This window comes from Ranitomeya variabilis, chromosome 4 (genome assembly GCF_051348905.1).
Source record: "Ranitomeya variabilis isolate aRanVar5 chromosome 4, aRanVar5.hap1, whole genome shotgun sequence".
Taxonomy (NCBI): domain Eukaryota; kingdom Metazoa; phylum Chordata; class Amphibia; order Anura; family Dendrobatidae; genus Ranitomeya; species Ranitomeya variabilis.
Window position 1 is genome coordinate 266045522 of NC_135235.1, and position 144179 is coordinate 266189700.

General features: G+C 45.7%; 1 protein-coding gene across 1 annotated transcript; it reads right to left on the minus strand.

Moving 5' to 3' along the window:
• Window positions 1-548: 548 nt before the first annotated feature.
• On the minus strand, window positions 549-113592 carry LOC143767826 (uncharacterized). The gene is made up of 42 exons (XM_077256347.1): window positions 113577-113592; window positions 97703-97878; window positions 96447-96608; window positions 85167-85349; window positions 84924-85047; window positions 83230-83322; window positions 79593-79713; window positions 78520-78682; window positions 77987-78175; window positions 77443-77641; window positions 76308-76477; window positions 75716-75853; window positions 73809-74023; window positions 72624-72781; window positions 71760-71987; window positions 70602-70931; window positions 66511-66921; window positions 65876-66046; window positions 63948-64099; window positions 63725-63865; window positions 62620-62758; window positions 60114-60301; window positions 59194-59319; window positions 53124-53304; window positions 52240-52393; window positions 51267-51414; window positions 41162-41413; window positions 36626-36775; window positions 34025-34252; window positions 33186-33365; window positions 32305-32454; window positions 23487-23609; window positions 22844-22990; window positions 21391-21610; window positions 20320-20409; window positions 18720-19040; window positions 17956-18107; window positions 16412-16498; window positions 15281-15427; window positions 13042-13233; window positions 2906-3018; window positions 549-1660 (listed from the first exon to the last, which is right to left on the minus strand). The coding sequence occupies exons 1-42, from the start codon at window positions 113590-113592 to the stop codon at window positions 1420-1422; spliced, it is 7269 nt and encodes a 2422-aa protein (XP_077112462.1). The 3' UTR covers window positions 549-1419.
• Between the last annotated feature and the right edge of the window lie 30587 nt (window positions 113593-144179).

Here is a 144179-nt window from a genome sequence, read left to right on the forward strand (position 1 = left end):
CTCACTATGCTCCTAATATGCCCTAACATGTCCCCTCCCCAGGAGGCCTGGGACAGATATCTTAGTGTATAAACACATAAGACAAGCAGGGATAACAAAAAGCAACTTACATACAAAAACACTCATCAAGGGTAGAGAAGAACAAAGGGAAGGATGGGAATGTACCAACCAAATGGTTATAGGATAATGGAGAACGCATACATCCAAAAACAGCAGATAATCTCCACCAGCAACTACGAACTCCACCTTCAGCACACTAACTCCAGCAAGCCAGGAAGTAAAACTTTCACAGGCAGGGATGAGAAGGTCTGGCCAGGTTTTACAGAGCGAGAAAATGAGCAGGTCAGGAGCAGCTGTGAGATGGAGCTGCAAGTCTCTAACCAGCATACAAAGTCGTTAACCTCTTCAGCGCCAAGTCCATTTAATATGAGGAACAAAACACATAGGCTAATGGAAGACCTGAAATTCCCAATATGTAATGATTGCCTAACCCCAGATCTCCCAGGAGCACGTGACACACTCATGACAAGACAACAATTAAATCCAAACACTTGTAATTGTCATTTATTTTGTCCTTTGTAAGAAGTCATTTCAGTTTACCAAGAGATGCCAATGACACCGGAGTGACAAGTATCTACCCAATCCAAATGTGTCTTCCAACTGGCAGGGGAACACTGTAATTAATTAAATGCATATAATTCTATGTTTTCCTTGCAGGCGTTACAGTAACATCAACAGCAGATCTTATTCCTGGCCGTTCTACATGGGTCTTCTTCTCTCAGGTCACATAAAAGTCCCGAGGCCAAGAGCGTAACAGCATACTCCGACAAAACTAGTTCTGTGCGCTGCTCATGCCGGGCAACGTCATAGGAACAAAGCTGGAAGTTCTGCAAGGAAACCCTCAATGCACACCGAGGAGAACCCAAAAAACGCCTCCAGGTGCAGAACACAAAGACTTCATAGATGGCGCACGTATCTTGTCTGCGCCGATCTGTGGACAGGTGGTAAAGTCTTCTCGAAAAGATGTTCCAAAACTTCTAACTACAAGAGCAAGATAAATACCCCGGGGAGAAGTATCCTTACCGAAGACAAAAGACACAATTTACTGACGAAGGACGAGTGTGGACTTGTACAATATACAGAATGAAGTCTACTAAGAGCTTCTCCTGTTAAAATGAATTGACTGGAAAATGCAAGTAAATCTTAAAGGGGTTCTCCAGCCTTCCTGTCTTTAGAATAGGTAATTAATATCAGATCGTGGGGGTCCAACATGCGGCACCTCCACCGATCAGCCACGTAAATAATGAATGGAACCACACAGTACACTGTGTAGAGGCCGGGTACTGCAGCTCCTTCAATAGGAACTAAGAACTCAAGAATAAGTTACTCTATATAAAGTAAGTACATACTGCAGGCATATCACACCATGCTGCTCAAGATCCGAGCCTTCTCTTCCATCTTCATTATCCTATTTATCAAGCAGTCCTTTTCAGCTAACACCATTTGTAACTGGTAACTCGGCCCGTCTACGTCCATCACATTCTTCCTCAGATCAACCTCTTTCTTTAATAATAGTGCCAGTTCAGAGTTGAGTTCATCGAGTTCGTCCTGTAGATGTTCTGCCGTACTCCATTCTTTATCTTCTCCTTTCTCAGGAGCGCTGCAAGACGCAAAAACATTGAATTCAACTAAAAATGAAATTTTTCAAGATATTATATGTAAAACTGAGAAAATAGAGGACAATGGACTGTAAAACAATGGGGAAGAGTGGAAGAAAACTTTTTAATAACTTATGACACATTGTTTTGATCGGTAGGGTCTGGGTCTTGATCACTACAGGACCCCATACACATTAGATGGCTGTCAGGCGAATAATTTTTTGGGGGCAGACCGCTATGTCCTCCTCCTGCTTCCCCCCATACACTGGAACGCTTGATTCAGCAGAGTTCTCTTGTCTTCTCCTTGAGAGCTGCTGCAAGGCTCCTCTGGGGGCGGCTTATCTCCAGGCAACATAAAAGGAGCGTCTGTTGAAGAGTCGGGAGGCCCCTATACACATTAGACTGCAGGACAATCCCAAAATCGTCCAACTTTACCCTAATATGTATGGGGGTCCTTAAAGGTAGGGGCAAACGAGCTCAGATAATCCCCAGAAAATGGTGCATGAGCTCATGGACTTTCAATGAGCAGGCAGTTAGGTTCAAACACTGCCGACAAAGACAGAAAAGGGCCCCTGTGAAAGAACAATATTTGGGCCCTTTAACGTCTTTCATAATGTACAATTCCACCTGCTTTGGAGGTCAAAATGGGCCCCCTTACCTTTTGAGCTCCAGTGCGGCTACACAGGTTGCACCAAAAGTAAAACATGCAGCAAAAAAAACGCACGGTTTTGCTGCTGCGTTTCTCCTTCCAAGAGATGCAGAAATGGTGCAGACTGCAGACATTTCTGCACCAAATACTTAGCGTGTGCACATACCCTTAGGGGAAAATGTATTAAATTTTACGTCTTATACTATACTCTAGTATCATAAGCTATCTAGAGTAACGTGGGGCAAATTTATTTGTATTTGGAAACTCTGTGGTCTGTCCAAAAAAATAGAAATCTACATCAGTTTTTCAATTCAGTTACATTTTATGATAGTTTTTTTTAATGCATCTTAGGAAATGTTTCGTCAATGTCTCATTTTTGCTTAGTTGCTTGTTTAGAAAAATTACACAAAAAGTAAAAAAAAAAAAAAGTTTGCACTATTTTGCAACTTTTTGATGCAGGCAAACTGGCATTGAGGGATTTTAAGCCTCTGCTTAGACTAGCAAATTTGTGATTAATTCTTTTAAATGCTCTTTGATATGAGAATTTTTAAAGCGTTTTGCCTTCTGTACATTAAGGAAACCACACAATATATATCACCAGATTTTGGGATCACAGCTTGCAAAGAATTGCAGTTTCCAAGGAGCCAACTTGGTTTTGACAATTGCCTCAACGTCATTCCCAGAAATGATTTCTTCAAAAGTTTTCAGAGGCTGTGATAAAAAAAAAAAGAAAAAAATGTTAATTGAAACGGTCTATGAAATAAATATAATATGAGAAATGGAAAAAAAGCAATAAAAAAAAAAAAAGGAAGTATTTGTTAAAATCTATATATATGGAGAGTGGGGAGGCACACATTGTGGCAAATCTAAGGGAAAGCGTCTGTCTGCTTGCTTTTTTCCACCATGCAGTAATGTTTGCAGCGCCATTCTCTCTCTATCTCTATGTGGATTTTACCTTTGGCAAAAAGCATTTGGCCATCATTTAACAATATATACAGTAAATATAGGACTAAGACCTAATTATAGATTAATAATAGTGATGAGCGATCATGCTTGGGTGCTAACCGAGCGTCTTCAGCCTGCTCGAATAATATGTTTGAATCCCCGCAGCTTCAGTCCTCGTGGCTGTTCGACAGCCGCAACCTATGCAGGGATTGCCTAATAAACAGACCATCCCAGCATGTGTTGTGGCTGTCTAACACCTCATCCAAGCACGATCGCTCATCTCTAATTAATAACTATCTCCATACACACTTATACTGGACAGACTGTCAATCACCAATTGGCACCGCCCGCTGGACTCCTAACCATAGAAAGAGCAGGGATTTAAAATAACAAAATACAAATTATAATGAATCTTAATAAAAACATATATATATCTCAATCTCCACAGCATGAAGATGACACATCATGTTCTATTTAAAGGTGTTTTTCCGTTTTATGCAGGATGTAGTCGTCACGCACAGTGTAGGAAAGACTAAGTGCAACATGAAGGGATAAGGGGAAGGGAACCCAACACTAGGGAAGGGGAGAGTGAGACCCCCAGGGCAGATCTAATGTCACCATGTCTGCCCTAAGTGTCCCTATGTAGGTTCTGCACAGTGTCGGACTGGGGCACCGGGACACCGGAGAATCCTCCGGTGGGCCCAGCCCCCAGCTCCTGCCTCCTTCATTTCTCCCTGCCCTGCATGCCAATAGTGTGCACCGAGCAGTGCACACTTTGTTTTATAGCCAGCATCGGCGCGCAGGCTGTATGGAACAAATGATGTGAAGTGCAGCTGCGCGGCAGCTCCTTCACATCACCTGCTGGCGCTGCCGACTTCCATTGATCTGCTAAGAGCCGGGCCCGTGCGCAGCATGAGTGTGTGCCGACCTCACTTTAGCCAGCACAGTCAGAGGCACAGCTGACTGTGTGAGGCAGAGTCAGAGAGGAGACACACATGCACGCAGCAGCTCACCCACCACAGTCACCTGTTTCTTGCACTGGGCTGAGGCTCCAGCTCTTCATCATAAAGTGTGGACAGAGGTGGTCTAATGCTGATTGGCTAATATGCAGCCAATCAGCATTAGTTTTCTTTGTGTGACCTCACAGCACACCTCAGGCAATGATCTGTGCTGTGATTGGTCGGCTGTCCTGCACAAGCAGCACAGCAATAGATAGCCGGAGACTGGAGCTGAGGGACATTTATGATGACTGGCTGCAGGCAGTAATGTTGTGTAAGTAACATAGATGATGCCTGCAGGCAGCGTGCAGCATAGTTCTCCAGCCACTGAGGTAGTTAGTGGAGGCCCCCCCATGCAATCTAAGGGTGACACAAGCATACCTCCCAACCGTCCCGATTTCAGCGGGACAGTCCCGCTTTGGCACCGGGGTCCCGCTGTCCCGCTTCGGGCATTTAAAATCCCGAATTTGCGGCCGCCGGTGAAGCCCCGCCCACTTCCGGGACGTAGAGAGAGCCTGTTTTTTTTTTTTTTTTATAAAAGCTGCCTCCTGACCGCCCGCGCAATACCCCCCCCCCTCCCGCCCCCTGTGCGGCGCTGCCACGCTGAAGGAGAGAGCCTGCAGCAATCAAGAAGAAAGGTCAGCGATTCACTACCTCTGGCTGTGTGTGCACGGAGCTCCGGCTTCTGCTCTTAGCTGCTATCCCGGCAGAGAAGGAGAGACGGGGGAGGTGCCGGGATAGTGCAGAGCTGTAAGCAGGAGACTGAAGACTTCAGCAGAGAGCTGCACATGGACATCAGCCGCCCCTGCATCACAGAGGAGATTGTGTGTGTGTGATGTGTGTGATGGCTGCGTGTGTGTGTGTGATGGCTGCGTGTGTGTGTGTGATGGCTGCGTGTGTGTGTGTGATGGCTGCGTGTGTGTGTGTGATGGCTGCGTGTGTGTGTGTGTGATGGCTGCGTGTGTGTGTGTGTGATGGCTGCGTGTGTGTGTGATGGCTGCGTGTGTGTGTGATGGCTGCGTGTGTGTGTGATGGCTGCGTGTGTGTGTGATGGCTGCGTGTGTGTGTGATGGCTGCGTGTGTGTGTGTGTGATGGCTGCGTGTGTGTGTGTGATGGCTGGGTGTGTGTGTGTGATGGCTGTGTGTGTGTGTGTGATGGCTGCGTGTGTGTGTGTGATGGCTGCGTGTGTGTGTGTGATGGCTGCGTGTGTGTGTGATGGCTGTGTGTGTGTGATGGCTGTGTGTGTGATGGCTGCGTGTGTGTGTGTGATGGCTGTGTGTGTGATGGCTGCGTGTGTGTGTGATGGCTGGGTGTGTGTGATGGCTGGGTGTGTGTGTGTGTGTGATGGGTGTGTGTGTGTGATGGCTGTGTGTGTGTGATGGCTGTGTGTGTGTGTGTGATGGCTGCGTGTGTGTGTGTGATGGCTGCGTGTGTGTGTGTGATGGCTGCGTGTGTGTGTGATGGCTGTGTGTGTGTGATGGCTGCATGTGTGATGGCTGCGCGTGTGTGTGTGTGTGTGTGATGGCTGCGTGTGTGTGTGTGATGGCTGCGTGTGTGTGTGATGGCTGCGTGTGTGTGTGATGGCTGTGTGTGTGTGATGGCTGCGTGTGTGTGATGGCTGCGTGTGTGTGATGGCTGCGTGTGTGTGATGGCTGTGTGTGTGTGTGTGATGGCTGTGTGTGTGTGTGATGGCTGTGTGTGTGTGTGATGGCTGCGTGTGTGTGATGGCTGTGTGTGTGTGATGGCTGTGTGTGTGTGATGGCTGTGTGTGTGTGATGGCTGTGTGTGTGTGATGGCTGCGTGTGTGTGATGGCTGCGTGTGTGTGATGGCTGCGTGTGTGTGTGTGTGTGTGATGGCTGCGTGTGTGTGTGTGTGTGTGTGATGGCTGCGTGTGTGTGTGATGTCTGCGTGTGTGTGTGATGGCTGCATGTGTGTGTGATGGCTGTGTGTGTGTGTGTGTGTGATGGCTGCGTGTGTGTGTGTGATGGCTGCGTGTGTGTGTGTGATGGCTGCGTGTGTGTGTGTGTGATGGCTGCGTGTGTGTGTGATGGCTGCGTGTGTGATGCATTTGTGTCAAAGCTGCATGTGTTTGTGAGCTGCGTGCGTGTGAGCTGCGTGCCTGTGTGTGAGCTGCGTGCCTGTATGTCATTATACAGTATGGAGCATCATGTGTGGTCATTATACAATATGGAGCATCATGTGCGGTCATTATACAGTATGGAGCATCATGTGCGGTCATTATACAATATGGAGCATCATGTGCAGCCAGTATACAGTATGGAGCATCATGTGGGGTCATTATACAATATGGAGCATCATGTGCGGTCATTATACAGTATGGAGCATCATGTGCGGTCATTATACAGTATGGAGCATCATGTGTGGCCATTATACAGTATGGAGCATCATGTGCGGTCATTATACAGTATGGAGCATCATGTGCGGTCATTATACAATATGGAGCATCATGTGCGGTCATTATACAGTATGGAGCATCATGTGCGGTCATTATACAGTATGGAGCATCATGTGCGGTCATTATACAGTATGGAGCATCATGTGTGGCCATTATACAGTATGGAGCATCATGTGCGGCCATTATACAGTATGGAGCATCATGTGTGGCCATTATACAGTATGGAGCATCATGTGCGGCCATTATACAGTATGGAGCATCATGTGCGGTCATTATACAGTCTGGAGCATCATGTGCGGTCATTATACAGTCTGGAGCATCATGTGCGGTCATTATACAGTCTGGAGCATCATGTGCGGTCATTATACAGTCTGGAGCATCATGTGCGGTCATTATACAGTCTGGAGCATCATGTGCGGTCATTATACAGTCTGGAGCATCATGTGCGGTCATTATACAGTATGGAGCATCATTTGCGGTCATACAGTATGGAGCATCATGTGCGGTCATTATACAGTATGGAGCATCATGTGCGGTCATTATACAGTATGGAGCATCATGTGGGGTCATTATACAGTATGGAGCATCATGTGCGGTCATTATACAGTCTGGAGCATCATGTGCGGTCATTATACAGTATGGAGCATCATTTGCGGTCATACAGTATGGAGCATCATGTGCGGTCATTATACAGTATGGAGCATCATGTGCGGCCATTATACAGTATGGAGCATCATGTGGGGTCATTATACAGTATGGAGCATCATGTGCGGTCATTATACAGTATGGAGCATCATGTGTGTTCATTATACAGTATGGAGCATCATGTGCGGTCATACAGTATGGAGCATCATGTGCGGTCATTATACACTATGGAGCATCATGTGCGGCCATTATACAGTATGGAGCATCATGTGTGTTCATTATACAGTATGGAGCATCATGTGCGGCCATTATACAGTATGGAGCATCATGTGCGGTCATTATACAGTATGGAGCATCATGTGTGTTCATTATACAGTATGGAGCATCATGTGCGGTCATACAGTATGGAGCATCATGTGCGGTCATTATACACTATGGAGCATCATGTGCGGTCATACAGTATGGAGCATCATGTGTGTTCATTATACAGTATGGAGCGTCATGTGTGGTCATTATATATTATGGAGCGTCATGTGTGGTCATCGTACAGTATGGAGCATCATGTGTGGCCATTATACAGTATGGGGCACTGTGTGGCCATATTTTTTTGTTTATAATTATTGTATATGAAACAGTGTGATCGGCAGTGCTAAATGGGTGTGGTTGGGATGTGGATATGGGTGTGACTAATTATGAATGGGTGTGGTCAGAGGCGTGGCCTAAAATTTGCCGCGGCGCGCAAAGCGCGCCGCAAACTTTGTCCCTCTTTCCCATCTTCAAAAGTTGGGAGGTATGCACAAGGTGGGGGTCCCCCATAGAAAATGTTTAATTTCCTGTGGTCCCCCTTCCCCACTGTCTCTTAATTTACTGTGGGTCTCACCTCTCCCACCATTTCCCATCTGGGGAAGTGGGCCCTCAGCCTCAGGAAATTACGTGACACAGTGGGGAGGGGGCCCTCAGGTATTTGACCCCTTCATGACATCCGTCTTACATGTATGGCGCATGTTAGATGCCACTGTCAATCTCTGACACCTGCATTTAACATGTGGCGCCGACATGCGTGCACATCATTCTTTTGCCCATCGGTGCACCTGTTATGTGATCAGCGTCGGACTGGCCCACCGGGATACCGGTGAAATGCCTCGTGGGCCCCGACCCAGAGAGGAGGAGGAGGAAGAAGAAAAAAAAAAGAGACGCGGGCCCTTTAAATCTAAGGGGCGGCGCCGACCGCCACCAGGGCCCCCCCCCCGACGCCAGCGCTGGCATCGGGCCCCCCTTCTAATACTCACCTCTCCTGGTTCCTGTGGCAGCTGCAGCGTCTTCAGCGCCCTCTGACTCTGCGACTTCTCAGGGCAGAGGGTGCGATGACGTCATCACTGCGCGCTCAGCCTCTGTGTCCTGAGCGTTGCAGATCCGGAGAGACGCTGAGTGCACCGGACCTGCGCTGGGAAGGGGAGAGGTGCGGATTTTACTTTTCTTTTTTTTTCTTTATGTCTGACTCAGACACACGGGGTAATATGCTGGACACACTGGGGCAGACTGCTGGACACACTGGGGCAGACTGCTGGACACAGTGGGGCAGATTGCTGGACACATTGGGGGCAATGCTGGACACTGGGGCGGATTGCTGGACACACTGGGGGCAGTGCCGGACATACTGGGGCAGATTGCTGGACACACTGGGGCAATGCTGGACACTGGGGCAGATTGCTGGACACACTGGGGGCAATGCTGGACACACTGGGGGCAATGCTGGACACACTGGGGCAGATTGCTAGACACACTGGGGGCAGTGCTGGACATACTGGGGCAGATTGCTGGACACACTGGGGCAGATTGCTGGACACTGGGGCAGATTGCTGGACACTGGGGCAGATTGCTGGACACACTAGGGGCAGATTGCTGGAGACACTAGGGGCAGTGCTGGACACACTGGGGCAGATTGCTGGACACTGGGGCAGATTGTTGGACACTGGGGCAGATTGCTGGACACACTGGGGGCAGTGCTGGACATACTGGGGCAGATTGCTGGACACACTGGGGGCAGTGCTGGACATACTGGGGCAGATTGCTGGACACACTGGGGGCAGTGCTGGACATACTGGGGCAGATTGCTGGACAACCTGAGGGTAATATGCTGGACACACTGGGGCAATATGCTTGACATACTGGGGAAGATTGCTGGACACACTGTCTGGGGGCAATGCTGGACATACTGGGGCAGATTGCTGGACACACTGGGGGTAATATGCTGGACACACTGGGGCAGATTGCTGGACACACTGGGGGCTGGACTGGAGGCATGGGCAGAATGTAGATGCAGGGCAGAATGAAAGACGGGGCAGGATTGGATCATGGGGCAGGATGGATACGATGGAGACAGAATGGGGCAGAATGGGGAGATCATATGGGGTAGAATGGATACTCATGAGGGCAGGATGCGAGAACATATGGCTGGAGCCAGGAATGAGATAAACGGGGCCAGGGTGGGGAATATTATTACCATAGGGGCTAATTAAGGGATATTATTACTGCAGTGATGTATTTATTTTATTTTTTGAGTATACTGTTTTAAATGGGGGGGCGGTCCTGTTACTGTGCAGAGTGACACTATATCGCCTTTTTTTCTCCATGTGGTGTAATGTAGAAGTTGTGAAAAATGAAGTAATGTGTTCTGCAAGCGGAGCTCGAGATAACTGTTATTTCCTGCAGAAATGAGTCCTGGCTGGAAGAAATGATGGCGGTCTGTGCTGGATGAAAGATGAAGGACTTCACCTAGAGACGTCACTGGTGAGTCAGTGTTACCTATGCACTGACACTATACACTGTATACTATATACAGAGGTCCTGTGTACAATGTCACCAGTGATCACTGTATAACCTATACAGAGCTCCTGTGTATAATACCACCAGTGATCTCTGTACTACCTCTACACAGACACTGCATACTAAGTACAGATCTCCTGTGTATAATGTCACTTAGGCTGCCGTCACACATTCAGTATTTGGTCAGTATTTTACATCAGTATGTGTAAGCCAAAACCAGGAGTGGGTGATAAATGCAGAAGTCGTGCATATGTTTCTATTATACTTTTCCTCTGATTGTTCCACTCCTGGTTTTGGCTTACAAATACTGATGTAAAATACTGACCAAATACTGCTAGTGTGATGGCAGCCTTATGGTGATAGTATTGTGTTTTGTTTTTTTTATTTCTGATCAGTATTGTAGTATTCAGTCACTATGTGGTGGTAATATGTGGTCTGGAAATGGTGTTGTGATATTTGTCCCTTGTATGTGCTATTTGGTCACCAAGTGGTGGTAATATGTGGTCTTGACATGGTGTGGTGGTATTTGTCCCTTGTATGTAGTATTATTCGGTCACTATGTGGTCTGGTCATGGTGTGGTGGTGTTTCTTCTTGTATGTGGTATTATTGGTCTTGGTACAGTGGATTGTGTTGTGTATGGTGGTAATTTGTTCTCTCTGATATTAATTAGGAGAAGATTCTTTATTTCCATTAGAGTTTTAATGCTTTGTACACAGCGGCAGAGATGCACTTAAGGTACCTTCACACTAAGCGACTTTGCAACGATAACGATAGAGATCCGTGACGTTGCAGCGTCCTGGATAGCGATGTCGTTGTGTTTGACACGCAGCAGCGATCTGGATCCTGCTGTGATATCGCTGGTCATTGCTGAAAGTCCAGAACTTTATTTGGTCGTCAGATCGGCGTGTATCGTTGTGTTTGACAGCAAAAGCAACGATGCCAGCGATGTTTTACAATGGTAACCAGGGTAAATATCGGGTTACTAAGCGCAGGGCCGCGCTTAGTAACCCGATATTTACCCTGGTTACCATTGTAAAAGTAAAAAAAACAAACAGTACATACTCACCTTCTGATGTCTGTCACTGTGAATGCCAGCCGTAAAGTAAAAGCAGAGCACAGCGGTGACGTCACCGCTGTGCTCTGCTTTCACTTTACGGCCGGCTCTCAGTCAGGGCGGGAAGCAGACGGCGAGGGAGCTGACGGACACCGGAATGTGAGTATGTACTGTTTGGTTTTTTTTACATTTACAATGGTAACCAGGGTAAACATCGGGTTACTAAGCGCCGCCCTGCGCTTAGTAACCCGATGTTTACACTGGGGACCTCGGCATCGTTGGTCGCTGGAGAGCTGTATGTGTGACAGCTCCCCAGCGACCACACAACGACTTGCCAACGATCACGGCCAGGTCGTATCGCTGGTCGTGATCGTTGGTAAATCGTTTAGTGTGAAGGTACCTTTACAGGGGGTTTCCTGTGGAAAAAAGTAATCACCTCTCCACAGGATAAGTGATAACGTGTTGATTGGTGGGGGTCTGACTGCTTGGACCCATTCAGCAAAATGTGGAACTTTTTATCCCCATTAGACTGGAGTGGCATGTCCGACTAGATCACTGATCCATTCATTCCCTCAGTGGCTGCATTTGTTTTTTTTGGAAGCCCCAAAGAGAATGAATGGAGCTGCGGTCAGATATCCCACCTGCCGCTGCATTTTAAAATAGTGATAAAAGTGTCCTGTCAGGGATAAAACTTCCCCATTCTTCCGATCAGTGCAGTTTCTAATGGTCGGATCTAAGCGATCACCTATCCTGTGGAGCCCATGGATCAGTGACAACTTGTTTTGACCAAGAACCCCATTAATGTAAACTACCGTAATTATACATCCCAGTTATTGGGCTTTACGGTAGATGTGCAGCAGCCGCCGGTGTTTTACAGCCGATGCTCCCCTATAATGACAGATATTTGCATATAGCTGTAGGGTGGGCCCCTAGAGTCCATTCCTCTGGTGGGCCCCAGACACCCCAGTCCGACGCTGGTTCTGCACCTATCGCCAAGCAGGATTACCTAACCCCGGTGATAGGCCCTGCACAGGAAAGAACAGGATGGGTGCTAGTCAATCCCCACCACCACTAAAGACAGATGGGATACACAAACAAGTGGAACACTTAGCTTGAGTAGACTCAGAGAAACACTGACATCCTCCAAACACCAAAGAGGAAGATAGCCGACTGCTATAGGTCCAAGCCTCAAGAGGGAAGTGGAAATATCACCGGCAACTCCCAGCAACAAGCTGGGAGTTATAAACACCCTGGTCCAGGTGTATCAACTAGAGCCGGGTGAGGTTGCCACTGGGTCCTAGAGTCAGAAGGACCAGGAAGAAGTCTGCAAAGCAAACTGCTGAGACCTTCTGCAGAGCGACGGTCTGCAGCCTCTGACACATCCGTGACAGTAGTAGCCCATGAACTATGGCTCTACAGCTGTTGTGAAACTATAACTCCAAGACTATTGCTACTTGTTGGAGGCATCAGGATTAGTGCATAGGTCAGGGAATAACTTATTGATCGCTGGGGGCCCAATCACTGGGTGCTGCAGTGATCCAGAGCTGTCTTAAATGGAGCTGAGATGCAAATATTCAGCTTCCACTACATTCATTGTCTATGGGACTGCCAGGAATAGTGGAGAGCTCTACTCATCTTTCTCCAACTGACCCATAGACAATATATGGAGAGGACGTTGAGCATACGCATCTCCATACCATTGTAGACGGGCCAATTCCTGGGTTCCAGAGCCTCTTTCTCAGAATCTTTTGGGGTCCTAGTAATGAGTAAGCTCTCCCCCCATCCCTAACCCCCTATCCTCATACACTGGCTATTCACAATGCACATTTTCAAAAGTTGCCCCATACCTTCTGATAATCCATCAAGACGTCAAATCTCGATGATATTAAAGTTGATAGTTGGTCCATCATATCTTTTCCAATCATCTTTGATGGTGGTCGGTCACCTCCATCCACATATTTTACATTATTACACTGTGACAGTGAGGACTGGAGCTGAAGTCTGGGGAGGAAGCCTTCATATAAGCAGACCTTTAATGCCTGGAAGAAGGAAGGAATGAAACGTGTGTTGTTTCTGATCAGTGGCCACTCTAAACATGAGTCTGTCAGCTCATGACATCTTTTTTTCCCCAATTACAGTGGGGCAAAAAAGTATTTAGTCATTCAGCAATAGTTCAAGTTCCACCACTTAAAAAGATGAGAGGCGTCTGTAATTTACATCATAGGTAGACCTCAACTATGGGAGACAAACTGAGAAAAAAAAATCCAGAAAATCACATTGTCTGTTTTTTTATCATTTTATTTGCATATTATGGTGGAAAATAAGTATTTGGTCAGAAACAAAATTTCATCTCAATACTTTGTAATATATCCTTTGTTGGCAATGACAGAGGTCAAACGTTTTCTGTAAGTCTTCACAAGTTTGCCACACACTGTTGTTGGTATGTTGGCCCATTCCTACATGCAAATCTCCTCTAGAGCAGTGATGTTTTTGGCTTTTTGCTTGGCAACACGGACTTTCAACTCCCTCCAAAGGTTTTCTATAGGGTTGAGATCTGGAGACTGGCTAGGCCACTCCAGGACCTTGAAATGCTTCTTACGAAGCCACTCCTTCGTTGCCCTAGCGGTGTGCTTTGGATCATTGTCATGTTGAAAGACCCAGCCACGTTTCATCTTCAATGCCCTTGCTGATGGAAGGAGGTTTGCACTCAAAATCTCACGATACATGGCCCCATTCATTCTTTCATGTACCCGGATCATTCGTCCTGGCCCCTTTGCAGAGAAACAGCCCCAAAGCATGATGTTTCCACCACCATGCTTTACAGTAGGTATGGTGTTTGATGGATGCAACTCAGTATTCTTTTTCCTCCAAACACGACAAGTTGTGTTTCTACCAAACAGTTCCAGTTTGGTTTCATCAGACCATAGGACATTCTCCCAAAACTCCTCTGGATCATCCAAATGCTCTCTAGCAAACTTCATACGGGCCCGGACATGTACTGGCTTAAGCAGTGGGACACGTCTGACACTGCAGGATCTGAGTCCATGGTGGCGTAGTGTGTTACTTATGGTAGGCCTTGTTACATTGGTCCCAGCTCTCTGCAGTTCATTCACTAGGTCCCCCCGCGTGGTTCTGGGATTTTTGCTCACCGTTCTTGTGATCATTCTGACCCCACGGGGTGGGATTTTGCGTGGAGCCCCAGATCGAGGGAGATTATCAGTGGTCTTGAATGTCTTCCATTTTCTAATTATTGCTCCCACTGTTGATTTCTTCACTCCAAGCTGGTTGGCTATTGCAGATTCAGTCTTCCCAGCCTGGTGCAGGGCTACAATTTTGTTTCTGGTGTCCTTTGACAGCTCTTTGGTCTTCACCATAGTGGAGTTTGGAGTCAGACTGTTTGAAGGTGTGCACAGGTGTCTTTTTATACTGATAACAAGTTTAAACAGGTGCCATTACTACAGGTAATGAGTGGAGGAAAGAGGAGACTCTTAAAGAAGAAGTTACAGGTCTGTGAGAGCCAGAAATCTTGATTGTTTGTTTCTGACCAAATACTTATTTTCCACCATAATATGCAAATAAAATGATAAAAAAACAGACAATGTGATTTTCTGGATTTTTTTTTCTCAGTTTGTCTTCCATAGTTGAGGTCTACCTATGATGTAAATTACAGACGCCTCTCATCTTTTTAAGTGGTGGAACTTGAACTATTGCTGAATGACTAAATACTTTTTTTCCCCACTGTATATTAACAATCGTTTATCCTCTTCCATTTTTCATTGCTAAAGTTCTTTTACGTCAGCACTCGTTGACTTGTTATATCACCGATCGGCACTCGCTATAGAGATATTCCCCTCTTTAATTAATGCTTTATAATTTAACATATAATTTCTAGATTTCATGCAGCACACATTACACTTAAAAGGATAACCTGAAGCTGACATGCCCCAGTGCTAAAGGTGAATCCGGGCCCCAAGCCTTTATATATGGAGTAGAAGGACCTTTATACCCCCCTCCCTTGGGCTGCAGAGTCTGTGTGCAACCACAATTTTAGCCCCTCACTTCTATATTTTTTCCACTTTCTTATACCTGATAAAACATCCTAAGGAACAACGGGTTGGAATCATCATTGAAGTCACCGACAGCAAAGTGAGCAAAGCAGTGAACAACCAGCAAAATAAGACTTCCAACAGACTGGAGATACTCCCGGGATACGAAGAGTATGTTCTCAGGACTCTGCAAAAAAACAATTTAAATATGTACATAAATATATATAATTTATTGTAATATTACTTCTATGTTAATAATATTTAGACCCAAGAACAGATATGTAATGGGTGAGTGTATGACCCGATCAATCACAGGAATTGGCTCCCACGTTCCCTGTTTGAGTAGAGTAGTTTACGGAAGTGGTGGCCACACACAGGACACTATTTCACACACAGGATGCAGGACCCCCATAATTATAGGTGCCCGTGTTTTCAGTAGTGGCAGCTGGCTGTATTCCATGGCTGACATGCCACTGCAATGGCAAGGATCTGAGTTCCCTCTAGTGCAGCTGTCAGTAAGTATCACCATGCCTGGCTGACTACTGCAGTATATACGGAGCAGAGTGAGATTCCAGCAGGGAAGAGGGGCACTGAAGAGCAGTCAATCAGGCTAAGCAGTAAGCAATTCAGTAGCAGTAGTGAGGAGCTGTCAATCAGGCTAGATGGGAGGAGATTCAGTAGAGAGGAGAGACACTGAGAAGCAGCCAATCGGACTAGGTGGGAGAAGATTCAGCAGAGAGGCGCCGGGAAAGGTCAGAGAGGCCCGGCGCCTGCGCACTGCAGTACTTTGCTCTGCCCTCAACAGGACAGACAAAGTACACCTGCGCAGAAGCCACAGCGTGAAGACAAGTAGAGGACGTCATCTGATGAAGATGGGAGGCCCCGGACCGCGACGCCCATCGGACCGGACCGCCCATGGGTGAGTGTAATCTAACCTCTTTTTCTCATCTTTCAGGATACATCGGGGGCTTATCTACAGCATTACAGAATGCATTACAGAATGCTGTAGATAAGCCCCTGATGCCGGTGGGCTTAGCTCACCTTCGATTTTGGGGGTGACAGGTTCCCTTTAATTTATCCGCAAATGCTTGCTTGGGATGTTTCTGGAAGTAAATGCATATCACAGATCTAATGAGCTACTAATGACACCAAACATTTCAAATTTGCTTACCTGGTAAAAGAAAGAATGAGAAAAGGCATTGCCATTGTAATTATTGCGTGGTATATAAGATGAGACGTGCAAGTGGAGATTCCCAGTCTGAAAAACCAAAATACGGAACAGGGAAAAGGGATAAAGACAACACGAAGAGGGGAAGATTTCTCATGATGTGGTTACGTGATGGAGTATGAGTAGGTGTTAGAAGAAAGCACAACAATGCCGTCTGTCCAAAGAAGGCTTCTGTTTTGCCATTTCATCCCTTTCAGCAATCTTCATCTTTATCTTGCAATTTAACTTCAATAAATCAAATATAAATTTTATTCTGCTTTAGCTAGATATGGTAATGAATGTAAGGGCTATGGACACCTTTGGAGAAAAGAACAATCCAGTGACATTTGGTGCATGTGCAGAGAGATGAGATGCTGTGGCCCCGGCTTGATGTTTGCACTGCGCATGCGCTGTAATAATGCAGTGTATGGATGGAAATGGCTCCGAAGTGTCCAGCACATGCACAGATCGAGCAGGGGACAGTACACCTCTCGTCTCTGTGCATGTGCTGTAATAATACAGTGTATGGATGGAAATGGCTCAGCGTTGTCCAGCACATGCACAGTTCACAGATGGAGCAGGGGACAGTACACCTCTCGTCTCTGCTCATGCGCTGTAATAATACAGTGTATGGATGGAAATGGCTCAGCGCTGTCCAGCACATGCACAGTTCACAGATGGAGCAGGGGACAGTACACCTCTCGTCTCTGCTCATGCGCTGTAATAATACAGTGTATGGATGGAAATGGCTCCGAAGTGTCCAGCACATGCACAGTTCACAGATCGAGCAGGGGACAGTACACCTCTCGTCTCTGTGCATGTGCTGTAATAATACAGTGTATGGATGGAAATGACTCCGTGGTGTCCAGCACATGCACAGTTCACAGATGGAGCAGGGGACAGTACACCTCACGTCTCTGCGCATGTTCTGTAATAATGCAGTGTATGGATGGAAATAGCTCAGCGTTGTCCAGCACATGCACAGTTCACAGATGGAGCAGGGGACAGTACACCTCTCGTCTCTGCTCATGCGCTGTAATAATGCAGTTTATGGATGGAAATGGCTCAGCGCTGTCCAGCACATGCACAGTTCACAGATGAAGCAGGGGCCAGTACTCCTCACGTCTCTGCTCATGCGCTGTAATAATACAGTGTATGGATGGAAATGACTCCGTGGTGTCCAGCACATGCACAGTTCACAGATGGAGCAGGGGACAGTACACCTCACGTCTCTGCGCATGCGCTATAATAATACAGTGTATGGATGGAAATGACTCAGCGGTGCCCAGCACATGCACAGTTCACAGATGTCCGCGCATGCGCTATAATAATACAGTGTATGGATGGAAATGACTCAGCGGTGCCCAGCACATGCACAGTTCACAGATGTTGCTGGGGACAGTACACCTCACGTCTCTGCGCATGAGCCGGATTCCCTTGGTTTCACTGAAATCAGGAGCGGATATAGGTACTTTATCACTAACCACACAGAAAAGGTCAGAACCTACTTTAATATGTAACTTCAGGGACTCCAAGATGTCAGTTCCATACTCATACGTGACCAGCTCTCTTGCAGAAAGCTCTTTCGGATCTATCATGGATAGGTCACCTTCGCAGTTGGACTGTAGATCTTGAATGTCTCGGAATGTATTTTTTAAGCCTACAGAAGAAAAAAAACATGTCACAGAAGCAAAAAGTACAGATACATTCATTAACTATGGGCTGCATCTGCCATTAACAGCTGTATGAGGGTCATTGATGAGGAGGATGATGAGGAGCCGAGGACCGAGTGGGAGGTATGCAGTTTCCTAGTGTTAGCTTAGGTTTGGTCCATACTAGTTTTTGGATCACGTTTGCTATATGTAAGCCCTGGTGTCAGGGATTTATGGCATGTGCACAGGATACGTGTCTGATAGTTGCCGTCTCCACACTTGTGCCGTAATTTTATCAACTCTTACAGACCTCAATAGAGAGCTGCACATGAGCAGACAAATTTTCATTTCTGGTATTCCAAAACATGGTCCCTGTTTTGGAGATCTGTGGGGCTCCCGGAGGAATATGTTATAAAATTAGGAGGATGGACTGGTGGCAAGAAGAGAATCAATAGGGTTTGGAGTGTGTAGAGAGGGGAAAGTTAGGTGGCATAGGGGACAACTTGGCATTGGGTAGGGGTAGGTCTCAATGGCTCACAGAGGGGTGCTAGGGCAAAAAATTTATAGAAAAAGACTGGTAGACCCCCACTATCTTAAACTAGTGACAGAGCCTTACTCACCCATACTTAAATGTAGAACTTTATTATCATTGCAGTCATTATCATGGGGGTTGCTTTGGGTCTTGGGGAGATGATAGGATGGTTGGCAGAGTAACAGGAAGGATGACACAAATGATGTCATAGGGGTTTGGGCACCGAGAGGTGGTGTTTTTGGTGTTGGTGGAAGAGTGGCTCCGTGCCGGAAATGACCAGTATAAATACCCAGGTTCTTGTTGCTCTGCAGCAGTTTGGCGCTCTGGGCGCTGGCTCGTAGCTGACCGTCCACCTCCTTCAGCAGAGTAAGCAGCGGTGACGACTCCACTATTTTACAGTCATTCCCATCTGCAAAGCGAATATGTGATTATCGTCTGGGTAACTGTGCTGCTCCTACACCCCAATTACAGTAATTATTAGTAATATATTCAGCATCAGATACAACTGCTCCTGTGCATCACACAGTCATTACAGCCGCCAGCAGTGTGCGCGGCATCTACAAATCCTGCTATAATATTTGTACTCAGGGGGGACGCATTACAGCACGGGCCGGATTGGAGTCCTGCGAACCCCTCTTACTGGGGAGGGCAAATGAGTTCAGAGAGAGCAATTATATCTCATTTTTCATTGTGAAAAATTCTCTGTAAAATGCAAACTCTCATGTCCAGAAATGCTCATTACAAGTAAAGGGTTAATCTGCAGGTAAATTGCATTAAAATCCTGCCCGGATGCCTCACTGGAGCAGCGGCTACAGAGAGAAGAGGAACTTATATCCAACCTGCAGCTGCTTGCTTCCATCCAGTCATCAGAACAGTGCATGGACCGGTAGAGCATGGCTATGCCTGACCATCGAATTTAACAAAAAAGCCTTAGTTTCTTATTCCAGAAATGTTACTGCAATTCCTGAATGGAGCAACTTTTCTAGAAAGGCGTATGGAGGCGAACGCCAGGGAAGAAGATGCACCGACTTTATTAAGCGGTGTGCTCCTATTAATGAATTTGGTGCATTCTACTCCAAAGCGCCTCTTAATTAAGACGGCCGTATAGAACACCATTGTTAATGAATTGAGCCCTTTGTCTTCTATATCCTCCATGTACATAGCAAGCAAACTGTGGAATGAGTTACCAGCGCATCCGTCAGTGATCTGTTTTTCAGGTCTGTAACTCTTGTCTCTCTTCCCCTGAACCATCTTCTAATCAAATTTATGACTACATGAAAGTTGAACTTTGATGCAAATGATTTTAGGTCCCAATGTAAAACCTCCAACAGGGTCCCTAACAATCACAGTCTTCTCAAATAGGCTAAATGAACCTTTTGAACCCTCCTAGGCTCCAGGACACCAGAATATGATTGCAGCCCCTGCATCCACGATTGTTACACATCTGCTTTGAATCAGTTTAGGAGTTGATGGAGAAGAGAGATGAAGGTTACAGATGAGAACCGTAGTTCAGATAAAATAAATCATTGTAAGATCCGTCAACAGCATTTCACCTTCTTGTTCGAGCTGATTATTAGGTAAAATTGCAAAAAGGCTGTGAAGGTTTAATAAAAAAGAATGTGATTCTTACAATATAAAATGATTTTAGCACTTTCCGTATATAGGGATAAAATATAATGCTATTGTACCTGTAGGAAGCACGGATGAGAACAAGTAGGGGCCCAGAAGTGTTGTCCTCGCCGCTGCAATTTGTTCTGTTTGATGGAATATATTTATATCTAGAACATGAAGGAACATCATGAGAAAATTCATTAAGAGTTGAGCACAATGATATGCAGGACCCTGGTTCAGCAGAGACGCCGGTAGTCCTTAGCCACCAGACCAAAGGGCTGCGAATCTCCATCAACCTAACGCTCCATCCATCTCCTCTCCATCCTAATCCTCCATCATCCTCGCTGCCTCTCCTGACCAGTAGTTTGGTGCAATGTCATGGTTACAGTGTGACACATAAATGACATCATGCCGAGCCGATACTAATCAGAAGAGGCCCCAGAGATCCCGACAGGTAGGAGGAGGCTTGCAGGGCTGAAATTCAAATAACGCTACGTATCCCACTGACTTGTCTGTGTTAGTAAATATTTGCATTTTATATGATATAATAATTTTGGAAAACACGTTCTTAGCATCGAGGAAATTTAGGAATGATATAAAAACTTGGAAGACATGGTGGTGGCTTGTTGATGCCTACTGTGAACCATGGTGGTGGCTCGGTGATATTTACAGTGAGGAATGATGGTAACTTGGTGATGCTTACAGTGAAGCATGATGGTAACTTGGTGATGCCTAGAATGAAGCATGATGGTAACTTGGTGATGCCTACAGTGAATCATGGTGGTGGCTCATGGATGCCTACAGTGAAGCATGATGGTAGCTTGTTGATGCCTACTGTGAATCATGGTGGTTGCTTGTTGATGCCTGCAGAGAAGCATGGTGGTGGCTCGGTGATGCCTATAGTGAAGCATGGTGGTACTGGGTTTTAAATACAATTATTTACTAAAGCAGCAACCATGTTGGTAGTCCACGGCCACCGCATTAGCATAAGTTTGCATTGATTATGCTATATTATGGGAAATGCAAATATTTACTAGCAGACATGTCAGTAGGTTGCCTAACGTTATTTGGAGAGTTGAGACCACAGACCATCACTTAATAGACACAACTTGTGTTTTAAGTTTTAATGAAAAATAATAAATACTCACAGTCGGTCATTAAGGACAAGATCTTCTGGTCATTGTTTGATAGGTTCATCTTCCCTGCTGTTGGTGTATCTGTCTCTGAGTTTTGATGGCGCCGGCCAACATTAACAAGTCTCTCCTTAGTCCTCAGCTCTTCTTCTAAATTTACATTCAGCTTTTCCAGGTCTCGCTGAAGAGTTTTTTCTAGAAATGCGATTGTTTCATCGTGTTCTCTAATGAGTTTCTGTGACGTATACGGACAAAGGGGAGGTGAAAATCTTATATCTGTATCATCTCTCTATCCATCTAGCAATAGTGCAGCAGCTGTGAGCAAAAGTATCTGCCAATATTGAAAATATGAATTTAAAACTACTTTACTGCCATATAGACTGTATTACATATTTATCTTATATCGATCTCATGTACTGTATATCCATCTGTCTACATTTACTCACTTTCTGTTGCTTGCAATCAAACCAGAACAATTTAATGGCAAAATCCCACTTTTACTGACAACTACGATCTCAGAATTATTCACCCTTTCATGATAAAACATTTTTAGTACTTAGTAGAACCCCTCAGGCATGCATCAGACATTTGCAGCAGGCCATAACAGCCAGACACCAGCGTTCCTGAGGAACCTTCATAGGCAATGGCCTCTCGGTCATAAATTTTCTTGAGTTATTTAACGTTAAGAGATTATTTCTTTGCACAAAGAATGGGGAGGATGCAAAAAGATACAAAGGCATATAATGTTCCTTAAGGAAACAGAGGTCACAAGTTCATAGTTATCGGAACACCGGCTACATGACCTGGACGTGGCAGAAAGAGGATGCTGTCACTGGTTGCCACCAGATTCCTGAGGAGGCAAGTGGTCAGAAATCCTTGAGTGACTGCAAAAGGCCTGCAGCATATTGGGCAGGTACTGAGATTTCAGTTTGCAAAGTAAGGCGTATAGCATAGAGAAGGGTTGTTCATGCCTAGAGTGAAGCATGCTGGTGGCTTGCTGATGCCTACAGTGAAGCATAATGGTGGCTTGTTGATGCCTACAGTGAAGCATGGTGGTGGCTCACTGAGGCTCTGGGGCTACTTTGCTTCCTTTGGTTGTGAATTCATGCAGGGTTTGGAAGGCAAGATACATTCAATCAATTGTGAGGAAATCATCGGAGAAGTGTCATGCCTTCTGCAAAAAGACTGCTTCTTGGTCATCATTGGACCTTGTAACATCACAGTGACCCCAAATACACCTCACACAACAAGCCAAGGCCTGGTTGCAGAGGTCTTGGAATGGCCATCACAGTCAACTGAGTCGAACATTATAGAAAATCTTTGGTGGGTATGAAAAGACGGTTGCAATCGCAAACACAAGATTATTAGTTACCTGGAGGCCATTGCCCACGAGGAAGCAGCTGTCTGGCTGCCCATTCATCATGTTTACTGCAGGTCGTAACAGCCAACGAGGCAAATTCCACAATACCTGTTTCATCGATCCATTGAGTTCTCCACGTTCCAGCTGGTCCTGGAGCTTAAGATTCTCTTCGGAGATCTGCTTTCTGTGGGCTTCTTCTACCTCGGCTTGCTTCTCCTGCAAACTTTTTAGACATTTTTTTTCCTCTTCAACAGACTTCAAAATAAAACACAAAAAATGAATCTACAATAGAAGATTTCGCCCTACGTGGTCATTTCTTAGTATTGTACTTTTACAGATTGTGGGAGGATAGATCATAGATGAATATGATATAAATGTTTACCAACAACCATGCCCCTTAAAGATATCACACCCTCTCTACCCGATTCCCCACTTTGTTCACACCCCATTCCTCGCCCCCTTGTCAAGGAAGGTGACATGGTCCCTGACACATCGGTGGCTGTTGGCCAACAGGTTGCTGTTCACATTACGACGGCTGGGCTGACACAGACACATATAGTACAGTATGACACAGAGTATGATAAAGCCATGTTTATTAGCACACCACAGACTTCTACACATGGCGGCCTGTAGTCTGTGAATGGACTGACGTCCAGGAGAAGGTCCTGGAAAATGTGCCTTGTACTAGGGCCCATCCACCACAGTTTACCTGCTCTGAGCTGTGACACGTGATTTATGGCCACATATTTACCTGCCGCTCGGGCTGAGAACATTCCTCCAGTTCTTCCTTTAGGCTCTTCAGCTGCTGTTTTACGAAGGTTTGAAGTTCATATTCCAAGTAATGAGCTTCTTCCACACAAGAAAGGATGTGAACCTGCGAAATGTGGATGCAGTGAGCGTCTTCATGCAGGAGAACACTTCTCATGGGAAGAAAAAAAATCACCGCAAGGGATCTGACCACCGGGATTCCCACTGAAAATGATAACAGGGTCAAAAAGTCCCCTGTGTGTATAGAACGGTAGTGCGTATGTGTGATCATCGCTCCATCCACTCCTATAGGTCTATTATGTAGCAGTGTTGTGTGTCTTCATTGCTCCATTCACTTCTATGGGTCCATGTACTGGTAGTGCACATGTGTGGCCACTGCTCCATTCACTCCTATGGGTCTATGTAGTGGTAGTGAGTATGCGTGATCATCGCACCATTCGCTCCTATAGGTCTGTGTAGTGGTAGTGTGTGTGATTATTGCTCCATTCACTCCTATAGGTCCATGTAGTGGTAGTGCAGCGCCCCAGAGTCCTGGTCGTTGCAGTACTGTGGCTCCGCCACTATGGGGAGCTATGGTACGTCTGATTGCACTAAAGGAGTTTCTCTGATCAGGTAACACCTCACTACACTTCACACTCCGGCCACCAGGGGGGGTGGTCCTATCTAGTAGGCCACTCCTCACACTCTGGTAAAACTGGGGGTTGGACAGGAAGACAGGGAGAAGTAGCTGGGAAGAGCTAGTGAGAGGACCTGTCAGGGATGGGATCCTGGCAGACTCCTCGGAGCAGAACTAACCAGTGCACAACGGGAATACAGTAAAGAGGAATTGGGACCAGAAGGAGTCGTGCTGTTAGACCGAGGCAACATCCTTCTGAGGCGCAAACAGTTGGTGGCCGGAACGCCGAGCAAGTAAGAGACTTTAAGTACTACTGCAAACCACGGCAGGACAGCCAATTATAGGTTGGCTGTCTCACTTAACACCTAAGCAGACAACGGAGGCAGCTGTGGGAGAGGGGCGACTCTAGGGTCCCGGAAGAACTCCAGGCCTACCCCGTCATACGGGTGCGTCCTACCATATCATCTGGGGGACGGAGAGAACGAACATCAGAGACAGACAGAAGCAGTTGTGAGGACTATTCCCGGGAGCTCACCAGGGAAGAACTACAACACACAGCGCTAGCAGGTAGACACTGATTCCCACCTGTAAAGAGAACTCCTGATGTGCCTTTGGAACGGCCGGTCTCTGACAGCCCTGGTAACAGCGCTCTGGACTGAGGACTCTAAAACCTTCAGTAAAGAGGTAAAGAGACTGCAACCTGGTGTCCTCATTATTTACTGCACTGCACCACCGCACCACCACCACCACTACGGCCTCATCCTCATCATCTGTTGTACCTATTTCACTGTGCGCCCCACGGCAGGGTCACGGACCGGGGCCTAGCCGTCGTGACAACCCCAGAGCAGAGACTCGGAGGCCCGGCACCGGGTACCCCTCGGCCCTGCGGCAGTGGGGGCGCTACAACTTGGCGTCACGAACAGGATCTACTTTAGCCTGAAGAATCAGGTCATGTGTGCCTTAGAACTGTGATTTATTGTGCTTGGACTGTACTTTATTGCAAAGACTGTGCTGTGCCATTTACCGCCAAAATTCGCCATTGCCGCGCACGAAGGGAGGAGCCTTAGCTTCGTGGGCGGAACCAGCCAAAAGAAGCGCGGAACGGAAAGCGCAGTAAGGCGCCAATCCCGGAAGAGGAACTCCGACCTCCAGCAGGTTAGTGGGAGGAAGGGACAGCCATGTCCGAGTCGGGAGGAGAGGAGGTGGCGGCCGCGGACGCAGGGGCAGCTCCGGTCCCCGCAGCGAGTGAAGCCGCGGCCCTAATACCACCACCGGTTGCCGCAGAACCCGCTGTTCCCCTCAGCCAGTCGGACACTGCCGCTAACACAAAAGCCATAATGCCCTTCTCTATGCTGTACCTGCCCGGAGCGGCCTGGCTCCCACGATACTCTGGGGAGTCGCATACATTCACTGACTTTAAAGAAGGGCTCTGCAGCCTGCTCGAGTTCTATCCCCTGACAGAGCCGCAGAAGGTTCATATGATAACTGGTCAACTCTTTGGGGCGGCTCTGAGAGAATTGAAGTCCTGGCCCGCCGAGGATAAGGGAACTGCACAACAGATTTTTGCAAAGCTTAAAGCCACCTTCGATACTCGCACTGCTACAGAAATTAAACTGACTTTCTATGGATGCAAACAAAGGCCGCAGGATAGCTTACGGGACTATGCCCTTAATCTCCAAGAGGCGATGCGGGCCATTAAGCAGAGTGACCCCAGCAGCATGCAAGATGAGGATAAACTTCTGAAGGAGCGGTTCATTGAGGGGCTCCTGTGCAGTCACCAGCGGGGCCAATTGCACTTCCTGGCCATGCAAAATCCAGACTTGACTTTTGCGCAATTTAAAGATAAGGCTATCCAGGCATTGCAGGAGTGACAGCCCAGCCGCGCAATACCACCCAGGCGCCCCGCTCTCACATACCACCAGGAGGTGGCATCGGATACCCCAGTTGCCGCGGAGGCCGACGCCCAGAGCTTCGAGGACGACTCCCCTGCAGGACTTCGCCTCCAGATGCAAGAGCTAACCAAGAGCGTTGCTGCCCTAGCCCGGACGGTGCAGTCCCTACAGGAAGCCCCCAAAGAAAAGATCCAGCTAGCCTCCGGACCAGAAGATGTCCCCTGGACGCGACAGAAGAGGACCCCACCGACCAGAGGCCGGGACAGCGATCGCTTCCATCAGGACGGACGACCCATCTGCCGCCGATGTCACCAGGTGGGCCACCTTGCAAGGTACTGTCCTTTAAACGAGCAACCCCTGGGGCAAAGGGCCAACCCCCAGGAGTAGGACGGTCAGGCCCGCAGCATTGGAGAACCAAGTATATTGGAGGACGACCAGTTCTCCCTGTAGTGATTGATGGAATCCCCCTGAACGCCTTGCTGGACACCGGTTCTCAGGTGACGACTATACCTTACGTGCTTTATAAACGGTATTGGGAGGACGCTGATATTACTCGTGGCCCTGACGATGATTTCACCATAATAGCCAGTAATGGTCAGCCGTTGCCACAAGTGGGGTATAAGGAGGTCACCATCAAGGTGGGGCGGGTGGAATTGAAAGCCCAAGGGATTGTGATTGTTGATATTGATCATCGAGAATGTAATCCCATTATGACTCTTGGTACTAATGTTATAGAAAATTGTCTTGCAGAAGTTATTGTTTTGTTGCAACAGGTGGCAGAAACCGCTGGCCACAGTGAGCAACGTGCCCTGCAGAAGGAAATCAGAGCTCTGATGCGGAGACAGCAGGTAGAGCTGACTGGTGGTGAGATTGGTCGTGTCACTGTGAGTGATTCAAACCCCATCGCGATACCCCCCAGGAGTGAGATGTTAATATGGTGTCGGGCAGCCATAGGCCTCAGGGGTAAGGACTACCAGGCCTTGGTAGAACCCGTATATTCAGACAATAGGCCTACTGTTCTGACAGCCTGGGGGGTGGTCGACGTCCGCCAGGGGAGAGTGCCCGTACGTGTCCTCAATTGTGGGGAGGAAGAGGTTCACCTCACCAAGTATACCACGCTCGCCAAACTGTTCACTGTCAATAATAGTGTGATACAGACACCTGAACCCTTGGTCCCGTCAAACGTGGCGGAGAACAAAGGTTCTGCAGAGCACTCGAAAGACTGGTGTCGGGAATTGCATGTGGGCACTGACTCTACCCCATCCCATCAAAAACAGGGGGCCTACAGGGTGGTACATGAGTACGAGCAGGTATTCAGCAAACACCCCTTAGATTTTGGGCAGGTGAAAGGGATCCAACATCACATCCCCACGGGAGATCACCGACCCATAAAAGAGAGATATCGCCCTGTACCCCCAGCTCATTACCAGTGTGCCAAGGACATGTTGCGGGAAATGAAGGAGGCTGGGGTGGTGAGAGACAGCTGTAGCCCCTGGGCAGCTCCGTTAGTCCTTGTTAAAAAGAAAGATGGTACAATGAGGATGTGTGTTGATTACAGGCAGTTGAATCGCATTACACATAAGGACGCATACCCACTGCCCAGGATAGAGGAGTCTCTGGCTGCCTTAAAATCTGCTAACTACTTCTCTACCTTAGATCTCACCAGTGGGTACTGGCAGGTTCCTGTAGCGGAGGCGGACAAGGAGAAGATGGCCTTCACGACACCAATGGGTCTCTGCGAGTTCAACTACATGCCCTTCGGATTGTGCAATGCTCCCGGGACGTTCCAGAGGATGATGGAGTGCTGCCTAGGACACATGAACTTTGAAACTGTGCTGCTGTATTTGGATGATGTCATTGTCTTCTCTAAGACCTACGAAGACCATCTGAAGCACCTGGCCGAGGTGTTTGAAGCCCTGTCCAACTTCGGCTTAAAGGTGAAACCGTCCAAGTGTCATCTGCTGAAACCTAAAGTGCAGTACCTGGGCCATGTGGTGAGCGCTGAAGGAGTGGCCCCAGACCCCGACAAGGTCACAGTGATCAAAGACTGGCCAAAGCCCAGTGACCTCCACGAAGTCTGGCAGTTCCTCGGGCTGGTAGGCTATTACCGAAGGTTCATTAAGGACTTCACCAAGAAGGCCGCACCCTTGCAAAACCTGTTGGTGGGCCAACCAAAGAAGACCAAGGGGAGGAACACCCCCTTTGATTGGAACAAGGAGCTGGAGGAATCCTTCACCTGTTTGAAGTCGGCACTGACGGGAGAAGAGGTACTGGCTTACCCCGAATACGACCAACCGTTTGTGCTGTACACAGATGCCAGCAATGTGGGATTAGGAGCCGTGCTGTCTCAGGTCCAGAAAGGCAAAGAAAGGGTGATCGCTTATGCCAGCAGGAAACTCCGTCCCACGGAAAGGAACCCTGACAACTACAGTTCCTTTAAGCTGGAATTCCTTGCCATTGTCTGGGCAGTGACAGAGAGGTTCAAACACTACCTGGCCTCCGCGAAATTCACCATCTTCACGGACAACAATCCGCTAACGCATCTGGATACTGCCAAACTTGGGGCTTTGGAACAGCGATGGATGTCCCGGCTGTCCAACTACGATTACACCATCAAGTACCGGGCAGGACACGAGAATGCCAAGAAGCGGGAGAAGACCCGGAGGCACTTGAAGAGGTGGAGCTGCCTGCATTCCATCGCCCCAAAGCCACTCAGAGCTCTCATCGTGTGAAGAACAGGCACAAGAACCAACCAGATGACACTCTGATTCCCCTGCCCCATCACGGGTGGGCGGAAACCCAGGATGGTGACCCCGCGGTCCGTCGGGTGAAAGAGCTCTTGACGCAGGCAGGGTCGCACCCTGGCCCAGATGACCCACAAGAGACCCAACAGCTGTGGAAGGGGAGAAGCAAACTGTTTATCCATGATGGCAAGTTGTGCAGGAGGAGCATCGACCCACGTACTCATGAATTGGTGTGGCAGATAGTGGTGCCAAGGCGAGATGCGCCCATGGTTCTGGGAGCCTACCATGATGGAGCCGGACACTTCGGATGGAGGAAGCTAGAAAGGCTACTCCGAGGGAGGTTCTATTGGATTGGCATGAAGAGAACCATTGAGAAGTGGTGTCGGGAGTGTGGTCCATGTAGTCTGCGCAGGAAGGACCGTGACAGTCAACGGGCTCCCCTGCGGCCTATCATCACCAAACGGCCGCTCGAACTGGTCGCGCTGGATCACGTGAAGCTGACACCTAGCCGGTCGGGCTATATCTACGCCCTTACCATCGTGGACCACTACTCCAGGTTTTTGGTGGTTGTACCTGTCAAGGATCTAACGGCCAGGACTGCAGCCAGGGCCTTCCAGCAGCACTTTTGTAGGCCCCATGGCTACCCAGAGAAGGTACTGACTGATCAGGGACCTGCATTCGAAGTGGAAGTGTTCCAAGAATTCTGTCAACTGTACGGGTGTAAGAAGATCAGAACCACACCGTACCATCCTCAAACCAACGGGATGTGTGAGAAGATGAACCAAGTGGTAATCGATTTATTGAAGACCTTGCCTGTGGAGGAACGGAACCTGTGGCCAATAAAGTTGCCTGACTTGGTGGATATGTACAATCACATCCCAGTAAGTTCCACCAACTGTACCCCAGCGTACCTGATGCGAGGGAGATCTAGTCGGTTACCCGTTGATTTGGACATGGGGGTCCTAGTACCCGAAGATACCTCGCCGGATGCCGACTGGGATGCAGAAAGGCAGCGAAGGTACCGCGAGGTACAAGAGTGTGTAGAAAGAAGTCTCGCCCAGGCTAGGCAAAAACAAGAAAGGGACTACAACCAACACACTCCTGCGATTCCCCTGTCCCCTGGTGAACAAGTACTTAAACGAAAGAGGAGATTACACAAGCTCGATGACCAATGGGAAGCGGAACCGTATACCATCCTGCCATCCGACTTCGATAACACGAAGGTCTGTCTCATCAGCAAGGACAGAGGGGAGACTTCGACAGCGGTATCCAGGGATCACCTTAAGGTCTGCCCCGATAAGTTGAGAGAGAGGGACATGGCCCCGGAAATCTCCCCGCCAGTGGAAAAGGAGAAGATGATCCATACCGTCCTTGGTGACTTTCCCCAGTCCTGGACTCAGATAAATCAAGCCATCGTGGTACCTGTTCTAATGTTTCCACAGCCGGACCCACCAGAAACAATGGTGGTACCAGATCATCCGGTCCCACAACCTCAACAAGCCTTACCTGAAGATGCCATGCCGACCGTTGAACCGGCAAATCCTCCCTCTGCTGTCAGTGAACCTGCTGTACCCACTGTTGATAGCAGCAGCTCTGAGAGCCCCAACCTGCCAGTGCTACCCAGACTCACTAGAAGTGTAGCTAGAAGACAGTGCACTACACCAGCGGTAGCAAGCATAGCGGGCCCTGTTAGGCCAATAGCAACCCCTGCGCTGCGAAGGTCCACACGCAGCACTCAAAATCAAACTCCCCTCCGCTACAAAACTTGGAGGTATTAATAAGGGCTGCTATTCAGTTGAAATTGTTTGTGTGCATATCTTTTGTTACAGGTTTTAAAATGGACAATAGAGTAATGGACGGTGAATTGCTCAAAAACTTTCAAAAAGGGGGACCCCTTTGTTTACCCGGGGTCCCCGCTGTTTCAACCACTGAACTGAGAGTCATAAACTGTGCATGACCTAATTTTCGCAACGTTCAAGAGTTCTCACCTCCCATAAAGGGAAGCACTGTTATGTTTAATTGTTTATGCTATTTCAAAATTTTGTGTGTTCCCTGTTAACATGTATTGTTGTTCTTGTTTTCCCAGTCCCGGAGTACTGGATTTAACCGGGGGGGAGTGCAGCGCCCCAGAGTCCTGGTCGTTGCAGTACTGTGGCTCCGCCACTATGGGGAGCTATGGTACGTCTGATTGCACTAAAGGAGTTTCTCTGATCAGGTAACACCTCACTACACTTCACACTCCGGCCACCAGGGGGGGTGGTCCTATCTAGTAGGCCACTCCTCACACTGGTAAAACTGGGGGTTGGACAGGAAGACAGGGAGAAGTAGCTGGGAAGAGCTAGTGAGAGGACCTGTCAGGGATGGGATCCTGGCAGACTCCTCGGAGCAGAACTAACCAGTGCACAACGGGAATACAGTAAAGAGGAATTGGGACCAGAAGGAGTCGTGCTGTTAGACCGAGGCAACATCCTTCTGAGGCGCAAACAGTCGGTGGCCGGAACGCCGAGCAAGTAAGAGACTTTAAGTACTACTGCAAACCACGGCAGGACAGCCAATTACAGGTTGGCTGTCTCACTTAACACCTAAGCAGACAACGGAGGCAGCTGTGGGAGAGGGGCGACTCTAGGGTCCCGGAAGAACGCCAGGCCTACCCCGTCATACGGGTGCGTCCTACCATATCATCTGGGGGACGGAGAGAACGAACATCAGAGACAGACAGAAGCAGTTGTGAGGACTATTCCCGGGAGCTCAGCAGGGAAGAACTACAACACACAGCGCTAGAAGGTAGACACTGATTCCCACCTGTAAAGAGAACTCCTGATGTGCATTTGGACCGGCCGGTCTCTGACAGCCCTGGTAACAGCGCTCTGGACTGAGGACTTTAAAACCTTCAGTAAAGAGGTAAAGAGACTGCAACCTGGTGTCCTCGTTATTTACTGCACTGCACCACCGCACCACCACCACCACTACGGCCTCATCCTCATCATCTGTTGTACCTATTTCACTGTGCGCCCCACGGCAGGGTCACGGACCGGGGCCTAGCCGCCGTGACAACCCCAGAGCAGAGACTCGGAGGCCCGGCACCGGGTACCCCTCGGCCCTGCGGCAGTGGGGGCGCTACAGTAGTGCACATGTGTGACTGCTATTCCATTCACTTCTATGGGTCCATGTAGTGGTATTATGTATGTGTAATCATCGCTCCATTCACTCCTATGGGTCTATGTAGTGGTAGTGTGCATGCGTGATACTATCACAGACCTATAGAAGTGAATAGGGCAAAGGTCACATATGAACACTACCACTACCATAGACAGGTACTGATCTTGTCATCCTTGTGGTCCCAGAAGTCAGACCCCCGGTGATCTGACATTTATTATCCATCCTGTAAACCCGTAAAAAGAAACCTCTTTGGATCTTAAAGAGACTTTGTCAGTCTGGTCCAATCCTGTTTATGAAGAACCTCGGACCTCAGACACAATCGTTGAAACTAGAAAAAACAACGTAATGGAGCGAGAACGAGAATGACGTCAGGGATAAAGCGAAGGATACCTTGTCAGAGCAGAACTCTCTCAGGCCGCCCGCGATCTCTCCCAGGTGGCGCTCTCTGAGCCGTATTCTCTTTATCACCTGCTGCAGATCCGTGAGTAACAATTTGGCTTCTGTTTTGTTGTTGAACAGATTCAGAATTTCTTCTTGACCCTTGAAGATTAAGTGTTGTACAGTTATAGATATGAAGTCTCTGTGGACACCGCAGAGCATCATGGTGGCACTCCTGGTGCCTTTTGGTTTACAGTGATGGTGAAAAATAGTTTACCTCAAAGACTATGGACATCTTTGACATGTAAAAATAATTTGTACATTAGCAGTTACCTTTAGTCAATACAATTACACTAAGTTTTAGTCTTCAATTTTCATTCCTTCATTCATTTTCAGACCCCTGATATACAGTTTGCAGCCTGATCCAAGTTTCAGATGTACCTCTTGAGGGAGTGTCTCTTTCAGTAATACAGGCTGGATGTGAGCTCTTTGTGTATCCAGAGTGCTGTTGTCTTCAATAGCTCATATATATCCGTACAGCTTCTATCCTGCACCGATTTCCTCTTAATTACTTTCCTCCCTATCTGTAGCCCGTTCTCTCTGCCCTCCTTAAGACTGTAGATGATTTCTCCCCTCTCCACTAGAGATATGGGTACAGCCCTCTTCCTGCTGCTATTAAGAGAGAACCGTCAGACAGTAGGAGCACTGACGGATTTGTAACAATTCTGGAAAGCACTGAAGGTATAAGAATGAATTACAGATGCTCTGCAGCAACAAAATATAAGAACATTCTTAATTAAAAGGAACTCTGCATTTAGGAAGCAGGTGACCCCAAATATATATTCTGCGGTGATGCCACGGAAGATGAGGAGGCACTTGTCTTGAGTACTCACCGCGACAACACTATTATCATACCCGTCCCTCTGTTGGGCCTTGAAAACTTCTTGTAGAAGGACTGCGGCCTGGCGGAAGTGCCTCTGAGCCAGGACAAAGCACACAGCATGGTCCATAATGTTCTTAGTGTCTGGACACGTTGACATTTCTTGCAGCGATACGGTATTTTCTTCTTGCAGCTAAGAAGATATGAAAAATAATATTTTTCTTATAAGTCAGAGATATTGCTAAGACAATAAGTAAAGTACTAACAAATCCATTGCTACAAAGGTAAAGTTTCCTATTATTTAATACTTAGAAACTGACCTGCAAGCTCCCAAATCAAAGGGCCAGTCTGTCTTGGAAGAGGGTTAGCAGAGCAGTCATTGTCAATCATCTTACAAGGTAACCAAAGGGAAAGATTTATGAAGAAACAACCATTGGTTTTCTGGTGGGAAGCAAAGTGCCAAATTTTGGTGCACCACTGCTTTGCCCAAAAAAAGCTACTTTTTTTTTAAACTTACACAACATTGGCAATCTTTCTAAAAAGTGAGGATTCGTAGTGTCTAGGGACAACAGTCACAATAATTTAGGTTATAAAATGGGGTAGAATGAAGTGGAAATATAAGCCAACACGTTCCCGTGGCACCGACTGCCCAAAATGTGGCAAACGCATTAAGAGATGTTCTCCTCCTTATAAACGTAATGCATCTTACACCAGGGGGCTTATGTTTAAGACTGGATGTGAAACATTAGTCTTAGTAAATCCACTCCAAATCTATATAAAAATAGCAATGCATACAGCATAAAATGGATAAAAGTGAACACCGGCGATCACCGGCATGGACACTGAGGTTACCAGCTGCTCCGTTAATGCGCCATGTTCTTCCTTCAGCTGAGTCTGCATCTCATTGAGCGACATCTGCTTCTGCTGGTCCTTAAAGGATTTCTTTAGGAAAATGATGATCTTTTCTACGTGCTGCTTCTCCATCCTATTTGCAGCTTCTTCGGCAGCGGATTTTCCATAACTTGGCCTAAGGTTCATCTTACAAAGCGCCTTCTTTATTTCCGGAACGCAGTTGTCAGTCTGGTTACAATTTAGGAAAATAAAACGTTAGATGCCGTGTGGTCACCTAAGACTGGGGAGACATCCTGCGTAATGTATAGGCATTACTGTGTAAGACATATTTCCCGATTCACCACCACTGGCGTTTTGCCCACCAGTCTCCATGAAGGAAACACTGGAGTAACGATGCAGTAAATTAATTTAGGAGAGTGCGCCTCTCAATGATTTTGGTGCATCTCTCAATTACCATCAAGCCACCGCCACAATTTCTAGTGTAATTTGCGCCACTTTTGTCACATAAATTATTAGACATTTTTCCAAGCCCCCGCACGGTTAAGCTCTGTCCATTTTTCAAAAAGCTGACAAACCTAGAAGGGACTGGCGTACATCAAGATGCATAAAAATTAGGAAAACTATTTGATGAAGCGGGACCTTAGTGTATAGACATTACTGCATACACATAGGTGTAACGTCATAAGATTTAGGAAGTCCCTGTGCCACTTTTTCTTAAACTTTTGGAAAAAACGGACATAACTTCAAAGTTAGACCTGGAAACCCGGCACCATTTTCATCCTTTATCATGACCGACCACTTATTGATGAACGTAGACATTGGGAAAACCGGCACCTGCTTCCAAGAGTGGAAATTGGCACCATGTTGAGCATTTTCCATAGTGGCTCACATTTTGTAGAGGTCTAAACAAAGAAAAACAGCGGACTAATTCTGCTCATAGATCCAAAGAAGATAACATATACTTTATAGGCAACGTTTCGGTTATATTGGACCCTTTCTCAAGGGTAAGAGTTGGTAGGTTGTTATTAAGGGTTATTAAGGAGGATGTGATAGACCATAATGGAGATCTCATTCTTAACCATTCCATAAATGGATGACAACTTACTATGGTCTTTCGTATTCTTTTCATAACCTACACATTTCCCTGAGGAAGGGTTAATGTACCCGAATCGATGTTTGTAAAATATATTGATGTTTCCTTTGGATCTCAATAAAATCTCTTCAAGAAGAACCGTTTTGCTTTTCCACGGTTCTTCTTTGGTTCAGGTGGACAATTAGAGGACAGCCCACGAGGAACCTGCAAGTAGATACCCCCAAAAAAGGAGTTGTTCTGTCTGAACTCCCCTCCTCATAGAGTATATTACAGGGGTGTCTGTGATTATGTTTCTCCCCACGATCTACCTATCTACTTGAAACTAGAGATGAGTGAAACAATTCGCTGCGAATCTCTAGAAAATGTTGGATTTGTCAGCATCCAAATATTTTAGGATTCCATTGGCACTTGATTTATTCTGGATCCTTTTGGCGGTCAGGAAGAGGATAGAGAGTATCTGAACCTGTGTGATATTTCTACATATTTCATTGCCCTTATAATTAAAAGCAGATCGGTGGGGGCTACGGGTCTTGATTTTGCCCAAACCCCCTACCTGATGGGAGACAGGAGGGCACAGCTCCTGCCTTAGTGCACACACAGGCAGCATAGGTTACAAAGCATTTGCGTCCTCTGGAATCTGCATCTAGCTCCGTGTGACCGCTCAGCCAGGAGCTATGTGATCCTGTCTGCTGAGCTGTGTGCTCCTGTCTGCCGAGCCGCGCTCCTCTTGGGAAGGGAAATGGAAACATGGGTGGGGGTTGAGCAATCAGGACTCGAACCCCCACTGATCTACTTGTAATTACAAGGGCAGTGAAATAAGTAAAAATATTAGAAAGGTTTAGTTACACTCTCAAGAATAATAGATTACCTTCATTTGTCCTAGGCCCACCCCTGAGCTGTGCTGTCACTGCAGACCCCGCCTGGTCCCCTTCCCACTCCAGTTTAGTCTGAATCTTGAAGCTAGCCCTAAAGTGATCATGTGATGACAATAAAGTGCCCTGCAGACCTCTGTGCCAGAGTATCTGGACTGAGACGGTTCCAAAGGAAGTGAAGAACTGTCCAGGGAACTGCGGGGGCGGGGCAGGTAAGGGGTGGACCAATGGTAAATGAGTATAATCTTTAATCATGTTTTATCCCTTTCCCAGCCCACCATTTATTATGCTTTGGGTTCTGGTGATACCTCAGATCATAATAAACCCATTTTCAATTTAGACCAAAGTTCAGTTAAATCTTCCAGAAACGATTTTTGTGATATTGTCTCATCTCTTCTTGCAACCGATCACGAGCCATCTAACCACATGACCACTGTAGCCAATCACTGACTTCCATTTTCTTGTGCTAGTCATACTGGGTTAACTGCTAAGGCTCAGACCCGCTGCATAAGTCACGTGGTTAGATGGCAAGTGATCGGCTGCAGAGAGAAAAAAAACGGGAACCATCATAGGTAAGGAATGAAACAAGTGAGTAACATTTTTTTCATGGCCCTTACATTTTTCCTGCAAAGTTACCTGTATCTTGCTGTAGGCATCGAGGATATTGTACATATGGATCTGCAGCAGGAGCTCCTGTCTGACAAGCTTGGCAGATAAGGCGTGGAACAGCAGATGCTGGGAGTCCTTGTCCTCTATTACTGATTTAGCTTCTGCTGATGATCCCCCCTGCAAAATGCAAAACATACATCATCTCTGACATCGTAATATACAGTCCTACATCAATCACTTTGCTATAATGTCATTAAAATGCCTTCCCGTCACATTAAAAAAGACTTTTGCACACATTTGACCAATGCAGAAAAACATAAGACCGTCCTGTTGACACATGATCTTATGCCATGGATACCCGGACAGTGCCGTGCTGCTGTCCACCAAGAGGGAAGAAGAACCACCAATGGTGGAACTGCCTTATCTGGGAATGCTCCTCTACAACAGTCCTGGAGAATGGTGGCTGTCAATGTTCAAAGGGTAATGGCATCTGGAAAAATTGCCAAGATCTGAACTTGGCAGTAAGAAGAAGGGAAACTTTTTATTGTTTGACATCATTGTATTAACGTTTTTGTAATCTAGCTGGAGCATGTCAGGTCCCAGTCGTCAGATAGGAGACCTTTAGAAATTGATCACCACTTCGTTTTCTACTTTTCAGGCAACAAGGACTTAACGAGCAACATGGGGTGAATAGGAGCATCGGCAATCACATGATCGCTAGGTGTCATAGATGCTGGGACTTAGCAGACACAGATCACCACTGCCACCATTTTATGAAACAAAATATACTGCATTTTACACATAAAAATGTAACAAAAGAATAACTAGAAATAAAGAATAAATTCAGTGTGAATTGTATCTGCTAGGAATCATCGATGGCGTGCATTGCGCCCTGCGTGACAGCGAGGAACCTAGCGGAGAACTGCAACTCCAAAGGCTCAGAAACAAAAGAGAGAAGACAGAGGAGCCGATCGGAGAATCGATGGTGGGAGAAGAGGTATGGGTCTGGCAGAGGAGGAAGGAGCATATGCTTTTCCGAATCCTGAGAATAAAGCAACACGTGGCCACTATTTTGCTGAAATTCATGTAAATCCAAATTTTGGGTGAATGTGCAACACATTCCAACTATGAATCACTGCATTCATCCCAACCTTATTGATTTATGGATTACTGTGATTATATATACAGTATATATATATACACACAGTATATACAGTACAGACCAAAAGTTTGGACACACCTTCTCATTTAAAGATTTTTCTGTATTTTCATGACTATGAAAATTGTACATTCACACTGAAGGCATCAAAACTATGAATTAACACGTGGAATTACTGTATATACTTAACAGAAAAATGTGAAACAACTGAAAATATGTCTTATATTCTAGGTTCTTCAAAGTAGTCACCTTTTGCTTTGATGACTGTGTAGCGCCCCCACTGCCGCAGGGCCGAGGGGTACCCGGTACCGGGCCTCTGAGTCTCTGCTCTGGGGTTGTCACGGTGTCTAGACCCGGTCCGTGACCCTGCTGAGGGGCGTACAATAATAGATGTGGATGGTGGTGGAGGTGCGGTGCAGTAAATAACGAAGACACCAGGTTGCAGTCTCTTTACCTCTTTACTGAAGGCTTCTGAGTCCTCAATCCGGAATACGGTTAACAGGGCTGCGCAAGTCCGGCCGGTCCGATGGCACCTCCAGAGTTCCCTTTGCAGGTGGAAATCTGTGCCTACCTTCCTGCGCTTGTGTTGTGGTCCTCCCCTGCTGTGCTTACGGGATAGTACCCCACAACTGTTGTGTCTGTTTCTCGTGTTCCCTCACAACTCGATTCTGTTGTTCTCCCTCTACGTCCCCCTGATCTTACGGTTAGGACGCACCCGTATGACGGGAGGCTCGGAGCTCTTCCGGGACTCTTGCGTCGCCCCACTCCTGTTGTTACCCCCCTGTGTCTTCCTGGGTCTGGGTGAGACAGCCCGCCTGTAACTGACTGTCCTGCCGTGGGTTTGAAGTTTGGCTTGGAGCTCTATACTTCCTCAGCGTTCCGGCCACCGGTTATGCGCCTCAATAGGATGTTGCCTCATCTTACAGCACGACTCCTACTGGTATTTTCCTTGTTGCGTTGATCTCGTTTCTCACTCAGCACAATAAATCTCGCTTCTTATCCTTTCTTGGGGTACCGCCGCTATATCGTGCAGGCGCGGTCCCGTAACGTTCTCTCTGTTCGCTAGGCCTCTGTCAGGATCCCACCCCTGACAGAGACCCCTCTGAATCTTCCCCTGCAACACCCTCTGCCACAAGGTGTTGCCTGGTTCCAACCCAGCCAGCTTTCTATCTAACTTCCTGCCTAACCCCCAGTTTTACCAGACTGTGAGGAGTGGCCTAATAAATAGAACCCTTAGCTCCCCCTGGAGGCCAGACTGTGAAATGTATTGGTGTCTGTGATACCTGGTCAGATGAACTCCTTCAGTGCCATCAGACGTACCATAGCCCCCCTTAGCGGCGGAGCCACAGTACTGCAACGACCAGGACTCTGGGGCGCTGCAACTGCTTTGCACACTCTTGGCATTCTCTTGATGAGCTTCAAGAGGTAGTCATCGGAAATGGTTTTCATTTCACAGGTGTGCCCTGTCAGGTTTAATAAGTGGGATTTCTTGGCTTATAAATGGGGTTGGGACCAACAGTTGTGTTGTGCAGAAGCCTGGTGGATACACAGCTGATAGTCCTACTGCATAGACTGTTAGAATTTGTATTACGGCAAGAAAAAGCAGGCAACAAGCAGAAGAGACTTGTTTGGGCTAAAGAACACAAGGAATGGACATTAGACCAGTGGAAATCTGTACTTTGGTCTGATGAGTCCAAATTTGAGATCTTCGCTTCCAACCACCATGTCTTTGTGCAACGCAGAAAAGGTGAACGGATGGACTCTACATGCCTGGTTCCCACCGTGAAGCATGGAGGAGGAGGTGTGATGGTGTGGGAGTGCTTTGCTGGTGACACTGTTGGGGATTTATTCAAAATTGAAGGCATACTGAACCAGCATGGCTACCACAGCATCTTGCAGAGGCATGCTATTTTATCCGGTTTGTGTTTAGTTGGACCATCATTTATTTTTCAGCAGGACAATGACCCCAAACACACCTCCAGGCTGTGTAAGGGCTATTTGACCAAGAAGGAGAGTGATGGGGTGCTACGCCAGATGACCTGGCCTCCACAGTCACCAGACCTGAACCCAATCGAGATGGTTTGGGGTGAGCTGGACCACAGAGTGAAGGCAAAAGGGCCAACAAGTGCTAAGCATCTCTGGGAACTCCTTCATGATTGTTGGAAGACCATTCCCGGTGACTACCTCTTGAAGCTCATCAAGAGAATACCAAGAGTGTGCAAAGCAGTCATCAATGCAAAAGGTGGCTACTTTGAAGAACCTAGAATATAAGACATAATTTCAGTTCTTTCACACTTTTTTGTTAAGTATATAATTCCACATGTGTTAATTCATAATGTTGATGCCTTCAGTGTGAATGTACAATTTTCATAGTCATGAAAATACAGGAAAATCTTTAAATGAGAAGGTGTGTCAAAACTTTTGGTCTGTGCTGTATATACACACACACACACACACACACATATATATATATATATATATATATATATATATATATATATATATATATATATATACACTTTACATATATAAAGCAAAATTGCTTTTAATTTTTTTCAATGCAAATATAAACAGAGATTTATATATACCCTCTAACAACTGAAAGATAATAAAAATGTTCATGTGAAACAAGACTTCATATAGAGGGATCAGTGGAAAAAAATTAAAGCTATGGCAGCTGAAATGTTAAGAAGCAAAAACAGAAATAATAGTCCATTAATGCCTGGTCTTTAAGAAAACTGTCAGAGTTGCCCGATTTACTCCAGAAAAGGGTCACCACCTCAGATAGTGCTCAGTAGGAACGGCCGGAGAGCACACAGATGACTGGTCACTATGGCTCAGAGGAAGGTCTAGGATAGGAAACTTTGGGTAGGTTTACAAAGTGATTAGTCTTATCGGAGCATGCTCAGTTGTTCTCCGAGTATCTTGCAGTGCTCGTATATTATGTTCGAGTCCCTGCCACTGCATGATTTGCAGCTGTTAGACAGTCTCAACACGTGTGAGAATTCCCTAACAAACAGGCAATTCCTGCATGTGTTCATCCTGTCTAACAGCCGCGAATCAGGCAGCTGCAGGGACTCGAACATAATATACAAGCACTAGAAGATACTCGGATCACACCCAAGCATGCTCCGATAAGACGTTATCCCAGCACGTTCGCTCATTACTAAAAGTGATACATGTGGAATAGTAAATTCCAGTTACTAAACAAGAATCATTGTTTCCCAGAAGATCAAAAAGTCACGGTCTCTTGGAGCACAGTCACGGAATTTACCAGCACTTCTGCGGTGTCAATCTATGCAATACATATTTTACCAAGCATTAAAGCTGAGCAGATTAATACAATAACTCTAACAAGGTGGCACCAGAGAGCCCGAGTCTTCTGTGATGCTTCATCATTGTACCTGGGCACTGTCGTGAGATACTTGCTGGTAGACTGATTGCATCTCCAGGGCCAGTTGCAGTATGGATTCTTTGACATCTCTGTGGAAGTAGCTTGTGGGAATGACCACGTCTGGGTTCAGTTCCATACTCTTCACCTCCTCCCGATGCTTCTCGTGCAGCGCCTTCAGAGCAGTCCTGTGGACGTCACTCAGCTCCATTATGAGTTTGTCCCAATGTATGTTTAGATTTAGCTCCTGGTCCTTATCATGGAGCTTAGAAGACATAATGCAGAACAGAGCGGGATCAGACAATCATTGTAACATCATCATAACAACACGAAGCAACAATGATGACATCATCATATCCTCTTGAAACCATTAGGACATGAAATTGTAATGATATCATATCATAAATACAGCAATATGACATTGTCACGATTCACTCCGTGACTGTCAGGATCCCTTAGCCGCTGCCCACAATCTGTCACGGACGGGGGTGACCTTAGACCAGCAGACGGCTATCACATGTGCAGGGGGCTTATCCTAGTTATCCCTCCACTGCCACAATGTGATGAAAAAAAAACACACACGAGGCTATTGACCTCTTAGTTTACAGCAGGGGCTTATTTTAGGTATCCCACTGCTCTTCAATATACCATGAACTGCAGGGATTTGTGTATCCCGCTTACAGTTCCACTTAAACCTTGCAGCTCTCTGGCGCCCCCCTTTCTGTCAGGTCAGATTAGGTACTGCACCTGGGGTAATTAGTCGCCAGAAACGCTGCCTGCTATGTACTGGCTATTGGGTGTACTGCAGCGATGCGATAACTACTCCCGCTCAGGCAGGAACAATAATTATCAAGCCGCAGTCGCTACAGTGACCCCCCAAAAGCCGGCACACGGTCGCTGCCACCAGCTCCAATTGAACGGGTCTGGAGCAAACCCCAAAAAACAGTAGCGTAATTCCCTTCAGAGACAGGGTACGGTTTAGGGCAGGAAGAACGAACTAGTATTAAATAGGATACCCCATAAATGATTTTAGGCAGTGTTTATAAAATATTTTACAAAGATGTTACAAATGAGACAATTGCAAATATGTACAAGGTAATTATAAAAATAAAAGGATTAAAGGAAGAAAAGATAACTCACATGTTCTTAGATCATTGCATTGCAGGCAACAGGCTAGGAGCTTTCCATCTATCCCAGTGCATTGGGCACTCGCAGTCTGGTCGCTTCAGGTAAAAACTCACAACTCTCCTCTCTTGGATGCCTGCCAGCACTTAAAACCTACAGTCTGTGACCTCACAGAAAGGGCTTGGTTTTCCAACTCCTCCTACCTCTTCGGTTTCACTAACTGGGCATTAAATATATCTGATGCCCGTATCTTCGCTACAGAACATAAAATAATCGCACCATACCCATCGTTCATCTCATAGTATCGTGGGCATTCCGATGAGATCAAATATGCCCTGTCTGGGATACATATTTACAGAGAAATCCCTACTTCTTCACCAGATGGAGTTAGACGCCCGTATTTAGAGTGATGCGTAGATCCTCCGAGTGTGATTATGACGATATATTTTGGTGTTCGTAACTTAAACGGTTTGCATAATATCTTCCAAAAACAGAACAAAGAAATCCCATGCATTCTAGAAGTTTCTCTAACAGTTCCTGCTAACACAAATTTCTCTTGCAGCTATGCCCGTCGTAAATACCTTTCGTCAATAAAACTCCCCCACAAGGCAAGCTCTTCTACACAGACAGCTAGAAACACAGGGAAAGAAAGAGAACCAGAGAGAAGGGGGGTTTAGCCCCCGCATGCTAGCAGGAAAACTAACTTATGATATTTCATACCATATCGTGACACCTCCCCCTTTTAGCGTGCGCTACGGCGGCAGGACCTCTCGGTATGCCTCCATGCGCACGTCCGTGGGTTCACCCTGACGGGAAAGTCCATCTGCATTACCATGCTCTTTGCCCGCTCTGTGCTTAATGGTGAAGTCAAATTGCTGAAGGGCAAGGCTCCAGCGTAGCAACCTGCCATTGGTTCCACACATGGTGCTTAGCCAGCGCAGAGGGTTGTGGTCGGTCACCACCGTGAAGGTGCGACCGTACAAGTAGGGCTGCAAGCGCTGCAGAGCCCAGACTATGGCCAGGCACTCCTTCTCGATGGTGGAGTAGGCCACTTCCCTCGGCAAAAGTTTCCGGCTCAGGTACAACACGGGGTGCTCTTGGTCCTCCGAGTCAACCTGGCTGAGCACAGCACCAAGGCCAAACTCGCTGGCGTCGGTCTGTACCAAGAACGGTCGACTGCTGTCGACTGCTTTCAACACAGGGGCGTTGCACAGTGCTGTTTTCAACGCCTGGAAGGCCCCCTCACAGCCATCTGTCCAGTTGACGATGTGGGGTAGCTTCTTCCTGGTGAGGTCCGTCAAAGGTTTTGCCAGGCTACTATAGTGCTGCACGAAGCGCCTATAGTACCCTGCAGTGCCCAGGAAGGACATCACCTGTTTCTTGTTCCTGGGAGTGGGCCAGTTCACGATCACGCCCACTTTGTCAGGCTCCGGTTTCAGGGTGTTTCCACCTACCCGGTGCCCCAGGTAGTGAACCTCCCTCATGCCCATCTGGCACTTTCCCGGCTTGATAGTCAGTCCTGCTCGGTGAATTCGCCCGAGCACCTCCTCGAGATGCTGCAGGTGTTCATCCCAGGAGGGACTGAAGATGGCAATGTCATCTAAGTACGCCACGGCGTACTTCTCCAGTCCCTGAAGCAGGAGATTGACCATCCGCTGAAAAGTGGCAGGGGCATTCTTCATGCCGAAGGGCATGACCGTGGACTCGTACAGTCCAAAGGGTGTGATAAAGGCGGACTTCTCCTGCGCCTCGGGGCTCAGGGGAATCTGCCAGTATCCGCGACTCAGATCCATTATTGTCAGGTATTCTGCGCCAGCTAACTTCTCAAGCAGCTCCTCGATGCGCGGCATTGGGTGCACGTCAGAGGCTGTAATGGCGTTGAGCCCCCTGTAGTCCACGCAGAACCGGGTGGTCCGGTCCTTCTTTGGCACGAGAACTACAGGTGAGGCCCACGCGCTCTTTGACCGTCGAATCACCCCCAGCTGTAACATCTCATCGATCTCCTGGCGCATAATCTGCTGCACCTGGTCAGAGATTCGATAGGGTGTTCGCCGTAGTGGGGCGTGATTCCCGGTGTCCACCTCGTGGACCGCTAACTCAGTCCTTCCAGGCCGGTTGGAGAACACGACCCGGAAGGGTTCCAGTGTGGTTTGCAACTGCAACCGCTGTGGTTCATCTAGCAAGGCGCTTACCTCCACGTCCTCAATGGACCCACGGGCCTTGGCTTGGGCCAGCATGTCCAGGAGGGCGTCTTCCTCCCCTTCTTCGGGTGCGCTGCAGACCGGTAGGACGAAAGGTTCACGTTCGTGATGAGCCTTCATCATGTTGACGTGAAAGGCCTTTCGCCTACCCCGAGTGTGGTCAAGCGTGACCACGTAGGTGACCGGGTTGAGCTGTTGGTGGACGACGTATGGGCCCTCCCAGGCTGCCTGAAGCTTATCCGTTGGTACAGGAACCAGCACCCACACCTTTTGACCCACATGGTAGGTCCGCTCCCGGGCGTTCTGGTCGTACCAGTGCTTCTGATCAGCCTGAGCCTGCGTCATGTTGTCATGCACCAACTGCGTCAAGGTCTGCATCTTGTCACGGAAGCGCAGGACATACTCCACTATGGACACTTCAGAAGGGTTCGGCTCCTCTTCCCAGGATTCTCTTACCAACCCAAGGGGTCCCCGGACTCGCCTGCCGTACAGGAGCTCGAAGGGGGAGAACCCCGTCGAGGCCTGCGGAACCTCTCGGTAAGCAAATAGCAGGTGTGGGAGGTACCGCTCCCAGTCGCGCCCTTGTGTCTCAACCAGCATGCGTAGCATCTGTTTGAGGGTACCATTGAAGCATTCACACAAGCCATTGGTCTGTGGGTGATACGCACTCGATACCAGGTGCTTCACCTGCATTTTCTTACAGAGAGCCTCCATTAGGTGAGACATAAATTGGGTCCCTCGATCAGTAAGCATTTCCCTGGGAAATCCTACCCGTGAAAAGATGGCCAACAGGGCATCCGCCACCTTATCTGCCCTAGTTGACGACAGAGCTACTGCCTCTGGGTACCGGGTAGCATAGTCTACCACAGTAAGAATAAATCGCTTTCCAGAGCTGCTGGAGACGGCCAGCGGGCCCACAATGTCCACCGCAATCCTCTGGAAAGGCTCCTCTATCACTGGCAAAGGGATCAGGGGAGCCTTAAGAGCAGGCCCCGCCTTCCCCACTCTTTGACAGGTGACACAGGAGCGGCAGTAGTTTGACACATCTGTCCCCATCTTAGGCCAATAGAAGTGTTGAGACAGCCGGGCCTTAGTTTTGCTGATCCCCAAGTGTCCAGCTAGCGGGATCTCATGGGCAATCCGCAACAACTCACCCCGGAATTGCTGTGGGACGACCAGCTGTCTTTCCCTCAACCACTCCTTTTGTGATTCTCCGGGTACTGTCTCCCGGTACAACCTTCCTCCTTCCCAGAACACCTTCTCCTTATCAGTTTCAGAGAATGACGTCCCGGCAAGTTGTCTCAAACTCTCTAGGCTCGCATCTGTGTGCAGAGCGGCCTGAAACTCCTGGCTAGGGGAAGCCAGAAGTGACGTCAGGGTCCCTTCCCCACGGGAGCCCTCTGGGACCTGCACTGGGTCCACCTCTGGTTCAGTCACACTGATGACTGAGGAGGGTCCGGGAGGCAAACAGTTATCTGCGTTCCGGGCACTCTGACTGCGGGTGACAGCAGCTACGTAGGCTGTCTCCCCGGGGGTTTCTACAGACCCATCAGCTGATGCTGCTATGGGCTCTACCTCCCCATCCTCCCCCATTACCTCAGGAGCATTGCTACTTATGGGCCAGTTACCTTCCTCGGTGGCACTGGTCAATTTCATGGCGTCACCTGTCTCACGGTTCCCATGTATCTCCCCATTTCTTGTAGCACCGACACTTGCCCCTGCTAGGGGTTCCTCAGCCGTCTCACTCCGCAGAGGGACTTGGCTGAGCACTCCTGTACCTATGGACACATCAACTTTCACAGAAACATCATTATCAGATACAGTTGGCACAGGTACAACATTTCCCCCATCAATCCTAGGGAAAAAATGGTTAACAGATGCATCATTACAAGATAAAGCATGGTCAGGTAACACATGCGATTTCCCATCATCATCATCATCATCATCAGGGTTAACGTTACGCTTATTAGCAGATTGGGGAGGGGTGTCAGGGACGTAGTATGCAAACAACCTGCCCAAATCAGTCCCCAACAAAACATCAGTGGGCAAATTATCAGACAGCCCCACTTCTTTCACCCCGCTCCCGGCACCCCAATCAATAAAAACCCGGGCCATCGGTAAGGGACAGCTGATGCCCCCAATCCCAGTGACAGTTAGGGTTTTCCCCGGAATGATTTCTTCAGGGGCCGCCAGTTCGGGTCGGATGAGGGTTCGTTCAGCCCCGGTGTCCTTGAGGCCTGTAGCAACACGACCTCCCACAGTGACGGGCTGTACGTTGTCACACACCCTCCCAACCACACCACCCACCAAAAGAACTGCTGCATTAGGCCCTGGGGCCTGGGATGAGGGGTTCTTCTGCTTGGCTAGACATTGGTGACTGAGGTGTCCAGTCTGCCTGCAGTGGTAACACTGGCGAAGTTCGGTGGTAGGTCTGGTGCTGTTGGCCACGGGGACAGGACCTCTGGTGTGTTGGCTGGCAGGGGTACTGGCGTTGGCTGCAGGCTTACCCCCTCTCCAGCTGGTGGTGACTGGCTTCCGCACTTCCGATCTACGGTTGGCCTCATAGGCATCGGCAATCTGCGCTGCTTTCGTCACATCGTTGGGTTCTCTGTCCATCACGAACTGTCGCACTTCAGTTGGGCAAAGACGGAAGAACTGGTCTTTGATCATCAGGTCTCGCAGCTGTGTAAAGGTGGTCACTGACAGTCCTTGGGTCCACTGGTCAAAGTGGGTCCCCAGTCTATGCACCACATCACTGTAACTGTCGTGTGGGCCACGTAGGAGGGTCCGAAACTTTTTACGGTACACCTCGGGTGTAAGCTGGTACTTAGCTATGAGAGCCTGCTTGATGGCCTCATAGTCACCATCTTGTTCTTGAGGGAGGGCAGCAAACGCCTCCAGAGCTTTTCCTCTCAGCCCTGGTGTCAGGTATCGTGCCCATTCTTGTGTAGGCAGCTGGTACTGTCTGCAGGCTTTCTCAAAGGCCCGCAGAAACGTGTCCAAGTCCCCATCCTTTTCCATAACAGGAAAGTGGTCGGGCCGGGGCTTTGGTATCTGAGCGCTGCTGGGCTCACGGCTCTGGGCAGTGGAAGGCGTCCCCCCCCGCCGGAGCATCTCCAGTTCATGTTCTCGCTGGGCTTGGCGCTCGGCTCGCTGGGCCTGGGCCTCTCGCTCGGCTCTCTCAGCCTCTCGCTCAGCTCTCTCTGCCTCTCGCTGGGCCTCTCGCTCGGCTCGCTCCTGGTATTGCTGGATCAGCTGCAGACGTCTCTCTAGGTCATCTGCGGAGCATTGTTGCAGAGCCAGCTGCAGGCGGAGGTCTGCGCCCCCCTGGTTGCCAGTAGGGCCCGTATTCAGTGGTTGAACCTCTGCTGCAGCACCACGTTCGCTGGTGCTGGCATCTGCGGCCTCTGGGCTCTGTGAGTGGTCTAGAGCGGCTTCCCATTGCACCAGTTCAGCGACCATTTGAGTCTTGGTCATGCTCTGGGGGTTCAGGCCATGATACGTGCATATCCCAGCAAGAGTGTCTTTCTTCTGCTGGTTGTACCAGGCTTCTCCTTTCGTTGCCATGGTTGCCAAATAAAAGATAGGATAGAAAAACGAAGAAAAAGGGAGGGGATAATCACCAGTACACACAATTGTCTCAAGACTAATAAACACTGAGTTCGTTCTCCAAACTTATTTGCGCAGAGTTCTCGCAAGAAGTTTCTGCAAGTTTTTAGTGAGAGGAATGATTGCTCAAACCAAATCACTAATGCTCTAATATCCCACCGCCTTGCCACCAATATGTCACGATTCACTCCGTGACTGTCAGGATCCCTTAGCCGCTGCCCACAATCTGTCACGGACGGGGGTGACCTTAGACCAGCAGACGGCTATCACATGTGCAGGGGGCTTATCCTAGTTATCCCTCCACTGCCACAATGTGATGAAAAAAAAACACACACGAGGCTATTGACCTCTTAGTTTACAGCAGGGGCTTATTTTAGGTATCCCACTGCTCTTCAATATACCATGAACTGCAGGGATTTGTGTATCCCGCTTACAGTTCCACTTAAACCTTGCAGCTCTCTGGCGCCCCCCTTTCTGTCAGGTCAGATTAGGTACTGCACCTGGGGTAATTAGTCGCCAGAAACGCTGCCTGCTATGTACTGGCTATTGGGTGTACTGCAGCGATGCGATAACTACTCCCGCTCAGGCAGGAACAATAATTATCAAGCCGCAGTCGCTACAGTGACCCCCCAAAAGCCGGCACACGGTCGCTGCCACCAGCTCCAATTGAACGGGTCTGGAGCAAACCCCAAAAAACAGTAGCGTAATTCCCTTCAGAGACAGGGTACGGTTTAGGGCAGGAAGAACGAACTAGTATTAAATAGGATACCCCATAAATGATTTTAGGCAGTGTTTATAAAATATTTTACAAAGATGTTACAAATGAGACAATTGCAAATATGTACAAGGTAATTATAAAAATAAAAGGATTAAAGGAAGAAAAGATAACTCACATGTTCTTAGATCATTGCATTGCAGGCAACAGGCTAGGAGCTTTCCATCTATCCCAGTGCATTGGGCACTCGCAGTCTGGTCGCTTCAGGTAAAAACTCACAACTCTCCTCTCTTGGATGCCTGCCAGCACTTAAAACCTACAGTCTGTGACCTCACAGAAAGGGCTTGGTTTTCCAACTCCTCCTACCTCTTCGGTTTCACTAACTGGGCATTAAATATATCTGATGCCCGTATCTTCGCTACAGAACATAAAATAATCGCACCATACCCATCGTTCATCTCATAGTATCGTGGGCATTCCGATGAGATCAAATATGCCCTGTCTGGGATACATATTTACAGAGAAATCCCTACTTCTTCACCAGATGGAGTTAGACGCCCGTATTTAGAGTGATGCGTAGATCCTCCGAGTGTGATTATGACGATATATTTTGGTGTTCGTAACTTAAACGGTTTGCATAATATCTTCCAAAAACAGAACAAAGAAATCCCATGCATTCTAGAAGTTTCTCTAACAGTTCCTGCTAACACAAATTTCTCTTGCAGCTATGCCCGTCGTAAATACCTTTCGTCAATAAAACTCCCCCACAAGGCAAGCTCTTCTACACAGACAGCTAGAAACACAGGGAAAGAAAGAGAACCAGAGAGAAGGGGGGTTTAGCCCCCGCATGCTAGCAGGAAAACTAACTTATGATATTTCATACCATATCGTGACAGACATCAGTATGACATTCTACAGATGCCATTACTTCATGATGATATGAAAGCATCATATTACATCACGATAATAAAATCATCAAATCAAAAAGACAACGATGACTTCATAAAGAGATCATAACAGGATCTTCATGACTAGGGTTGAGCGACTTTTGCTTTTTTAGAATCGAGTTGGGTTTTGTGAAACCCGACCTTCTCGAAAGTCGGATCGCGTGAAATCGGCCGATTCTACTGTAAAGTCGGGTTCCGGACCGGAACAAGAAACCCAATGCAAGTCAATGTGGATTGTTTTTTACATTTACCTAATCTCTCTCTCTCTTCTCTCTCTCTCTCTCTCCCCTCCGTGCAAAGCATATGTTGTGTTTGACTGCGGAAATCACTGCAGCCCAAACGGTAATATGGCTCTATGACGCCGCCGGAACCTATGTCATCACGCTGCCCACACTCCTTAATTGGCTGAAAAAATGGCGGGGAAGGCGTCATACAAAACGCGACTTTGGCGCCAAGATCGCCAACCACGTGGCCGATCCCACGCTGGAGTCGGGTCGGGTTTCACGAAACCCGACTTTGCCAAAAGTCGGCAACTTTTGAAAATGAACGATCCGTTTCGCTCAACCCTATTCATGACATCATCAAGAAATCATTATGATATCATAATGGAACCATGAAGTTTCTGCTCTGACATCATCAAGAAATCAATCATGTAAAAAGGATTGTTGACAATTTTGCATCCTGAGGAACCGTCCCTGTGGCTTTCCCCCTATGTCGCTATGTAGGAACAGTGAAATTACACACAGAAATCCATGCGACCAATGTATGGGATTTCACGGTCATAAAGAAGATTCAATGTCCTGTCATGTGGATCTTTACTCAGAGGCCACACAAAAATGAGAGGGCGGTCTGTTGTGGACGCGAAACGCGCGTCGGGGGGCTTTCTTTACACCCGGCCCCGGAATCCCTTCAGCTTCTGCCCGTAGTAAGTGCTGGCTGGCCATACCTGATATTATCTTACCTTCCACATTGCTATTTCTTTGTCTGGGTAATTGTTTATATATGGTTCTACTCTGGGCCATGCCAGCCTACCTGTGCCTCATATTGTTGCACGTGCATTTTACATTTGAATAGGTGGTAGGCATTAGGGGGCTTCAAGCTGCTATTTGGGTTCCGGTTGCCCTGTTATCTAGTTCTGCACATGTATCATTGTATTGGGTCTCCTTTTCATATATTATTGTTATTTATATTAATGTGAATTTTCAATAAAATTTTACCTTTTATTCTATTATACCCAAAAGAACTCTCATTTCTCCTTGTTAATATGTTGCTCTGAGTGGGTATTATTTCTCAAAACCTGTATGAGCTAACGTTAGCCTATCAGGTGGATGCAAGCATGCCAAAGAGGTTTTTGTGGTTAAAAATGAGAGGGCATTGCAAAGAACCTTCTAGTAGCGTGGTATTGCAGTACATTACAAAGTGAGCACTCAGTGCCAGTCTGCTGTACCTAAGCCATTAGTAACCTACTGATGAAAAACTATAAAAATACGATCAACCTGCACAATTATATTACATAACAACCTGAGCGCCTTTTTCTTCAGTTTTCAGAGAGAATATATTTATATTTATTTTGTACGATTCATAAAAGTTCCAGATTCGACTTATTTCCTCCGTCAGCAAAATATGTTCTAGATGAATAAGTTCACTTGCTTGCTTCTCCATAAGAAACCTAAGGAAATGATGAGATGAAATGAAACACTCCTCCTGAGACATAATAAACAAAATAGATAGTAAAAAAAAAAAGACAGACGAAAAAGACCGGAAAAAAAAAACGACCGGAAAAAAAGAAAGGAAAAAGAAGAAAAGCCAGGAAAGGAAAGACAGGATAGTAAAGGAAAGAGGAGAAAAAAGAAATGGCTGGAAAAAAAAGACAAGACAGAAAAAAAAAAGAAAAAAGAGAAAAGGCAGGAAAAAGAAAATACAGGGAAAGAGAAAAAGAAGGAAAAAAAGACAGGAAAAAAGAAAATACAGCAAAAAAAGACAGGGAAAAAGACAGAAAAAAAAGACAAAAAGAAAAACAGGAAAAAAGACAAGAAAGGAAAAAAAGACAAGAAAGGAAATAAGAGAAAAGACAGGAAAAAAAAGAAAAGACTGGAAAAAAGACATGAAAAAAAAAATGCAGTAGAAAAAAGAAAAGACAAGAAAAAAGAAAAAAAAGGGAAAATACAGGAAAAAAGACAGGAAAAATACAGTAAAAAAAGAAAATACAGTAAAAAAACACAAGAAGAAAAGAAAAAATACAGGAAAAAGAGGAGACAGGAAAAAAAGAAAAGACACAAAAAAGACAGTAGAAAAATAAAAGAGGGAAAAAAGACCGATAGAAAAAAGACAGAAAAAAGGGAAAAGGCAGAAAAAAAGACAGGGAAAAATGACAGGGCAAAAAAAGACAAGAAAAAGAGAAAACACAGGAAAAAAAGAAAAGACTGTAAAAAAGAAAAGACAGATAGCTATGTGATGGATAGAATCTCATGACGTCCGTTGCGCGCTCACTTACTGGAGTATATATCCTTGATGCCGGAGGTATATGTCTGGGCTGTGACACCAGGGAACATTGGTTGCAGGTTTACTTTTTTCGGCTGCACTGGGGGAAACCTGAAAATTGTCTGAATTAGCAGCAGAAGCCTTTAACGTGCTCCGAGACGAATACCCTGGAGAAAATCACACAACACCGAATCATTGGCTTCTATTCCCAGTGAGTGTGAACAGCTGCAAGGTTCTATGCTTTATTTCACACAGTGTCTCTGGGCTCTACATTGTGTTGTTCTTTCTGCATTCTATTTGTGCAACGCACTTGTATGAGGCTGCTACATTTACTACTGTCCTAGGAAAAAAAAGTGCCTGACTGAAATTACTCAAAAAGGTTCGACTTATCCCAGAAACAGCGCCACTACTGCTATCAGGCTGTGTCTGGTATTGCAACATTCACCTGAACACTACAGTGGTGCCATTTAGTTAACAAAAAAAGAAAAGAAGTCTGTTTGTTTTCGAATCTTATAAAAACCTTTTCATCTTTAAGAGGATAAGATATAAATGACCTATTTTTAGGACAGGTCATCAATATCAGGACACTGGGGTAAGATAACTGGCACCCCTGGGGATCAGCTGTTAGTAGCCCCTGGGGTTGCTGGAAGTACACCTCAACTCCACAAACTTTGCACCGACCGTTCTCAAGTTCAACTCCTTTGAAAGTAAATATGATCTGAGCTGCAGTACCAATAATAGCCACCATGCGGTGTATAGAGCTGTGCTGGTTTTGCTCTGTATGCTGCACCAGTTGGGGGGGCCAGGTGTAGGACCCCACCAATCTGATCGTGATGAGCTCTCCTTAGGTATACCCCATCACTATTCTAGACCTTTATTAGTCATGCAGACTGTTACCTGACACCGGGGCCTGTGTATCTGGGGGTAAGGCACAGGTTTTATTTTCTTCCATGACTTGAATTAGATGCTTTAACATAGGAACAAGCATTTCTCCGATATTTCTTTGCTCTCTGCCCGTAATACTCCAGTACGATCCTTGCAGGTTGATATAAAAGTGCGATGTACCTAATAAATAAGACTGAAGCACGAACCGTGGATGAAAATCATCTCAATCTAAGGCATGCTGCATATCAGCAACCATTCACATAAGGCACTTAAATTTTTTTTTTCAGAAACCAATAGTATTCGTAACCATAAGAAACTTTCTAATATATTTTTTTTAGAGAAATCTGCATTTTTTGCTCCTGGACTGATCTTTCTTTCCCAAAATTCTCAATTCATCGGTAAAATGTGTCTTCAGTGATTACAGGCTTTCCCATCACTGCGATAAGAGATGACAGTTGGTGCTTGTTAAGTTCTATGGAGATCTGCAACTGTCATTTCAGGAGAACTTGCAGCAGAATGTCTGTGAGAACTTGCAGCAGAATGTCTGTGAGAACTTGCAGCAGAATGTCTGTGAGAACTTGCAGCAGAATGTCTGTGAGAACTTGCAGCAGAATGTCTGCGAGAATTTGCAGCAGAATGTCTGTGAGAACTTGCAGCAGAATGTCTGTAAGAACTTGCAGCAGAATGTCTGTGAGCACTTGCAGCAGAATGTCTGTGAGAACTTGCAGCAGAATGTCTGCGAGCACTTGCAGCAGAATGTCTGTGAGAACTTGCAGCAGAATGTCTGTGAGAACTTGCAGCAGAATGTCTGTGAGAACTTGCAGCAGAATGTGAGAACTTGCAGCAGAATTTCTGTGAAAACTTACAGCAGAATTTCTGTGAGAACTTGCAGCAAAATGTCTGTAAGGACTTGCAGCAGAATGTCGGTGAGAACTTGCAGAAGAATGTCTGTGAGAACTTTCAGCAGAATGTCTGTAAGAACTTGCAGCAGAATGTTTGTGAGAACTTGCAGCAGAATGTCTGTGAGAACTTGCAGCAGAATGTCTGTGAGAACTTGCAGAAGAATGTCTGTGAGAACTTTCAGCAGAATGTCTGTAAGAACTTGCAGCAGAATGTTTGTGAGAACTTGCAGCAGAGTGTCTGTGAGAACTTGCAGCAAAATGTCTGTAAGAACTTGCAGCAGAATGTTTGTGAGAACTTGCAGCAGAATGTTTGTGAGAACTTGCAGCAGAATGTCTGTGAGAACTTGCAGCAGAATGTCTGTGAGAACTTGCAGCAGAATGTCTGTGAGAACTTGCAGCAGAATGTCTGTGAGAACTTGCAGCAGAATGTCTGTGAGAACTTGCAGCACAATGTCTGTGAGAACTTGCAGCAGAATGTTTGTGAGAACTTGCAGCAGAATGTCTGTGAGAACTTGCAGCAGAATGTCTGTAAGAACTTGCAGCAGAATGTTTGTGAGAACTTGCAGCAGAATGTCTTTGAGAACTTGCAGCAGAATGTCTGTGAGAACTTGCAGCAGAATTTCTGTGAAAACTTGCAGCAGAATTTCTGTGAGAACTTGCAGCAGAATGTCTGTAAGGACTTGCAGCAGAATGTCGGTTAGAACTTGTAGCAGAATGTCTGTGAGAACTTGCAGCAAAATGTCTGTGAGAACTTGCAGCAGAATGTCTGTAAGAACTTGCAGCAGAATGTTTGTGAGAACTTGCAGCAGAATGTCTGTGAGAACTTGCAGCAGAATGTCTGTGAGAACTTGCAGAAGAATGTCTGTGAGAACTTGCAGAAGAATGTCTGTGAGAACTTTCAGCAGAATGTCTGTGAGAACTTGCAGCAGAATGTCTGTGAGAACTTGCAGCAGAATGTCTGTGAGAATTTGCAGCAGAATGTCTGGGAGAACTTGCAGCAGAATGTCTGCGAGAACTTGCAGCAGAATGTCTGCGAGAACTTGCAGCAGAATGTCTGGGAGAACTTGCAGCAGAATGTCTGCGAGAACTTGCAGCAGAATGTCTGCGAGAACTTGCAGCAGAATGTCTGCGAGCACTTGCAGCAGAATGTCTGCGAGCACTTGCAGCAGAATGTTTGTGAGAACTTGCAGCAGAATGTCTGTGAGAACTTGCAGCAAAATGTGAGAACTTGCAGCAGAATTTCTGTGAGAACTTGCAGCAGAATGTCTGTAAGAACTTGCAACAGAATGTTTGTGAGAACTTGCAGCAGAATGTCTGTGAGAACTTGCAGCAGAATGTCTGTACGAACTTGCAGCAGAATGTTTGTGAGAACTTGCAGCAGAATGTTTGTGAGAACTTGCAGCAGAATGTCTGTGAGAAATTGCAGCAGAATGTCTGTAAGGACTTGTAGCAGAATGTCGGTTAGAACTTGCAGCAGAATGTCTGTGAGAACTTGCAGCAGAATGTCTGTGAGAACTTGCAGAAGAATGTCTGTGAGAACTTGCAGCAGAATGTCTGTAAGAACTTGCAGCAGAATGTTTGTGAGAACTTGCAGCAGAATGTCTGTGAGAACTTGCAGCAGAATGTCTGTGAGAACTTGCAGAAGAATGTCTGTGAGAACTTGCAGAAGAATGTCTGTGAGAACTTTCAGCAGAATGTCTGTGAGAACTTGCAGCAGAATGTCTGCGAGAACTTGCAGCAGAATGTCTGCGAGAACTTGCAGCAGAATGTCTGCGAGCACTTGCAGCAGAATGTCTGCGAGAACTTGGCAGCAGAATGTCTGTGAGAACTTGCAGCAGAATGTTTGTGAGAACTTGCAGCAGAATGTCTGTGAGAACTTGCAGCAAAATGTGAGAACTTGCAGCAGAATTTCTGTGAAAACTTGCAGCAGAATTTATGTGAGAACTTGCAGCAGAATGTCTATCAGGACTTGCAGCAGAATGTCGGTGAGAACTTGCAGCAGAATGTCTGTGAGAACTTGCAGCAGAATGTCTGTGAGAACTTGCAGAAGAATGTCTGTGAGAACTTTCAGCAGAATGTCTGCGAGAACTTGCAGCAGAATGTTTGTGAGAACTTGCAGCAGAATGTCTGGGACAACTTGCAGCAGAATGTCTGTGAGAACTTGCAGAAGAATGTCTGTGAGAACTTTCAGCAGAATGTCTGTAAGAACTTGCAGCAGAATGTTTGTGAGAACTTGCAGCAGAATGTCTGTGAGAACTTGCAGCAGAATGTCTGTACGAACTTGCAGCAGAATGTTTGTGAGAACTTGCAGCAGAATGTTTGTGAGAACTTGCAGCATAATGTCTGTGAGAACTTGCAGCATAATGTGAGAACTTGCAGCAGAATTTCTGTGAAAACTTGCAGCAGAATTTCTGTGAGAACTTGCAGCAGAATGTCTATAAGGACTTGCAGCAGAATGTCGGTGAGAACTTGCAGCAGAATGTCTGTGAGAACTTGCAGCAGAATGTCTGTGAGAACTTGCAGCAAAATGTGAGAACTTGCAGCAGAATTTCTGTGAAAACTTGCAGCAGAATTTCTGTGAGAACTTGCAGCAGAATGTCTATAAGGACTTGCAGCAGAATGTCGGTGAGAACTTGCAGCAGAATGTCTGTGACAACTTGCAGCAGAATGTCTGTGAGAACTTGCAGCAGAATGTTTGTGAGAACTTGCAGCAGAATGTCTGGGACAACTTGCAGCAGAATGTCTGTGAGAACTTGCAGAAGAATGTCTGTGAGAACTTTCAGCAGAATGTCTGTAAGAACTTGCAGCAGAATGTTTGTGAGAACTTGCAGCAGAATGTTTGTGAGAACTTGCAGCAGAATGTCTGTGAGAACTTGCAGCAGAATGTCTGTACGAACTTGCAGCAGAATGTTTGTGAGAACTTGCAGCAGAATGTTTGTGAGAACTTGCAGCATAATGTCTGTGAGAACTTGCAGCATAATGTCTGTGAGAACTTGCAGCAGAATGTCTGTGAGAACTTGCAGCAGAATTTCTGTGAAAACTTGCAGCAAAATTTCTGTGAGAACTTGCAGCAGAATGTCTGTAAGGACTTGCAGCAGAATGTCGGTTAGAACTTGCAGCAGAATGTCTGTGAGAACTTGCAGCAAAATGTCTGTGAGAACTTGCAGAAGAATGTCTGTGAGAACTTGCAGCAGAATGTCTGTAAGAACTTGCAGCAGAATGTTTGTGAGAACTTGCAGCAGAATGTCTGTGAGAACTTGCAGCAGAATGTCTGTGAGAACTTGCAGAAGAATGTCTGTGAGAACTTGCAGAAGAATGTCTGTGAGAACTTTCAGCAGAATGTCTGTGAGAACTTGCAGCAGAATGTCTGTGAGAACTTGCAGCAGAATGTCTGTCAGAACTTGCAGCAGAATGTCTGTGAGAACTTGCAGCAGAATGTCTGTGAGAACTTCCAGCAGAATGTCTGTGAGAACTTCCAGCAGAATGTCTGTGAGAACTTGCAGCAGAATGTTTGTGAGAACTTGCAGCATAATGTCTGTGTGTTCCACTAGCTCCTCCCCCTTTACATATAATTTTAAAAGCACCAACTGTCATCTCCTACCTGCATTCACTGAACACAGATTTTACCCATTAATTGAGAATGAATGATCAGTCCAGGAGGAGAAAGACACATTTCTCTCTTAAGATAAATTACAAAGTTGCTTTTTTTCATGGGTACTATTGATTTCTAAAATAAAAATTAAAAAACATTATTCTTGAGAGAACAGACATTTTTTCTACAGTCATCAGACATATATGAACCTTTCTTATCCTGGAAATCTCTAATCTCTTTTTATTCTGTGACCAAAAAACAGCAATTCTGACGTTCCATTTTTGTAAATTTTTTCTTTACGATTTGCATTCGCTGTACGGAATAAATATATTAATATTTCATTAGTTCGCACACTTATTTGGTATCTCTCCATTCAAGTCTACTTTTTTATTTTTAAATTTTATTATGTTCTGGATAAAGGGGCATGATATGAACTTTTAGATATTTTTTTTTTTTATTGGTTTCCCTACGGGATTCGAATCAGATACGATCAACACCCCACAATCACTTCCATTTTCAACAGCATAAATGGTGCTTTTAGGATTTACAGCAGCATCTAAGAGATTAAACTGTTGCAATCGGAGCTGGCTCTGTATATAATAGTTAGTCTCCGGTGCTAGCTGTATTACGCAGCCGGTATCAATGTCGTATGGAGCAGGCTTAGATCCTGAGCTGCTTCATACATCCAGTGTCACATCCTCTGTACATTTACAATGGGTGTCACAAGTTGACATTTGGGCACAGAGGGCTCTGGCACTTGCCTGTGTCTACCAGGTGCTAGCACTCGGACTGTCAGTGTCTAGTGTCAGTTAGTAATGATTTCTCCTGGTGGCTTCTATGGATGCCCCACTTTCAGTGGAAAAAATGAAAATAATATAATGAATGTTCCCCTGATTTTTTTCATGACATCTAGAGGGAGATATTATGTTACAAAAAAGTCAAACATAAGAAAAAAAATCTAAAATAATGTATACATAAAAAAACAAGCAAAAAAAGAATACGCCACAGCCACCTTGTTCTCCTAAGACTTTACCTATGATGAGTCAATAACAGGTAACCATTTCTAATAATTTAATTTTAACTTACAACTTAAAAAAAAATTAAAATGATAATATGAAAATTAAAAAAATGCTTCTTAATTTTTTGATTATGAGTAAATTGTACAAAAATTAAGAAACACATATTTTGGCTTAAAATTTATTCACACATTCTATAAAATCATTCCAACATGAGACAGTATTTATCACAAAGAAAAACAGTGCAAAAATTATTTTAGTAGTCCAACTAATAATAATAATAATAATAATAATAATAATAATAATAAAAAAGTTAAGGGCGCAAAATGGATAAAAAGTGTCTGGTCATTATGGGTTGGGAAGTTGTGTAAAGGTGCTAATAGAACGTGATGTGTACATGATATGGATGTTTTCTTTCATGGCAGCAAGAAGAGGTCTTAAAAATAGTGAATACAGGTAAGTTTTAATATTAAAAGCCTATGAGGTAAAAAACATGGCTTTTTTTGGCAAACACAGCACCACTCGTGTCCGTGGAGGGTACTGCAGCTCAGGCCCAATCACTTGTTTCTTACCTTGGCCATAAGTCCTTGTAGCTTACTCTGTTTTCTCACATATTGGAGTCTGGAATAAGCGGAGTCCACGCCTGTTAATCTTTTCATGATGTGATCTTCAAACTCATTAATGAACTGGACCATGACCTGTAAAAGACCATCTGAAAGGTGAAGACCATATACTTCAAATTAGGCTTTCGCAGGGCTTTGACGTCCAGGAACGTAGCCTAGGTACTATGTGCCCTTGGAAGTTGTGCAAGATAATTGATGGACATATTGCGTCACATAACCCTGGTCCCAGGAATGGTGTGTGTGGAGGCTTCTACTAGTAGATTGGATACAGAAGCCCTCGATGGAGAGACTGGTGTCCCAACTCAAGGATAACAAAGGCAATGCTGATGGACACAAGCAACAATTCAAGTGGGCTTTACCCACTAGGAGACAACAAGCTTGAAAATTGCAACGTATCAGGCTTTAACAGGAGCAAAAGGCTCAAACTGGTAAATAGCAACTTTGCTCTTATAGCTAGCAAGCACTTCAGCAGCACTTCCTTCACAGAGACACAATCTCATTCATAGATCAGGGCAGAAGACATCCACAGTGTTGGTCATGGTCATTCCTCATGGTAACCACCAGCAATACCCTGAAGTCCCTCTTGTCTGGTATCTGGGACACTTGACGAATATTCATTTAGTTACGGCATCACATTTCCTCACTCACAGACACCTGACGTAACTTATTACAATCAAGGTTCAGATGCCTTTTATGTAGCAATTCTCAGTCAAAAATAATGTTATATGATCCACTCTGCTGTATCTAATCTTTGCTCTTATGGTGCATGCCATCACCCTTCACTCTTTGTTCCCTTCTTTGGTTGCAACAGAGCAAACGTTGGGACCTCATAGAATAGACGTGATCGGAGGAAAGCGCGGGATACGCACCATCGCCTGTCGTGATGCAATGAAGTCTTCACTCGTTTCCTCCCTGCTCTTCTGCCATTCTCTCAGCTGGACATTTACTCTTTCAGACTCCTGTTCCATTTTGACAATGAATTCTATTAATTTTTCAGTGGTTTTCCTGACAACTACAGAAAATATCAGCTGCTGTTCCTTCTCTTCTGTGTTGTCACCTGACAAAAAAAAATACAGTATATAAAATTCATTTCTTCAAGTAACAAACAGCAGTCCCTTAAAATATTTAAATGTAACATGCAAAATGAGTATACATTTTGATTAAGTTTTTATACATTTCTTTTAATACCAAAATAAGTATCAGCTACACTTTCTCATTTTGTGATTCATTTTTTATCTTCCTTTTTCATCCCTATTTGGAAGTAGATAGTGATATATTTTTCTCTAATCTGTTCTAATTTTTTGACTATAGACCTTCTTATTGTATTTCCTATATGTTAGGAGTCATTGTACAGGAGGAGGAGGAGGTGAGCTGTGACATCACCTACTGTGAATGGTGGATCCTGTGTTATCTACTGTATATAAAGGTGTTATCAGTCATTGTACAGGAGGAGGAGGTGAGCTGTGACATCACCTATTGTGAATGGTGGATCCTGTGTTATCTACTGTATATAGAGGTGTTATCAGTCATTGTACAGGAGGAGGAGGAGGTGAGCTGTGACATCACCTATTGTGAATGGTGGATCCTGTATTATCTACTGTATATAAAGGTGTTATCAGTCATTGTACAGGAGGAGGAGGAGGTGAGCTGTGACATCACCTATTGTGAATGGTGGATCCTGTGTTATCTACTGTATATAGAGGTGTTATCAGTCATTGTACAGGAGGAGGAGGTGAGCTGTGACGTCACCTACTGTGAATGGTGGATCCTGTGTTATCTACTGTATATAGAGATGTTATCAGTCATTGTACAGGAGGAGGAGGTGAGCTGTGACATCACCTATTGTGAATGGTGGATCCTGTGTTATCTACTGTATATAGAGGTGTTATCAGTCATTGTACAGGAGGAAGAGGTGAGCTGTGACATCACCTATTGTGAATGGTGGATCCTGTGTTATCTACTGTATATAAAGGTGTTATCAGTCATTGTACAGGAGGAGGAGGTGAGCTGTGACATCACCTATTGTGAATGGTGGATCCTGTGTTTTCTACTGTATATAAAGGTGTTATCAGTCATTGTACAGGAGGAGGAGGAGGTGAGCTGTGACATCACCTATTGTGAATGGTGGATCCTGTGTTATCTACTGTATATAGAGGTGTTATCAGTCATTGTACAGGAGGAGGAGGTGAGCTGTGACATCACCTATTGTGAATGGTGGATCCTGTGTTATCTACTGTATATAGAGGTGTTATCAGTCATTGTACAGGAGGAGCAGGTGAGCTGTGACATCATCTACTGTGAATGGTGGATCCTGTGTGATCTACTGTATATAGAGGTGTTATCAGTCATTGTACAGGAGGAGGAGGTGAGCTGTGACATCACCTATTGTGAATGGTGGATCCTGTGTTATCTACTGTATATAGAGGTGTTATCAGTCATTGTACAGGAGGAGGAGGTGAGCTGCGACATCACCTATTGTGAATGGTGGATCCTGTGTTATCTACTGTATATAAAGGTGTTATCAGTCATTGTACAGGAGGAGGAGGAGAGCTGTAACATCACCTATTGTGAATGGTGGATCCTGTGTTATCTACTGTATATAGAGGTGTTATCAGTCATTGTACAGGAGGAGGAGGTGAGCTGCGACATCACCTATTGTGAATGGTGGATCCTGTGTTATCTACTGTATATAAAGGTGTTATCAGTCATTGTACAGGAGGAGGAGGTGAGCTGTAACATCACCTATTGTGAATGGTGGATCCTGTGTTATCTACTGTATATAGAGGTGTAATCAGTCATTGTACAGGAGGAGGAGGTGAGCTGTGACATCACCTATTGTGAATGGTGGATCCTGTGTTATCTAATGTATATAGAGGTGTTATCAGTCTTGTACAGGAGGAGGAGGTGAGTTGTGACATCACCTATTGTGAATGGTGGAGCCTGTGTTATCTAATGTATATAGAGGTGTTATCAGTCATTGTACAGGAGGAGGAGGTGAGTTGTGACATCACCTATTGTGAATGGTGGAGCCTGTGTTATCTACTGTATATAGAGGTGTTATCAGTCATTGTACAGAAGGAGGAGGTGAGCTGTGACATCACCTATTGTGAATGGTGGATCCTGTGTTATCTACTGTATATAGAGGTATTATCAGTCATTGTACAGGAGGAGGAGGTGAGCTGTGATATCACCTATTGTGAATGGTGGATCCTGTGTTATCTACTGTATATAGAGGTGTTATCAGTCATTGTACAGGAGGAGGAGGTGAGCTGTGACATCATCTATTGTGAATGGTGGATCCTGTGTTATCTAATGTATGCCTCCAGCACAGGCTGCGAGTCTGATTGATGCCTGGAAAATCTGAATTCTTCCTACCTAGAAAAGGGAAATTACCCATCTTCATAGACAACCTGTTCACACTGCGGTTAACTCTTCGTTGGACTTCAGACACTGATTCTTCTTCAAGGGATTGACACAATTCATCCAGTGACAGAATTCGGTCTCTCAGCTTAATCTTAATATAAAAGACAAGAGCCGAGAGTGTAAGGATTCAGTCTGGCACTGACCTCTCACACGGCCCAATTTTCTCCGGGTCCTTTACACGCGTGTTAGGCCCTTAACCCCTTAATGACTGGGCGATTTTTCATTTCTCAACTTCAATTTTTTTTATTCCCATTCTTGGAAGAGCTATAACTTTTTTTTATTTTTCCATTGACCGTGATATTCAATGTGATTTAATTGCCAATGTGCACTCCCCATCAGCCCCTTGCCACGTTATCCTGGGGCACAGATGGGTCGTATACTAAAATAGTATCATTTAATAGCAAACAAAAAAAAACCAAGATGCATTGATGGAAAAATAAAAAAATCTATGGGTCTCAGTAAACGTCAACACAAACAAAAATGTTTTTTTTTTTCCTTTTTCTACAGTTTTTTTTTCTTTAACCATTAAAATATTTTAAAAAAAACCTTATAAGTCTGGTCTTGCCGTACTCTTACTGACCTGGGGAATCATAAGGCCAGGTTCTTTTTACCGCATAGGGAATGTCGGAAAAACAAAACAGAATCAGCTCAGCTTTAATATCTTGAGATAACCCCTTTTAGAATGCAGCTCTGGGGGCGATGAGCTTGTCAGAAAAAGCCACAGCCATCCAGACAGTACACCGACGCCATGACAATCAGCTGAGTACTTCTCGCCCCACTACAATCATCCCTGACATGCTACAACCTACCTGCAGTGGTCACGGGCTCGGTATATGGAGTTCTCATAAAACATCAGAACGTCAGAACAGGAATTGCTTGTACAGAATGGTTATCCTATCTCAATCAAAAAGGGAGCATATGGATATGGCTGGGTTCTCCTTCTGTGATGCCCCGTTAACCTATCAGTCCTCGTGGTCAGGAGTCCCCCGACCCCCAGTCACATACTGGTAGCACTTCATAAGAGTAGGCTTCATACCTGGTATGGAAATGCAGTTACCTTATGAATCTTCCCATCTCTGGCCACATTGAGGACGTACAGGGTCACCCTACTAAGCTCCTTGAGAAGCTCCTCTTCCTTTTTCTTCAGGCTTTGCCAATATTTCTCTCGCTCACTCATCTCCTTCTGAAGAGCATCCAACTAAAACAGATAAAACAGATGCGAGATGTGATTGTGCCGAACTCTCAAGCCTAATAATGGCTAAAATCCACCCAGTACATACTAGATAGTAATCTTGGTCTTTTCTTCTCCCGTGTAGTTGCAGAACCGGCATTATAATCCCTGTTAATGGGTTTGTTTCAGCACCCAACACCGAACAGCTGCACCCCGTAATCGAGTCAATTGTCTTACCTCCGATTCTGATGGGTATGAGACCTTGTAAAGATGGAAACATCGGTGAGAAAGTCATAGAAAAAACATGAGCCCTTCAAACAGGAGATATGTTGTGTGTTATAATAAATGTTGGAGATATTTACAGACATGGGGAGAGCCAAAGAGAAGTCTTGGCGAGTGACTGATGGAAGTCAATGGGGCAAGAAGTTTGTATTCAGATTGGTGGTTGCATTTGGGTTGGCGTCAAACTCTCCCCATAGAGAGCACATGAATGCTCAGCCTAAGCCGAAAGCTCATTTATATGGGGGTCTTAGGGGAGAAGAGTTTGGACGAAAGGTATCAAATAGTGTATGGTCAACATTAAGTTGAGTGCTATCTGGTGCTAAACCTGTCGAAAAAGGTGTAGACTTTGTCGGGCTTGTAAAAAATTGATTTTCTCTTTGAGACAGTTAAAAATGGTGCCACATTGGAATCTCTACAGGCTGTGTACCTCCGTTGACTAAGAGTACCACCCCCCCACTGCCTTCGGCTATGCAAAGCATACTGCTAACAGTGGTACTGGAAGACCATACAACCACTAGGGTGTCTGTGATCTGTGGGATTGGGGTCCGTTGCTAAGCTGCACCACCACCCGAGTGTCTTGATTTCAACAGATGGGTCTACACAGAAATCATTGAACCACAAAGCAAATGTCCTAAATTGGCCTCAGCTGAAATCTCGCCAACCCCCTAACAAGAAAAAATTATTCAGCAGAATAGGCAGGGTCATGGTGCATAGGCACAGTCATAGAAGGACATACCGTCCAGCTTTTGATGAAAGGGTGAGGGGCATTGTTGCACAAACACAGTAATTGTGTAGGCCCCTTTCATAGAGAATGATGCCACCAAAATGTCTCACCACACACAATATAATACCCTCATGAATTCCGCTACATGCACAGTATTATATCCCCCCAACGCCACTCTCTATAGTCATTCCACCCACAGTATAAGACAATACTTTTAAAAAGGAAAATTCAGTTTTACATCCCGAAAAAGAAAAAAAAAAATCGGACGAAATTCATCAACCATTCTTCAACCATACTGGCAACGTATGTGGTGGAGTGCCTGAGAAAATAACTTTTAATTCATGTGCAAATAGGGGCTTCGATGCACCCCTGGCATGGCCAAGAGGTTCACTAGTCAGGAGCTGGTGAACTGTTGTAATCCGCACTTCATTTGTGGTATAAATTATAAGGAATTTGACAGGAGTGCTCGGCTACGCCCCTCTTGATTGGACATTGTTTAAAAAGTTGGTTGGACTGGCATTAAAATTTCAATAGTTGCAAAAGTTTTGCGCAACTAAGAGTTGCATAAAATTTTGTGACATTTTAAGCAGTTTTATGCCAGAAAAGTGGTGTAACCAGCTTCACGAGAGTTGATTCGCTAGAAAAAAAACGCCTGAAAAATTACTTAGAAAATGTTCAAAAGATTTTTCCTACTAATTTCTACTGTAAAACCTCTTTGAGGTTCATATGTTCAAGGCTTTTGATCTTTTTTTATTTTACCACTTCAGATTCTGAAAAACGAGGGAGATAAAAAAAGTGTAGGTCACTTCTTTGAAATGGCTCCTGAGAAATCCACTCCAAGCTAGGCAGAGTGCCATCAAAACTGTGCAAAAAAAACACTCAAGAAAAATAAATAACAAACATCTCCAAAAAACGCTTGCAAAACTGTTCGAGACTGCTGCAGGAATTGAGAAACTGCTTCAAAAACTCCCCGAAGAAGCAGATTCCACTAGAAAATTCCCATATTTTAGTGCACAGTCACATTCACATACCTCTGCCCTCGGCATCTTCCATTGTTCCTGCCAGTGGAATTAGGTGACCCTTAATAAAATCATGTTCAACCCCGAGTACAGGAACAATCAGGTCTGAAGGTCCAGGATCCAGGATCTCAATTCCAAGTACTGCAGGGATCCACAGCTCTGTCTTATTGTACCTAATCAATCCTAATGAAGGAGACACAGACAACAGGAAAGAATCACCGTCATGATGAGAACTGAGATAATATCAAGTAAAATACTAATTAATTAATTACTAATTAATACAAAATAAACATGGTGGAAGGCATGTTCACCAATATTTTGGGGTGCAAAATCTGCTAGAGTTCCGGCTAGTTTTTCAAAGCAAGCCCTGGGTCACACTTGCAAGCAGGTCCCCGACCCTAGTCATGCTTAGTCAGGAGACCACTGGCAGAGTATAAATGGAGAGGATGAAGTGACTACCCCTTCATTCATTCTCCACCAGGTTGTATGGGAGTCTCAAGAGCCCTTTTTTGAGATAGGTAATGGTCCTAAAGTGCCCCAAAAAAGTCCAAGGTGGGAATACCCTCCTAAAACAGCCAATGGAAAAAATGTGGAATTGTAGGTCAACGTAAAATCAGGGTCAGGTAGCTGAACACTCAACGACTTACCTAAACTTCCTCCGTAACATTTGATATCTACAGCCAATTTGTGCTGACTAGTAACATTGTGCATTCTCGCCATCACATACTGATTCCTTAGGGTTAATGCTTTTTCCATGGTCTCCATTGCTTCGGTTAGAGCGTTATGCGCATGCTCAAGATCATCCTTGACGAGAGGTAGCTCTTCTGAGAGCAGGTCCCTGTGAGCCTTCACAGCATCAATGACCGTGATCTGGGCCATCATTAGGTTTGTATCTAGGAAAGTCTGGGGGCCTCCAGCATGAGGCACCACTTTATCCTGGTGGAGAACTGCCCCCTGAATCCGAACTTTCTTCCCGCTCAATGGCTCAGAGAATGTCTCCCCCAAAACTAATATGGATCCTGAAGAAGACATTACTCCTCCAAGTGGAATCACGTCTCCTAGGAGTAGATAAAGTGAGGAGATGAAGAGAAGCTAATGACAAATCTAGACTTGTGGTTATACAAAACTCTACTTATTGCATTATATTCCATTTATCTAGGCATAACATATATGTCACGATATGGTATGAAATATCATATAAGTTTAGTTTCTCTTGCTAGCTTGCTGTGGGCTAAGCCCACCTTCTTGGAGTGATTCTGCAACAGCTTTTATGGCTTGTAGCTGCAAATTCCTGACTTTCAGCTTCGAAGCCCCTCATCCCCCTCGCCAAGGTATTTACGACCGGCATCCCTGCAGTGGAAAGTGACCAGCTTAAACTGGTAGAGAAGCTTCCAGAATCCATGAAAGTCCTTTGTTCTGTTTTTGTAAGATATTAGGCAAACCATTTAAGTTAGGAACAGGAAAATATACACTCACTGGCCACTTTATTAGGTACACCTGTCCAACTTCTTGTTAACACTTAATTTCTAATCAGCCAATCACATGGCGGCAACTCAGTGCATTTAGGCATGTAGACATGGTCAAGACAATCTCCTGCAGTTCAAACCGAGCATCAGTATGGGGAAGAAAGGTGATTTGAGTGCCTTTGAACGTGGCATGGTTGTTGGTGCCAAAAGGGCTGGTCTGAGTATTTCAGAAACTGCTGATCTACTGGGATTTTCACGCACAACCATCTCTAGGGTTTACAGAGAATGGCCCGAAAAAGAAAAAAAATCCAGTGAGCAGCAGTTCTGTGGGCGGAAATGCCTTGTTGATGCCAGAGGTCAGAGGAGAATGGGCAGACTGGTTCGAGCTGATAGAAAGGCAACAGTGACTCAAATCGCCACCCGTTACAACCAAGGTAGGCCTAAGAGCATCTCTGAACACACAGTGCGTCGAACTTTGAGGCAGATGGGCTACAGCAGCAGAAGACCACACCGGGTACCACTCCTTTCAGCTAAGAACAGGAAACTGAGGCTACAATTTGTACAAGCTCATCGAAATTGGACAGTAGAAGATTGGAAAAACGTTGCTTGGTCTGATGAGTCTCGATTTCTGCTGCGACATTCGGATGGTAGGGTCAGAATTTGGCGTAAACAACATGAAAGCATGGATCCATCCTGCCTTGTATGGAGCATCTTTGGGATGTGCAGCCGACAAATCTGCGGCAACTGTGTGATGCCATCATGTCAATATGGACCAAAATCTCTGAGGAATGCTTCCAGCACCTTGTTGAATCTATGCCACGAAGAATTGAGGCAGTTCTGAAGGCAAAAGGGGGTCCAACCCGTTACTAGCATGGTGTACCTAATAAAGTGGCCGGTGAGTGTATATTCTTAATCTCCCTCGGTGGATCTTTCCGCCACTCTAAACACGGGCTTCTAACTCCATCTGGTAAAGAAGTAGGGATTTCTCTGTAAATATGCATCACAGATAGGACATATTTGATCTCATTAGAATGCCAACGTTAATACGAGATGAATGCTGGGTTTGTTATGACTATGACATGTTCTGGAGCAGAGATACAAGCATTAGAAAAACTGTATGACAATTACTAAGACTGAAGAAAGAGGAGGGCGATCGTAGCTCAACCCTTTTTGGTGATGTCACAGGCTGCAGGCTATAAGTTTCTGGCAGGCTTCCAGGAGTCAGTTTTAGTTTTTTACCTGAAGAGCCCAGACTGCAAGTCCTAATGCACTGGGACAGATGGAAACTCCACTAGCCTGGTTGCCACAAATGATCTGACCACATGTAAGTGTTATTTTCTTATTGTAATCCCTGTTTTTTTATAACTACCTTGTACATAATTGCAATTGTCTCTTTTGTAACATCTTTGTAAAATATTTTGATAAAGCACTGCCTAAACTTTATGGAGTATAATAATTAATACTAGATTCATTCTCCTGCTCTAAAACGTACCCTGTCTCTTGAAGGGAATTACGCTACTGTGTTGGGTTAGCTTCGGACCCGTTTAATCGGAGCTGGTGGCAGCAATACCGTGTGCAGGCTTTTGGGTGCTGTAGCGACTGCGGCGTTGATAATTATTGTTCCTGCCTGAGTGGGAGTAGTTTATCGCGTCGCTGCAGCATGCCCAATAGCCAGTACATAGCAGGCAGCCTTTCTGGCGACTAATTACCCTAGGTGCAGTACCTAATCTGACCTGAGAGTAAGGGGGGCGCCAGAGAGCTGCAAGTGTTAAGTGGAACTGTAAGCGGGATACATAAGTCCCTGCAGTTCGCGGTATATTGAAGAGCAGTGGGATACCTAGAATCAGCCCCTGCTGTAAACTAAGAGGTCAATAGCCTTGTGTGTGTCTTTTTATCACATTGTGGAGTGGAGGGATAACTAAGATAAGCCCCCCTGCACATGTGATAGCCGTCTGTTGGCCTAAAGTCACCCCGATCCGTGACGTAGGGGTGACGGTCACGGTGTGGATCCCTGACATATTGGTGAAAGCGGTCGGGGTTCGTGACAATATATTTTAACCTTAACCCCTAAATGGCCATCTAGTGAACTTTTAACTCCTGTACCACCACCTACACAGTGGATGGTGCAAATCCTAAAACTACAATGATGCGGGTGGTTCCCCCGACTTGTCGCTTCTGTCTTTTATTATATTATTATTTTATTATATATTAAACATAAATGTAAGAGTAGACAAAAAACTCCAAATATATATATATATGTATATTTATATATATTACACATAAATGGAAGAGATCAAGAAACCCCCCAAAATATATATTACACATAAATTTAAGAGCAAACCAAACCCCTCCAAAATATATTAAACATAAATGTAAGAGTAGACAAAAAACCCAAAATATATACAGTATTAAATATAAATTTAAGAATAGACCAAATATATATATTAAACATTAATGTAAGAGTAGACCCCCCCCCAATATGTATTAAAATGAAATAAAATTGTATTGAACACATATTGTAAAAGAACACAAAACTTGCATTTAGGACTTCAAATGGCCAGAATAAATTGTAAAATTATCTCTGATCATTTAGAGTAAAAAACCCCACTAAAATAGATATAAAGAAAATATAACAAATAGTTTAATACATTTGCATAGAAAAAAAAGAATGAAAAATGAGCAGTGTTGGATCCACGAGGTTAGCGTGGGTGAGTAATGTTTCTAAGTCACAGGCAATGCAAATTTGTTGTCATGCCATCTGGTAGAACATAAGGATTGAATCACTCAGGAGTTATCTTGTTTGAAAAAAACATAAATAAAAAAAAGTTATAAATTAACAAAATAAATACCACTAATCCTGCCTCCCCTTGGGAATCAAACACCGATGCTCAGGCGGCCAACCTGGGCTTTATTTACAAGCATCCCTCATGGGACCACTACAGCCAATTGGAGGCCTTGTTGGTAATGCCAGTAGTGAGTCATGTGACAACAACAGCCATTCAGAGGCCTTGTCGGTAATGCCAGTAGTGGGTCATGTGAACACTTCTGCCACTGATTGGCTGCAAGAAACAAACAAAACAAAGAAAAATAGGAGGACTCCCTGATCTTTTACTCTGGACCACTGGTAAAAGAAAAGGCAATTACAGTAATGTTTATACATTTTATCCATACACACATGTCGGTAATAACACTACTGTGAAGTCTGTCAGAAGTTTTTGCCAGTTTATAACACCTTTAAGTTGGTTTAACCACACATCAAGAACATTACTCACCTGTACTTCTCTCCAGCCCGATGCCTAAAATTGGAAATATTTTCCCTCGCGCCCCAATCATGGGACCTCCAATCTCTATAGGTGACAGTAGGTTGGTCAGTGGATGGAGATACGCGCCTCCTAGAGCCAGCCATCGCTGCGTCTTTGGATGTCTCGTCACTGCTAGAATCGGGACCTCCAAACCCGATACTGGATCCACCATTGTAGCATAGTTTTCACATGAAGCTTCGTGTAAATCAATGAATTTACAATCTACTGGTAAACCTGTGCTTGGATCTATTGGGTATGGGATATATGGTAAAATTGGTACTTCTGACTTCCAAATATTTCCTAAAATAAAAGAAGATATTCAGCAAGTCTCATGAAAGTGTGGAGTGTGCAATATGGGACATTGGGGGTCTATAAACTTTGAATATGTGATGTAGGGTTTGAGACACGGTATCTAAATATTGGGATCCTGTCTGTGATCTGAATATTGGGGTCCTGTCTGTGATCTGAATATTGGGGTCCTGTCTGTGGCTTGGTCTGGGGTCTAAATATTGACGTGGTCAGGGGTTGGGTGTGAGGTCCGAATATTGAAGTTTTCTCTGGGGTTTGAACGTTTGCATCGGGATTTTCGGGTCTGATTGTATTATTTTTTTTAGAACCTTTTACAGATTTGCACCAAATTTGCACAAATGTGCACCATTATGTATGTACTATACAGTATATAAAGGATGTAGTATAAGCTAAGATCAAGAGCGCCTCTTATCTTTTATGGCGCACCTAGACCATTTATCTGGGCTGTTCTCCAACACTGTTGCACACAGATCATCCACCTCATTCCTACTATCATGGGAAGGAGCAGACGTCTGGAAACCAAGATGGTTTTCTGCTTACACTACAGGTAATAGATGGAGCTGGACAATGAGCAACCATCCATCTGCTGTAGCTTTCCACCTGCCAATAACCCAAACATCTATAAAACCCTCCACAATTAGGGCAACCATCCATGTATTACCATCCATCCACCATCAATGAACCAAACCATTCGATCTCTCTGTCCACCAGCCTCCATTCATGAACCATCCTACATCCATCCACTGAACCATCCTTCATCACTAGGACATGTCCCAGGAGTAGTAGAAGTCTACATAAATGTGTATCCGTCTTTCTTACTGGACGCTGAATCAACAGTTAAGATCAGTTGAGAGGTGACCGGATCACATCCAACATTTCCAGCAATTGGAAGCGCCTTTCCGGTTTCCCTGTGTACAAAGTATTCACCGGGAACGGGAGTCAGATAATGACTGGACAGCAGCATGACCGAATGTGGAGTTGGAGTGACCAGTCCAAGTGCCCGGTCCAGAAACACCACGTCAGCGTCCTGAACCGTGCCGTCGAGAGCTGAGACAGAGAAAAGAGAAATAAATAAATAACCAAAAAATAGGGGAAATCCTCAGGGTTATTATCCTTCACATGAATGATGACAAAAACCATGTCATCTATAGGAGCAAAGATGTTCTTTAAGATCTCTTCACACTTCCGAGGAAGTGAAACAAAGCATGTCATCTATGACCACATGAAAGTCCCGGTCAACTTGGATGTGGTTTGTGGTCATAAATTAGCCGAGATGAGCTCCGACCATGACACATAGAAGAGATACAAAACTCCCAATCGCAAAAAACTCACTGATTGATACTCAGTACACTCATTCTGCAGCTAGCAATTTGGAAGGGAACAAAGAACATGTAAAAGGCAGACAGTGCAACATTTTGAATGAAACCCAATTGCAATATTTTTTTTCAAACAACGATAAATGCATTTAAAATAATGATAAAAAAGACACTTTGCTTTATTTTACAGTACAATCTCCATTATGCTGCACTAAGTGGTCTTTTTTTCCCATATGCCTCTGTTATTTAGACTTCCAAAAAGGAAAACTATAACTTATAACAAGAGATACTGACATTATTACGATGGACAAGTCTGGAGAGGACACATATCATGTCTGGAGCACAATTGTCCATCATTAACGCTCACCAAAAAGATCCCTCTTGGTCAGTAATCTGGTCCTGTCCTTATTAACCAGATAGGCTCCGGTTCCTTCTCCCAGCACGCCCCATACTTTAAGCCTGTTACTCTCCTTCATCACAGCTGTGTATATTGTATTGCAAGACGTGTCGAACTGCGCCAGGTACCTGCAAAACGTGGAGAACATGGAGGTCGAATGTGCACTGTGTGTGATACAATACATCGATACATATGTAGATGGAAAGATGAACAAGCACTTATGAAGGAATACATTTGTGCACCGTAATAGGCAGCCCTCGAGACCCTCATCTGGTGCATGAGTCAACATTAGAACTACAATTAAAGTCACTGCAAAATCCCTGGCAACCCAGCTCCACCCTTTCTTCAATTCCTGACCTAGCTGTTCCCTCCTCCCCCTGCCAGGGACATTGCAGTGATGTAGAATTGTAGTCCTAATGATGACTCATGCAGGGAAAATAGACTCCCTGTTTCTACATAGATCATAGAAGGAATCAACTAGTCTGGTTTTACTTAAGTGATGTCATACACTGTCAATGGAAAAGAAGAATTAACTGGGTAGAAAGGCAAAATGAACAATTGTAAGAACAAAGTGTTATATAATATAAAGAATGCAATATATTAAGAGGATACAAACTTTGATGAGAGGAAGAGGAGGACGAGGAGAAAGAGAAGTATGAGGAAGAGGAGGAGGACGAGGAGGATGAGGAGGAGTGCTTCTTTAATAGATTGTCATGTTGCCTCAACTATCTGACAACCTTGACATACTATTACGCCATGGTGCCAGAAAAGGTTGTAAAGAGGATCTGTCATCGGATATCACAATATATTATTAAACACATCTCTTAGACCTAATGAGGTTGATGTACTTACTGTGAAAATCAATGTTAGAATGTCTATAATCCTTTTTGAAAACTTTTCCCGCCTGGTATTAAAGTCAGCATGTTAGGAGTCCAGCTTTAGCTCCTTTAAATATCAGAATTATACAGCCATTCTGACATGGATTTTCATAGTAAGTACACCAGCTTCATTAGTATGAAGATCTATATACTCATATGTGAAGTTTATATTGTGAAACCTGATGACAAATCCCTATGTGCTTCCCTCCCAAATACTTATTTGAGGGCCACTTGGCTAGAGGAGTAGAATGAGTAGTCAGGTTTGCGTCTGACTTACTTTTGCCATTTGGTTGCATACTCCCTCTCTTGGGAAATCAATGTCTTATCTTTCATTAACTCCAGCATCCTGATGGACTCTCTCAGTACTGCTTTAAATTGGACACAATGGTCCTCGTGGGACTTCTTGTCCTCCTGGAGAACGTGCAGCTGCTTATTCAGGAGGTCTTCATACTCCGCAGCCAGACACTTCCTCTTGGCTATCTCTAATTCTGCCTAATACGAGAAGACAAGAAAAGCACGGAGTTACATAAGGACAGTGCAAGATCAATTTCCACTTGACAATTGTTTTTAAATTAATTTATTTAAGGGTGTTTTCTAAAGTGAAAAAATATGGCTAAAGGGTAAAAGTCCATAAAAGTATAAAAGAAGCATTACTTACATGGGGAATCCAGCATTACCGCCCATGTATTGTTTCTGGTGCTGCAATAATCACATGCTATACACCGCTGAGACCAGTGACTGGCTGCAGCATGGGGGTAGATGTGCACCTCAGCAAATAAAGACCAGGAAGGAGTACTGGCATTAGAGCAGTGGGGATTTATCAGGTGAACTAAGATACTGTAGTTCTTTTTTGGCATCCCTCAACTTAATCCACCTTTTCCACTCCATTTTAGCTGTAAGGCGTGGCCATGTTACCTTACCTTACTCATAGAACTCTATACTGAATGCAAAAGATCAAACCACTAGGACCGACCCTCACCAATCCAGAGAAAAGGGGCTGGTTTGAAGTTGTGTCCTCATAACATCTTGTTCTCTGAACAAATGATTGGGACCAGCTACATTTCCCTGTTCCATCTAGACCAGTATTCATTCTAGAATCGATGAGGGTCCCTACCACAATAATCATGGATTGTATATCCTTATAATATGTAAATTACTTGATACGAAGTGAAAAATCCCATTAATCCCTTGCATTTTTAATAATGATGAGAAGACTGTGCTGGTTCTGCCCTATTCTAAACAGCAAAGCTGAACAGTAAGTTACAGAAAAGGAAAGAAAAGAAATAAAAACGTGTATGTGTGCCTAAGTAAGAGCTGAATTAAATTATACATCTAGGACCTGTCCCCACCAATCCTGAGAAGGGGGCTTAGTTTGGTGTCGTGTCCTCATAAGTCAGAACAACTTTTTTTCTGAGCAAATGAATGGGACAAGCTACAGTTCCCTGCCCCACCGTCAGTGCTAAACCAGAGTTCATTCTGGGTTCAAAGAGAGTCCTCACCAAACAGACATTGATTGTATGCCCTTATGATATGTAAATTACTTGATAAGATGGGAAAACTCCATTAGTCCCTTTTAATAATGATTAGATGACTGGTGGCTCTGTCCTATTCTAAACAGCAAAGCTCAACAGTAAGTTCCAGAAAAGAATTAAAAAAAAGAAATAAAAAGGTATATATGTGTATAAGTAAGAGCTGAATTCAATTATTGATACATTCCCTCGATTAGGATTCAGCCTATACATTGGATATGCAACCCACAGAAACAATCAGGTTTAGAGCAGAAGAAGGCAGTAGTGATGAGCCTGTTATCTGAGCATGCTCGGGTGCTAACATAGTGTCTTCCGGCGTGTTCAAAAAATATGTTCTGGTCCCCGCGTCTGCATGTCTCATGCCTGTTCAATTGCCGCAACACAACACATGGAGGGATTGCCTGTTTGTTAGATAATCCCTGCATGTGTTGTGGCTGTCGAACATCCGCAAGACATTCAGCCGCGGGGAGTCAAACATACTATTCGAGCACACAGAAGACACTCAGTTAGCACTCGAGCATGCTCTGATAACACCTTACCCCAGCACATTCGCTCAACACTAGAAGGCAGACTTAAGAATATCCTTGAAACTGCAAGACATTACATAGCAGCCCTTGGCCAACGGTTAAAGCTTGGGACTCATACTGTACATTACCTCCTGTTTCTTTTGGACGTAGTTCTCCAGTACAGAACTGCTATATCTCTTTGGGTGACCAATAACGCTAAGACGTTTCACAAATGTGTCTTTTAAGGTGCTCACTTCAAAGACAAGTTTTTCATAGAATACTTTAACCTGGGGAGAAAAAAAGGTGAGTTGGCCCTGAAACCGACAAATGAACCCCTTAGATGACACGGTCAAAAGTAACTGTTGCATCAAAGCGGTTAAACAAAGAGGTATTTTCATTTTCAATATATTATATGGTGAATTAAATAAAAGAAACAAACTTGTACCCAAATACTTTTCCCCATTATCACACCTATCAATGTTAGATGGGTGAGGATGTTTCAGGAGGCTGCAGGCTGGATCATACTTGACTTTTATCTTTGTTTCCACCACTATTGGTTGGCTTAGTTTATGCCAATATTTTGACTCTAGCTACATTGCACATTGTTGCATTTAAAACACACATTAAATAATGTAGTGCAAAGTTTTGTGCACAAGTTTGTTTTTTATTTTGGTGCAAATTATGCAAGAATTCTGATATATCCTGGCTCTACTCATCATTATCAAGGCGTTTAGGACATACAATATTGCCTGTAACGGTTATCTGCTCACACACCTCTTCCTTTAAGTGACTGATTTTTGATGTAACCATGAAGGATTGCTTGAGCAAAATATCATAGAACATGTGAGTGTTGAAACTTTCCATGTCGATTTGCTGCTCGTAATCCCAAAATTCATCATCTGCAAGAAATTCTTAAAAATAATACAGTATATAGTTAGTGGGATCAGCCTGGGGAGCAACCGTAGACTCTTGTAGCTTTCCAGCTCTTGCATAACAACTCCCAATATACCATGGCAGGCATAGGATGGAGACCTCTATCACAGAGAATAAATAATATTTAGACACAAACCCATAAAAGCTTTGATAATAGATTCATGATTGTAGGGGTTTGACTTCTAGGACCTCAACCGATTATTAGAAATGGGGTCCTGTGGCCCTAGTTTGAATGGAGTAGTAGCGTGCATACACCTCTTCGTCTTCATTCATTGTCTTTATGATAAATAGACATTATGCAACAAAATTAGATTGAATAAACCTCCCAAAATCATTCTAAAGTGTCAGCTATTAGGTTTCTCCCTTCTCTGTTTACCGCCTGTTGTTAAGTGCAATCCATCTCCAGCAGTAAAGATACCGAGATGGATTACAAGAAGTGGGGAGAGTTTTTTTCTCTCTTCAGGAAATAATAAAAATGCACACAGGCATAAGAGAGATGTAGACTTCAAATTCAGAGATTCAGAGCAGGCAAGTCATTGTAAATACTGGCCGTACTGCTGAGAATCATACCGCGAGGTCATTTTTTACCACAAAATGTACACAGTAAAAATAATTCCCCAAAAAACAATGTCAGAATTGCATTTTTCCACAATTTAATTTTTTTTCCATTTTCCAGTACGCTATGTGGTGAAATGAATAGTGTCAATCAAAAGTACTGCTCGTCCCGCAAAAAACAAGCATGCATATGTCTCTGGACAGAAAAATAAAAAAATTATGGCTCTGTGAGGAAGAGGAAGAAAAAACAAAACACAAAAACAGAAATTGGCGCCGTCATGATGGGGATAAAGACATTTCTCTGTACTATCAGTTCACATTGATTACATCACTTTATAGTTATCGCTTCGGTTGATATGCGCCATATTACATCAGAGGTGCCTCTTACTCTGACATTTCCGTTTTTCAGGCTCTTCCCACTTTTTGTCCACTTGGCCTTTGATTCTCATTTTAGGATGAAGCTTCTTTGCGCTCGTCACCGTCGATCCCTTTGATGAATACGTGTCCAGGTTAAACTTCTGCTGGATCTTTCTAAACTGTGGATAACCTGCAATTTTTTGCGTCCAACCCAAATCCTGGAACCAAATCTGGAAGATACGATCATGAAAGTCACTGGAAATTCTAGAATGCAACTTGCTACAGAATTCCAAAATGGATGTGTTTTTCATGGTTTTCTTTTTAACTGGTAGTGTTTTTTTTAAAAAAACACAAGTCAATTCTTTCAGCATTTTTACTGTAGTGTTACACCATTGAGAGTAAAATGACATAACATAAAAAAGTAAAAAATGTGAATAACTGAAAACCAATAATGGTAGAAAATAAAGAAAAAAATAAATCATAACTTTAATAACTTTCCATCATTAAAAATGATCACCTATCCAAACCTTAGGAGAAAACTTGTGAATCATTGGGAAGGTCTGACGATTACTTACAAGTAGCAGAACACAAGTGATGAGAACGATCGTGAGTCCGATGATGATTCCAGCGATGGCCGGCCAGTCCGACTTTAAAAGGATTGGCGGTATTTGTCCGATTCCATTACGTATGACATGCCGGGGTGTGGTAGGGAAGAATGGACCTTCTTCATAGCACTGTCCTCCTACCAGCATCACCCTGATGTACTAGGTGGCAAAATAGAAAAAGTATTACAAGTACGTGTGAGTAATAACCATTGCTTCACATTTATTTTTGCTTTTTTTTACATTGTGGTTAGGACCCTGAAACAGAAGTGATGACCCCATTGACACCATAGATGATCCTTTGCCCTCCGTCAGGTTGGTATATGTTCATATAGCTTTTTTTCTGCGGTGTGGAATAAGCCACTAATCTGTGCTATTCCGTACAGAAGCAATTAGTAAAAAAAATGTATTTACCTGTAAAGGATATTGCAAAAAAAAGAAGAAAAGCAGCTAATAACCCTTCACCCAGCAATGCACAGAAGATGTGGGAAATGATGTGCACTGACCATCTTCTTCTGCTGGTTATTGTTGTCCTTCATCACATAGACGCCTGGCTCCCGAAACTGAAATATCAATGAAAACCGAGGCTTTGATGACAGCCAGATTTCCTCCGCCAGAGTTCGGAATGCTCCCCAGTCAAATCCAGGGTTAGTGTTATATAAATTGTTCCTGGAACCAGGGACACAATAACAGCCGAACCTTAGGGGCTTATTCATACATAGCATTTTGGGTGCATTTTTTATGCAAAACAGAACACAACAACAGCATTTTACAATAATAGCAAATTAATGTGATTTCTAAAATCTAAAGGTGACATTTTTTTCCCACCTCATGGTTCTCTTTTTAACTAGTGGTGATTTTTTTTTTTAAAGCAGCAAGTCAATCCTTTCAGCATTTTTACTGTAGTTTTCCACCATTTAGAGTAAAATGACATAGCATAAAAAAAGTTGAATAATTGAAAACCAAAAATAGTAGAAAAAAAACAAAAACAAATTCTAACTTTAATAACTTTCCATCATTAAAAATGATCACCTACCCCAATCTTGTGAATTGTTGGGGAGGTCTGACCCTTACTTACAAGTAGCAGAACACAAGTGATGAGAATGATTCCAGTGATGCCCGGGTGTTCGAATAATACAGTATGTTAGATTTCCCGCACCTGAATGTCTCGCAGCTGTTCGACAGTCGCAATGCATGCAGGGATTGTCTGTTTGTTAGACAAACCCTGCATGTGTTGAGGCTTTCAAAACAGCCGAAAGAAATGCAGCTGTGGGGAGTCGAACATATTATTTGAGCATGCCAAAATCACTTGGTTAGCACACGAGCATGCTCAGATAACACCTCATCCCAGTACGTTCACTCATCACTATCACAGAGAGATTGTGGGACTTTTTAGCAGAAATAGAAGTTTCGCAAAATGTTTTTTAAAAAAGTGCCAAAATAACTGGCGGACATGAAAACACTCTTGGAGAACAGCACAGCGCTCTGGCACATGTTGGTGCTATTTAACAGATAAAATAAAATCCATTCGTAGTCAGCACTGTGATGTGATGGCAATATAGAATAAAACCATACTTACACATCGTACACGGGGTAATGGTGTTTGGATGCAATGAACATGATGTAGTCATTCACATGTATGCAGGTGGTGGGGTTCAGAACGCCAGAAATCCTTCCCGATCTGTGCGACCTGTTCTCCGCTGCATAGAAAAGTAACAAGGATCACAGTAATAAACCATCTGTGGTCAAATATTTTGGTTCTGCGTATACCGTAATATGTTTCCCACGTAAACGCAGCAATGATGAAAGCAAGTAGCGATCTTCAGAATAATGAGCACATAAAGATACAAAGTATATTAGAAACCTATCTAATATATAATTGCCTAGAATACTACTTCCTGCAATTTGTGCCAACTTCCGTGGCTTTGTCCGGAGCTAATGTCCGGAGATAATGTCCGGAGCTAATGTCCGGAGCTAATGTCCGGAGATAATGTCCGGAGCTAATGTCCGGAGCTAATGTCCGGAGATAAGTGACGTCACCAGTGTCCTACACCCAGGCAGAGCACAGGGGCCCCAGGCAGCATATGGGGCCCCAGGCAGAGCACAGTGGCCCCAGGCAGAGCACAGGGGCCCCAGGCAGCATATGGGGCCCCAGGCAGAGCACAGTGGTCCCAGGCAGAGCACAGGGGCCCCAGGCAGCCTATGGGGCCCCAGGCAGAGCACAGTGGCCCCAGGCAGAGCACAGGGGCCCCAGGCAGCATATGGGGCCGCAGGCAGAGCACAGGGGCCCCAGGCAGCATATGGGGCCCCAGGCAGAGCACAGTGGCCCCAGGCAGAGCACAGGGGCCCCAGGCAGAACATGGGGCCCCAGGCAGAGCACAGGGGCCCCAGGCAGAGCACAGGGGCCCCAGGCAGCATATGGGGCCTCAGGCAGAGCACAGGGGCCCCAGGCAGAGCGCAGGGGCCCCAGGCAGCATATGGGGCCCCAGGCAGAGCACAGGGGCCCCAGGCAGCATATGGGGCCCCAGGCAGAGCACAGTGGCCCCAGGCAGAGCACAGGGGCCCCAGGCAGAACATGGGGCCCCAGGCAGAGCACAGGGGCCCCAGGCAGAGCACAGTGGCCCCAGGCAGCATATGGGGCCCCAGGCAGAGCACAGTGGCCCCAGGCAGAGCACAGGGGCCCCAGGCAGCATATGGGGCCCCAGGCAGAGCACAGTGGTCCCAGGCAGAGCACAGGGGCCCCAGGCAGCTTATGGGGCCCCAGGCAGAGCACAGTGGCCCCAGGCAGAACATGGGGCCCCAGGCAGAGCACAGTGGCCCCAGGCAGAGCACAGGGGCCCCAGGCAGAACATGGGGCCCCAGGCAGAGCACAGGGGCCCCAGGCAGAGCACAGGGGCCCCAGGCAGCATATGGGGCCCCAGGCAGAGCACAGGGGCCCCAGGCAGAGCACAGGGGCCCCAGGCAGCATATGGGGCCCCAGGCAGAGCACAGTGGTCCCAGGCAGAGCACAGGGGCCCCAGGCAGCCTATGGGGCCCCAGGCAGAGCACAGTGGCCCCAGGCAGAACATGGGGCCCCAGGCAGAGCACAGGGGCCCCAGGCAGAGCACAGGGGCCCCAGGCAGCATATGGGGCCCCAGGCAGAGCACAGTGGTCCCAGGTAGAGCACAGGGGCCCCAGGCAGCCTATGGGGCCCCAGGCAGAGCACAGGGGCCCCAGGCAGCATATGGGGCCCCAGGCAGAGCACAGGGGCCCCAGGCAGCATATGGGGCCCCAGGCAGAGCACAGTGGCCCCAGGCAGAGCACAGGGGCCCCAGGCAGAACATGGGGCCCCAGGCAGAGCACAGGGGCCCCAGGCAGAGCACAGGGGCCCCAGGCAGCATATGGGGCCCCAGGCAGAGCACAGGGGCCCCAGGCAGCATATGGGGCCCCAGGCAGAGCACAGCGATATTTTGGACCACTGTGCGGTGTTTCAGACCCCCTGTGTGATGTCTGGGGCCCTGTTCTTAAGTATATTAAAGATTAAAGTAACGTATATTAAAGTATATTATAGATCAAATTTGACACGTTTATGAGCACCATTGAGTGATATACTCAAGAATGACATAATTTTTCAACATTTTATGGTTTCAAACTGTAAACACTCAGAGTTTTTTTTACTTCAACCAGAAAACCTTAACGGATCATAAAAAACTTGACTGTTCAGGATATGAGAAAAGTCATAGTATTCTGAATCTTTAACTTATAAAGATACCTTTACATGGGGTGATTATTGGTTCCAGAGAGGCTTTCGGACGATAATCGTACACATGGCTGGTGACAGGACAATACAATATAAACGTTCAAAGGTAAACACTGATAACATTAAAATCTAATATATAATTGCCTAGAATACTACTTCCGGCAATTTGTGCCAACTTCCGTGGCTTTGTCCGGAGATAATGTCCGGAGATAAATGACGTCACCAGCGTCCTACACCCGCTCAGGGTGGACAAAGATATATGCCTTCGTGGTGCGCGGCACTTTTCTGATTGGTTGCCGCCTGCCGCGAGCGACCAATCAGAAATGTGCCGTACTGTCAAGAATTGTCAAGAGCTGGTGAGTGCAGCCATTTTTTGTTCTTTCTTACTATTATTTATTAATTGTATTATTCTTACATTTGAATAAATAAAGTATATATGGATTCTAGACTCCCGATTCTTTAGAATCAGGCTGCCATCTAGTTATTATAAAATTATAGGATTTATGTGCAAAAAGAAATCTTCTTGTATTATCCTTTTATTTTTCCATTTTTTATTTTTTTATTTTTTTGCTTTATCTATCAATTTTTTTATTCTTCTGTTGATACAGCATAGACGTATGAGGACTTGCTATTTCATTTTTTGGAGGATGAGTTGTAGTTTTGAATGACACCAATTGTTTTACCGTATAATGTACTGAAAAACGGGAAAAAATTCCAAGTGTGGTGAAATAGTAAAAAAATGCAATGTCACCATTTTTGGCGGGTTTTTTTTAAGTTCAGTATGCAGTAAATATAACCTGTCAGCAAGAGCCCTTAGGCTATGTGCGCACGTAGCGGATTGATGTGCGGATTTTTCCGCACTGTTTTTGCAAAATCCACAGGTAAACCGCACTGCAGATTACCGCGGTTTTTGTGCGGATTCCACCTGCGGTTTTACACCTGCGGATTCCCATTGAGGAGCAGGTGTAAACCGCAGCGGAATCCACACAAAGAATTGACATGCTGCAGAAAAAACACCGCTGCGTTTCGCGCTGTTTTTTTCTGCAGCATGTGCACTGCAGATTTTGTTTTCCATACGTTTACACGGTACTGTACACCGCATGGAAAACAGCTGCAGATCCGCAGCATCAAATTCGCTGCCAATCTGCAGCAAAATCTGCAACGTGTGCACATGGCCTTAGGTCAGTTTGTGTCTGAGACCTGTAAGTTTTCTAGTTTTCCATTAATGGACTGTTGGTTGTTTTTGCTCGTTAAGCTGTAATTTTTTTTTATACCATTTTGGGGTACAGACCTATTCCCCCATTCACCAAGCCCGGTGATGTTCACGCCGCTGTGGATGAGGGGCTGTGGTGGAGTCAGACGCTCCTGATTGCTTAAGAGGCACACAAATCATGAACATCTGACTCCACCAAACCCCTCATCCAGAGCGGCATTGTTCATGGTGGTCTTGATGATTCGGGGATCTATGTTTTCTTACCTGAGAAGTTAGACTGTGATCGATTCTCTTGACTGCCCAGCAGATGTTCTATTTCTTTTGGGTTGGGATTGTAAATGCCCAGAAATCCTTGTTCTGTTAAAAGAAAATCAAACCTTTTTTTGTGAAAAGAATAAATGCAAAATAAAATGTAATTTTCAAATCTGTCCAGTGGTGGCGGCTTTACACCACTCCATATGACACTTGGCATTGTGCTTGGTGATGTACGTCTGCCTGCAGCTGCTCAGCCATGAATCTCCAGGTGGGGGCGCAGTGTTTGTGCTGATACCAGAGGAGGAATGAGGGGCCTGATATTATACATTGGGGGAGGAGGGGCCTGATGGTATACATTGGGGGATGAGGGTCCTATTGTTATACATTGGGGGGATGAGGGGCCTGATGTTATACATTGGTGGGGGGGATGAGGGTCCTGATTTTATACATTGGGGGGATGAGGGGCCTGATGTTATACTTCGGGGGGATGAGGGGTCTGATGTTATACACTGTAGGGGATGAGGGGCCTGATAATATACATTGGGGGGATGAGGGTCCTAACTCCTAATGTTATACATTGGGGGGATGATGGGCTTGATGTTATACATTGGTGGGGGGGATGAGGGTCCTGATTTTATACATTGGGGGATGAGGGGCCTGATGTTATACATTGGGGGGATGAGGGGCCTGATGTTATACATTGGTGCAGGGGATGAGGGGCCTGATGTTATACATCGGGGGGATGAGGGGTCTGATGTTATACACTGGGGGGGATGAGGGGCCTGATAATATACATTGGGGGGATGAGGAGCCTGATGGTATACATTGGGGGGATGAGGGTCCTAATGTTATACATTGGGGGGATGAGGGGCCTGATGTTATACATTGGTGGGGGGATGAGGGTCCTGATTTTATACATTGGGGGGATGAGGGGCCTGATGTTATACATCGGGGAGATGAGGGGTCTGATATTATACACTGGGGGGATGAGGGGCCTGATGTTATATACTGGGGAGATGAGGGGCTTGATGTTATAGATTGGGGGGGATGAGGGGCCTGATGTTATAGATCGGGGGGATGAGAGGTCTGATATTATACATTGGGGGGATGAGGGGCCTGATTTTATACATTGGTGGGGGGATGAGGGGCATGATGTTATACATTGGTGGGGGGGATGAGGGGCCTGATGTTATACATTGGGGGGATGAGGGGCCTGATGTTATAGATTGGGGGGATGAGGGGTCTGATGTTATAAATTGGGGGATGAGGGGCCTGATGTTATACATTGGTGGGGGGGATGAGGGGCCTGATGTTATAGATCTGGGAAGAGGGGCCTGATGTTATACATTGGGGGGATGAGGGGCCTGATGTTATATATTGGGGGATGAGGGGGCTGATGTTACAGATCGGGGGGATGAGGGGCCTGATGTTATAGATCGGGGGAAGAGGGACCTGATGTTATAGATTGGGGGAAGAGGGGCCTGATGTTATAGATTGGGGGGAAGAAGGGCCTGATGTTATAGATTGAGGGGAAGAGGGGCCTGATGTTACAGATTGGGGGGAAGAGGGGCTTGATGTTATACATCTGGGAGCGATGGATGTAAATAAGAATCCAAGTCCGTGATTAGACGTATAGATCAGTACAATGTATTTATCGTTATCTTTGGAAAACGAGCACATTTAATAGCGACAATAAGACTTACCGCTACATTTGACCACATACACAGACGGAGCGCTGCCCGGGTGCAAGGAGCAGATTAGTTTCTCCATAGTTTTATCCATGACAGATACCCCGTCCGTCCATCCGTCCTCTGAAATGATGGGTACCTGAGGGAGCGACACCAGACTATGACGTGTTACATTGGTTGTGTCACCGTGTCTCCCACAGTCGGAGATCTGACTCAGGAATGTTGTCATCCGTTTTGCAGTATATATATATTTGATACCTTTCTTCCTGAGGGGTCGGTGGAGAGCAGCTGGGGGGTCTCTTCTACACATTGGATTTGTAATAAGTATTTCTGCTTTCTTCTGCACTCAGCGTTACAGATGAGATCAATGTCTTCTGTCCGACAAATGCAAAGTCCGAGAAAGTGGTCGTAGCCGTCATAATGTTCAGGCTGTGCACAAACCTGGAGAACAGAAAGTACTAACGTGCGCCAATGAAAATATCCAGCACGTGGGCTGAACAGTCTGATATTCTTGGAAATAATGTTCCATTAAAGCGCTGTGGAAAATTAATGACAGCGAGAAAAAAATATGCATTAGATGTTTCCTAACATTTTTGCATTCTGAGGAAATTTCCTCCTGGAAATAGAAATATGTGGTCAACTGGGCGTTACTGTTTTCCCAAGTCAGTGGGGCAGGTCCCTACAGTCAGGCATGGTCTCTACAGTCAGGAATGGTCCCTACAGTCAGGAATGGTCCCTACAGTCAGGAATGGTACCTAGAGTCAGGAACGGTCTCTACAGTCAGGAACAGTCCCTACAGTCAGGAACGGTCCCTACAGTCAGGAATGGTCCCGACTGTCAGGAATGGTCTCTACAGTCAGGAATGGTCACTACAATCAGGAATGGTCCCTACAATCAGGAATGGTCCCTACAGCCAGGAATGGTCCCTACAGTCAGGAATGGTCCCTACAGTCAGGAATGGTCCCTACAGTTAGGAATGGTCTCTACAGTCAGGAATGGTCTCTACAGTAAGGAATGGTCCCTACAGTCAGTAATGGTCTCTACAGTCAGGAATGGTCCCTACAGTCAGGAATGGTCCCTACAGCCAGGAATGGTCCCTTCATTCAGGAATGGTCCCTATAGTCAGGAATGGTCTCTACAGTCAGGAATGGTCCCTACAGTCAGGAATGGTCCCTACAGCCAGGAATGGTCCCTACAGTCAGGAATGGTCTCTACAGTTAGGAATGGTCTCTACAGTCAGGAATGGTCTCTACAGTCAGGAATGGTCCCTACAGTCAGGAATGGTCTCTACAGTCAGGAATAGTCCCTACAGTCAGGAATGGTCCCTACAGCCAGGAATGGTCCCTACAGTCAGGAATGGTCCCTATAGTCAGGAATGGTCTCTACAGTCAGGAAAGGTCCCTACAGTCAGGAATGGTCCCTACAGCCAGGAATGGTCCCTACAGTCAGGAATGGTCTCTACAGTTAGGAATGGTCCCTATAGTCAGGAATGGTCTCTACAGTGTCATGTCGGACGCTGTTCACACTAGGGCGTCCGACAGACAGCAGTAATTCCACTTACGTCCACTACACGCTCAGTGGCGTCGGCTAGATTTTATCCAGCTTGCTCGGGGTTAATCTAGCTGGTAATCAGGTTGGAGGCTGGGTCACGCCCACGGCCTTTAAATAGTCGTGCTGGACTTTGGGCATCGCCGATTATAGCTTGTGCTTTATGCCTGGTGATTCCGGTCTGGAGTGGTGGTCTTGTTGTAGGAATATCGTATCTGGTGGTGTATTATCCTTTGTCATGTTCCTCACTATTCATTCCCTATTTGTATTTGTTTTGCCCTGTGCACATTATAGTGTATTCCTGTGTGTCTGCGGCGTGGTGCGTTTTTCAGTTTTCCCTGTCTGTGCTTTCTGTGGGGATTGGTGTGTGGTCTCTTCACTGGGTGGCGGGTGCTGGTTTCAGCTTAGGGCTGAAACAGGAGTCAGGGTCAGGCCTGGTGGCCCAGACATGCACACCTTTAGTGTAACTTCTGGGAAAGGGACAGACAGGGTTTCCCTAGCCTGAGGGATATCGCAGGGGCCCGGGTAACCAACCTTAGTCTACCCAGTTCCCCTGTGACATTATAATCGGCCCAAAAGAAAAAAAAAATATATATATTTTTTTTGTATGTCATGGATCCCATGACTTCCATAAACCACCAGTTGAGGGCGCTGTTCTTACAGGTCACTGAATTGAAGGGGACAGTTCAGCAACAGGGTCTTGTGGTATCTAATGTGCAAGTGGAAACTGCAGGTAGAGTTGCAGAGCCAAAAATCCCTTTACCTGAGAGGTTTGCTGGGGAACGCAGTAAATTTGTTGTTTTCCGTGAAGCTTGCAAATTGTATTTTCGTATGCGCCCGCTTTCCTCAGGCAATGAGGTTCAGCGTGTGGGCTTGGTTTTGTCTTTACTGAATGGAGACCCTCAAGCATGGGCGTTTTCATTACCTTCTGATTCAGCTGCATTTAACTCAGTGGAGAGTTTTTTTTCTGCTCTTGGACTCATTTATGATGATCCTGACAGATTGGCTCTAGCAGAATCTAAAATACGCGCTCTCCGCCAGGGTGAGCGAATGGCGGAGGATTACTGTTCTGAATTTCGCCGCTGGGCGGTGGACACACAATGGAATGACCCGGCGCTGCGGAGTCAGTTTGTACATGGGGTTTCGAGAAGGGTTAAACAAGCCCTCCTGATGTATGAGACTCCTGCTTCTCTAGAGTCTGCCATGAGTCTTGTTGTCCGCATTGATCGCCGTTTGCATCAGGGGGCGCTAGAGATGCCGCCTATGGGGGAGGTTGTAGGTGCATGTGAGGTTGCTGCAGGTAAGCCCATGGAGCCTATGCAAATCGCAGGGGTGTCACGTCATCAAGCCCCCTCGCTCAGGAAGCAAGGACTCTGTTTTTGCTGTGGTAAAAAGGGGCATTATGTAAATGCTTGTCCTCTGTTTTCTAAAAAAAACCGCAAAGGCGGAAATCTACTAAGCTCAGAGGGTGTGGAGGAGGCCAATCTGAGCTTATGCATATCCTCCATGGTGGTCTCTCAATGTATGCTCCCTGCCAGAGTTATGGTTGCTGGCAGAGAGCTGCCAATCACTGTTTTTGTGGATAGTGGTTCGGCCACTAATCTCATTGATGAGGAGTTTGCGCGCAAGGCCGGGTTCACGGTCGAAAAATTGCCTCATCCTATCCGGGTGGTCACCATCAATGCTACCCCTCTCCCACAGGGGGAGATTACTGAGTTTGTGGCTGAGGTTAAACTCCACATTGGGGTCCTACATTCTGAGCAGGTTACATGTAGGGTGCTCAGTAATCTTCCTGCACAAATGGTTCTGGGTTTTCCATGGTTGTCTGTGCACAACCCGGTGATTGACTGGAAAACTCAGGACATAATCCAGTGGAGCGGATTCTGCCAGGAGAATTGCCTGGCCACATGTGTGTCCGCTGTGACTCCTAGCATTCCTTAGTCACTGCTGGATTTTGCGGATGTGTTCTCAGAGAAGGGTTGCTCAGAATTGCCACCACATCGCCCCTATGACTGTACTATTAGGTTTAAACCGGGGCTAAATTGCCGAAAGCAAGGATGTTCAACATCTCTGATCCTGAGAGGCAAGCTTTAAAAGATTACATTGCTGAGAGTCTGAGCAAAGGGCACATCAGGCCTTCGTCCTCGCCGGTGGCAGCGGGGTTCTTCTTCATTAAAAAGAAAGATGGCGGACTATGCCCATGTCTGGATTTCAGGGAGTTAAACCAGATTACGGTTCGTGATCCATACCCTATGCCACTGATAACTGATTTGTTCAACCAGGTGGCTGGTGCTAAGTGGTTTTCCAAGCTTGACCTCAGGGGGGCTTAGAACCTCATAAGAGTCCGTCAAGGTGATGAGTGGAAGACGGCTTTTAATACTCCTGAGGGTCATTTTGAAAATTTGGTGATGCCATTTGGGTTGACAAACGCACCTGCAGTTTTTCAACATTTCATAAATGATGTATTCTCGCATGTTCTGGGGAAATTCGTTATTGTGTACCTAGATGACATTCTCATTTATTCATGTGACCGTGATACTCATTTAGAGCATGTGAGGCAGGCGTTACAGCTTCTCAGGGAAAATAAGCTCTATGCAAAACTTGAGAAATGTGTATTTTCGGTTCAGGAGTTGACTTTCTTGGGTTATATTGTGTCTGCTTCAGGGTTTAAAATGGACGCCGCTAAGGTGCAAGCGGTGCTGCATTGGGAACGGCCTGATAACCTAAAAGCACTCCAGCGGTTCCTTGGGTTTTCCAACTATTATAGAAAGTTTATCAAAGATTTTTCTACCATTGCTAATCCGCTTACTGACATGACGAAAAAGGGTACCAATTTCTCTGCCTGGCCTCAGGCTGCTGTGCGCGCATTTGAATTTCTGAAGAACAGTTTTGCTTCGGCCCCCATTCTGGTGCAACCGGACGTATCAAAACCATTTACCGTGGAAGTCGATGCGTCTGAGGTTGGAGTGTGGGCGGTGCTGTCACAAGGCTCATCCTTGGGCGAGTTGCGTCATTGCGCCTACTTTTCCAAGAAGCTGTCGTCTGCCGAATGTAATTACGATATCGGCAACAGGGAGTTGTTGGCTATCAAGTTGGCTTTTGAGGAATGGCGACACTTTTTGGAGGGGTCGGTCCATCAGGTTACAGTTATCACCGACCATAAAAATCTGCTGTATTTGGAGTCAGCCAAGCATCTGTCCCCCAGGCAGGCTCACTGGGCATTGTTTTTCACGCGGTTCAACTTTATTGTTACGTACCGACCTGGGTCTAAGAACACTAAGGCAGATGCTTTGTCCAAGTGTTTTCCGGGGGGAGAACCTCAGTAAGATCCGGTACCCATCCTCCAAAAGGGTGTAGTGGTCTCGGCTCTCACGACCGAGGTTGAGGCTGAGATTGCCGAGGCTCAGGTGGAGGTACCACCAGAGCTTCCCATTAACAAATCGTTTGTACCGCTCCATCTTCGCCTAAAGGTGTTGGGTGAGCATCATGATGCTGTCCTGGCTGGCCATCCAGGGGTTAGGGGTACCTTGGAGTTGGTGTCACGTCGGTTTTGGTGGCCCAAAATCCGACAGGACGTGGTCTCATACGTATCAGCATGTACCACGTGCGCTAGGGCTAAGACATCCCGCTCTCGTCCTGTTGGCACACTACATCCTCTCGGGGTACCCAGTAGGCCATGGACGGAGATTTCCATGGATTTTATCACAGATTTGCCCTCCTCTGCTGGGAACACGGTCATTCTGGTGGTTGTTGATCGGTTCTCAAACATGTCGCACTTTGTGTCTTTGCCTTCGTTGCCTAACGCTAAGACTCTGGCTCAGGTTTTTGTGCAGGAGGTGGTCAGACTTCACGGGGTCCCGTCTGACATCGTGTCTGATAGGGGTACTCAGTTTGTGGCAAAATTTTGGAAAGCTTTTTGCTCACGGCTGGGGATCAAGTTGTCGCATTCTTCTGCGTTTCATCCTCAGTCAAATGGTCAGGCCGAGCGTATGAACCAGAATTTGGAGCAGTACTTACGCTGTTTTGTTTCTGACAATCAGGAGGAGTGGTCGACGTTCCTTCCTTTGGCTGAGTTTGCTATAAATAATCACCGTCAGGAATCGTCTGGGGAGTCCCCGTTCTTTTGTGTTTACGGGTACCATCCTCAGTTTTGTACTCTGCGTCAGGGTGGCTCTGCTGGCGTTCCGGAGGAGGACCAGCTAGGAGCACAACTGTCATCCGTTTGGAGGAGAGTGAAACAGCGCTTGCTGAGCGTGGGTGCAAGGTACAAACGAGTGGCTGACAGTAGACGTGTGCCTGATCCGGACCTGAGTGTGGGTGACTGGGTGTGGTTGTCCACAAAAAACATAAAACTCAAGATTCCATCCTTGAAATTGGGTCCAAGGTTTATTGGTCCATTTAGGGTTGCCGCCATCATTAACCCGGTAGCCTACCGTTTGGTGCTCCCTACGGTTTATAAAATACACAACGTGTTCCACAGATCTTTATTAAAAAAGGTGGTGGGTTCTGTGGACACGGCGCCTATGCCACTTCCAGTCTTGGTGGATGGCAATTTGGAGTTCGAAGTCTCCAAGGTGGTTGACTCTCGTGTAGTGTGCCGCACATTACACTACCTGGTACACTGGCGTGGTTATGGGCCGGAAGAGAGGTCCTGGGTACCAGCCTCGGACATTCATGCGGACCGGCTGGTCAGTATGTTTCACCACCGCCATCCGGACAAGCCGGGTCCTATAAGTCGTGAGGGCCCTGGGGTCCCTCGTAGAAGGCGGGGTACTGTCATGTCGGACGCTGTTCACACTAGGGCGTCCGACAGACAGCAGTAATTCCACTTACGGCCACTACACGCTCAGTGGTGTCGGCTAGATTTTATCCAGCTTGCTCGGGGTTAATCTAGCTGGTAATCAAGTTGGAGGCTGGGTCACGCCCATGGCCTTTAAATAGTCACGCTGGACTTTGGGCGTCGCTGATTATAGCTTGTGCTTTATGCCTAGTGATTCCGGTCTGGAGTGGTGGTCTTGTTGTAGGAATATCGTATCTGGTGGTGTATAATCCTTTGTCATATTCCTCCTTCCTATTTGTATTTGTTTTGCCCTGTGCACATTATAGTGCATTCCTGTGTGTCTGCGGCGTGGTGCGTTTTTCAGTTTACCCTGTCTGTGCTTTCTGTGGGGATTGGTGTGTGGTCTCTTCACTGGGTGGTGGGTCGTTGTTTCAGCTTAGGGCTGAAACAGGAGTCAGGGTCAGGCCTGGCGGCCCAGACATGCACACCTTTAGTGTAACTTCTGGGAAAGGGACAGACAGGGTTTCCCTAGCCTGAGGGATATCGCAGGGGCCCGGGTAACCAACCTTAGTCTACCCAGCTCCCCCATGACATACAGTCAGGAATGGTCCCTACAGTCAGTAATGGTCCCTACAGCCAGGAATGGTCCCTACAGTCAGGAATGGTCCCTATAGTCAGGAATGGTCTCTACAGTCAGGAATGGTCCCTACAGTCAGGAATGGTCCCTACAGCCAAGAATGGTCCCTACAGTCAGGAATGGTCCCTATAGTCAGGAATGGTCTCTACAGTCAGGAATGGTCTCTACAGCCAGGAATGGTCCCTACAGCCAGGAATAGTCCCTACAGCCAGGAATGGTCTCTACAGTCAGGAATGGTCTCTACAGCCAGGAATGGTCCCTACAGCCAGGAATAATCCCTACAGCCAGGAATGGTCTCTATAGTCAGGAATGGTCTCTACAGTCAGGAATGGTCTCTACAGTCAGGAATGGTCCCTACAGTTAGGAATGGTCCCTATAGTCAGGAATGGTCCCTACAGTCAGGAATGGTCCCTATAGTCAGGAATGGTCTCTACAGTCAGGAATGGTCCCTACAGCCAGGAATGGTCCCTACAGTCAAGAATGGTCCCTATAGTCAGGAATGGTCTCTACAGTCAGGAATGGTCTCTACTGTCAGGAATGGTCTCTACAGTTAGGAATGGTCTCTATAGTCAGGAATGGTCTCTACAGTCAGGAATGGTCCCTACAGTCAGGAATGGTCTCTACCGTCAGGAATTGTCCCTACAGACAGGAATGGTCCCTACAGCCAGGAATGGTCCCTACAGTCAGGTATGGTCCCTACAATCAGGAATGGTCCCTACAGCCAGGAATGGTCCCTACAGTCAGGAATGGTCTCTACCGTCAGGAATGGTCCCTACAGACAGGAATGGTCCCTACAGCCAGGAATGGTCCCTACAGTCAGAAATGGTCCCTATAGTCAGGAATGGTCTCTACAATCAGGAATGGTCCCTACAGTCAGGAATGGTCCCTACAGCCAGGAATAGTCCCTACAGTCAGGAATGGTCCCTATAGTCAGGAATGGTCTCTACAGTCAGGAATGGTTTCTACAGTCAGGAATGGTCCCTACAGTCAGGAATGGTCCCTACAATCAGGAATGGTCCCTACAGGCAGGAATGGACCCTACAGTCAGGAATGGTCTCTACCGTCAGGAATGGTCCCTTCAGACAGGAATGGTCCCTATTAGCCAGGAATGGTCCCTACAGTCAGGAATGGTCCCTATAGTCAGGAATGGTCTCTACAATCAGGAATGGTCCCTACAGTCAGGAATGGTCCCTACAGCCAGGAATAGTCCCTACAGTCAGGAATGGTCCCTATAGTCAGGAATGGTCTCTACAGTCAGGAATGGTCTCTACAGTCAGGAATGGTCCCTATAGTCAGGAATGGTCTCTACAATCAGGAATGGTCCCTACAGTCAGGAATGGTCCCTACAGCCAGGAATAGTCCCTACAGTCAGGAATGGTCCCTATAGTCAGGAATGGTCTCTACAGTCAGGAATGGTCTCTACAGTCAGGAATGGTCCCTATAGTCAGGAATGGTCTCTACAGTCAGGAATGGTCTCTACAGTCAGGAATGGTCCCTACAGTCAGGAATGGTCCCTATAGTCAGGAATGGTCTCTACAGTCAGGAATGGTCCCTACAGTCAGGAATGGTCCCTATAGTCAGGAATAGTCTCTACAGTCAGGAATGGTCCGTACAGCCAGGAATGGTCCCTACAGTCAGGAATGGTCCCTACAGTCAGGAATGGTCTCTACCGTCAGGAATGGTCCCTACAGTCAGGAATGGTCTCTACCGTCAGGAATGGTCCCTATAGTCAGGAATGGTCTCTACAATCAGGAATGGTCCCTACAGTCAGGAATGGTCCCTACAGCCAGGAATAGTCCCTACAGTCAGGAATGGTCCCTATAGTCAGGAATGGTCTCTACAGTCAGGAATGGTTTCTACAGTCAGGAATGGTCCCTACAGTCAGGAATGGTCCCTACAATCAGGAATGGTCCCTACAGGCAGGAATGGACCCTACAGTCAGGAATGGTCTCTACCGTCAGGAATGGTCCCTTCAGACAGGAATGGTCCCTATTAGCCAGGAATGGTCCCTACAGTCAGGAATGGTCCCTATAGTCAGGAATGGTCTCTACAGTCAGGAATGGTCCCTACAGCCAGGAATGGTCCCTACAGTCAAGAATGGTCCCTATAGTCAGGAATGGTCTCTACAGTCAGGAATGGTCTCTACTGTCAGGAATGGTCTCTACAGTTAGGAATGGTCTCTATAGTCAGGAATGGTCTCTACAGTCAGGAATGGTCCCTACAGTCAGGAATGGTCTCTACCGTCAGGAATTGTCCCTACAGACAGGAATGGTCCCTACAGCCAGGAATGGTCCCTACAGTCAGGTATGGTCCCTACAATCAGGAATGGTCCCTACAGCCAGGAATGGTCCCTACAGTCAGGAATGGTCTCTACCGTCAGGAATGGTCCCTACAGACAGGAATGGTCCCTACAGCCAGGAATGGTCCCTACAGTCAGAAATGGTCCCTATAGTCAGGAATGGTCTCTACAATCAGGAATGGTCCCTACAGTCAGGAATGGTCCCTACAGCCAGGAATAGTCCCTACAGTCAGGAATGGTCCCTATAGTCAGGAATGGTCTCTACAGTCAGGAATGGTTTCTACAGTCAGGAATGGTCCCTACAGTCAGGAATGGTCCCTACAATCAGGAATGGTCCCTACAGGCAGGAATGGACCCTACAGTCAGGAATGGTCTCTACCGTCAGGAATGGTCCCTTCAGACAGGAATGGTCCCTATTAGCCAGGAATGGTCCCTACAGTCAGGAATGGTCCCTATAGTCAGGAATGGTCTCTACAATCAGGAATGGTCCCTACAGTCAGGAATGGTCCCTACAGCCAGGAATAGTCCCTACAGTCAGGAATGGTCCCTATAGTCAGGAATGGTCTCTACAGTCAGGAATGGTCTCTACAGTCAGGAATGGTCCCTATAGTCAGGAATGGTCTCTACAATCAGGAATGGTCCCTACAGTCAGGAATGGTCCCTACAGCCAGGAATAGTCCCTACAGTCAGGAATGGTCCCTATAGTCAGGAATGGTCTCTACAGTCAGGAATGGTCTCTACAGTCAGGAATGGTCCCTATAGTCAGGAATGGTCTCTACAGTCAGGAATGGTCTCTACAGTCAGGAATGGTCCCTACAGTCAGGAATGGTCCCTATAGTCAGGAATGGTCTCTACAGTCAGGAATGGTCCCTACAGTCAGGAATGGTCCCTATAGTCAGGAATAGTCTCTACAGTCAGGAATGGTCCGTACAGCCAGGAATGGTCCCTACAGTCAGGAATGGTCCCTACAGTCAGGAATGGTCTCTACCGTCAGGAATGGTCCCTACAGTCAGGAATGGTCTCTACCGTCAGGAATGGTCCCTATAGTCAGGAATGGTCTCTACAATCAGGAATGGTCCCTACAGTCAGGAATGGTCCCTACAGCCAGGAATAGTCCCTACAGTCAGGAATGGTCCCTATAATCAGGAATGGTCTCTACAGTCAGGAATGGTTTCTACAGTCAGGAATGGTCCCTACAGTCAGGAATGGTCCCTACAATCAGGAATGGTCCCTACAGGCAGGAATGGACCCTACAGTCAGGAATGGTCTCTACCGTCAGGAATGGTCCCTTCAGACAGGAATGGTCCCTATTAGCCAGGAATGGTCCCTACAGTCAGGAATGGTCCCTATAGTCAGGAATGGTCTCTACAATCAGGAATGGTCCCTACAGTCAGGAATGGTCCCTACAGCCAGGAATAGTCCCTACAGTCAGGAATGGTCCCTATAGTCAGGAATGGTCTCTACAGTCAGGAATGGTCTCTACAGTCAGGAATGGTCCCTATAGTCAGGAATGGTCTCTACAATCAGGAATGGTCCCTACAGTCAGGAATGGTCCCTACAGCCAGGAATAGTCCCTACAGTCAGGAATGGTCCCTATAGTCAGGAATGGTCTCTACAGTCAGGAATGGTCTCTACAGTCAGGAATGGTCCCTATAGTCAGGAATGGTCTCTACAGTCAGGAATGGTCTCTACAGTCAGGAATGGTCCCTACAGTCAGGAATGGTCCCTATAGTCAGGAATGGTCTCTACAGTCAGGAATGGTCCCTACAGTCAGGAATGGTCCCTATAGTCAGGAATAGTCTCTACAGTCAGGAATGGTCCGTACAGCCAGGAATGGTCCCTACAGTCAGGAATGGTCCCTACAGTCAGGAATGGTCTCTACCGTCAGGAATGGTCCCTACAGTCAGGAATGGTCTCTACCGTCAGGAATGGTCCCTATAGTCAGGAATGGTCTCTACAGTCAGGAATTGTCCCTACAATCAGGAATGGTCCCTACAGTCAGGAATTGTCCCTACAATCAGGAATGGTCCCTACAGCCAGGAATGGTCCCTACGGTCAGGAATGGTCCCTACGGTCAGGAATGGTCAGCACTGACCAATATTTATTATAACAATGCTTTTCTTATCCTATCGGCACGGTCGTTCTTGATGACATAGCCGCCTGCCTGCAAGAATTATTGCTGTAATCTGCTGCAGATTTCAGTGCAGAATCTGCACCATAAATCCATAGAAAATCTGCAGGGATTCATTCCACCAAGCACTGCAGAAAGATTACCTGCTGGGAACAGTAGTCCTTCCACTCCTGCTGGCTTAGGCACTTTCCTTCCTGACTGCGAGTGGATCCATCTCTACAGATATCATACACAATCTGCACACAACTGACCCCATCGTCTGTGGGATGATGGCCGGCAGCACAGGGACACCTTCCATCAGTAGGCTGGAGCAGAGGAAACAGAAAATAATACGCGGTGCAGATGTAGCAGAGCCGACATTGTCATCTAACTAAACTTTTTTTTTTTTTTAATAATTTTGTCCAGGATGGAAAGTTATTAAACTTTGCAAATAACTTTATTGGGGGGATTTGTTTTCTTTCCTGAAAAAAAGAAAATGGCAAGTGGCAAACCCAGTTCATTTACTGCCTTCATGTGGAGTACCACTGATGGCAGTTATGGTCAGCGCTGGTCTCCCCCTCTGATTGCTGTGCTCATAAGAACAATCTCCTGCAGCAGCTTCTCCAGAGTTAGTGACACAGATCCTGAGCTGACCCATCACTGCCATAAGCTGTACTCCACATGATCTCCAGTGTTAGTGATACAGGGTCTGAGCTGACCCATCACTGCCATCAGCTGTACTCCACATGATCTCCAGAGTTAGTGACACAGGTGCTGAGTTGACCCATCACTGCCATCAGCTGTGCACCACATGATCTCCAGAGTTAGTGACACAGGTGCTGAGCTGACCCATCCCTGCCAGCAGCTATACTCCACATGATCTCCAGAGTTAGTGACACAGATGCTGAGCTGACCCATCCCTGCCATCAGCTGTACTCCACATGATCTCCAGAGTTAGTGACACAGGGGCTGAACTGACCCATCACTGCCATCAGCTGTACTCCACATGATCTCCAGCGTTAGTGACACAGATGCTGAGCTGACCCATCACTGCGATCAGCTGTACTCCACATGATCTCCAGCGTTAGTGACACAGATGCTGAGCTTACCCATCACTGCCATCAGCTGTACTCCACATGCTCTCCAGAGTTAGTGACACAGATGCTGAGCTTACCCATCACTGCCATCAGCTGTACTCCACATGAGTTTGTTCTGATAATGTAGCTAATAGACTGGGGAAATGCCAGGAATTGACAGAAATAAACACTAATAAAGTTATTTGAAAAGTTTCCATGCTGTACAAAATACTATGAGTATCAAACTTTAGTTACTTTTTAACTGTTTCCATTCTGTATAGAAATAACTTTCCAAAGCAACTGCAGTTAAAGAAAAATCAATGAAAGATCTCTTTAGTTTTTACCTGGAATACCCTTCCCTCCCCACGGCAGATACACGTAGTTTGTCCTTCGTCAGGCTGCACGGCTTCCGATCCGCAAGAAAAACAGGACTCCTGACCCGCCACATGGTTGAAGAAACCTGGGGGACACTTCACGCACTGGGTCGTAGGATCCAATTCTGTTCCCAACCTGAAAAAACCTATGACAAAGAATAATACATTATTGCCACTTAAAGACCCCTCTTTCCCCCCTAGAGCCAACAGGACTTTGGAACTTTACCCCTTCAAGAATTGACTTTAGCTGTATGAGGGTTTTGTTTTTTTTTTGCTGGACGAGTTGTAGTTTTGAAAGACACCGTTTATTCTACGACATAATATACTGGAAAACGTGAAAAAATATTCAAGTGGGAGTAAATGGAGGGAAAAATCTAAACTAGGGCAAAATATTTCATTTGTGTGGCCATTTTTTGAGAATTTTTACTTTTTCATTTTTCTATCAATGGACCAATGTGGGGGTTTAGCTTTTTAGTGCTGAGGTTTTTTATATTTATTGTTACCGTGTTAGGATGCTGACGATGTTTTGATGGCTTTTATTGCATTTTGGGGGGAAATAAGGAGACCACAAACCCCCCCTTCCCCCCGTAATTCTAATGTATCAATTTCTTTTTGTGTTGTTTACTCTAAGGGTTAGATAATGTTATAGTTTTCATATAAATTACCACATACAGGTCCTTCTCAAAAAATTAGCATATAGTGTTAAATTTCATTATTTACCATAATGTAATGATTACAATTAAACTTTCATATATTATAGATTCATTATCCACCAACTGAAATTTGTCAGGTCTTTTATTGTTTTAATACTGATGATTTTGGCCTACAACTCCTGATAACCCAAAAAACCTGTCTCAATAAATTAGCATATTTCACCCGACCAATCAAATAAAAGTGTTTTTTAATAACAAACAAAAAAAACATCAAATAATAATGTTCAGTTATGCACTCAATACTTTGTCGGGAATCCTTTGGCAGAAATGACTGCTTCAATGCGGCGTGGCATGGAGACAATCAGCCTGTGACACTGCTGAGATGTTATGGAGGCCCAGGATGCTTCAATAGCGGCCTTAAGCTCATCCAGAGTGTTGGGTCTTGCGTCTCTCAACTTTCTCTTCACAATATCCCACAGATTCTCTATGGGGTTCAGGTCAGGAGAGTTGGCAGGCCAATTGAGCACAGTAATACCATGGTCAGTAAACCATTTACCAGTGGTTTTGGCGCTGTGAGCAGGTGCCAGGTCGTGCTGGAAAATGAAATCTTCATCTCCATAAAGGATTTCAGCCGATGGAAGCATGAAGTGCTCCAAAATCTCCTGATAGCTAGCTGCATTGACCCTGCCCTTGATGAAACACAGTGGACCAACACCAGCAGCTGACATGGCACCCCACACCATCACTGACTGTGGGTACTTGACACTGGACTTCAGGCATTTTGGCATTTCCTTCTCCCCAGTTTTCCTCCAGACTCTGGCACCTTGATTTCCGAATGACATGCAAAATTTGCTTTCATCAGAAAAAAGTACTTGGGACCACTTAGCAACAGTCCAGTGCTGCTTCTCTGTAGCCCAGGTCAGGCGCTTCTGCCGCTGTTTATGGTTCAAAAGTGGCTTTACCTGGGGAATGCGGCACCTGTAGCCCATTTCCTGCACACGCCTGTGCACGGTGGCTCTGGATGTTTCCACACCAGACTCAGTCCACTGCTTCCTCAGGTTCCCCAAGGTCTGGAATCGGTCCTTCTCCACAATCTTCCTCAGGGTCCGGTCACCTCTTCTCGTTGCACAGCGTTTTCTGCCACATTGTTTCCTTCCAACAGACTTACCATTGAGGTGCCTTGATACAGCACTCTGGGAACAGCCTATTTGTTGAGAAATTTCTTTCTGGGTCTTACCCTCTTGCTTGAGGGTGTCAATGATGGCCTTCTTGACATCTGTCAGGTCGCTAGTCTTACCCATGATGGGGGTTTTGAGTAATGAACCAGGCAGGGAGTTTTTAAAAGCCTCAGGTATCTTTTGCATGTGTTTAGAGTTAATTAGTTGATTCAGAAGATTAGGGTAATAATAGGTCATTTAGAGAACCTTTTCTTGATATGCTAATTTATTGAGACAGGTTTTTGGGGTTATCAGGAGTTGTAGGCCAAAATCATCAGTATTAAAACAATAAAAGACCTGACAAATTTCAGTTGGTGGATAATGAATCTATAATATATGAAAGTTTAATTGTAATCATTACATTATGGTAAATAATGAAATTTAACACTATATGCTAATTTTTTGAGAAGGACCTGTATGATTTCCATGCAGCACCCCTCATATATTATGATGTCCCCACAGCACCCCTCATATATTATGATGTCCCCACAGCACCCCTCATATATTATGATGTCCCCATAGCACCCCTCATATATTATGGTGTCCACACAGCACCCCTCATATATTATGATGTCCACACAGCACCCCTCATATATTATGATGTCCACACAGCACCCCTCATATATTATGATGTCCCCCAGCACCCCTCATATATTATGATGTCCCCATAACACCCCTCATATATTATGATGTCCACACAGCACCCCTCATATATTATGATGTCCACACAGCACCCTTCATATATTATGATGTCCACACAGCACCCCTCATATATTATGATGTCCACACAGCACCCCTTATATATTATGATGTCCCTACAGCACCCCTCATATAATATGATGTCCCTTCAGCACCCCTCATATATTATGTCCCTACAGCACCCCTCATATATAATGATGTCCACACAGCACCCCTCATATATTATGATGTCCACACAGCACCCCTCATATATGATGTCCACACAGCACCCCTCATATATTATGATGTCCACACAGCACCCCTCATATATTATGATGTCCCTACAGCACCCCTCATCTAATATGATGTCCCTACAGCACCCCTCATATATTATGATGTCCACACAGCACCCCTCATATATTATGATGTCCACACAGCACCCCTTATATATTTTGATGTCCCTACAGCATCATTCATATATTATGATGTCCACACAGCACCCCTCATATATTATGATGTCCCTACAGCACCCCTCATATACTATGATGTCCACACAGCACCCCTTATATATTATGATGTCCACACAGCACCCCTTATATATTATGATGTCCACACAGCACCCCTCACATATTATGATGTCCACACAGCGCCTCTCATATATGATGTCCACACAACACCCCTCATATATTATGATGTACACACAGCACCTCTCATATATTCTGATGTCCCTACAGCACCCCTCATATAATATGACTAGATTGTGGCCTGATTCTAACGCATCGGGTATTCTAGAATATGTATGTCCCCGTAGTATATGGACAATGATGATTCCAGAATTCGCGGCAGACTGTGCCCGTCGCTGATTGGTCGAGGCAACCTTTATGACATCATCATCACCATGGCAACCATTATGACATCTACGTCGATACTGTGCCCATCGCTGATTGGTCGAGGCGAATTCGCGGCAGACTGTGCCCGTCGCTGATTGGTCGAGGCAACCTTTATGACATCATCGTCGCCATGCTGTGCCCGTCGCTGATTGGTCGAGGCCCTGGCGGCCTCGACCAATCAGAGATGCGGGATTTCCAGGACAGACAGACAGACAGAGAGAAAAACCCTTAGACAATTATATATATAGATGTCCCTACAGCACCCCTCATATATTATGTCCACACACAGCACCCCTCATATATTATGATGTCCCTACAGCACCCCTCATATATTATGATGTCCACACAGCACCCCTTATATATTATGATGTCCACACAGCACCCCTTATATATTATGATGTCCACACAGCACCCCTCATATATGTCCACTCAGCACCCCTCACATATTATGATGTCCACACAGCGCCCCTCATATATGATGTCCACACAACACCCCTCATATATTATGATGTCCACACAGCACCTCTCATATATTATGATGTCTCTACAGCACCCCTCATATAATATGATGTCCCTACAGCACCCCTCATATATTATGATGTCCCTACAGCACCCCTTATATATTATGATGTCTACACAGCATCCGTCAGATATTATGATGTCCACACAGCACCCCTCATATATGTTCACACAGCACCCCTCATATAATATGATGTCCCTAGAGCACCCCTCATATTATGATGTCCCTACAGCACCCCTCATATATTATGATGTCCACACAGCACCCCTTATATATTATGATGTCCACACAGCACCCCTCATATATGTTCACACAGCACCCCTCATATATTATGATGTCCACACAGCACCCCTAATATATGATGTCCACACAGCACCCCTCATATATTATGATGTCCACACAGCACCCCTCATATCTTATAATGTCTCTACAGCACCCCTCATATTATGATGGCCCTACAGCACCCCTCAAATTATGATGGCCCTACAGCACCCCTCATATATTATGATGTCCCCACAGCACCCCTCATATATTATGATGTCTCTACAGCACCCCTCATATATTATGATGTCCCCACAGCATCCCTCATATATTATGATGTCCCCACAGCACCCCTCATATATTATAATGTCCCCATAGCACCCCTCATATATTATGATGTCCACACAGCACCCCTCATATATTATGATGTCCACACAGCACCCCTTATATATTTTGATGTCCCTACAGCACCATTCATATATTATGATGTCTACACAGCACCCCTCATATATTATGATGTCCCTACAGCACCCCTCATATATTATGATGTCCACACAGCACCCCTTATATATTATGATGTCCCTACAGCACCCCTCATATATTATGATGTCCACACAGCACCCCTTATATATTATGTCCACACAGCACCCCTCATATATTATGATGTCCACACAGTGCCCCTCATATATGATGTCCACACATCACCCCTCATATAATATGATGTCCACACAGCTCCTCTCATAAATTATGATGTCCCTACAGCACCCCTCATATAATATGATGTCCCTACAGCACCCCTCATATATTATGATGTCCCTACAGCACCCCTCATATATTATGATGTCTACACAGCACCTGTCAGATATTATGATGTCCCTACAGCACCACTCATATATTATGATGTCAACCAGCACCCCTCATATATGATGTCCACACACAGCACCCCTCATATATTATGATGTCCACACAGCACCCCTCATATATTATGATGTCCACACAGCACCCCTTATATATTATGATGCCCCTACAGCACCCCTCATATAATATGATGTCCCTACAGCACCCCTCATATATTATGATGTCCCTACAGCACCCCTCATATATTATGATGTCCACACAGCACCCCTTATATATTATGATGTCCACACAGCACCCCTCATATATGATGTTCACACAGCACCCCTCATATATTATGATATCCACACAGCGACCCTTATATATGATGTCCACAAAGCACCCCGCATATATTATGATGTCCACACAGCACCCCTCATATCTTATAATGTCCCTACAGCACCCCTCATATAATATGATGTCTCTACAGCACCCCTCATATATTATGAAGGCCTACAGCACCCCTCATATATTATGATGTCCACACAGCACCCCTTATATATTATGATGTCTCTACAGCACCCCTCATATATTATGATGGCCCTACAGCACCCCTCATAAATTATGATGGCCCTACAGCACCCCTCATATATTATGATGTCCCCACAGCACCCCTCATATATTATGATGTCTCTACAGCACCCTTCATATATTATGATGTCCCCACAGCACCCCTCATATTTTATGATGTCCCCACAGCACCCCTCATATATTATAATGTCCCCATAGCACCCCTCATATATTATGATGTCCACACAGCACCCCTCATATATTATGATGTCCACACAGCACCCCTCATATATAATGACTAGATGGTGGCCCGATTCTAACGCATCGGGTATTTTAAAATATGCATGTCCCCGTAGTATATGGACAATGATGATTCCAGAATTCGCGGCAGACTGTGCCCGTCACTGATTGGTCGAGGCAACCTTTATGACATCATCGTCGCCATGCTGTGTCCTGGCAGCCTCGACCAATCAGAGACGCGGGATTTCCAGGACAGACAGACAGACAGACAGAAAAACCCTTAGACAATTATATATATAGATAGATGTCCACACAGCACCCCTCATATATTATGATGTCCACACAGCACCCCTTATATATTATGATGTCCCTACAGCACCCCTCATATAATATGATTTCCCTACAGCACCCCTCATATATTATGATGTCCCTACAGCACCCCTCATATATTATGATGTCCACACAACTCCCCTCATATATGATGTCCACACAGCACCCCTCATATAATATGATGTCCACACAGCGCCCCTCATATATGATGTCCACACAGCGCCCCTCATATATGATGTCCACACACAGCACCCCTCATATATGATGTCCACACACAGCACCCCTCATATATTATGATGTCCACACAGCACCCTTTATATATTATGATGTCCCTACAGCACCCCTCATATAATATGATGTCCCTACAGCACCCCTCATATATTATGACTAGATGGTGGCCCGATTCTAATGCATCGGGTATTCTAGAATATGTATGCATAGTGTATAGCACAGCCCAAGTAGTATATTGCACAGCCACGCAGTACATTGCGCAGCCCACGCAGTACATTGCGCAGCCCATGCAGTACATTGCGCAGTCCACGCAGTACTTTGCACAGCACACGCAGTACATTGCACAGCCCACGCAGTACATTGCGCAGCCCACGCAGTACAGTGCGCAGCCAACGCAGTACATTGCGCAGGCCACACAGTACATTGCGCAGCCCACGCAGTACATTGCGCAGCCCACTTAGTATATTGCAGAGCCCACATAGTAGATTGCACAGCCCAGGTAGTACATTGCGCAGCCCACGTAGTATATTGCGCAGCCCACGTTGTATATTGCGCAGCCCACGTAGTATATTGCCCAGCCCACGTAGTACATTGCGCAGCCCACGTAGTATATTGCGCAGCCCACGTTGTATATTGCGCAGCCCACGTAGTACATTGCGCAGCCCACGTAGTACATTGCGCAGCCCACGTTGTACATTGAGCAGCCCACATTGTACATTGCGCAGCCCACGTAGTATATTGCGCAGCCCACGTAGTATATTGCGCAGCCCACATAGTATATTGCGCAGCCCACGTTGTTTATTGCGCAGCCCAAGTTGTATATTGCGCAGCCCAAGTTGTATATTGCGCAGCCCACGTTGTATATTGCGCAGCCCACGTTGTATATTGCGCAGCTCACATAGTATATTGCGCAGTCCACGTAGTATATTGCGCAGCCCACGTTGTATAGTCACGTAGTATATTGCCCAGCCACGTAGTATATAGCACAGTCCATGTAGTGTATTGTCCAGCCCACGTAGTATATTGCGCAGCCCACGTTGTATATTGCGCAGCCCACGTAGTAAATTGCACAGCCCACGTTGTTGTGTATCCGCTTTTTGGGCTCCCCTGGTGGTTGCTGGTGGTACTGGTGACTTGTTTGCACTTTGCTTCTTCTGTTCACCTGCTTCCATCAGTGTTTGGGAGTTTCCTATTTAGCCTTGCTCTCCAGTCATTTCCTTGCCGGTCATCATTGTAACCAGAGCCTTCGGTTGCATGTTCCTGCTACTAGTCTGCTGATCAGCTAAGTGGACTTTGTCCTTTTGTTTTGTACCTTTTGTCCAGTTTGCAGTTTTTGTAATTCTCTGTAGCTGGAAGCTCTTGCGGGCTGAAATTGCCACTCCTGTGTCATGAGTTGACACAGGAGTCTTAAAGTAATTTCAGGATGGTTTTTGAAAGGGTTTTCAGTTGACCGTGAAGTCCTCTTTTGTATCCTTCTGCTATCTAGTAAGTGGACCTCTCTTTGCTAAATCTACTTTCATACTGTGTATGTATTTTCCTCTTAATTCACCGTTATTACATGTGGGGGGCTGCTATCATCTTTTGGGGTATTTCCCTAGAGGTAAGCCAGGTCTGTTTCTTCCTCTACCAGGCGTAGTTAGTCCTCCGGCTGGCGCGTGGCATATAGGAAGCCATAGGTATGCTCCCTGGCTACTGTTAGTTGTGTGGTAGATTTAGCTCACGGTCAACTCGAGTTTCCATCACCCGAGAGCTCGTTCGTTACTTATTTGTTTTTTACGTTCCCTTGCCATTGGGAACCATGACAGTATGACCGGCCTACAAAGTGTTAATTGTTTGGGCTGAAGCAGGAGAAAAAGAAGCGTTGAAGGGAATTTTTTTTTTTTTTCCTTTTCCTCAGAGTTTTGCTGCCTAGCCCTTAATTGCTGTCTAGCTGCTTCTTACCTCCTCTTAACCCTTGAATGGCTCTGACCTTAGCTGTTTAATATGGATGTCCAGAGTTTGGCTGCAGGTTTAAATAATCTTGCTACGAAGGTTCAAAATTTACAAGATTTTGTTATACATGCTCCTATTTCTGAACCTAAAATCCCTACACCAGAGGTGTTTTCGGAGATAGATCTCGGTTTTTGAATTTCAAATATAATTGTAAATTATTCCTTTCTCTCAGACATCACTCCTCAGGAGATCCTGTCCAGCAGGTTAAGATTGTAATCTCTTTGCTGCGAGGTGACCCTCAAAATTGGGCATTTTCATTGGCACCAGGGGATCCTGCGTTGCTCAATGTGGATGCGTTTTTCCTGGCTTTAGGGTTGCTTTATGAGGAACCTAATTTGGAGATTCAAGCTGAAAAAGCTTTGATAGCCCTATCTCAAGGGCAAGATGAAGCGGAGATATACTGCCAAAAATTTTGTAGGTGGTCTGTGCTTACTCAGTGGAATGAGTGCGCCTTAGCGGCAAATTTCAGAGAGGGCTTTTCTGATGCCATTAAAGATGTTATGGTCGGGTTCCCTGCGCCTACAGGTCTGAATGAGTCCATGACAATGGCAATTCAGATTGATCGGCGTTTGCGGGAGCGCAAGCCCGTGCACCATTTGGCGGTATCTTCTGAAGAGACGCCAGAGAAAATGCAATGTGACAGAGTTATGTCCAGAAGCGAGCGGCAGAATTATAGGCGTAGAAATGGCTTATGCTTCTATTGTGGTGATTCTGCTCATGTTATATCGGCATGCTCTAAGCGTACTAGGAAGGTTGACAAGTCCATTTCAATTGGCACTTTACAGTCCAAATTTATTTTGTCTGTAACCTTGATTTGTTCATTATCAGTTATTACCGTGGATGCCTATGTGGACTCGGGCGCCGCTCTGAGTCTTATGGACTGGTCCTTTGCCAGGCGCTGTGGGTTTGATTTAGAGCCTCTGGAAGTCCCTATACCTCTGAAGGGTATTGATTCTACACCTTTGGCTTGTAATAAACCACAGTTCTGGACGCAAGTGACTATGCGTATGACTCCAGACCATCAGGAGGTGATTCGCTTTCTTGTGTTGTACAATTTACATGATGTTTTGGTGCTTGGATTACCATGGTTACAGTCTCATAACCCAGTCCTTGACTGGAAGGCTATGTCTGTGTTAAGCTGGGGATGTCGGGGGGCTCATGGGGACACTCCTATGGTGTCCATTTCGTCATCTATTCCATCTGAGATTCCGGCATTTTTGTCTGATTATCGTGATATTTTTGAAGAGCCTAAGATTGGTTCACTCCCTCCTCACAGGGATTGTGATTGCGCCATAGATCTGATTCCTGGCAGTAAATTTCCAAAGGGTCGTTTGTTTAACCTATCTGTACCTGAACATGCTGCTATGCGCGAGTATATTAAGGAGTCCCTGGAAAAGGGACATATTCGTCCTTCTTCATCACCTTTAGGAGCCGGTTTTTTCTTTGTCTCTAAAAAGGATGGCTCTCTGAGGCCTTGTATTGATTATCGTCTCCTGAATAAAATTACAGTCAAATATCAGTATCCGTTGCCTTTGCTGACTGATTTGTTTGCTCGCATAAGGAGAGGACTCAGCAGTTTGCTAACCGTCGTCGTCGTGTTGGTCCCCACCTTCGCGTTGGGGACTTGGTGTGGTTGTCTTCCCGTTTTGTCCCTATGAGGGTTTCTTCTCCCAAATTTAAGCCTCGGTTTATCGGTCCTTATAGGATTTTGGAGATTCAATTTAAGCCTCGGTTTATCGGTCCTTATAGGATTTTGGAGATTCTTAACCCTGTTTCCTTTCGTTTGGACCTCCCGGCATCTTTCGCGATCCATAATGTGTTCCATCGGTCGTTGTTGCGGAGATATGAGGTACCGGTGGTTCCTTCTACTGAACCTCCTGCTCCTGTGCTGGTGGAGGGTGAATTGGAGTACGTCGTGGAGAAGATCTTGGACTCCCGTATTTCCAGACGGAGACTTCAATATCTGGTTAAATGGAAAGGCTATGGTCAGGAAGATAATTCTTGGGTAACTGCCTCTGATGTTCATGCCTCGGATTTGGTTCGTGCCTTTCATAGGGCTCATCCAGATCGCCCTGGCGGTTCTTGTGAGGGTTCGGTGCCCCCTCCTTAAGGGGAGGGTACTGTTGTGTATCCGCTTTTTGGGCTCCCCTGGTGGTTGCTGGTGGTACTGGTGACTTGTTTGCACTTTGCTTCTTCTGTTCACCTGCTTCCATCAGTGTTTGGGAGTTTCCTATTTAGCCTTGCTCTCCAGTCATTTCCTTGCCGGTCATCATTGTAACCAGAGCCTTCGGTTGCATGTTCCTGCTACTAGTCTGCTGATCAGCTAAGTGGACTTTGTCCTTTTGTTTTGTACCTTTTGTCCAGTTTGCAGTTTTTGTAATTCTCTGTAGCTGGAAGCTCTTGCGGGCTGAAATTGCCACTCCTGTGTCATGAGTTGACACAGGAGTCTTAAAGTAATTTCAGGATGGTTTTTGAAAGGGTTTTCAGTTGACCGTGAAGTCCTCTTTTGTATCCTTCTGCTATCTAGTAAGTGGACCTCTCTTTGCTAAATCTACTTTCATACTGTGTATGTCTTTTCCTCTTAATTCACCGTTATTACATGTGGGGGGCTGCTATCATCTTTTGGGGTATTTCCCTAGAGGTAAGCCAGGTCTGTTTCTTCCTCTACCAGGCGTAGTTAGTCCTCCGGCTGGCGCGTGGCATATAGGAAGCCGTAGGTATGCTCCCTGGCTACTGTTAGTTGTGTGGTAGATTTAGCTCACGGTCTACTCGAGTTTCCATCACCCGAGAGCTCGTTCGTTACTTATTTGTTTTTTACGTTCCCTTGCCATTGGGAACCATGACACCACGTAGTACATTGCGCAGCCCACGTTGTACACATTGTGCAGCCCACGTTGTACATTGCGCAGCCCACGTAGTATATTGTGCAGCCCACGTAGTATATTGCGCAGCCCACGTTATATATTGCGCAGCCCAGGTTGTATATTGCGCAGCCCATGTTGTATATTGCGCAGCCCACGTTGTATATTGCGCAGCCCACATAGTATATTGCGCAGTCCACGTAGTATATTGCGCAGCCCACGTTGTATAGTCACGTAGTATATTGCCCAGCCACGTAGTATATAGCACAGTCCATGTAGTGTATTGCCCAGCCCACGTAGTATATTGCCCAGCCATGTAGTATATAGCACAGCCCATGTAGTATATTGCCCAGCCACGTAGTATATAGCACAGCCCATGTAGTATATTGCCCAGCCACGTAGTATATTGCCCAGCCATGTAGTATATAGCACAGTCCATGTAGTGTATTGCCCAGCCCATGTAGTATATTGCCCAGCCACGTATTATATTGCACAGCCCATGTAGTATATTGCCCAGCCACGTAGTATATTGCCCAGCCCATGTAGTATATTGCCCAGCCCACGTAGTATATAGCAATGTGGGCATCATATCCCTGTTAAAAAAAAGAAATAAAATAAAAAATAGTTATATACTCACCTTCCGGAGTCCCCGGATCCAAGCAAAGCGGTTACCGACGCTGCTCGTGCGCTCCGGTCTCAAGAGTGCATTGCGGTCTCGCAAGATGATGACATAGCGGTCTCCCGAGACCGCTACATCATCTCGCGAGATCGCAGCATGGACCGTTTACCGGAGCGTCGCGAGCGGGAAAGGCCTGTTGTCGATACAGGGGCCGACGGACGGACACAGCACCCCTCATATATTATGATGTCCACACAGCACCCCTCATATATTATGATGTCCCTACAGCACCCCTCATATATTATGATGTCCACACAGCACTCCTCATATATTATGATGTCCACACAGCACCCCTCATATATTATGATTTCCACACAGCACTCTTCATATATTATGATGTCCACACAGCACCCCTCATATATTATGATGTCCACACAGCACTCCTCATATATTATGATGTCCACACAGCACTCCTCATATATTATGATGTCCACACAGCACTCCTCATATACTATGATGTCCACACAGCACTCCTCATATATTATGATGTCCACACAGCACCCCTCATATATTATGATGTCCACACAGCACCCCTCATATATTATGATGTCCACACAGCACTCCTCATATATTATGATGTCCACACAGCACTCATCATATATTATGATGTCCCTACAGCACCCCTCATATATTATGATGTCCACACAGCACCCCTCATATATTATGATTTCCACATGGCGCTCCTCATATATTATGATGTCCACACAGCACTCCTCATATATTATGATGTCCACACAGCACCCCTCATATATTATGATGTCCCTACAGCACCCCTCATATATTATGATGTCCCTACAGCACCCCTCATATATTATGATTTCCACACAGCACCCCTCATATATTATGATGTCCACACAGCACTCCTTATATATTATGATGTCCACACAGCACTCCTCATATATGATGATGTCCCTACAGCACCCCTCATATATTATGATGTCCACACAGCACTCCTCATATATTATGATGTCCACACAGCACTCCTCATATATTATGATGTCCACACAGCACTCCTCATATATTATGATGTCCACACAGCACCCCTCATATATTATGTTGTCCACACAGCACTCCTCATATATTATGATGTCCCTACAGCACCCCTCATATATTATGATTTCCACACAGCACCCCTCATATATTATGATGTCCACACAGCACTCCTCATATATTATGATGTCCACACAACACTCCTCATATATTATGATGTCCACACAGCACCCCTCATATATTATGATGTCCACACAGCACCCCTCATATATTATGATGTCCACACAGCACTCCTCATATATTATGATGTCCACACAGCACTCCTCATATATTATGATGTCCCTACAGCACCCCTCATATATTATGATTTCCACACAGCACCCCTCATATATTATGATGTCCACACAGCACTCCTCATATATTATGATGTCCACACAGCACTCCTCATATACTATGATGTCCACACAGCACTCCTCATATATTATGATGTCCACACAGCACCCCTCATATATTATGATGTCCACACAGCACCCCTCATATATTATGATGTCCACACAGCACTCCTCACATATTATGATGTCCACACAGCACTCATCATATATTATGATGTCCCTACAGCACCCCTCATATATTATGATGTCCACACAGCACCCCTCATATATTATGATTTCCACACAGCGCTCCTCATATATTATGATGTCCACACAGCACTCCTCATATATTATGATGTCCACACAGCACCCCTCATATATTATGATGTCCCTACAGCACCCCTCATATATTATGATATCCACACAGCACCCCTCATATATTATGATTTCCACATGGCGCTCCTCATATATTATGATGTCCACACAGCACTCCTCATATATTATGATGTCCACACAGCACCCCTCATATATTATGATGTCCCTACAGCACCCCTCATATATTATGATGTCCCTACAGCACCCCTCATATATTATGATTTCCACACAGCACCCCTCATATATTATGATGTCCACACAGCACTCCTTATATATTATGATGTCCACACAGCACTCCTCATATATGATGATGTCCCTACAGCACCCCTCATATATTATGATGTCCACACAGCACCCCTCATATATTATGATGTCCACACAGCACTCCTCATATATTATGATGTCCACACAGCACTCCTCATATATTATGATGTCCACACAGCACCCCTCATATATTATGTTGTCCACACAGCACTCCTCATATATTATGATGTCCCTACAGCACCCCTCATATATTATGATTTCCACACAGCACCCCTCATATATTATGATGTCCACACAGCACTCCTCATATATTATGATGTCCACACAACACTCCTCATATATTATGATGTCCACACAGCACCCCTCATATATTATGATGTCCACACAGCACCCCTCATATATTATGATGTCCACACAGCACTCCTCATATATTATGATGTCCACACAGCACTCCTCATATATTATGATGTCCCTACAGCACCCCTCATATATTATGATTTCCACACAGCACCCCTCATATATTATGATGTCCACACAGCACTCCTCATATATTATGATGTCCACACAGCACTCCTCATATACTATGATGTCCACACAGCACTCCTCATATATTATGATGTCCACACAGCACCCCTCATATATTATGATGTCCACACAGCACCCCTCATATATTATGATGTCCACACAGCACTCCTCACATATTATGATGTCCACACAGCACTCATCATATATTATGATGTCCCTACAGCACCCCTCATATATTATGATGTCCACACAGCACCCCTCATATATTATGATTTCCACACAGCGCTCCTCATATATTATGATGTCCACACAGCACTCCTCATATATTATGATGTCCACACAGCACCCCTCATATATTATGATGTCCCTACAGCACCCCTCATATATTATGATGTCCCTACAGCACCCCTCATATATTATGATTTCCACACAGCACCCCTCATATATTATGATGTCCACACAGCACTCCTCATATATTATGATGTCCAAACAGCACTCCTCATATATTATGATGTCCACACAGCACTCCTCATATATTATGATGTCCACACAGCACCCCTCATATATTATGATGTCCACACAGCACCCCTCATATATTATGATGTCCCTACAGCACCCCTCACCCATTATGACGCCCACACAGCACTAAACATCACCTCTCACACATTTTGAGGCCCTCACAACACACATCCTACATTAAATGACACCCACAGTATCTCTCGCCATGGTAGGATGATCCCACAATGCCCCTTACAAATCATGATGCCCCTACAGTCCCCTTCACACAGTATAATGCCCTCTGAGAGCCCCACACACACAGTATGATGTCCCTCCCACATTATGGCACTACCCCAGTACTCTCATACATTATTCGTCTACATCACGCCTCACACATTGAGGACCCCACAGCATCCCTCACACATTAAGTTGCCTCCAGTGTCTCTCACACATTAAAATGACCGCACAGTGCCTCTTACAAGTTATGATGCCCCATAATGCCCTTGACATAGTATGATACCTCCATAGTGCCCCTCACACATTATGATGCTCCCACAATAACTGTCAAGAACATCTGCACCCATGCTGTGTGAGGCGCACTGCCTATATGGTGGGGCATGGAGCAGGCAGCTCCTTCCTCTTCCATTGTATTCCACAGTATCAGAGTCCTGTGGATCCCATGGATGAGGAGACAGCTCAAACCAGGACACACTGCCAACCTTGCTGATCAGCTTCACAAATCTGTGACAGTTATAGGAAACGGTGACATTGCAATAACTGACATCCAACAAGATAATAAAAGAAATCAGCTAAAATCAGCTATAAATCGGTGATATCCAGTGTAATGAGCCGCACAGCCACTTACCTGGCGGACACGTCATCTGTCTATCAGCGGATTTGGTACAATTTCCACCATATTCGCAGCTCGCGTTTGGCTGAAGAGATTTTATAGAACCAATTATGCAAGATAATATCACATAAACAGATAGGAACCAAAGCTGCCGAGTCATTTTGAGCGGCTGGAGAGAAATGACACAACATAAGCTCTGCTGATATGGCTCTGCCCCTGAATAATGCATCCACAATGAAAGTGGAGGAGGCTCCTTACAATATTGATGAAGCTGGTGGCAAAGGAAACTTTCATTAGTGAGTGTAACTTGCATGGGGGCATGTGTGAAAAAGATGGTGGACAGATAAGCCAGAAAATACTGTTCTGATCGCTATCGATATACATATTAGGTCAAATAAATCTTTAAAGATATTCTATATAAATATTGACTCTTTATATTCTTTACTGTGCATCTAAATTAACAGATGCAGCAGAGCTGAATTTACCATTTGTTGTACTAATAGACAAAGCAACACGGACCGTGGACATTGGTGCAAAAAGAAGCCGGAGAGCACGGTGAATAGCAGAGCTGGACGTGCAGTTGCACAGTCTTCTAGGTGCCGCATATCTAGCTCTGCTGTTCCGTTCGCCTCCCGGCTTATCCAACCCTGCAGTGTCTCACTTACATCAAGACTTAATACATAGTGAGCCATAACATTTATACTTTCAGCTTTGTGGGAACAGTTTGGGGAAGACCCATTTCCGTTCCCCATTCACAAGCTCCATACAGACTGACTCCATGCTAATGTCTATGGATGTAGAACGGGAGGTCAGAAAAGCTCCTAGAGGGGAATGTGGAGGAATCCCAATAATTTGTCCATATATTGTGTTTTCTGATCAAAGGGCGTGCTTCTGCTGAGATCCTCAGTGATCGGCTGCTATTTGTAGGGGACACAGGTAACAAGTTTACAACCCCCTACTGCTCCCCACGTTATAAAAAGCATCACCCACTTGGTATTGAAATCGTCATCATTTACTAATAGTGTCTAATGATTACCCATTATTAAATTATGCAAAATACAAGAAAAGGAAATCCTAAAGGGGATCCTTCTGATGAAGCAGGGCGAAACGTGTATTGGGGGCATTAGGGTAATGACTCCATACAGAAGCCGAGTTTGCTACTTTGCATTGATAGTGCATTTTACTTGGAATATGTTCTACTCGGGGATTCCATGTTTGTTTTCTTTATGAGGTTTATCTTCCTCTGGTTCGGCCCTCTTTGTATGCATTTATATACAGATGTTTGCATTTTCTGCATTAATATATGTATTATATGCTTAACAGCGCAGATCCATTCAGTCCCACCATCCAACACAAGGGACGCTCTCACAAATCACTTAACCATCTGCTCACTCTTTCTATCCTCCTTCTCCTAGTCGCTGGAGACATCTCTCCAAACCCCGGCCCCCCATGTTATAGCCAGTCAAACCTCCCAACTGCTACACCCAGAAACCCCTCTAACCTTATTAATATTCCATGCATGCCTTCTGTCTCTTTCAATTGTGCTCTTTGGAATTCTCGCTCTGTGTGTAATAAACTCTCCTTCATTCATGACTTCTTCCTTTCTAATTCTCTTAATCTCCTGGCTCTTACTGAAACCTGTATCCAGCAGTCAGACACCACCGCTGCTGCTGCTCTCTCATATGGTGGACTACACTTTTCTCATACCCCAAAATCGGACAACAGAGCAGGTGGAGGCGTTGGTTTGCTCCTTTCACCCAAATGTACCTTCCAAGTTATCCCCCAAGTACCCTCACTTGTATTCCCTTCCTTTGATGTCCATGCTGTCAGACTCTACGTCCCCTTCTCCATGCGAGTGGCGGTTGTGTATCGTCCTCCTGGCCCCTCTCATCAGTTCCTGGATCATTTTGCCACCTGGCTTCCACACTTTCTCTCCTGTGTGACACCCCACCCTTATCATGGGTGATTTCAACATCCCCATTGCTTCTCCCCTCTCCCCATCTGCTTCTCACCTTTTATCTCTAACCTCCTCTTTCGGCCTCTCGCAGCATACTAACTCTCCAACGCATGAAGATGGAAATTCCCTTGACTTGGTCTTCTCCCGGCTCTGCTCAGTGGATAATTTCACAAACTCCCCTCTCCCGCTCTCTGACCACAACCTTCTTTCATTCTCTATCAAGAACTGCCACCCCGCTCAGGTCACCCCCACTTTCCACACTTATAGAAACATACAGGCCATTAACACCCAGAAACTTATGAAAAACTTGCAGTCCTCATTGGCCCCAATCTCCTCCATCTCATGTCCTGATTCTGCTCTGAAGCATTACAATGAAACCCTGCAAAGTGCCCTGGATGAACCTGCTCCTCCTATACATAGAGCAACTCAACACAGACGGCGACAACCGTGGCACACGCTGCAAACACGTTTCCTGCAGCGGTGCTCCAGGTGCGCCGAACGTCTGTGGAGAAAATCTAATCTACCCGAAGATTTCATCCATTATAAGTTCATGCTAAAAACATACAACTCTGCCCTTCACCTCTCCAAACAAACCTATTTCAACACCCTAATCACCTCGCTGTCCAATAACCCTAAACATCTCTTTGACACTTTCCAGTCCCTACTCAACCCAAGAGAGCAGGCCCCAACCACAGATCTCCGCGCTGACGATCTGGCCAATTACTTCAAAGAAAAAATTGACCACATTCGACAGGAAATCATCTCCCAATCTCTTCATACCAGGCACTGTCCTCCCTCCCCCACTGCATCTAGTTCACTCTCTGACTTTGAACCAGTTACAGAAGAAGTAAGCAGGCTCCTTGCATCTTCCCGCCCGACCACTTGCACCAGTGTCCCCATTCCGTCACATCTCCTCCAGTCCCTTTCCCCGGCTGTCACCTCTCACATAACAAAAATATTCAACCTTTCCCTCACTTCCGGTATTTTTCCCTCCTCATTTAAGCATGCCATCATACATCCATTACTTAAAAAACCCTCCCTCGACCAAAACTGTGCCGCTATTCCGAGCTTTCATTCACCCCCCACATCCGATCACTGGCTCGCTCTTCTTATCTGCATCTCAAAAATATTTATAGAATTCGCCCTTTTCTTACTTTCGACTCTGCAAAAACTCTTACTGTCTCACTTATTCATTCTCGTCTGGACTATTGTAGCTCTCTACTAATCGGCCTCCCTCTTACCAAACTCTCCCCGCTCCAATCTGTCCTGAACGCTGCTGCCAGGATCATATTCCTCACCAACCATTACACCGATGCCTCTACCTTGTGCCAGTCATTACACTGGCTACCCATCCACTCCAGAATCCAGTACAAAACTACTACCCTCATCCACAAAGCACTCCATGGCTCAGCACCACCCTACATCTCCTCTCTGGTCTCAGTCTACCACCCTACCCATGCCCTCCGCTCCGCTAATGACCTCAGGCTAGCATCCTCAATAATCAGAACCTCCCACTCCCGTCTCCAAGACTTTACACGTGCTGCGCCGATTCTTTAGAATGCACTACCTAGGTTAATACGATTAATCCCCAATCCCCACAGTTTTAAGCGTGCCCTAAAAACGCATTTGTTCAGACTGGCCTACCGCCTCAACGCATTAACCTAACTATCCCTGTGTGGCCTAATTAAAATAAAAAAAAATAAAAAACATAATCAGGTTCCTCGCATCATGTTCTCATACACTTTATGCAGTCAATAGCCTCTGTGTCTGTACTGCTACATACTTAGGCAGTTAACTGGTTCATGCAGCTTTACATGAACACCCGAGCCTTACACTATGGCTGGTCCAAATAACTAAAGCAATTGTTACCATGCACCTCTCGTGTCTCCCCTTTTCCTCATAGTTTGTAAGCTTGCGAGCAGGACCCTCATTCCTCCTGGTATGTTTTGAACTGTGATTTATGTTATGCTGTAATGTCTATTGTCTGTACAAGTCCCCTCTATAAGTTGTAAAGCGCTGCGGAATATGTTGGCGCTATATAAATAAAATTATTATTATTTATTATTATGTATATATGCATTTTTTTCTTGCACATTGTACAGTTTGTATTTTTGCATGGGTCTCTAGAGCCAAACTCATTTTGCACTACCCGCATTTAGAAAGGTGCCATTTATACTTGTTGGATTACCGTTTGTCATCTATCCCTATTTTTGGAGCTTCCTTGCTTTATTTATTATGTTTTGTGTATTTTTCATTACAAAAAAAAAAAATCATTTTTATTATTTGGGGATTTTCCTTTCGCTCATCGCAGCCTTAGGTTGTTCTCAGTTTCTTTACTTCCATAGATTTTCAAAGTTAGGAAATAAAGGATGGAGGTTCGCATTTAATAACAGATCTTGAAGACTTGATACTTATATTTATACTATAGGACAAAGCTGTGTGACTTTTGTGCAAAGACTTTCGAACAAACCTTTTTAAATCGCAGTGGTGTGAACTTATTAAAGTTATGACTTAGGCATCGCAGTTCACAATGGTGCCACTGGGTGGCGACAACTCACTGTCAGTCTGGAGGAGCTGAAACGCGTTTCGTTCCGTATATTTCAGAATTGATAGCGTCTGGTCTCATCACATGGAGCCGTTATTTGTCACTCATTCGTCATGCTGGAGATTGCACGCTGTACGATGTCTCCTGGGTGTTTACATTGTCTCGTGTAATGAGTGACGGATTGTCATTCTTTGATCATATAGAGGCAGATTTGCATGAATGGGTCACTCATTATATAGCACACATCGTAGCGGAGGGCGCACACTTCAAGATGGCGCTGCGGTGTGTACGTTGTCTAGTGTAATAAGTGAACGATTAGGATTCTGAGACTTATTGCAACATGCGGGACAAAATATGGCGGCTGAACCTTGGGGATCTGCGACACAATGGATCTGGAGAGCGGGGAGACTGCAGATAACTAACCCAATACAGTTTGGAGGCAGCAGAATTTTACATTCCTAATTTCTAGGAATTATTTTGTGGCTCTGTAACTTTCCATCACTCTTATTCAGTGGGAGGTTTCTCTTCATCAGCATTCTGCCAGCACCATAAGTGCTAGAACTGGAATTACTGCAAGCTCAGCCCCATTCACTTCAATAGAGCCGAGCTTAAATACTTTTCTGCAGCTTTATTACTGCCAAGAGAGCAGGTTTTGCTGCAGAAAAAAAAAATGCAACAAAAGCCCCACGTGTGAACATAGCCTTAGGAGGAATAACAGAGAAAATGCAGAGTTGTGCGCATTATGTGTCAGGAGTATTAGCAGGTTCTCCTATATTGGAATTCTGGGCTGGAGTACCCCAATTTCTGGATTATTGGTTGCCAGATATAAGTAATTTTACGATTTCTGTTTGCAATGCTGCTACATGCTTAATAACACTCTTCCCCTTTCAGAACGTTGCATGTGCCTTCATGTTTCCTTCTCATATACTGTGGTTTAAGAAACAGAGGTTTCATTATGCTTCGCTTTCTAAGGAGAATTCTTACAACAAAGTAGTCGGTTATTCTTGGATATTTGCTAATTTGGAAACAGGACAACATGAACTTTACGCTGCCAGTAAACCTGCGATACGGAAGGTTCTACTACTGTCTGACTTACGGAAAGGTGAGAACTTCTATCTAATAATAAAGTCTCCCCCCGAGACCTCGAGATCTCAACTTCTCCAATAAAGACTTATTTTTGGAAATGTATCAATGACCTCTGAACTTTCTGCTATGTGTTAGATCCATCTACAATACTCCGCTGTTATGAAGTGTGTCCAGTAGATAGGATGACTACGTGCTGCCTGGTGGATTCGCTCCATGAAGTAACCCCTTCTTGTGGGTGCTGTGCTTGGAGGCGTTGAGAGCCATACATGTTCCTCCACCATGGCAGACCACAACCTCTCCAAGCTGGCCCTGCTGGTCCTTGGGTTGTGACGTCACTACCATCAAGACATCTCGCCATGTTCCTGCTTCACACAATTATGGCAATGTCGCGTGGATGCAGCAGAGCAGTGCAGTGCAGTGATTGGCTGCTACAGTCCTTTACCGCGACATTGGTGGGAATGACATCTCTTTTGGAGGGAGTATCGGTGGAGGACGTAGAGGGCCACAGTGGCGGGTATAGTATTTTTTGAGAACTCAAAACCACTTTAAACAGCCCTTAGAAAGAATAACTTCTGCAAGAAAATCTGGTTATGGCTGTTGAAATTTAGTTCTCTATGACAAAGCCACTGACAGATATCCCTGCCGGAGACTTGCCTCTAGGAGAGTACAGCAATCGGCAGTCCAAAAATCAGACATGACAGATCGACATCTCCGCTAATGATCACTTGTCCTGGGCCCCCATGCACATTATTGTGTTTGGCTGATCCCCTCGATATCGGTGGTTGCTGCCGACATTAGTCTAATCATGTGTATGGGGTGCTCTAGGCTCATCCCTCGGATTTTATCTCTCTTGCACCCCTTTATCTCCATCTGTAACTTTATGACTAGAGAGGAGCCAACCAGAACTTAAAAGTTCGGCGTTCGCACTGGACAGATTGTATCCAGTTCTAAACGATGAACACAGACTTTCCCCGGAAATCTGTTGCAATGCTTGGAGTTCCGGGGGAAGTCCATTGCAATGTTCTGCATTCGGGGGGAGTCCATTGCAATGTTCAGAATTCCGAGGGGAGTCCATTGCAATGTTCTACATCCCAGGGGAAGTCCATTGCAATGTTCAGAGTTCTGGGGAGAGTCCGTTGCAAAGTTTGGAGTTCCAGGGGAAGTCCATTGCAAAGTTCTGTGTTCCAGGGGAAGTCCATTTTTAATGTTCTGCGTTCCGGGGGGAGTCCATTGCAATGTTCTGCATTCCAGGGGGAGTCTATTGCAATGTTCTGTGTTCCGGGAGAACTCCATTGCAATGTTCGGAGTTCCGAGGGAAGTCCATTGCAATGTTTGGAGTTCCGGGGGAAGTCCATTGCAATGTTTGGAATTCCGGGGGAAGTCCATTGCAATGTTCGGAGTTCTGGGAGAAGTCCATTGCAATGTTCGGAGTTCCGGGGTAAGTTCATTGCAATGTTCGGAGTTCCGGGAGAAGTCCATTGCAATGTTCGGAGTTCCAGGGGAAGTCCATTGCAATGTTCTGCGTTCCAGGAGAAGTCCATTGCTATGTTCAGAGTTCCGGGGGAAGTCCATTGCAATGTTCGGAGTTCTGGGGGAAGTATATTGCAATGTTTGGAGTTCCGGGGGAAGTCCATTGCAAAGTTCAGAGTTCCGGGGGAAGTCCTTTGCAAAGTTCTGCGTTCCGGGGAAGTCCATTGCAATGTTGGGAGTTCCGGGGGAAGTCCATTGCAATGTTCTGCATTTGGGGGGAGTCCATTGCAATGTTCAGAGTTCCGGGGGAAGTCCATTGCAATGTTCTACGTACCAGGGGAAGTCCATTGCAATGTTTGGAATTCTGTAGGAAGTCGATTGCAATGTTCTGCGTTCTGGGGGAAGTCCATTGCAATGTTCAGAGTTCCGAGGGAAGTCCATTGCAAAGTTTGGAGTTCCGGGCGAAGTCCATTGCAAAGTTCTGTGTTTAGGGGAAGTCCATTGCAATGTTTGGAGTTCTGGGGGTAGTCCGTTGCAATGTTCGGAGTTCCGGGGGAAGTCCATTGCAATGTTCAAAGTTCCGGGGGAAGTCCATTGCAATGTTCAGAGTTTTGGGGAGAGTCCATTGCAATGTTCGGAGTTTCAGGGGAAGTCCATTGCGATGTTCGGAGTTCCAGGGGAAGTCCTTTGCAAAGTTCTGCGTTCCGGGGAAGTCTATTGCAATGTTGGGAGTTCTGAAGGAAGTCCGTTGCAATGTTCAAAGTTCCGGGGGAAGTGCATTGCAATGTTCGGATGTTCAGAGCTCCGGGGGAAGTCCATTGCAAAGTTGGGAGTTCCGGGGGAAGTCCTTTGCAAAGTTCTGCGTTCTGGGGAAGTCCATTGCAATGTTGGGAGTTTTGGGGGAAGTCCATTGCAATGTTCAGAGTTCCGGGGAAGTCCATTGCAATGTTTGGAGTTCTGTCATGGTTCCCAATATCAAGGGAAAGTCAGAGAACATAAATAACAGAACAGCTCTTGGGTGATGGAATCTCGAGCTGACCGTGAGCTAAACCTATCACACAACTAACAGTGGCCGGGTGACGTACCTACGTTTTATCCCTAGACGCCCAGCGCCAGCCGGAGGACTAACTAACCCTAATAGAGGAAAAGACAGACCTGGCTTACCTCTAGGGAAATTCCCCCAAACAGGAGACAGAAGCCCCCCACATATATTGACGGTGAGTTCAGAGGAAAAGACATACGTAGTATGAAGGTAGGTTCAGCAAAGCGAGGTCCGCTTACTAGATAGCAAGAAGATACAATAGGGAACTTCACGGTCAGCTGAAAACCCTATTAAAATACCATCCCGAAATTACTTTAAGACTCATGTGTCAACTCATGACACCGGAGTGGCAATTTCGGCCCACAAGAGCTTCCAGCTACAGAAAAATAACATAACTGTGAACTGGAACAAAAATACAAAACAAACTTAGGACTAAGAGTCCAACTTAGCTGATAGTAGTCTAGAAGCAGGAACATGCAACAGAAAGGCTCTGGTTACATTGATGGCCGGCACTAGAATAACTGAGCAGCAAGGCTAAATAGGATACTCCCATATCCTGATGGAAACAGGTGAACAGAGAAAGTGAAGCACACAAGTCCAGTACCACCAGTGACCACCGGGGGAGCCCAAAAACCAAATTCACAACAGTACCCCCCCCCTGAAGGAGGGGGCACCGAACCCTCACAAGAACCACCAGGGCGATCAGGATGAGCCCTATGAAAGGCACGGACCAAATCAGAGGCATGAACATCAGAGGCTGTCACCCAAGAATTATCCTCCTGACCGTAGCCCTTCCACTTGACCAGATACTGAAGTTTCCGTCTGGAAACACGGGAGTCCAAGATCTTCTCCACAACGTACTCCAATTCACCCTCAACCAACACCAGAGCGGGAGGCTCAACGGAAGGCACAACCGGTACCTCATACCTGCGCAATAATGACCGATGGAAGACATTATGGATAGAAAAAGATGCTGGGAGGTCCAATCGAAAGGACACGGGGTTAAGAATCTCCAAAATCTTATACGGGCCGATGAACCGAGGCTTAAACTTAGGAGAAGAAACCCTCATAGGGACAAAACGAGAAGACAACCACACCAAGTCCCCAACACGAAGACGAGGACCAACACGACGACGGCGGTTAGCAAAATGCCGAGTTTTTTCCTGGGACAACTCCAAATTGTCCACCACCTGTCCCCAAATCCGATGCAACCTATCCACCACAGTATCCACTCCAGGACAATCCGAAGACTCCACCTGACCGGAAGAAAAACGAGGATGAAACCCCGAATTGCAAAAGAAAGGAGAAACCAAAGTGGCAGAACTAGCCCGATTATTGAGGGCAAACTCCGCCAACAGCAAAAAGGCAACCCAGTCATCCTGATCTGCAGACACAAAACACCTCAAATAAGTCTCCAAGGTCTGATTAGTTCGCTCAGTCTGGCCATTAGTCTGAGGATGGAACGCAGACGAAAAAGACAAATCAATGCCCATCCTAGCACAGAATGCCCGCCAAAATCTAGACACGAACTGGGTCCCCCTGTCAGAAACGATATTCTCCGGAATACCATGCAAGCGAACCACATTTTGAAAAAACAGAGGAACCAACTCGGATGAGGAAGGCAACTTAGGCAAGGGCACCAAATGAACCATCTTTGAAAAACGGTCACACACCACCCAGATGACAGACATTTTCTGAGAAACAGGGAGATCAGAAATAAAATCCATAGAGATGTGAGTCCAAGGCCTCTTCGGAATAGGCAAAGATAACAACAATCCGCTAGCCCGAGAACAACAAGGTTTGGCCCGAGCACAAACATCACAAGACTGCACAAAAACTCGTACATCTCGAGACAGGGAAGGCCACCAGAAGGACCTAGCCACCAAATCCCTGGTACCAAAGATCCCGGGATGACCTGCCAACACAGAAGAATGAACCTCCGAGATGACTCTACTGGTCCAATCATCAGGAACAAACAGTCTACCAGGCGGGCAACGATCAGGTCTATCCGCCTGAAACTCCTGCAAAGCCCGTCGCAGGTCTGGGGAAACAGCAGATAATATCACCCCATCCTTAAGGATACCTGTAGGTTCAGAATCACCAGGGGAATCAGGCTCAAAACTCCTAGAAAGGGCATCCGCCTTCACATTTTTAGAACCCGGTAAGTACGTTTAGAGCATGCTGATATAACATGAGTTGAATCACCACAATAGAAGCACAACCCATTTTTTTGCCTAAAATTCTGCCGTTCGCTTCTAGACAGAATTCTATCACATTGCATATTTTCTGGAGCCTTCTCAGAAGACACCGCCAAATGGTGCACAGGTTTGCGCTCCCGCAAACGCCGATCAATCTGAATAGCCATTGTCATGGACTCATTCAGACCTGTAGGTGCAGGGAACCCCACCATAACATCTTTAATGGCATCAGAGAGACCCTCTCTGAAATTCGCCGCCAGGGCGCACTCATTCCACTGAGTAAGCACAGACCATTTACGAAATTTTTGGCAGTATATTTCAGCTTCATCTTGCCCTTGAGATAGGGCCATCAAGGCTTTTTCAGCCTGAATCTCTAAGTTAGGTTCCTCATAAAGCAACCCCAAAGCCAGAAAAAACGCATCCACATTGAGCAACGCAGGATCCCCGGGTGCCAATGCAAATGCCCAGTTTTGAGGGTCACCCCGCAGCAAGGAAATTACTATCTTAACCTGCTGTGCGGGATCTCCAGCGGAGCGAGATCTCAGGGAAAGAAATAATTTACAATTATTTTTGAAATTCAGGAAACGAGATCTATCCCCGGAGAAAAATTCTGGTATAGGAATTCTAGGTTCAGATATAGGAGCATGAATAACAAAATCCTGTAAATTTTGAACCTTCATAGCAAGATTATTCAAACCAGTAGCCAAACTCTGAGGATCCATTTTAATCAGGTGAGATCAGAGCCATTCAAGGATTAGAAGGAGAGAGAGAGACAAAGGCTGCAATTAGAGCAGAAATGCAACTGAGTCAACTAAAAAGCAAGCTCAGAAGAAAAAAAAAAAAAAAATCTGCAGACTTCTTTTTCTCTCCTTTCTTCTGTCAACGGTTTTAACCCTTGGCCGGCCATACTGTCATGGTTCCCAATGGCAAGGGAAAGTCAGAGAACATAAATAACAGAACAGCTCTTGGGTGATGGAATCTCGAGCTGACCGTGAGCTAAACCTATCACACAACTAACAGTGGCCGGGTGACGTACCTACGTTTTATCCCTAGACGCCCAGCGCCAGCCGGAGGACTAACTAACCCTAATAGAGGAAAAGACAGACCTGGCTTACCTCTAGGGAAATTCCCCCAAACAGGAGACAGAAGCCCCCCACATATATTGACGGTGAGTTCAGAGGAAAAGACATACGTAGTATGAAGGTAGGTTCAGCAAAGCGAGGTCCGCTTACTAGATAGCAAGAAGATACAATAGGGAACTTCACGGTCAGCTGAAAACCCTATTAAAATACCATCCCGAAATTACTTTAAGACTCATGTGTCAACTCATGACACCGGAGTGGCAATTTCGGCCCACAAGAGCTTCCAGCTACAGAAAAATAACATAACTGTGAACTGGAACAAAAATGCAAAACAAACTTAGGACTAAGAGTCCAACTTAGCTGATAGTAGTCTAGAAGCAGGAACATGCAACAGAAAGGCTCTGGTTACATTGATGGCCGGCACTAGAATAACTGAGCAGCAAGGCTAAATAGGATACTCCCATATCCTGATGGAAACAGGTGAACAGAGAAAGTGAAGCACACAAGTCCAGTACCACCAGTGACCACCGGGGGAGCCCAAAAACCAAATTCACAACAGAGTTCCGGGGGAAGTCCATTGCAATGTTGGGAGTTCCGGGGGAAGTCCATTGCAATGTTCTGCGTTCTGGGGAATGCATTGCAATGTTCTGCGTTTTGGGGGAAGTCCATTGCAATGTTCGGAGTTCCGGGGGAAGTCCAATGCAATGTTCGGAGTTCCGGGGAAAGTCCATTGCAATGTTGGGAGTTCCGGGGGAAGTCCATTGCAAAGTTCGGAGTTCCGGAGGAAGTCCATTGCAATGTTCGGAGTTCTGGGGGAAGTCCATTGCAATGTTCTGCGTTCCGGAAGAAGTCCATTGGGAGACAGGGAGAGAGACAGAGAGAGAGGAACCAGAAACCGAAGTTCTAAAGGTCCGCTCATCCCTACTTATGACACTGGCGAAGTTGAAACCTTTGTTGCAGCTTGCAAACTATTTTCTGCATATTTCTACATTGTTATGATAAATACCAGAATATAGTTTGGTGACGTTCCCGATGGAGCCACATACCGGCATAGGAGAGGGTTAGGGTGCAGATGTAATAATATTTCAGGGATTAGACTCATCTTCTTGACACTTTGGATTTTGGGACGTGGACACTGCTGGGGACACGCTGCTCTGCGGTATTCCGGGGAGGCAGTATACGGCATGTATGGCACTATTACTTTGGAGAGCTCTTTGCATAGCAATGTTATTTTTGGGATGACAGTAGTTATGGCACCATTATCTCTGCAGTATTGTATTTAGTGCCACAGTATTCGGGGCGGCAGCTGTACGACACTGTTAGAGCACCAGAATGGGAGGTTTGGGTTGAGAAGGAAGGAAAGATAATGACTAAGGAAGGAACCTAAGATGTCTTGATAATGAAGTCTGAAAAGATGAGTTGTGGCTGCAGGAACTTGTCATGGCAGTCAAGCCAAAAAACAGAGCCTAGAATGAGAAAAGACATCACTGTGAGCCATTGGATGTAACTAGTTGTGTCTTTTGCATCAAAACATCAAAAAGCAGTGGGTTGCAGATCAGACTACACACCAGTGATATGGGCTCCCCTGGTGAAGTGTATTCTCTAAGCTGAAAGTCAGGGTGAGCAGCGCGACTGGAGCCATTGATGCAGCAGAGCCGGACATGCCAGATGGCACATTGATCAGCGAGCTACTAGGCATGCAGGACGGCAGATGGGCAAGTGACGCTGGAAGCATTCGATGCATCTGGAGGACACGAGAGCAGAAGAGATGTACACTGCTCAAAAAAATAAAGGGAACACTAAAATCCCACATCCTAGATATCACTGAATGAAATATTCCAGTTGTAAATCTTTATTCATTACATAGTGGAATGTGTTGAGAACAATAAAACCTAAAAATGATCAACGTAAATCACAACTAATAGCCCACGGAGGTCTGTAGTTGGAATGATGCTCAAAATCAAAGTGGAAAATGAAGTTACAGGCTGGTACAACTTCAGTGGAATGCCTCAAGACAAGGAAATGATGCTCAGCAGTGTGTGTGGCCTCCACGTGCCTGTATAACCTCCCTACAATGCCTCGGCATGCTCCTGATGAGGCGGTGGATGGTCTCCTGAGGGATCTCCTTCCGGACCTGGACTAAAGCATCCGCCAACTCCTGGACAGTCTGTGGTGCAATGCGACGTTGGTGGATGGTGCGAGACATGATGTCCCAGATGTGTTCAATCGGATTCAGGTCTGTGGAACAGGCGGGCCAGTCCATAGCTTCAATGCCTTTATCTTGCAGGAACTGCTGACACTCCAGCCACATGAGGTCTGGCATTGTCCTGCATTAGGAGGAACCCAGGGGCAACCGCACCAGCATATGGTCTCACAAGGGGTCTGAGGATCTCATCTTGGTACCTAATGGCAGTCAGGCTACCTCTGGCGAGCACATGGAGGGCTGTGCGGCTCTCCAAAGAAATGCCACCCCACACCATTACTGACCCACTACCAAACCGGTCATGCTGAAGGATGTTGCAGGCAGCAGATCGCTCTCCACGGCGTCTCCAGACTCTGTCACGTCTGTCACATGTGCTCAGTGTGAACCTGCTTTCATCTGTGAAGAGCACAAGGTGCCAGTGGCGAATTTGCCAATCCTGGTATTCTGTGGCAAATGCCAAACGTTATGCACGGTGTTGGGCTGTGAGCACAACCCCCATCTGTGGACGTCGAGCACTCAGACCATCCTCATGGAGTCGGTTTCTAACTGTTTGTGCAGACACATGCACATTTGTGGCCTGCTGGAGGTCATTTTGCAGTACTCTGGCAGTGCTCCTCCTGTTCTTCCTTGCACAAAGGCGGAGGTAGCGGTCCTGCTGCTGGGTTGTTGCCCTCCTACGGCCCCCTCCACGTCTCCTGGTGTACTAGCCTGTCTCCTGGTAGCGCCTCCAGCCTCTGGACACTACGCTGACAGACACAAACCTTCTTGCCACAGCTCACATTGATGTGCCATCCTGGATGAGCTGCACTACCTGAACCACTTGTGTGGGTTGTAGAGTCCGTCTCATGCTACCATGAGTGTGAAAGCACAACCAACATTCAAAAGTGACCAAAACATCAGCCAGAAAGCATTGGTACTGAGATGTGGTCTGTGGTCCCCACCTGCAGAACCACTCCTTTATTGAGGGTGTCTTGATAATTGCCAATAATTTCCATCTGTTGTCTATTCCATTTGCACAACAGCATGTGAAATTGATTGTCAATCAGTGTTGCTTCCTAAGTGGACAGTGTGATTTCTCAGAAGTTTGATTTACTTGGAGTTATATTCTGTTGTTTAAGTGTTCCCTTTATTTTTTTGAGCAGTGTATATACATTCGGGTATTTGTAGCAGGAATGCGGCTAAACAGGAATAACAGATGTATATGCAATCTGGTACATTTTGCAGAGTTGTGAGTGCAGCAGGACGTGAAATCAAGATGATTTTTAAAAATTATATTATTTGTAAAAAAAAAAATATTGCAATTGTACACATATCTCGATCCACAAAGATGCCACCGCTAAGCCAAGTGCTATCTAGCAAAACATCTGATCACATTCGGACCAATGATAATCTATGAAGCTTCGCTCGGGTATGATTTTTTTTTTTCCGGCAGATTGTGACAAAGCAAAAAATCACTGCATGATATTGATCCAATATTCGGATCGTACTCGACCATGCAAGTCAAGGAGTTCATGGAAACCATTGGACTGCACTTGGATGACATCAGAGTGCAGTGGTCTTTCTGCGCACTGACAGAATGGAGCAAATAGAGACTTTCTTTTTCTCCATCTCCTCATTTGAGAAAATTTGATCACATTATGCTGACACTCTGATCAGAGCGTGACTAACATACGGTAAGTGTCCCGATTTTCTCGGATGAGAGAATCTACGGCCGTCTGCACCTGCACTTAGTGGCAGTGCGGCTTTTATTATCAGCAAATCATTGGTGCAGGAGGCTTCTCGCAATAAATCTTGCAAGTTTGCATAGGGTTGTGTTTTCTGATTAGTATCAGAAAATATTATGTTCACCAGATGAACCTTATCCTGATCCCGACCCACGGCGCTGAAAAGACTAACTGCAAACTATGATAATATCTTTCCAAGTTAATATTTGTAAACCAAAGCGCGGTTTGTAGAGTTAATATTTTATCCTGAATACTTAGTTTTTCATAAATAAATGAATTAAAGAATTGATTTCTCATACACCGTGATTTTTTTTTTATATGAACCATTTCAGCCATCTCCTCTCCATTTTCTCGATAACAAAAGCTTGCAAACTTCAGCAAGTAACTTACAGTAACTTTGTAAGTAAGTAGCAGATGAGACATTGTGCAACTATTGTATCGAGTCAGCAAGAACATATTTGTTCTGTGTCTGCATTATTTTACACAAATAAACCCTCTGGATCACCTGGATCTCGAGTTGGCAGAAGTATCGTGTGTTGAAATCCCTGATTGCCTCTTCAACTTTCAATAAGATTTTTGATAAGAAATTGTACATTCCCGAGATGTTTTCATTAAATAGAGAACAGGCGGATAAAACAAGTTTTGCATTATCCCGACGTGCGGAAAGAAAAATACCTTAAGAAAAACTGCAACATTTCAACTGTTATTTATGACCCTCACATAATACGTGGCGGATCTACGTCCCAACTGGAGCTACCAAACCATCCAAACCCTGTGTGTATACAGTGGGGGAAATAATCATTTGATCCCTTGCTGATTTTGTACATTTGCCCACTGACAAAGACATGAACAGTCTATAATTGTAAGGGTAGGTTAATTTTAACATTGAGAGATAGAATATCAAAAATAAAATCCAGAAAAATCACATTGTATAAATTATATAAATGTATTTGCATTTTGCTGTGCTGGTCTGTACTTCCAGCAGCCGCTGTCAGTGCTGTGCGCGGTGTCTGTGTAATAAGCCGGCGCTGGGATGCAGTAACACAGATGCTGCAGAACAGGGATAAACTATATTATTTAAAGGGAATCTGTCACCTGATTTTTCGAATATAAACTGCGGCCACCGCCATCAGGGGCTTATCTACCACATTCTGTAATGCTGTAGATAAGCCCCCGATGTAACCTGAAAGATAAGAAAAACAAGTTAGATTATACTCACCCAGGGGCGGTCCGGTGCGGTCCGGGACCGATGGGCGTTGGGTCCGGGTCGATCGCCTCCCATCTTCATGCGATGACATCCTCTTCCTTGCTTCCTGTTGCAGCTCCTGCGCAGGCGAAAAATGAGGTGACAGATTCCCTTCAACAGTGGGAAAACTCCTCACAGGGAGAGAGTAGGGGAAACAAAGGGTAAAACTGAATGAACGTTGGTTAACTAAACAGTCTCTTGTTAACGGTTCCTCTTATCGTGACTCTGTAGCCTGTCACAGTCTGAAGACCCCGTGGATCGCAGAATGCCGGCAGCGGTCGGTGTGGTGTCTGCTAGCGTCCTCGCCCAGCACATGGTCCTTCTTCTGGTGGCAGCGGGTGGTCTCCGGTTCTACCTGCCGAGCCCCTAGTCCATATATCTGTGGAGTAGGAGAGTAGAGCTCACCACAAGATTCCTCTCGGCACGTATCCTCAATCTGCCGCTGTGACCTGAAGGGCTGCGCTGCAATGTTTTACCCGGCATGTGCCTCTCTGGATATCAGCCGACACCCGGACAACTGTACTGCGATGCTCCGTCGATCACACGCTCCCCTGCGCACCCGCCGGTTTCGGTGAGTCCCTCACTATGTCCCCCTTTCTCTTCACGCTGCGGCCTGTCGCTCCGTCGATCACACGCTCCTCTGCGCACCTGCCGGTTTCGGCGAGTCCCTCACTATGTCGCCCTTTCTCTTCACGCTGCGGCCTGTCACTCCGTCGATCACACACTCCACTGCGCACCCGCCGGTTTCGGCGAGTCCCTCACTATGTCGCCCTTTCTCTTCACGCCGCGGCCTGTTACTCTGTCGATCACATGCTCCACTGCGCACCCGCCGGTTTCGGCGAGTCCCTCACTATGTTGCCCTTTCTCTTCACGCTGCGGCCTGTCGCTCCATCGATCACACGCTCCTCTGCGCACCTGCCGGTTTCGGCGAGTCCCTCACTATGTCGCCCTTTCTCTTCACGCTGCGGCCTGTCACTCCGTCGATCACACGCTCCTCTGCGCACCTGCTGGTTTCGGCAAGTCCCTCACTATGTCGCCCTTTCTCTTCACGTCGCGGCCTGTCGCTCCCCTCTCAGCGTTTGCAGTCTGTACCTCGGCAGCGTTCTGGCGGGTCGACCGCTTCCGTTGCCGCACAACCCATTTTACCTCACACTGACTGGCCGCGCCCCCTTCACCTTGGCTACTGGCTCGCTCCGGCTGCAATCTCGTTCCCCCAGGAATAGGAGGTTGGGCCCCAGCAGTTGCGGCCCCAGAGTTTCAGCAGCTCTGGCAGCCGGGTCTTCCCTTCTACAACTGTAATTATTGCTGCCCGACAGATCTGCACGACTGAAAGCACTTTCAGCAGCTTCATAACATTTTTAACCTCCAAATTAACCTTATATCTGCAGGTTCATAGTGTTATCCAACCTGATCTATATCATTTATGCTTGATATTTGCATGGTGCACTAGTGACTGACAAGAGCAGGAGGCTCCTCGGGACAATATCATTTGGCACCAGAATTATTCTTCAGAAATGTTTTAAGTAAAAAAACTAAACTGGGATAAGACACGAGTCTGGAGGGATTTATTACCGCACTGTCCGTTGCCAGGAAGAACTGTGGCACCTACAGTATGTCCGATACCCTCCATGAGGATTAGGTTGGTGCACGGCTTTGGTGTTGTGAATAATGCTCTTGTGCATTACAGTGCTAATGGCCTAATAAATGTAATAATAATAAATAATAATAATCTTTATTTATATAGCGCCAACATATTCCGCAGCACTTTACAATTAAGCGGGGACTTATACAGACAAATTCAATACAAGTTAAGACAGACAAATTCAATACAAGTTAAGACAATTTAAACAGTGACATTAGGAGTGAGGTCCCTGCTCGCAAGCTTACAATCTACAAGGAAATGGGGGGACACAATAGGTGCAAAGTGCTTGTTATTTCAGGTCTGGCAATTATAATACATAGGGATTTTCATACAAAGCTGCATGATCCGGTCATCAGCCCGTGTGTTTAAGTGCAATAGTCAAGTATCAAGTGCAGTTATCGTGCATGGAGGGTGTGGAGACAGATGAATATTAGGGTGCAGATTCAGAGTGATATTTGGAAGGAGGGAACAGGGCAAAGTTAGTTTACTGAGTAGTTGATGTGGTAGGCTTGTTTGAAGAGATGGGTTTTTAGAGCGCGCTTGAATAGTTCGGGGCTAGGTATCAGTCTGATCGTCTGGGGAAGTGCATTCCAGAGAGCTGGCGCAGCACGAGAGAAGTCTTGTAGACGGAGGTGCGAGGTTCGGATTACGGGGGATGTTAACCTTAGGTCATTTGTAGAACGGAGGGCACGTGTAGGGCGATAGACAGAGATGAGAGAGGAGATATAAGGCGGTGCAGAACTGTGGAGGGCTTTGTGGGTGAGAGAGATGAGTTTATACTGGACCCTGTAGCGAATGGGTAGCCAGTGGAATGACTGGCACAAGATGGAGGCATCGGTGAAGCGGTTAGACAGAAATATGACCCTGGCTGCCGCATTCAAGATGGATTGGAGAGGAGAAAGTTTGGTAAGAGGGAGAACGATCAGAAGAGAGTTGCAGTAGTCCAGACGAGAATGAATAAGAGCGACAGTAAGAGTCTTAGCAGTTTCAAAGGTGAGAAAAGGTCGGATTCTGGAGATGTTTTTAAGATGCAGGTGACAAGAGCGAGTGAGTGATCAGATATAGGGAGTAAAGAAAAGTTCGGTGTCGAATATGACCCCAAGACAGCGGGCATGCTGCTTGGGAGTTATGGTTGAACCCTCCAGGGTAATTTCGATGTTGGGTAGAGAGAGGTTAGTAGAAGGGAGAAACACAAGAAGTTCCGTTTTGGAGAGATTTAGTTTCAGGTAGAGGGAGGACATGATGTTAGAGACAGCAGACAGACAATCCTTGGTATTTTGAATTAGGGTAGGGGTGATGACAGGGGAAGAAGTGTATAATTGGGTGTCATCAGCATAGAGATGATACTGGAACCCAAATCTGCTGATTGTTTGTCCAATAGGGGCCGTGTATAGAGAGAAGAGGAGGGGGCCTAGGACTGAGCGCTGCGGAACACCGATAGTAAGGGGACGAGGAGAGGAAGAGGAGCCGGCGAAAGATACAGTGAAGGAGCGGTCAGAGAGGTAGGAGGAGAACCAGGAGAGGGCTGTGTCCTTGAGGCCTATGGAGCGGAGCACAGTGAGAAGGAGCTGGTGATCTACAGTGTCAAATGCGGCAGAGAGATCCAGGAGAATCAGCAGAGAGCAATGACCTTTGGATTTAGCTGTTAGTAGGTCATTAGAGACTTTAGTGAGGGCAGTTTCAGTGGAATGTAAAGAGCGGAAACCAGATTGCAAGGGGTCAAGAAGAGAGTTTTATGAGAGACAGCGGATTAGACGGGAGTGGACCAAGCGTTCCAGGAGTTTAGAGATGAAGGAAAGGTTGGATACAGGTCTGTAGTTAGCAGTGCAGTTCTGGTCCAGGGATGGCTTTTTAAGTAAAGGGGTTATGATGGCATGTTTAAATGAGGAGGGAAAGATACCTGAAGAAAGAGAGAGGTTAAATATTTTAGTCAGGTGAGTGGTGACCACTGGTGAGAGAGACTGCAGGAGAGGTGAAGGAATGGGGTCACTGTTGCAGGTTGTAGGCCGAGCAGAAGCGAGGAGCTTGGAAACTTCTTCTTCTGAGACAGGCTCAAAGATGTCTAGTGAGCTTGAGGTGCGGCAGGGAAGGGGATCCAGGCACTGAGGAGATTGCGCTGAGATATCCAGATGGATGTGGTTGATTTTTTCTAGGAAGTAAGTGACCAGATCCTCGCCACTGAGATTGGTGATGGGGGCCTGTACTTTAGGTTTCAGGAGGGAGTTTAAGGTTTCAAAAAGTCGTTTTGGGTTGTTGGATAGTGAGGTGATGAGGGTGGTGAAGTAGGATTGTTTGGCCACATAAAGGGCAGAGTTATAGGTTTTGAGCATGAACTTATAGTGGATGAAGTCTTCTGCTAAGAGAGTCTTTCTCCACTGCCGCTCTGCACACCTTGAACAACACTGAAGAAAGCGTGTTTGCTTAGTGTGCCAGGGCTGCCGTTGTCTGTCGGGTCTTTCTGCATGTAGAAGGTGCTGCTTCATCTAGGGCATTCTTCAGTGTATTATTGAAGTGTGACAATGCTAAGTCTGGGCAGGAGAGGGAGGAGATGGGGGCTAAAGATGTGTGGAGATTGTCCATAAGCTGCTGGGTATTAATGGAACGTGTATTCCGATAAGTGTGGTAAGTGGGGGTGTCCCGAGTGAGGAGACAATTCTTGACAGAGAAGGAAAGAATGTTGTGGTCCGAAAGCGGGAGAGGGGAGTTAGTAAAGTCGTGCAGCGATCCGGGACGGGAGAAAACCAGGTCCAGAGTATTCCCATCCTCATGCGTAGGAGAATTAGTAAACTGTGAGAGGCCGAATGAAGAAGTTAGAGAAAGAAGATGAGAGGCAGATTGGGAGAGGGGATCATTGATGGGGATGTTAAAGTCTCCCATGATGAGGGTGGGGATGTCACAAGATAGAAAGTGAGTAAGCCAGGTGGCAAAGTGGTCTAGAAACAGGCAGGAGGAGCCTGGAGGGCGGTAAACAACCGCCACCCGCAAGGAGAAGGGCTTAAAGAGTCTGACGGTGTGGACTTCAAAGGAAGGAAATGTAAGTGAGGGAACCGGGGGGATGATCTGGAACGCACATTGTGCTGAAAGGAGCAAACCAACACCCCCACCCTGTCTGTTTTCTGGTCTGGTGGTATGTGAAAATTTCAGCCCACCAAACGAGAGAGCGGCAGCAGCGGTGGTGTCTGAATGCTGGATCCAGGTTTCTGTAATAGCCAGAAGGTTAAGGGAATTAGAGAGGAAAAGATCGTGAATGCATTCCAGAGTGCACATTGGAAAGCTATAGGAGAAGGCATGCACTGAATGTTAATAAGATTAGCAGGGTTTCTATATGCAGCTGGAGGAGAGTAAAGTAAGCTGGTGGAGGGGGGGCCAGGGTTCGGGGAGATGTAATAAATAGTATTATGTGAGTACCGTATGGCGGTACTATGTGGATGCTGCAGAAATGTATTATGTGGATACTGTATAAATATAGAAAGTGAGAACTATATGGCAGTATTATGTGTGTACTACAGATATGCATTATATGAGTACTATATGGCGGTATAATGTGGATACTGCATAAATGTATCATGTGAGCACTATATGGCGGTATTATGTGGATACTGTACTGCAGAAATGTTTTATGTGGATACTGTATAAATATAGAATGTGAGAACTATATGGCGGTATTATGTGTGTACTACAGATATGCATTATATGAGTACTATATGGCGGTATAATGTGGATACTGCATAAATATATCATGTGAGCACTATATGGCGGTATTATGTGGATACTGTACTGCAGAAATGTATTATGTAGATACTGTATAAATATAGAATGTGAGAACTATATGGCGGTATTATGTGCATACTACAGATATGCATTATATGAGTACTATATGGCGGTATTATGTGTGTACTACAGATATGCATTATATGAGTACTATATGGCGGTATAATGTGGATACTGCATAAATGTATCATGTGAGCACTATATGGCGGTATTATGTGAGTACTACAGAAATGTATTATACGAGTACTATCTGAAGATTTAATGTGCCTACTGCATAAACTTATAATGTGAGCTCTGTATGGCGGTATTATGTGGAAACTGTATGAATCTAATTGCAGAGGTGGCTTATAGCAGTGCCCAGAGGAATATCTTGTAAGCACAGGGAGAACATAAAAGCACCATACATTACAGAGGCCGTCACTACTGCTATTGTATTGGACTGACAATTTAATTTGTATCAGAAAGGTAATGTCGCTTTGGTGCCCTAAGTTTGGCATGACCCCGTTGTGTGTGACTATATAACCAAAGTATGTGCACACGGGGGCGCAGTAGAATATGTTGGTGCTACATGAGCAAAAAGTTGTATATACATGTTGGAATGCAGAAAATGGAGGGCACTAGGGCTATTATGTCATTGATTGATTCATTCATTCATTCATTCATTCAGGCACTGCTCCTCTTTTATGCTGTGCTTCTACAGTAGAATGCTCCATTAGGGGGCGCCATTAACCCACGTTCATCGCAGGACAGCAGCAGCAGGTGGCCTGTCCATCATGTACATGAAGTGTTTCCTAGGAAATGCTCACACACAAAGACCCTGTTCACACCTGCAATTGTTTCATTCTGTTTTTTTTTCTGTTTACTTCTAGGTGCAGAGAAGCAGATTTCGTGGTGCTGTTTTTACCATCAATGTAGCATCCTTTTTTCTCATATGCAGGAAAAAAAGAAAAGAAATGTCAAGCTTCTTCTAGTCATAAACACTTTTGAAAACCTGCATAAAATTACACCACAGGCGACTGGAGTGGAGTTGTCACAAATTTTGCGACCTTTTTAAAAAGACGCAATTGATGAATCATCAGAAAATATCTGGATTCGCTAATTTCAGCCTGCAAAGCGGAAAATAAAAAAGAACAGCGCAGACAACTACCTCACAACCCTCGTATCTTCCCTATCCTACAAACCCAAACAGTTGTTCAACACTTTTATCTCCCTCCTCCGCCCCCCACTGCTCCCGCCGACCTCCCTCATCTCTGCTGAGGACTTTGCCACGCACTTCATAAAGAAGATCGACCAAACAAGGCAAGTCTTCATTGTTCAACCACCACAACCCCTTTGTATACCAGACCAATGCCCAAACCCCATTACCTCCCTCTCCAACATCACTGAAGGAGGGCTTACTCGTCTCCTCTCCAAATCGCACCTCACCACCTGTGCACTTGACCCCATCCCATCCCACCTCCTCCCCAACCTCACCACCACTCTTTTCCCATCCCTAACCCACCTCTTCAACCTAACACTAATTTCTGATACCTTCCCTTCTGCTTTCAAACATGCCACAATCACGCCTGTCCTCAAAAATCCATCCCTCGACCCAACCGCTATGTCCCTCTATCGCCCCATATTGTTACTCCCATTTGCTTATAAACTCCTTGAGCAGCACGTCCACTCTGAACATTCCACCTACTTCTCATCTAACTCGCTCTTGGACAACCTACAATCTGGCTTCCGTCCTCACCAATCCACTGAGAGAGCCCTGACCAAACTTACTAACGACTTACAGCCAAAGCTAACAGACAATTCTCTATACTCCTCCTTCTAGACCTGTCCTCTGCCTTCCACACAGTTGACCACTACCTCCTACTACAGATCCCCTCCTCCTTTGGCGTAAAAGACCTTGTCCTATCCTGGATCTCCTCATACCTTACCAACCGCACATTCAGCATCTTCCACTCCCACACTACCTCCTCATCTCGCCCTCTCTCTGTTGGTGTCCTTAAAGGTTTTGTCCTTGGACCCCTACTCTTCTCCATCTTTACCCTTGGCCTGGGACAACTCAAAGTCCTATGGCTTCCGGTACCATCTATATGCTGATTGCTGATGACACTCAGATCTACCTCTCTGGCCCAGATGTCACCTCTCTGCTGTCCAGAATCCCAGAGTGTCTATCAGCCATATCCTCCTTCTCCTCTCGCTTCCTCAAACTCAATGTGGACAAATCTAAACTCATCATCTTTCCTCCATCTCATAGATCTTCCTTACCTGACCTATCTATCGCAATTGACGACATCACGTTTTCCCCCGTACCGGAAGTCCGCTGCCTCGGAGTAACCCTTGACACTGCCCTGTTCTTCAAATCCCACATCCAAGCTCTTTCTACCTCCAGTCGCCTCCAGCTCAAAAATATTTCCAGAACTTGTCCTTTCCTAAACCCTCACTCTACCAAAATGCTTGTGCATGCCCTCATCATCTCCCGCCTTAACTACTACAGCATCCTCCTCTGTGGCCTCTCTGCTAACACTCTCGCACCTCTCCAGTCCGTCCTTAACTCTGCTGCCCAACTAATCCACCTCTCGCCTCGCTGCCCCTCCGCTTCTCCCCTCTACAAATTTCTTCATTGGCTCCCAATTCCCCAGCGTATCCAGTTCAAGCTACTAACACTGACCTACAAAGCCATCCATAACCTGTCTCCTCTGTTCATCTCTGAACTAATCTCCCGATATCTTCCCTTACGTAATCTCTGGTCCTCCTAAAGGCTGAGTCACACATAACGTTAACGTTATCGTTGCAACGTCACGCTTTTGGTAATGTAAGCAACGATCCCGCTAACGATCTCGTTATGTGTGACAGCGACCAACGATCAGGCCCCTGCTGGGAGATCGTTGGTCGATGGGAATGATCAGGACCTTTTTTTGGTCGCTAATCACCCGCTGTCATCGCTGGATCGGCGTGTGTGATGCCGATCCAGCGATATGTTCACTTGTAACCAGGGTAAACATCAGGTTACTAAGTGCAGGGCCGCGCTTAGTAACCCGATATTTACGTCACCGCTGTGCTCTGCTTTACGGCCGGCGCTGACACATTCAGTGCAGGGAAGCTCTCGGCAGCAGCGCGTGCATTACCAGCGCTCCTGCCGAAAGCAGTTTTAAGCCTGTGGACGCCGGGGGACGTGACAGACATCAGAATGTGAGTATGTACTGTTTTTTTTTTTTACTTTTACAATGGTAACCAGGGTAAATATCGGGTTACTAAGCGCGGCCCTGCACTTAGTAACCAGATGTTTATCCTGGTTACCCGGGTGCTGCAGGGGAATTCGGCATCGTTGAAGACAGTTTCAACGATGCCGAAGTCATTCCCCTGATCTTTGGTCGCTGGAGAGAGCTGTCTGTGTGACAGCTCCCCAGCGACCACACAACGACTTACCAACGATCACGGCCAGGTCGTATCGCTGGTCGTGATCGTTGGTAAGTCATTTAGTGTAACGGTACCTAAAGACCTCCTTCTCACCCAATTGCCTCCAACTTCTCCTGAATATTCTCCATCCGCTGGAATTTTGTGCCCCAAAATGAAGGAACTTGAAAACCCATCTCTTCAAGGAAGCTACAACCTGCAATGACCCAGCTGCCACCTCAACAGCACCAGAACTACTGCAACCCCCGACCTACTGTCTCCTTCCTCATCGTCCTGTAGAACAAAAATAGGAGGAAAACACACAAAACTAGACAAAAAAGCAAAACAAAGGCAATGATGATTCAGGGCCTAAGTCTTTCCCCACCGAGAAATGTTCCTTTTCCCTTTTACATTTATTCTTTAATTGTTGACCATTGTGAAGCCAGTGTGTTTAGGTCTTGAGTGCATACAGGATATATTTGACTGTTTTGGCTTGTTGAATGAAAATATGTTGAAGGACGTGAAGTGGTTCTAAATAACCAAATGAATAACTCTTGTAACTTAAAGTGCATGAAGTGGTCTGATGCCTTACATGACCCAGGCAATAAACAAGCTTTACAGCAGCCACACTGAACAGCAGCTAGCAAAGAATCAAATTTCCATTATGTGCACTGTTCAGCAGCAACCATCAAAGGGCAGGCACAGTCATTACCATGAAGGAAGAGGTCCAGTTAGCGGTTACCTTTGGTTAATAAAATTCGTTAACAAAAGTATCAGTTTGCAATCTTCATTTTCAGATCTGAGGATCTGCAGTTTGCAGCCTTGTCCAAGTTTTAGATTTTTATCGTGTGGGATTGTCTCTCCCAGTAATATAGGCTGGATGTGAGCTCTGTGTGTCTCTCCCAGTAATATAGGCTGGATGTGAGCTCTGTGTGTCTGTGACCTCAGGGTGTCTCTCCCAGTAATTTGGATTAGATGTGAGGTCTATGTGTCTCTTCCAGTAACATAGGCTTGATGTGATGTCTGTCTGCCTCTCCCAGTAATATAGGCTGGATGTGAAGTCTGTGTGTCTCATCCAGTAATATAGGATGGATGTGAGCTCTGTGTGTCTCTCCCAGTAATATAGGCTGAATGTGAGCTCTTTGGGTGTCTCCCTGTAATATAGGCTAGATGTGAGGTCTATGTGTCTCTCCCAGTAACATAGGCTTGATGTGATGTCTGTCTGCCTCTCCCAGTAATATAGGCTGAATGTGAGCTCTTTGGGTGTCTCTCCCAGTAATATAGGCTAGATGTGAGGTCTATGTGTCTCTCCCAGTAACATAGGCTTGATGTGAGATCTGTGTGCCTCTCCCAGTAATATAGGCTTGATGTGAGATCTGTGTGTCTCTCAGTAATATAGGCTGGATGTGAGGTCTGTGTGTCTCTTCCAGTAATATAGGTTGGATGTGAGATCTGTGTGTCTCTCCCAGTAAAATAGGCTGCATGTGAGCTCTGTGTGTCTCTCCCAGTAATATAGGCTGGATGTGAGCTCTGTGTGTCTCTCCCAGTAATATAGGCTGGATGTGAGCTCTGTGTCTCTCCCAGTAATATAGGCTGGATGTGAGATCTGTGTGTCTCTCCCAGTAATATAGGCTGGATGTGAGCTCTGTGTGTCTCTCCCAGTAATATAGGCTGGATGTGAGCTCTGTGTCTCTCCCAGTAATATAGGCTGGATGTGAGATCTGTGTGTCTCTCCCAGTAATATAGGCTGGATGTGAGATCTGTGTGTCTCTCCCAGTAATATAGGTTGGATGTGAACTCTTGGTGTCTCTCCCAGTAATTTGGATTAGATGTGAGGTCTATGTGTCTCTCCCAGTAATATAGGCTGGATGTGAGGTCTGTGTGTCTCCCAGTAATATAGGCTGGATGTGAGCTCTGTGTGTCTCTCCCAGTAATATAGGCTGGATGTGAGGTCTGTGCGTCTCTCCCAGTAATATAGGCTGGATGTGAGCTCTGTGTCTCTCTCAGTAATATAGGCTGGATGTGAGGTCTGTGTGTCTCTCCCAGTAATATAGGCTGGATGTGAGCTCTGTGTCTCCCAGTAATATAGGTTGGATAGCAACTCTGTTTGTTTCCCAGTAATATAACCTAGACTTCAGGTCTGTGTGTCTCTTCCAGGATCATATAGCTTAGAAGATGTCTCAGGTGAAGAGACCTAAGGGTTACATACTATGCATTCAGAACGAGCTCACTGACAGATTCACTGTTAATTTATTCTTCAGCCTGCTCTGTACTGTGGTACATAGTGGCTTATAAGATACATAGTATAAAACTATTACTGAAACTCTATAGCAAAAATGACATAGTTAAAAATGCATGCATTTCAGTAAAAAAAGATGCCGTCAAATAAATCCCTGTATATTGCACCATAGTAATTCAACTTTTTCAATGCACTTTAAATATTTAGTTGTTTTCTCTGCCCCTTTGGACACTAATCTTAGTAACATTATTGCGTCCTGACCTGCAGCAGGTGTAAGTGTTGCTTGGTGTAGATGGAGCCTTTATGGGATATGACTTGGAATGAGATCTAATGTTACATGAACTTGTACTAACACATGACAGTAACCACAGCCGAGCATTGATGTATGTGTCATTGTCATGTACTCAAAGTATCATTCATTCCATTCTGCCTTAAGAAAACACTTCTCATTGTGTGCAGCGCTGCACCTGCCACGGATTTCCCCCTTTTGTCAATGTACAATATTTGCAAATAAAGACCCACTCTGTATACAGCGCCTGTGATTTTCACTCATCTGCTCTGAGTATATATACTGTAGTCGTGATGGCGTTTGGTGCAATGTTTACGCAAAGATGGATAAAGTCTGGATTGGAAGCAAGTAGGAAGAAAAATCGAGAAAAGAAGAAAAAGTGTGCATGAACCTTTGTGGGATGTGCATATAATGGGAACAAACAAGTCCAATGTAGGTTTCTGGTGGCTGCAACCCAAAGTCATCCATAAGTGGTGTCCTTCAAACTTGGACAAAAGTGTATCTAAGAAAAGAATAGAAATATGGTGGTGGTTGTTTGCTCTGCTCGAATGATCTCACAAAGTTTATATAAAGTTAATATGAACTTTTAAAGTTTTTAAAAGCAGTTTATTTCAATATAAAAATTCATACTACGCGTTTCGAGCTTCTTATATGGAAGCTACCCAAGGACGGCTTGAAACGCGTAGTACTGATGTACAGCTTAAAATACTTTATATGAAGAGTCTCATCTCATCGATTGGATGGCACTGATGACAGACACCCTAATTTTTTTTTCTTGATGTAAAAATTGAATTGAGCCCCCTTTACTAAGTATGGGGGTGGATAGGTAGCAGGTGCACCAGAGCCCTGGTGGGGCTTAAAGATATCTCAGCCAGCAACCTAAAAAAACAATTAAGAAGTAGAAGTATTATATGGGGGTTGGTTTTACTATTAAAGATTTTTGCATTTGGGTACAGGCGCCACAGAGCCAGACAAGACAGCTACTTTAGAACTTTTGTTACGAAACATCCCTTGGTCTTTTGGATGTCTTAGGGATCTCCATCCCAGAGGAACTACTTTTTATATATTAAGCAAGTAGGATGCCAAGTCTCCTGGAAAATATGAAGACCTCCCAAACTTCAGGAAGAGTCGACAAATCTTCTTTGCCTCCTAAAGTCTTCCTGAAAACTTCCAGATGGTATCTTGGGTATCTTGGGTGTAATAGAGAACCATTAGCAAAAGTTGGAAAATACGAGATAGGGATTAGCCTGAAGGAAATAAATACCAGCCTGGGTGGGAAAACTCACCACCATATCAGGAGGCCAATTTTGACCCTTCACTCTTCTTAATTGGTATAGTCATACTGTAATAATAATAATTATTAATAATAATTTTATTTATATAGCGCCAACATATTCCACAGAACTTTACAATTATAGAGGGGACTTGTACAGACAATAGACATTACAGCATAACAATAAACACAGACCAAAACAGATACCAGGAGGAATGAGGGCCCGGCTTGCAAGTTTACAATCTATGAGGAAAAGGGGAGACACGAGAGGTGGATGGTAACAATTGCATTCGTTGTTCGGACCAGCCATAGTGTAAGGCTCGGGTGTTTATTTGAAGCTGCATGAACCAGTTATCAGCCTAAATATGTAGCAGTACAGACACACAGGGCTATTAACTGCATAAAGTGTATGAGAACATGATGCGAGGAACCAGATTATGGTTTACGTTTTTTGAATGGGCCACACAGGGATAGTTAGGTTAATGCGTTGAGGCGGTAGGCCAGTCTGAACAAATGAGTTTTTAGGGCACGCTTAAAACTGTGGGGATTGGGGATTAATAGTATTCACCTGGGTAGTGCATTCCAAAGAATTGGCGAAGCACGTGAAAAGTCTTGGAGACGGAAGTGGGAGGTTCTGATTATTGAGGATGCTAACCTGAGGTCATTAGCAGAACGGAGAGCACGGGTAGGGTGGTAGACTGAGACCAGAGAGGAGATGTAGGGTGGTGCTGGGCCATGGAGTGCTTTGTGGATGAGGGTAATAGTTTTGTACTGGATTCTGGAATGGATGGGTAGCCAGTGTAATGACTGGCACAAGGTAGAGGCATCGGTGTAACGGTTGGTGAGGAATATGATCCTGGCTGCAGCATTCAGGAAAGATTGGAGCAGGGAGAGTTTGGTAAGAGGGAGGCCGATTAGTAGAGAGCTACAATAGTCCAGACGAGAATGAATAAGAGAAACAGTCAGAGTTTTTGCAGAGTCGAAAGTAAGAAAAGGTTGAATTCTAGAGATGTTTTTGAGGTGCAGATAAGAAGAGCGAGCCAGTGATCGGATGTGGGGGGTGAATGATAGGTCGGAATCAAGTATGACCCCAAGGCAGCAGGCTTGTAGAAAAAGGAGTTACTGCTAAAAAAAATATATCTATATAAACATTATTTTTATTTATATGCTCTTAAAAAAGAGGTTTAAAAACAAAATCAGAACACTTTTCCAACACATTTCGAGCGTTATGTTCTAAGTTTAAGAGTGTTTTAGAGCTTGAAACGCGTAGTTAAAATGGTTCAATTTTGGTTTAAAAATTCTATCTTAGGAACATAACAATAAAAAAATGTTTTGTATAGATACTTCTTTTTTTGCAGCAGCAGCTGGATCTCCCCTCCTTTTTCTACAATCATCATTACTCACCTGGGAACCGGCCCAAGGCTTCTTCCTTACAGTGCACCCACTGTGGACTTGTTACTTGGA

Excerpts from the sequence above, each read along its gene's own strand:
- LOC143767826 (XM_077256347.1), bottom strand. Across the intron at positions 78,176-78,519 it reads ATAACCAGCAGAAGAAGATG|TACATCAGGGTGATGCTGGT; the intron begins GTCAGTGCACAT and ends TTTGCCACCTAG. Across the intron at positions 72,782-73,808 it reads TATGCAACCAAATGGCAAAA|GTACCTGGCGCAGTTCGACA; the intron begins GTAAGTCAGACG and ends CACGTTTTGCAG.